This window comes from Lissotriton vulgaris, chromosome 4_1 (assembly GCF_964263255.1).
Source record: "Lissotriton vulgaris chromosome 4_1, aLisVul1.2, whole genome shotgun sequence".
Classification (NCBI taxonomy): Eukaryota; Metazoa; Chordata; class Amphibia; order Caudata; family Salamandridae; genus Lissotriton; species Lissotriton vulgaris.
Genome location: NC_141691.1, coordinates 1,084,033,134 through 1,084,175,667, shown reverse-complemented (window position 1 = coordinate 1,084,175,667; position 142,534 = coordinate 1,084,033,134).

Genomic DNA, 142,534 nt, shown 5'->3' with positions numbered 1-142,534 from the left:
AACATGCAGCCCTGAGGTCTCTCATGATAGCAGGTGGTTAAATAGAAGTTCGCTGCTCAGCTGACCCGGCAGGAGCAAACGTATGCTAAAAATGTACTCAGAATGAGCGTTTCAGTGAAGTCAAGTCAAGTCAAGTCAAGTCAGAGAATTTATATAGCGCACTACATACCCAGAGGGTACTTGTAAGTGGGGTTGGAAACGCTTTTCAGGCTCAGTACTGGGCTCAAAACATGCAGCCCTGAGGTCTCTCATGAAAGCAGGTGGTTAAATAGAAATTCGCTGCTCAGCTGACCCGGTAGGAGCAAACGTATGCCAAAAATGTACACAGAATGAGCTTTTCAGTGAATAGCAGCCAGGCACATTTTAGCTAGTTTTACTTGTAAGTGGGGTTGGAAACGCTTTTCAGGATCAGTACTGGGCTCAAAACATGCAGCCCTGAGGTCTCTCATGATAGCAGGTGGTTAACTAGAAATTTGCTGCTCAGCTGACCCGGCAGGAGCAAACGTATGCTAAAAATGTACTCAGAATGAGCTTTTCAGTGAAGAGAAGCCAGGCACATTTTAGCTAGTTTTACTTGTAAGTGGGGTTGGAAATGCTTTTCAGGCTCAGTACTGGGCTCAAAACATGCAGCGCTGAGGTCTCTCATGAAAGCAGGTGGTTAAATAGAAATTCGCTGCTCAGCTGACCCGGTAAGAGCAAACGTATGTCAAAAATGTACACAGAATGAGCTTTTCAGTGAATAGCAGCCAGGCACATTTTAGCTAGTTTTACTTGTAAGTGGGGTTGGAAACGCTTTTCATGATCAGTACTGGGCTCAAAACATGCAGCCCTGAGGTCTCTCATGATAGCAGGTGGTTAAATAGAAATTTGCTGCTCAGCTGACCCGGCAAGAGCAAACGTATGCTAAAAATGTACTCAGAATGAGCTTTTCAGTGAATAGCAGCAGGCACATTTTAGCTAGTTTTACTTGTAAGTGGGGTTGGAAACGCTTTTCAGGATCAGTACTGGGCTCAAAACATGCAGCCCTGAGGTCTCTCATGATAGCAGGTGGTTAAATAGAAATTCGCTGCTCAGCTGACCCGGCAGGAGCAAACGTATGCCAAAAATGTACAGAATGAGCTTTTCAGTGAAGAGAAGCCAGGCACATTTTAGCTAGTTTTACTTGTAAGTGGGGTTGGAAACGCTTTTCAGGCTCAGTACTGGGCTCAAAACATGCAGCCCTGAGGTCTCTCATGATAGCAGGTGGTTAAATAGAAATTCGCTGCTCAGCTGACCCGGCAGGAGCAAACGTATGCTAAAAATGTACTCAGAATGAGCTTTTCAGTGAATAGCAGCCAGGCACATTTTAGCTAGTTTTACTTGTAAGTGGGGTTGGAAACGCTTTTCAGGATCAGTACTGGGCTCAAAACATGCAGCCCTGAGGTCTCTCATGATAGCAGGTGGTTAAATAGAAATTCGCTGCTCAGCTGACCCGGCAGGAGCAAACGTATGCCAAAAATGTACTCAGAATGAGCTTTTCAGTGAAGAGAAGCCAGGCACATTTTAGCTAGTTTTACTTGTAAGTGGGGTTGGAAACGATTTTCAGGCTCAGTACTGGGCTCAAAACATGCAGCCCTGAGGTCTCTCATGAAAGCAGGTGGTTAAATAGAAATTCGATGCTCAGCTGACCCGGCAGGAGCAAATGTATGCTAAAAATGTGCTCAGAATGAGCTTTTCAGTGAAGAGAAGCCAGGCACATTTTAGCTAGTTTTACTTGTAAGTGGGGTTGGAAACGCTTTTCAGGCTCAGTACTGGGCTCAAAACATGCAGCCCTGAGGTCTCTCATGAAAGCAGGTGGTTAAATAGAAATTCGCTGCTCAGCTGACCCGGTAGGAGCATACGTATGCCAAAAATGTACACAGAATGAACTTTTCAGTGAATAGCAGCCAGGCACATTTTAGCTAGTGATACTTGTAAGTGGGGTTGGAAACGCTTTTCAGGATCAGTACTGGGCACAAAACATGCAGCCCTGAGGTCTCTCATGATAGCAGGTGGTTAAATAGAAATTCGCTGCTCAGCTGACCCGGCAGGAGCAAACGTATGCTAAAAATGTACTCAGAATGAGCTTTTCAGTGAAGAGAAGCCAGGCACATTTTAGCTAGTTTTACTTGTAAGTGGGGTTGGAAACGCTTTTCAGGATCAGTACTGGGCACAAAACATGCAGCCCTGAGGTCTCTCATGATAGCAGGTGGTTAAATAGAAATTCGCTGCTCAGCTGACCCGGCAGGAGCAAACGTATGCTAAAAATGTACTCAGAATGAGCTTTTCAGTCAAGAGAAGCCAGGCACATTTTAGCTAGTTTTACTTGTAAGTGGGGTTGGAAATGCTTTTCAGGCTCAGTACTGGGCTCAAAACATGCAGCCCTGAGGTCTCTCATGAAATCAGGTGGTTAAATAGAAATTCGCTGCTCAGCTGACCCGGTAGGAGCAAACGTATGCCAAAAATGTACACAGAATGAGCTTTTCAGTGAATAGCAGCCAGGCACATTTTAGCTAGTTTTACTTGTAAGTGGGGTTGGAAACGCTTTTCAGGCTCAGTACTGGGCTCAAAACATGCAGCCCTGAGGTCTCTCATGATAGCAGGTGGTTAAATAGAAATTCGCTGCTCAGCTGACCCGGCAGGAGCAAACGTATGCCAAAAATGTACCCAGAATGAGCTTTTCAGTGAAGAGAAGCCAGGAACATTTTAGCTAGTTTTACTTGTAAGTGGGGTTGGAAACGCTTTTCAGGCTCAGTACTGGGCTCAAAACATGCAGCCCTGAGGTCTCTCATGAAAGCAGGTTGTTAAATAGAAATTCGATGCTCAGCTGACCCGGCAGGAGCAAATGTATGCTAAAAATGTGCTCAGAATGAGCTTTTCAGTGAAGAGAAGCCAGGCACATTTTAGCTAGTTTTACTTGTAAGTGGGGTTGGAAACGCTTTTCAGGCTCAGTACTGGGCTCAAAACATGCAGCCCTGAGGTCTCTCATGAAAGCAGGTGGTGAAATAGAAATTCGCTGCTCAGCTGACCCGGTAGGAGCAAACGTATGCCAAAAATGTACACAGAATGAGCTTTTCAGTGAATAGCAGCCAGGCACATTTTAGCTAGTTTTACTTGTAAGTGGGGTTGGAAACGCTTTTCAGGATCATTACTGGGCACAAAACATGCAGCCCTGAGGTCTCTCATGATAGCAGGTGGTTAAATAGAAATTCTCTGCTCAGCTGACCCGGCAGGAGCAAACGTATGCTAAAAATCTACTCAGAATGAGCTTTTCAGTAAAGAGAAGCCAGGCACATTTTAGCTAGTTTTACTTGTAAGTGGGGTTGGAAACGCTTTTCAGGATCCGTACTGGGCACAAAACATGCAGCCCTGAGGTCTCTCATGATAGCAGGTGGTTAAATAGAAATTCGCTGCTCAGCTGACCCGGCAGGAGCAAACGTATGCTAAAAATGTACTCAGAATGAGCTTTTCAGTGAAGAGAAGCCAGGCACATTTTAGCTAGTTTTACTTGTAAGTGGGGTTGGAAATGCTTTTCAGGCTCAGTACTGGGCTCAAAACATGCAGCCCTGAGGTCTCTCATGAAATCAGGTGGTTAAATAGAAATTCGCTGCTCAGCTGACCCGGTAGGAGCAAACGTATGCCAAAAATGTACACAGAATGAGCTTTTCAGTGAATAGCAGCCAGGCACATTTTAGCTAGTTTTACTTGTAAGTGGGGTTGGAAACGCTTTTCAGGCTCAGTACTGGGCTCAAAACATGCAGCCCTGAGGTCTCTCATGATAGCAGGTGGTTAAAAAGAAATTCGCTGCTCAGCTGACCCGGCAGGAGCAAACGTATGCCAAAAATGTACCCAGAATGAGCTTTTCAGTGAAGAGAAGCCAGGAACATTTTAGCTAGTTTTACTTGTGAGTGGGGTTGGAAACGCTTTTCAGGCTCAGTACTGGGCTCAAAACATGCAGCCCTGAGGTCTCTCATGAAAGCAGGTGGTTAAATAGAAATTCGCTGCTCAGCTGACCCGGTAGGAGCAAACGTATGCTAAAAATGTACTCAGAATGAGCTTTTCAGTGAAGAGAAGCCAGGCACATTTTAGCTAGTTTTACTTGTAAGTGGGGTTGGAAATGCTTTTCAGGCTCAGTACTGGGCTCAAAACATGCAGCCCTGAGGTCTCTCATGAAATCAGGTGGTTAAATAGAAATTCGCTGCTCAGCTGACCCGGTAGGAGCAAACGTATGCCAAAAATGTACACAGAATGAGCTTTTCAGTGAATAGCAGCCTGGCACATTTTAGCTAGTTTTACTTGTAAGTGGGGTTGGAAACGCTTTTCAGGATCAGTACTGGGCTTAAAACATGCAGCCCTGAGGTCTCTCATGATAGCAGGTGGTTAAATAGAAATTCGCTGCTCAGCTGACCCGGCAGGAGCAAACGTATGCTAAAAATGTACTCAGAATGAGCTTTTCAGTGAAGAGAAGCCAGGCACATTTTAGCTAGTTTTACTTGTAAGTGGGGTTGGAAATGCTTTTCAGGCTCAGTACTGGGCTCAAAACATGCAGCCCTGAGGGCTCTCATGATAGCAGGTGGTTAAATAGAAATTCGCTGCTCAGCTGACCCGGCAGGAGCAAACGTATGCTAAAAATGTACTCAGAATGAGCTTTTCAGTGAAGAGAAGCCAGGCACATTTTAGCTAGTTTTACTTGTAAGTGGGTTTGGAAACGCTTTTCAGGCTCTGTACTGGGCTCAAAACATGCAGCCCTGAGGTCTCTCATGAAAGCAGGTGGTTAAATAGAAATTCGCTGCTCAGCTGACCCGGTAGGAGCAAACGTATGCCAAAAATGTACACAGAATGAGCTTTTCAGTGAATAGCAGCCTGGCACATTTTAGCTAGTTTTACTTGTAAGTGGGGTTGGAAATGCTTTTCAGGCTCAGTACTTGGCTCAAAACATGCAGCCCTGAGGTCTCTCATGAAAGCAGGTGGTTAAATAGAAATTCACTGCTCAGCTGAACCGGTAGGAGCAAACGTATGCCAAAAATGTACACAGAATGAGCTTTTCAGTGAATAGCAGCCAGGCACATTTTAGCTAGTTTTACTTGTAAGTGGGGTTGGAAACGCTTTTCAGGATCAGTACTGGGCTCAAAACATGCAGCCCTGAGGTCTCTCATGACAGCAGGTGGTTAAATAGAAATTCGCTGCTCAGCTGACCCGGCAGGAGCAAACGTATGCTAAAATGTACTCAAAATGAGCTTTTCAGTGAAGAGAAGCCAGGCACATTTTAGCTAGTTTTACTTGTAAGTGGGGTTGGAAACGCTTTTCAGGCTCAGTACTGGGCTCGAAACATGCAGCCCTGAGGTCTCTCATGAAAGCAGGTGGTTAAATAGAAATTCGCTGCTCAGCTGACCCGGTAGGAGCAAACGTATGCCAAAAATGTACACAGAATGAGCTTTCAGTGAATAGCAGCCAGGCACATTTTAGTTAGTTTTACTTGTAAGTGGGGTTGGAAACGCTTTTCAGGATCAGTACTGGGCACAAAACATGCAGCCCTGAGGTCTCTCATGATAGCAGGTGGTTAAATAGAAATTCGCTGCTCAGCTGACCCGGCAGGAGCAAACGCATGCTAAAAATGTACTCAGAATGAGCTTTTCAGTGAAGAGAAGCCAGGCACATTTTAGCTAGTTTTACTTGTAAGTGGGGTTGGAAATGCTTTTCAGGCTCAGTACTGAGCTCAAAACATGCAGCCCTGAGGTCTCTCATGAAAGCAGGTGGTTAAATAGAAATTCGCTGCTCAGCTGACCCGGTAGGAGCAAACGAATGCCAAAAATGTACACAGAATGAGCTTTTCAGTGAATAGCAGCCAGGCACATTTTCGCTAGTTTTACTTGTAAGTGGGGTTGGAAACGCTTTTCAGGATCAGTACTGGGCTCAAAACATGCAGCCCTGAGGTCTCTCATGATAGCAGGTGGTTAAATAGAAGTTCGCTGCTCAGCTGACCCGGCAGGAGCAAACGTATGCTAAAAATGTACTCAGAATGAGCGTTTCAGTGAAGTCAAGTCAAGTCAAGTCAAGTCAGAGAATTTATATAGCGCACTACATACCCAGAGGGTACTTGTAAGTGGGGTTGGAAACGCTTTTCAGGCTCAGTACTGGGCTCAAAACATGCAGCCCTGAGGTCTCTCATGATAGCAGGTGGTTAAATAGAAATTCGCTGCTCAGCTGACCCGGCAGGAGCAAACGTATGCTAAAAATGTACTCAGAATGAGCTTTTCAGTCAAGAGAAGCCAGGCACATTTTAGCTAGTTTTACTTGTAAGTGGGGTTGGAAATGCTTTTCAGGCTCAGTACTGGGCTCAAAACATGCAGCCCTGAGGTCTCTCATGAAATCAGGTGGTTAAATAGAAATTCGCTGCTCAGCTGACCCGGTAGGAGCAAACGTATGCCAAAAATGTACACAGAATGAGCTTTTCAGTGAATAGCAGCCAGGCACATTTTAGCTAGTTTTACTTGTAAGTGGGGTTGGAAACGCTTTTCAGGCTCAGTACTGGGCTCAAAACATGCAGCCCTGAGGTCTCTCATGATAGCAGGTGGTTAAATAGAAATTCGCTGCTCAGCTGACCCGGCAGGAGCAAACGTATGCCAAAAATGTACCCAGAATGAGCTTTTCAGTGAAGAGAAGCCAGGAACATTTTAGCTAGTTTTACTTGTAAGTGGGGTTGGAAACGCTTTTCAGGCTCAGTACTGGGCTCAAAACATGCAGCCCTGAGGTCTCTCATGAAAGCAGGTTGTTAAATAGAAATTCGATGCTCAGCTGACCCGGCAGGAGCAAATGTATGCTAAAAATGTGCTCAGAATGAGCTTTTCAGTGAAGAGAAGCCAGGCACATTTTAGCTAGTTTTACTTGTAAGTGGGGTTGGAAACGCTTTTCAGGCTCAGTACTGGGCTCAAAACATGCAGCCCTGAGGTCTCTCATGAAAGCAGGTGGTGAAATAGAAATTCGCTGCTCAGCTGACCCGGTAGGAGCAAACGTATGCCAAAAATGTACACAGAATGAGCTTTTCAGTGAATAGCAGCCAGGCACATTTTAGCTAGTTTTACTTGTAAGTGGGGTTGGAAACGCTTTTCAGGATCATTACTGGGCACAAAACATGCAGCCCTGAGGTCTCTCATGATAGCAGGTGGTTAAATAGAAATTCTCTGCTCAGCTGACCCGGCAGGAGCAAACGTATGCTAAAAATCTACTCAGAATGAGCTTTTCAGTAAAGAGAAGCCAGGCACATTTTAGCTAGTTTTACTTGTAAGTGGGGTTGGAAACGCTTTTCAGGATCCGTACTGGGCACAAAACATGCAGCCCTGAGGTCTCTCATGATAGCAGGTGGTTAAATAGAAATTCGCTGCTCAGCTGACCCGGCAGGAGCAAACGTATGCTAAAAATGTACTCAGAATGAGCTTTTCAGTGAAGAGAAGCCAGGCACATTTTAGCTAGTTTTACTTGTAAGTGGGGTTGGAAATGCTTTTCAGGCTCAGTACTGGGCTCAAAACATGCAGCCCTGAGGTCTCTCATGAAATCAGGTGGTTAAATAGAAATTCGCTGCTCAGCTGACCCGGTAGGAGCAAACGTATGCCAAAAATGTACACAGAATGAGCTTTTCAGTGAATAGCAGCCAGGCACATTTTAGCTAGTTTTACTTGTAAGTGGGGTTGGAAACGCTTTTCAGGCTCAGTACTGGGCTCAAAACATGCAGCCCTGAGGTCTCTCATGATAGCAGGTGGTTAAAAAGAAATTCGCTGCTCAGCTGACCCGGCAGGAGCAAACGTATGCCAAAAATGTACCCAGAATGAGCTTTTCAGTGAAGAGAAGCCAGGAACATTTTAGCTAGTTTTACTTGTGAGTGGGGTTGGAAACGCTTTTCAGGCTCAGTACTGGGCTCAAAACATGCAGCCCTGAGGTCTCTCATGAAAGCAGGTGGTTAAATAGAAATTCGCTGCTCAGCTGACCCGGTAGGAGCAAACGTATGCTAAAAATGTACTCAGAATGAGCTTTTCAGTGAAGAGAAGCCAGGCACATTTTAGCTAGTTTTACTTGTAAGTGGGGTTGGAAATGCTTTTCAGGCTCAGTACTGGGCTCAAAACATGCAGCCCTGAGGTCTCTCATGAAATCAGGTGGTTAAATAGAAATTCGCTGCTCAGCTGACCCGGTAGGAGCAAACGTATGCCAAAAATGTACACAGAATGAGCTTTTCAGTGAATAGCAGCCTGGCACATTTTAGCTAGTTTTACTTGTAAGTGGGGTTGGAAACGCTTTTCAGGATCAGTACTGGGCTTAAAACATGCAGCCCTGAGGTCTCTCATGATAGCAGGTGGTTAAATAGAAATTCGCTGCTCAGCTGACCCGGCAGGAGCAAACGTATGCTAAAAATGTACTCAGAATGAGCTTTTCAGTGAAGAGAAGCCAGGCACATTTTAGCTAGTTTTACTTGTAAGTGGGGTTGGAAATGCTTTTCAGGCTCAGTACTGGGCTCAAAACATGCAGCCCTGAGGGCTCTCATGATAGCAGGTGGTTAAATAGAAATTCGCTGCTCAGCTGACCCGGCAGGAGCAAACGTATGCTAAAAATGTACTCAGAATGAGCTTTTCAGTGAAGAGAAGCCAGGCACATTTTAGCTAGTTTTACTTGTAAGTGGGTTTGGAAACGCTTTTCAGGCTCTGTACTGGGCTCAAAACATGCAGCCCTGAGGTCTCTCATGAAAGCAGGTGGTTAAATAGAAATTCGCTGCTCAGCTGACCCGGTAGGAGCAAACGTATGCCAAAAATGTACACAGAATGAGCTTTTCAGTGAATAGCAGCCTGGCACATTTTAGCTAGTTTTACTTGTAAGTGGGGTTGGAAATGCTTTTCAGGCTCAGTACTTGGCTCAAAACATGCAGCCCTGAGGTCTCTCATGAAAGCAGGTGGTTAAATAGAAATTCACTGCTCAGCTGAACCGGTAGGAGCAAACGTATGCCAAAAATGTACACAGAATGAGCTTTTCAGTGAATAGCAGCCAGGCACATTTTAGCTAGTTTTACTTGTAAGTGGGGTTGGAAACGCTTTTCAGGATCAGTACTGGGCTCAAAACATGCAGCCCTGAGGTCTCTCATGACAGCAGGTGGTTAAATAGAAATTCGCTGCTCAGCTGACCCGGCAGGAGCAAACGTATGCTAAAATGTACTCAAAATGAGCTTTTCAGTGAAGAGAAGCCAGGCACATTTTAGCTAGTTTTACTTGTAAGTGGGGTTGGAAACGCTTTTCAGGATCAGTACTGGGCTCAAAACATGCAGCCCTGAGGTCTCTCATGATAGCAGGTGGTTAAATAGAAATTCGCTGCTCAGCTGACCCGGCAGGAGCAAACGTATGCCAAAAATGTACAGAATGAGCTTTTCAGTGAAGAGAAGCCAGGCACATTTTAGCTAGTTTTACTTGTAAGTGGGGTTGGAAACGCTTTTCAGGCTCAGTACTGGGCTCAAAACATGCAGCCCTGAGGTCTCTCATGATAGCAGGTGGTTAAATAGAAATTCGCTGCTCAGCTGACCCGGCAGGAGCAAACGTATGCTAAAAATGTACTCAGAATGAGCTTTTCAGTGAATAGCAGCCAGGCACATTTTAGCTAGTTTTACTTGTAAGTGGGGTTGGAAACGCTTTTCAGGATCAGTACTGGGCTCAAAACATGCAGCCCTGAGGTCTCTCATGATAGCAGGTGGTTAAATAGAAATTCGCTGCTCAGCTGACCCGGCAGGAGCAAACGTATGCCAAAAATGTACTCAGAATGAGCTTTTCAGTGAAGAGAAGCCAGGCACATTTTAGCTAGTTTTACTTGTAAGTGGGGTTGGAAACGATTTTCAGGCTCAGTACTGGGCTCAAAACATGCAGCCCTGAGGTCTCTCATGAAAGCAGGTGGTTAAATAGAAATTCGATGCTCAGCTGACCCGGCAGGAGCAAATGTATGCTAAAAATGTGCTCAGAATGAGCTTTTCAGTGAAGAGAAGCCAGGCACATTTTAGCTAGTTTTACTTGTAAGTGGGGTTGGAAACGCTTTTCAGGCTCAGTACTGGGCTCAAAACATGCAGCCCTGAGGTCTCTCATGAAAGCAGGTGGTTAAATAGAAATTCGCTGCTCAGCTGACCCGGTAGGAGCATACGTATGCCAAAAATGTACACAGAATGAACTTTTCAGTGAATAGCAGCCAGGCACATTTTAGCTAGTGATACTTGTAAGTGGGGTTGGAAACGCTTTTCAGGATCAGTACTGGGCACAAAACATGCAGCCCTGAGGTCTCTCATGATAGCAGGTGGTTAAATAGAAATTCGCTGCTCAGCTGACCCGGCAGGAGCAAACGTATGCTAAAAATGTACTCAGAATGAGCTTTTCAGTGAAGAGAAGCCAGGCACATTTTAGCTAGTTTTACTTGTAAGTGGGGTTGGAAACGCTTTTCAGGATCAGTACTGGGCACAAAACATGCAGCCCTGAGGTCTCTCATGATAGCAGGTGGTTAAATAGAAATTCGCTGCTCAGCTGACCCGGCAGGAGCAAACGTATGCTAAAAATGTACTCAGAATGAGCTTTTCAGTCAAGAGAAGCCAGGCACATTTTAGCTAGTTTTACTTGTAAGTGGGGTTGGAAATGCTTTTCAGGCTCAGTACTGGGCTCAAAACATGCAGCCCTGAGGTCTCTCATGAAATCAGGTGGTTAAATAGAAATTCGCTGCTCAGCTGACCCGGTAGGAGCAAACGTATGCCAAAAATGTACACAGAATGAGCTTTTCAGTGAATAGCAGCCAGGCACATTTTAGCTAGTTTTACTTGTAAGTGGGGTTGGAAACGCTTTTCAGGCTCAGTACTGGGCTCAAAACATGCAGCCCTGAGGTCTCTCATGATAGCAGGTGGTTAAATAGAAATTCGCTGCTCAGCTGACCCGGCAGGAGCAAACGTATGCCAAAAATGTACCCAGAATGAGCTTTTCAGTGAAGAGAAGCCAGGAACATTTTAGCTAGTTTTACTTGTAAGTGGGGTTGGAAACGCTTTTCAGGCTCAGTACTGGGCTCAAAACATGCAGCCCTGAGGTCTCTCATGAAAGCAGGTTGTTAAATAGAAATTCGATGCTCAGCTGACCCGGCAGGAGCAAATGTATGCTAAAAATGTGCTCAGAATGAGCTTTTCAGTGAAGAGAAGCCAGGCACATTTTAGCTAGTTTTACTTGTAAGTGGGGTTGGAAACGCTTTTCAGGCTCAGTACTGGGCTCAAAACATGCAGCCCTGAGGTCTCTCATGAAAGCAGGTGGTGAAATAGAAATTCGCTGCTCAGCTGACCCGGTAGGAGCAAACGTATGCCAAAAATGTACACAGAATGAGCTTTTCAGTGAATAGCAGCCAGGCACATTTTAGCTAGTTTTACTTGTAAGTGGGGTTGGAAACGCTTTTCAGGATCATTACTGGGCACAAAACATGCAGCCCTGAGGTCTCTCATGATAGCAGGTGGTTAAATAGAAATTCTCTGCTCAGCTGACCCGGCAGGAGCAAACGTATGCTAAAAATCTACTCAGAATGAGCTTTTCAGTAAAGAGAAGCCAGGCACATTTTAGCTAGTTTTACTTGTAAGTGGGGTTGGAAACGCTTTTCAGGATCCGTACTGGGCACAAAACATGCAGCCCTGAGGTCTCTCATGATAGCAGGTGGTTAAATAGAAATTCGCTGCTCAGCTGACCCGGCAGGAGCAAACGTATGCTAAAAATGTACTCAGAATGAGCTTTTCAGTGAAGAGAAGCCAGGCACATTTTAGCTAGTTTTACTTGTAAGTGGGGTTGGAAACGCTTTTCAGGCTCAGTACTGGGCTCAAAACATGCAGCCCTGAGGTCTCTCATGATAGCAGGTGGTTAAATAGAAATTCGCTGCTCAGCTGACCCGGCAGGAGCAAACGTATGCTAAAAATGTACTCAGAATGAGCTTTTCAGTGAATAGCAGCCAGGCACATTTTAGCTAGTTTTACTTGTAAGTGGGGTTGGAAACGCTTTTCAGGATCAGTACTGGGCTCAAAACATGCAGCCCTGAGGTCTCTCATGATAGCAGGTGGTTAAATAGAAATTCGCTGCTCAGCTGACCCGGCAGGAGCAAACGTATGCCAAAAATGTACTCAGAATGAGCTTTTCAGTGAAGAGAAGCCAGGCACATTTTAGCTAGTTTTACTTGTAAGTGGGGTTGGAAACGATTTTCAGGCTCAGTACTGGGCTCAAAACATGCAGCCCTGAGGTCTCTCATGATAGCAGGTGGTTAAATAGAAATTCGCTGCTCAGCTGACCCGGCAGGAGCAAACGTATGCCAAAAATGTACTCAGAATGAGCTTTTCAGTGAATAGCAGCCAGGCACATTTTAGCTAGTTTTACTTGTAAGTGGGGTTGGAAACGCTTTTCAGGATCAGTACTGGGCTCAAAACATGCAGCCCTGAGGTCTCTCATGATAGCAGGTGGTTAAATAGAAATTCGCTGCTCAGCTGACCCGGTAGGAGCTAACGTATGCCAAAAATGTACACAGAATGAGCTTTTCAGTGAATAGCAGCCAGGCACATTTTAGCTAGTTTTACTTGTAAGTGGGGTTGGAAACGCTTTTCAGGATCAGTACTGGGCTTAAAACATGCAGCCCTGAGGTCTCTCATGATAGCAGGTGGTTAAATAGAAATTCGCTGCTCAGCTGACCCGGCAGGAGCAAACGTATGCTAAAAATGTACTCAGAATGAGCTTTTCAGTGAAGAGAAGCCAGGCACATTTTAGCTAGTTTTACTTGTAAGTGGGGTTGGAAATGCTTTTCAGGCTCAGTACTGGGCTCAAAACATGCAGCCCTGAGGGCTCTCATGATAGCAGGTGGTTAAATAGAAATTCGCTGCTCAGCTGACCCGGCAGGAGCAAACGTATGCTAAAAATGTACTCAGAATGAGCTTTTCAGTGAAGAGAAGCCAGGCACATTTTAGCTAGTTTTACTTGTAAGTGGGTTTGGAAACGCTTTTCAGGCTCTGTACTGGGCTCAAAACATGCAGCCCTGAGGTCTCTCATGAAAGCAGGTGGTTAAATAGAAATTCGCTGCTCAGCTGACCCGGTAGGAGCAAACGTATGCCAAAAATGTACACAGAATGAGCTTTTCAGTGAATAGCAGCCTGGCACATTTTAGCTAGTTTTACTTGTAAGTGGGGTTGGAAATGCTTTTCAGGCTCAGTACTTGGCTCAAAACATGCAGCCCTGAGGTCTCTCATGAAAGCAGGTGGTTAAATAGAAATTCACTGCTCAGCTGAACCGGTAGGAGCAAACGTATGCCAAAAATGTACACAGAATGAGCTTTTCAGTGAATAGCAGCCAGGCACATTTTAGCTAGTTTTACTTGTAAGTGGGGTTGGAAACGCTTTTCAGGATCAGTACTGGGCTCAAAACATGCAGCCCTGAGGTCTCTCATGACAGCAGGTGGTTAAATAGAAATTCGCTGCTCAGCTGACCCGGCAGGAGCAAACGTATGCTAAAATGTACTCAAAATGAGCTTTTCAGTGAAGAGAAGCCAGGCACATTTTAGCTAGTTTTACTTGTAAGTGGGGTTGGAAACGCTTTTCAGGCTCAGTACTGGGCTCGAAACATGCAGCCCTGAGGTCTCTCATGAAAGCAGGTGGTTAAATAGAAATTCGCTGCTCAGCTGACCCGGTAGGAGCAAACGTATGCCAAAAATGTACACAGAATGAGCTTTCAGTGAATAGCAGCCAGGCACATTTTAGTTAGTTTTACTTGTAAGTGGGGTTGGAAACGCTTTTCAGGATCAGTACTGGGCACAAAACATGCAGCCCTGAGGTCTCTCATGATAGCAGGTGGTTAAATAGAAATTCGCTGCTCAGCTGACCCGGCAGGAGCAAACGCATGCTAAAAATGTACTCAGGATGAGCTTTTCAGTGAAGAGAAGCCAGGCACATTTTAGCTAGTTTTACTTGTAAGTGGGGTTGGAAATGCTTTTCAGGCTCAGTACTGAGCTCAAAACATGCAGCCCTGAGGTCTCTCATGAAAGCAGGTGGTTAAATAGAAATTCGCTGCTCAGCTGACCCGGTAGGAGCAAACGAATGCCAAAAATGTACACAGAATGAGCTTTTCAGTGAATAGCAGCCAGGCACATTTTCGCTAGTTTTACTTGTAAGTGGGGTTGGAAACGCTTTTCAGGATCAGTACTGGGCTCAAAACATGCAGCCCTGAGGTCTCTCATGATAGCAGGTGGTTAAATAGAAGTTCGCTGCTCAGCTGACCCGGCAGGAGCAAACGTATGCTAAAAATGTACTCAGAATGAGCGTTTCAGTGAAGTCAAGTCAAGTCAAGTCAAGTCAGAGAATTTATATAGCGCACTACATACCCAGAGGGTACTTGTAAGTGGGGTTGGAAACGCTTTTCAGGCTCAGTACTGGGCTCAAAACATGCAGCCCTGAGGTCTCTCATGAAAGCAGGTGGTTAAATAGAAATTCGCTGCTCAGCTGACCCGGTAGGAGCAAACGTATGCCAAAAATGTACACAGAATGAGCTTTTCAGTGAATAGCAGCCAGGCACATTTTAGCTAGTTTTACTTGTAAGTGGGGTTGGAAACGCTTTTCAGGATCAGTACTGGGCTCAAAACATGCAGCCCTGAGGTCTCTCATGATAGCAGGTGGTTAACTAGAAATTTGCTGCTCAGCTGACCCGGCAGGAGCAAACGTATGCTAAAAATGTACTCAGAATGAGCTTTTCAGTGAAGAGAAGCCAGGCACATTTTAGCTAGTTTTACTTGTAAGTGGGGTTGGAAATGCTTTTCAGGCTCAGTACTGGGCTCAAAACATGCAGCGCTGAGGTCTCTCATGAAAGCAGGTGGTTAAATAGAAATTCGCTGCTCAGCTGACCCGGTAGGAGCAAACGTATGTCAAAAATGTACACAGAATGAGCTTTTCAGTGAATAGCAGCCAGGCACATTTTAGCTAGTTTTACTTGTAAGTGGGGTTGGAAACGCTTTTCATGATCAGTACTGGGCTCAAAACATGCAGCCCTGAGGTCTCTCATGATAGCAGGTGGTTAAATAGAAATTTGCTGCTCAGCTGACCCGGCAAGAGCAAACGTATGCTAAAAATGTACTCAGAATGAGCTTTTCAGTGAATAGCAGCAGGCACATTTTAGCTAGTTTTACTTGTAAGTGGGGTTGGAAACGCTTTTCAGGATCAGTACTGGGCTCAAAACATGCAGCCCTGAGGTCTCTCATGATAGCAGGTGGTTAAATAGAAATTCGCTGCTCAGCTGACCCGGCAGGAGCAAACGTATGCCAAAAATGTACAGAATGAGCTTTTCAGTGAAGAGAAGCCAGGCACATTTTAGCTAGTTTTACTTGTAAGTGGGGTTGGAAACGCTTTTCAGGCTCAGTACTGGGCTCAAAACATGCAGCCCTGAGGTCTCTCATGATAGCAGGTGGTTAAATAGAAATTCGCTGCTCAGCTGACCCGGCAGGAGCAAACGTATGCTAAAAATGTACTCAGAATGAGCTTTTCAGTGAATAGCAGCCAGGCACATTTTAGCTAGTTTTACTTGTAAGTGGGGTTGGAAACGCTTTTCAGGATCAGTACTGGGCTCAAAACATGCAGCCCTGAGGTCTCTCATGATAGCAGGTGGTTAAATAGAAATTCGCTGCTCAGCTGACCCGGCAGGAGCAAACGTATGCCAAAAATGTACTCAGAATGAGCTTTTCAGTGAAGAGAAGCCAGGCACATTTTAGCTAGTTTTACTTGTAAGTGGGGTTGGAAACGATTTTCAGGCTCAGTACTGGGCTCAAAACATGCAGCCCTGAGGTCTCTCATGAAAGCAGGTGGTTAAATAGAAATTCGATGCTCAGCTGACCCGGCAGGAGCAAATGTATGCTAAAAATGTGCTCAGAATGAGCTTTTCAGTGAAGAGAAGCCAGGCACATTTTAGCTAGTTTTACTTGTAAGTGGGGTTGGAAACGCTTTTCAGGCTCAGTACTGGGCTCAAAACATGCAGCCCTGAGGTCTCTCATGAAAGCAGGTGGTTAAATAGAAATTCGCTGCTCAGCTGACCCGGTAGGAGCATACGTATGCCAAAAATGTACACAGAATGAACTTTTCAGTGAATAGCAGCCAGGCACATTTTAGCTAGTGATACTTGTAAGTGGGGTTGGAAACGCTTTTCAGGATCAGTACTGGGCACAAAACATGCAGCCCTGAGGTCTCTCATGATAGCAGGTGGTTAAATAGAAATTCGCTGCTCAGCTGACCCGGCAGGAGCAAACGTATGCTAAAAATGTACTCAGAATGAGCTTTTCAGTGAAGAGAAGCCAGGCACATTTTAGCTAGTTTTACTTGTAAGTGGGGTTGGAAACGCTTTTCAGGATCAGTACTGGGCACAAAACATGCAGCCCTGAGGTCTCTCATGATAGCAGGTGGTTAAATAGAAATTCGCTGCTCAGCTGACCCGGCAGGAGCAAACGTATGCTAAAAATGTACTCAGAATGAGCTTTTCAGTCAAGAGAAGCCAGGCACATTTTAGCTAGTTTTACTTGTAAGTGGGGTTGGAAATGCTTTTCAGGCTCAGTACTGGGCTCAAAACATGCAGCCCTGAGGTCTCTCATGAAATCAGGTGGTTAAATAGAAATTCGCTGCTCAGCTGACCCGGTAGGAGCAAACGTATGCCAAAAATGTACACAGAATGAGCTTTTCAGTGAATAGCAGCCAGGCACATTTTAGCTAGTTTTACTTGTAAGTGGGGTTGGAAACGCTTTTCAGGCTCAGTACTGGGCTCAAAACATGCAGCCCTGAGGTCTCTCATGATAGCAGGTGGTTAAATAGAAATTCGCTGCTCAGCTGACCCGGCAGGAGCAAACGTATGCCAAAAATGTACCCAGAATGAGCTTTTCAGTGAAGAGAAGCCAGGAACATTTTAGCTAGTTTTACTTGTAAGTGGGGTTGGAAACGCTTTTCAGGCTCAGTACTGGGCTCAAAACATGCAGCCCTGAGGTCTCTCATGAAAGCAGGTTGTTAAATAGAAATTCGATGCTCAGCTGACCCGGCAGGAGCAAATGTATGCTAAAAATGTGCTCAGAATGAGCTTTTCAGTGAAGAGAAGCCAGGCACATTTTAGCTAGTTTTACTTGTAAGTGGGGTTGGAAACGCTTTTCAGGCTCAGTACTGGGCTCAAAACATGCAGCCCTGAGGTCTCTCATGAAAGCAGGTGGTGAAATAGAAATTCGCTGCTCAGCTGACCCGGTAGGAGCAAACGTATGCCAAAAATGTACACAGAATGAGCTTTTCAGTGAATAGCAGCCAGGCACATTTTAGCTAGTTTTACTTGTAAGTGGGGTTGGAAACGCTTTTCAGGATCATTACTGGGCACAAAACATGCAGCCCTGAGGTCTCTCATGATAGCAGGTGGTTAAATAGAAATTCTCTGCTCAGCTGACCCGGCAGGAGCAAACGTATGCTAAAAATCTACTCAGAATGAGCTTTTCAGTAAAGAGAAGCCAGGCACATTTTAGCTAGTTTTACTTGTAAGTGGGGTTGGAAACGCTTTTCAGGATCCGTACTGGGCACAAAACATGCAGCCCTGAGGTCTCTCATGATAGCAGGTGGTTAAATAGAAATTCGCTGCTCAGCTGACCCGGCAGGAGCAAACGTATGCTAAAAATGTACTCAGAATGAGCTTTTCAGTGAAGAGAAGCCAGGCACATTTTAGCTAGTTTTACTTGTAAGTGGGGTTGGAAATGCTTTTCAGGCTCAGTACTGGGCTCAAAACATGCAGCCCTGAGGTCTCTCATGAAATCAGGTGGTTAAATAGAAATTCGCTGCTCAGCTGACCCGGTAGGAGCAAACGTATGCCAAAAATGTACACAGAATGAGCTTTTCAGTGAATAGCAGCCAGGCACATTTTAGCTAGTTTTACTTGTAAGTGGGGTTGGAAACGCTTTTCAGGCTCAGTACTGGGCTCAAAACATGCAGCCCTGAGGTCTCTCATGATAGCAGGTGGTTAAAAAGAAATTCGCTGCTCAGCTGACCCGGCAGGAGCAAACGTATGCCAAAAATGTACCCAGAATGAGCTTTTCAGTGAAGAGAAGCCAGGAACATTTTAGCTAGTTTTACTTGTGAGTGGGGTTGGAAACGCTTTTCAGGCTCAGTACTGGGCTCAAAACATGCAGCCCTGAGGTCTCTCATGAAAGCAGGTGGTTAAATAGAAATTCGCTGCTCAGCTGACCCGGTAGGAGCAAACGTATGCTAAAAATGTACTCAGAATGAGCTTTTCAGTGAAGAGAAGCCAGGCACATTTTAGCTAGTTTTACTTGTAAGTGGGGTTGGAAATGCTTTTCAGGCTCAGTACTGGGCTCAAAACATGCAGCCCTGAGGTCTCTCATGAAATCAGGTGGTTAAATAGAAATTCGCTGCTCAGCTGACCCAGTAGGAGCAAACGTATGCCAAAAATGTACACAGAATGAGCTTTTCAGTGAATAGCAGCCTGGCACATTTTAGCTAGTTTTACTTGTAAGTGGGGTTGGAAACGCTTTTCAGGATCAGTACTGGGCTTAAAACATGCAGCCCTGAGGTCTCTCATGATAGCAGGTGGTTAAATAGAAATTCGCTGCTCAGCTGACCCGGCAGGAGCAAACGTATGCTAAAAATGTACTCAGAATGAGCTTTTCAGTGAAGAGAAGCCAGGCACATTTTAGCTAGTTTTACTTGTAAGTGGGGTTGGAAATGCTTTTCAGGCTCAGTACTGGGCTCAAAACATGCAGCCCTGAGGGCTCTCATGATAGCAGGTGGTTAAATAGAAATTCGCTGCTCAGCTGACCCGGCAGGAGCAAACGTATGCTAAAAATGTACTCAGAATGAGCTTTTCAGTGAAGAGAAGCCAGGCACATTTTAGCTAGTTTTACTTGTAAGTGGGTTTGGAAACGCTTTTCAGGCTCTGTACTGGGCTCAAAACATGCAGCCCTGAGGTCTCTCATGAAAGCAGGTGGTTAAATAGAAATTCGCTGCTCAGCTGACCCGGTAGGAGCAAACGTATGCCAAAAATGTACACAGAATGAGCTTTTCAGTGAATAGCAGCCTGGCACATTTTAGCTAGTTTTACTTGTAAGTGGGGTTGGAAATGCTTTTCAGGCTCAGTACTTGGCTCAAAACATGCAGCCCTGAGGTCTCTCATGAAAGCAGGTGGTTAAATAGAAATTCACTGCTCAGCTGAACCGGTAGGAGCAAACGTATGCCAAAAATGTACACAGAATGAGCTTTTCAGTGAATAGCAGCCAGGCACATTTTAGCTAGTTTTACTTGTAAGTGGGGTTGGAAACGCTTTTCAGGATCAGTACTGGGCTCAAAACATGCAGCCCTGAGGTCTCTCATGACAGCAGGTGGTTAAATAGAAATTCGCTGCTCAGCTGACCCGGCAGGAGCAAACGTATGCTAAAATGTACTCAAAATGAGCTTTTCAGTGAAGAGAAGCCAGGCACATTTTAGCTAGTTTTACTTGTAAGTGGGGTTGGAAACGCTTTTCAGGCTCAGTACTGGGCTCGAAACATGCAGCCCTGAGGTCTCTCATGAAAGCAGGTGGTTAAATAGAAATTCGCTGCTCAGCTGACCCGGTAGGAGCAAACGTATGCCAAAAATGTACACAGAATGAGCTTTCAGTGAATAGCAGCCAGGCACATTTTAGTTAGTTTTACTTGTAAGTGGGGTTGGAAACGCTTTTCAGGATCAGTACTGGGCACAAAACATGCAGCCCTGAGGTCTCTCATGATAGCAGGTGGTTAAATAGAAATTCGCTGCTCAGCTGACCCGGCAGGAGCAAACGCATGCTAAAAATGTACTCAGAATGAGCTTTTCAGTGAAGAGAAGCCAGGCACATTTTAGCTAGTTTTACTTGTAAGTGGGGTTGGAAATGCTTTTCAGGCTCAGTACTGAGCTCAAAACATGCAGCCCTGAGGTCTCTCATGAAAGCAGGTGGTTAAATAGAAATTCGCTGCTCAGCTGACCCGGTAGGAGCAAACGAATGCCAAAAATGTACACAGAATGAGCTTTTCAGTGAATAGCAGCCAGGCACATTTTCGCTAGTTTTACTTGTAAGTGGGGTTGGAAACGCTTTTCAGGATCAGTACTGGGCTCAAAACATGCAGCCCTGAGGTCTCTCATGATAGCAGGTGGTTAAATAGAAGTTCGCTGCTCAGCTGACCCGGCAGGAGCAAACGTATGCTAAAAATGTACTCAGAATGAGCGTTTCAGTGAAGTCAAGTCAAGTCAAGTCAAGTCAGAGAATTTATATAGCGCACTACATACCCAGAGGGTACTTGTAAGTGGGGTTGGAAACGCTTTTCAGGCTCAGTACTGGGCTCAAAACATGCAGCCCTGAGGTCTCTCATGATAGCAGGTGGTTAAATAGAAATTCGCTGCTCAGCTGACCCGGCAGGAGCAAACGTATGCTAAAAATGTACTCAGAATGAGCTTTTCAGTCAAGAGAAGCCAGGCACATTTTAGCTAGTTTTACTTGTAAGTGGGGTTGGAAATGCTTTTCAGGCTCAGTACTGGGCTCAAAACATGCAGCCCTGAGGTCTCTCATGAAATCAGGTGGTTAAATAGAAATTCGCTGCTCAGCTGACCCGGTAGGAGCAAACGTATGCCAAAAATGTACACAGAATGAGCTTTTCAGTGAATAGCAGCCAGGCACATTTTAGCTAGTTTTACTTGTAAGTGGGGTTGGAAACGCTTTTCAGGCTCAGTACTGGGCTCAAAACATGCAGCCCTGAGGTCTCTCATGATAGCAGGTGGTTAAATAGAAATTCGCTGCTCAGCTGACCCGGCAGGAGCAAACGTATGCCAAAAATGTACCCAGAATGAGCTTTTCAGTGAAGAGAAGCCAGGAACATTTTAGCTAGTTTTACTTGTAAGTGGGGTTGGAAACGCTTTTCAGGCTCAGTACTGGGCTCAAAACATGCAGCCCTGAGGTCTCTCATGAAAGCAGGTTGTTAAATAGAAATTCGATGCTCAGCTGACCCGGCAGGAGCAAATGTATGCTAAAAATGTGCTCAGAATGAGCTTTTCAGTGAAGAGAAGCCAGGCACATTTTAGCTAGTTTTACTTGTAAGTGGGGTTGGAAACGCTTTTCAGGCTCAGTACTGGGCTCAAAACATGCAGCCCTGAGGTCTCTCATGAAAGCAGGTGGTGAAATAGAAATTCGCTGCTCAGCTGACCCGGTAGGAGCAAACGTATGCCAAAAATGTACACAGAATGAGCTTTTCAGTGAATAGCAGCCAGGCACATTTTAGCTAGTTTTACTTGTAAGTGGGGTTGGAAACGCTTTTCAGGATCATTACTGGGCACAAAACATGCAGCCCTGAGGTCTCTCATGATAGCAGGTGGTTAAATAGAAATTCTCTGCTCAGCTGACCCGGCAGGAGCAAACGTATGCTAAAAATCTACTCAGAATGAGCTTTTCAGTAAAGAGAAGCCAGGCACATTTTAGCTAGTTTTACTTGTAAGTGGGGTTGGAAACGCTTTTCAGGATCCGTACTGGGCACAAAACATGCAGCCCTGAGGTCTCTCATGATAGCAGGTGGTTAAATAGAAATTCGCTGCTCAGCTGACCCGGCAGGAGCAAACGTATGCTAAAAATGTACTCAGAATGAGCTTTTCAGTGAAGAGAAGCCAGGCACATTTTAGCTAGTTTTACTTGTAAGTGGGGTTGGAAATGCTTTTCAGGCTCAGTACTGGGCTCAAAACATGCAGCCCTGAGGTCTCTCATGAAATCAGGTGGTTAAATAGAAATTCGCTGCTCAGCTGACCCGGTAGGAGCAAACGTATGCCAAAAATGTACACAGAATGAGCTTTTCAGTGAATAGCAGCCAGGCACATTTTAGCTAGTTTTACTTGTAAGTGGGGTTGGAAACGCTTTTCAGGCTCAGTACTGGGCTCAAAACATGCAGCCCTGAGGTCTCTCATGATAGCAGGTGGTTAAAAAGAAATTCGCTGCTCAGCTGACCCGGCAGGAGCAAACGTATGCCAAAAATGTACCCAGAATGAGCTTTTCAGTGAAGAGAAGCCAGGAACATTTTAGCTAGTTTTACTTGTGAGTGGGGTTGGAAACGCTTTTCAGGCTCAGTACTGGGCTCAAAACATGCAGCCCTGAGGTCTCTCATGAAAGCAGGTGGTTAAATAGAAATTCGCTGCTCAGCTGACCCGGTAGGAGCAAACGTATGCTAAAAATGTACTCAGAATGAGCTTTTCAGTGAAGAGAAGCCAGGCACATTTTAGCTAGTTTTACTTGTAAGTGGGGTTGGAAATGCTTTTCAGGCTCAGTACTGGGCTCAAAACATGCAGCCCTGAGGTCTCTCATGAAATCAGGTGGTTAAATAGAAATTCGCTGCTCAGCTGACCCGGTAGGAGCAAACGTATGCCAAAAATGTACACAGAATGAGCTTTTCAGTGAATAGCAGCCTGGCACATTTTAGCTAGTTTTACTTGTAAGTGGGGTTGGAAACGCTTTTCAGGATCAGTACTGGGCTTAAAACATGCAGCCCTGAGGTCTCTCATGATAGCAGGTGGTTAAATAGAAATTCGCTGCTCAGCTGACCCGGCAGGAGCAAACGTATGCTAAAAATGTACTCAGAATGAGCTTTTCAGTGAAGAGAAGCCAGGCACATTTTAGCTAGTTTTACTTGTAAGTGGGGTTGGAAATGCTTTTCAGGCTCAGTACTGGGCTCAAAACATGCAGCCCTGAGGGCTCTCATGATAGCAGGTGGTTAAATAGAAATTCGCTGCTCAGCTGACCCGGCAGGAGCAAACGTATGCTAAAAATGTACTCAGAATGAGCTTTTCAGTGAAGAGAAGCCAGGCACATTTTAGCTAGTTTTACTTGTAAGTGGGTTTGGAAACGCTTTTCAGGCTCTGTACTGGGCTCAAAACATGCAGCCCTGAGGTCTCTCATGAAAGCAGGTGGTTAAATAGAAATTCGCTGCTCAGCTGACCCGGTAGGAGCAAACGTATGCCAAAAATGTACACAGAATGAGCTTTTCAGTGAATAGCAGCCTGGCACATTTTAGCTAGTTTTACTTGTAAGTGGGGTTGGAAATGCTTTTCAGGCTCAGTACTTGGCTCAAAACATGCAGCCCTGAGGTCTCTCATGAAAGCAGGTGGTTAAATAGAAATTCACTGCTCAGCTGAACCGGTAGGAGCAAACGTATGCCAAAAATGTACACAGAATGAGCTTTTCAGTGAATAGCAGCCAGGCACATTTTAGCTAGTTTTACTTGTAAGTGGGGTTGGAAACGCTTTTCAGGATCAGTACTGGGCTCAAAACATGCAGCCCTGAGGTCTCTCATGACAGCAGGTGGTTAAATAGAAATTCGCTGCTCAGCTGACCCGGCAGGAGCAAACGTATGCTAAAATGTACTCAAAATGAGCTTTTCAGTGAAGAGAAGCCAGGCACATTTTAGCTAGTTTTACTTGTAAGTGGGGTTGGAAACGCTTTTCAGGATCAGTACTGGGCTCAAAACATGCAGCCCTGAGGTCTCTCATGATAGCAGGTGGTTAAATAGAAATTCGCTGCTCAGCTGACCCGGCAGGAGCAAACGTATGCCAAAAATGTACAGAATGAGCTTTTCAGTGAAGAGAAGCCAGGCACATTTTAGCTAGTTTTACTTGTAAGTGGGGTTGGAAACGCTTTTCAGGCTCAGTACTGGGCTCAAAACATGCAGCCCTGAGGTCTCTCATGATAGCAGGTGGTTAAATAGAAATTCGCTGCTCAGCTGACCCGGCAGGAGCAAACGTATGCTAAAAATGTACTCAGAATGAGCTTTTCAGTGAATAGCAGCCAGGCACATTTTAGCTAGTTTTACTTGTAAGTGGGGTTGGAAACGCTTTTCAGGATCAGTACTGGGCTCAAAACATGCAGCCCTGAGGTCTCTCATGATAGCAGGTGGTTAAATAGAAATTCGCTGCTCAGCTGACCCGGCAGGAGCAAACGTATGCCAAAAATGTACTCAGAATGAGCTTTTCAGTGAAGAGAAGCCAGGCACATTTTAGCTAGTTTTACTTGTAAGTGGGGTTGGAAACGATTTTCAGGCTCAGTACTGGGCTCAAAACATGCAGCCCTGAGGTCTCTCATGAAAGCAGGTGGTTAAATAGAAATTCGATGCTCAGCTGACCCGGCAGGAGCAAATGTATGCTAAAAATGTGCTCAGAATGAGCTTTTCAGTGAAGAGAAGCCAGGCACATTTTAGCTAGTTTTACTTGTAAGTGGGGTTGGAAACGCTTTTCAGGCTCAGTACTGGGCTCAAAACATGCAGCCCTGAGGTCTCTCATGAAAGCAGGTGGTTAAATAGAAATTCGCTGCTCAGCTGACCCGGTAGGAGCATACGTATGCCAAAAATGTACACAGAATGAACTTTTCAGTGAATAGCAGCCAGGCACATTTTAGCTAGTGATACTTGTAAGTGGGGTTGGAAACGCTTTTCAGGATCAGTACTGGGCACAAAACATGCAGCCCTGAGGTCTCTCATGATAGCAGGTGGTTAAATAGAAATTCGCTGCTCAGCTGACCCGGCAGGAGCAAACGTATGCTAAAAATGTACTCAGAATGAGCTTTTCAGTGAAGAGAAGCCAGGCACATTTTAGCTAGTTTTACTTGTAAGTGGGGTTGGAAACGCTTTTCAGGATCAGTACTGGGCACAAAACATGCAGCCCTGAGGTCTCTCATGATAGCAGGTGGTTAAATAGAAATTCGCTGCTCAGCTGACCCGGCAGGAGCAAACGTATGCTAAAAATGTACTCAGAATGAGCTTTTCAGTCAAGAGAAGCCAGGCACATTTTAGCTAGTTTTACTTGTAAGTGGGGTTGGAAATGCTTTTCAGGCTCAGTACTGGGCTCAAAACATGCAGCCCTGAGGTCTCTCATGAAATCAGGTGGTTAAATAGAAATTCGCTGCTCAGCTGACCCGGTAGGAGCAAACGTATGCCAAAAATGTACACAGAATGAGCTTTTCAGTGAATAGCAGCCAGGCACATTTTAGCTAGTTTTACTTGTAAGTGGGGTTGGAAACGCTTTTCAGGCTCAGTACTGGGCTCAAAACATGCAGCCCTGAGGTCTCTCATGATAGCAGGTGGTTAAATAGAAATTCGCTGCTCAGCTGACCCGGCAGGAGCAAACGTATGCCAAAAATGTACCCAGAATGAGCTTTTCAGTGAAGAGAAGCCAGGAACATTTTAGCTAGTTTTACTTGTAAGTGGGGTTGGAAACGCTTTTCAGGCTCAGTACTGGGCTCAAAACATGCAGCCCTGAGGTCTCTCATGAAAGCAGGTTGTTAAATAGAAATTCGATGCTCAGCTGACCCGGCAGGAGCAAATGTATGCTAAAAATGTGCTCAGAATGAGCTTTTCAGTGAAGAGAAGCCAGGCACATTTTAGCTAGTTTTACTTGTAAGTGGGGTTGGAAACGCTTTTCAGGCTCAGTACTGGGCTCAAAACATGCAGCCCTGAGGTCTCTCATGAAAGCAGGTGGTGAAATAGAAATTCGCTGCTCAGCTGACCCGGTAGGAGCAAACGTATGCCAAAAATGTACACAGAATGAGCTTTTCAGTGAATAGCAGCCAGGCACATTTTAGCTAGTTTTACTTGTAAGTGGGGTTGGAAACGCTTTTCAGGATCATTACTGGGCACAAAACATGCAGCCCTGAGGTCTCTCATGATAGCAGGTGGTTAAATAGAAATTCTCTGCTCAGCTGACCCGGCAGGAGCAAACGTATGCTAAAAATCTACTCAGAATGAGCTTTTCAGTAAAGAGAAGCCAGGCACATTTTAGCTAGTTTTACTTGTAAGTGGGGTTGGAAACGCTTTTCAGGATCCGTACTGGGCACAAAACATGCAGCCCTGAGGTCTCTCATGATAGCAGGTGGTTAAATAGAAATTCGCTGCTCAGCTGACCCGGCAGGAGCAAACGTATGCTAAAAATGTACTCAGAATGAGCTTTTCAGTGAAGAGAAGCCAGGCACATTTTAGCTAGTTTTACTTGTAAGTGGGGTTGGAAATGCTTTTCAGGCTCAGTACTGGGCTCAAAACATGCAGCCCTGAGGTCTCTCATGAAATCAGGTGGTTAAATAGAAATTCGCTGCTCAGCTGACCCGGTAGGAGCAAACGTATGCCAAAAATGTACACAGAATGAGCTTTTCAGTGAATAGCAGCCAGGCACATTTTAGCTAGTTTTACTTGTAAGTGGGGTTGGAAACGCTTTTCAGGCTCAGTACTGGGCTCAAAACATGCAGCCCTGAGGTCTCTCATGATAGCAGGTGGTTAAAAAGAAATTCGCTGCTCAGCTGACCCGGCAGGAGCAAACGTATGCCAAAAATGTACCCAGAATGAGCTTTTCAGTGAAGAGAAGCCAGGAACATTTTAGCTAGTTTTACTTGTGAGTGGGGTTGGAAACGCTTTTCAGGCTCAGTACTGGGCTCAAAACATGCAGCCCTGAGGTCTCTCATGAAAGCAGGTGGTTAAATAGAAATTCGCTGCTCAGCTGACCCGGTAGGAGCAAACGTATGCTAAAAATGTACTCAGAATGAGCTTTTCAGTGAAGAGAAGCCAGGCACATTTTAGCTAGTTTTACTTGTAAGTGGGGTTGGAAATGCTTTTCAGGCTCAGTACTGGGCTCAAAACATGCAGCCCTGAGGTCTCTCATGAAATCAGGTGGTTAAATAGAAATTCGCTGCTCAGCTGACCCGGTAGGAGCAAACGTATGCCAAAAATGTACACAGAATGAGCTTTTCAGTGAATAGCAGCCTGGCACATTTTAGCTAGTTTTACTTGTAAGTGGGGTTGGAAACGCTTTTCAGGATCAGTACTGGGCTTAAAACATGCAGCCCTGAGGTCTCTCATGATAGCAGGTGGTTAAATAGAAATTCGCTGCTCAGCTGACCCGGCAGGAGCAAACGTATGCTAAAAATGTACTCAGAATGAGCTTTTCAGTGAAGAGAAGCCAGGCACATTTTAGCTAGTTTTACTTGTAAGTGGGGTTGGAAATGCTTTTCAGGCTCAGTACTGGGCTCAAAACATGCAGCCCTGAGGGCTCTCATGATAGCAGGTGGTTAAATAGAAATTCGCTGCTCAGCTGACCCGGCAGGAGCAAACGTATGCTAAAAATGTACTCAGAATGAGCTTTTCAGTGAAGAGAAGCCAGGCACATTTTAGCTAGTTTTACTTGTAAGTGGGTTTGGAAACGCTTTTCAGGCTCTGTACTGGGCTCAAAACATGCAGCCCTGAGGTCTCTCATGAAAGCAGGTGGTTAAATAGAAATTCGCTGCTCAGCTGACCCGGTAGGAGCAAACGTATGCCAAAAATGTACACAGAATGAGCTTTTCAGTGAATAGCAGCCTGGCACATTTTAGCTAGTTTTACTTGTAAGTGGGGTTGGAAATGCTTTTCAGGCTCAGTACTTGGCTCAAAACATGCAGCCCTGAGGTCTCTCATGAAAGCAGGTGGTTAAATAGAAATTCACTGCTCAGCTGAACCGGTAGGAGCAAACGTATGCCAAAAATGTACACAGAATGAGCTTTTCAGTGAATAGCAGCCAGGCACATTTTAGCTAGTTTTACTTGTAAGTGGGGTTGGAAACGCTTTTCAGGATCAGTACTGGGCTCAAAACATGCAGCCCTGAGGTCTCTCATGACAGCAGGTGGTTAAATAGAAATTCGCTGCTCAGCTGACCCGGCAGGAGCAAACGTATGCTAAAATGTACTCAAAATGAGCTTTTCAGTGAAGAGAAGCCAGGCACATTTTAGCTAGTTTTACTTGTAAGTGGGGTTGGAAACGCTTTTCAGGCTCAGTACTGGGCTCGAAACATGCAGCCCTGAGGTCTCTCATGAAAGCAGGTGGTTAAATAGAAATTCGCTGCTCAGCTGACCCGGTAGGAGCAAACGTATGCCAAAAATGTACACAGAATGAGCTTTCAGTGAATAGCAGCCAGGCACATTTTAGTTAGTTTTACTTGTAAGTGGGGTTGGAAACGCTTTTCAGGATCAGTACTGGGCACAAAACATGCAGCCCTGAGGTCTCTCATGATAGCAGGTGGTTAAATAGAAATTCGCTGCTCAGCTGACCCGGCAGGAGCAAACGCATGCTAAAAATGTACTCAGAATGAGCTTTTCAGTGAAGAGAAGCCAGGCACATTTTAGCTAGTTTTACTTGTAAGTGGGGTTGGAAATGCTTTTCAGGCTCAGTACTGAGCTCAAAACATGCAGCCCTGAGGTCTCTCATGAAAGCAGGTGGTTAAATAGAAATTCGCTGCTCAGCTGACCCGGTAGGAGCAAACGAATGCCAAAAATGTACACAGAATGAGCTTTTCAGTGAATAGCAGCCAGGCACATTTTCGCTAGTTTTACTTGTAAGTGGGGTTGGAAACGCTTTTCAGGATCAGTACTGGGCTCAAAACATGCAGCCCTGAGGTCTCTCATGATAGCAGGTGGTTAAATAGAAGTTCGCTGCTCAGCTGACCCGGCAGGAGCAAACGTATGCTAAAAATGTACTCAGAATGAGCGTTTCAGTGAAGTCAAGTCAAGTCAAGTCAAGTCAGAGAATTTATATAGCGCACTACATACCCAGAGGGTACTTGTAAGTGGGGTTGGAAACGCTTTTCAGGCTCAGTACTGGGCTCAAAACATGCAGCCCTGAGGTCTCTCATGATAGCAGGTGGTTAAATAGAAATTCGCTGCTCAGCTGACCCGGCAGGAGCAAACGTATGCTAAAAATGTACTCAGAATGAGCTTTTCAGTCAAGAGAAGCCAGGCACATTTTAGCTAGTTTTACTTGTAAGTGGGGTTGGAAATGCTTTTCAGGCTCAGTACTGGGCTCAAAACATGCAGCCCTGAGGTCTCTCATGAAATCAGGTGGTTAAATAGAAATTCGCTGCTCAGCTGACCCGGTAGGAGCAAACGTATGCCAAAAATGTACACAGAATGAGCTTTTCAGTGAATAGCAGCCAGGCACATTTTAGCTAGTTTTACTTGTAAGTGGGGTTGGAAACGCTTTTCAGGCTCAGTACTGGGCTCAAAACATGCAGCCCTGAGGTCTCTCATGATAGCAGGTGGTTAAATAGAAATTCGCTGCTCAGCTGACCCGGCAGGAGCAAACGTATGCCAAAAATGTACCCAGAATGAGCTTTTCAGTGAAGAGAAGCCAGGAACATTTTAGCTAGTTTTACTTGTAAGTGGGGTTGGAAACGCTTTTCAGGCTCAGTACTGGGCTCAAAACATGCAGCCCTGAGGTCTCTCATGAAAGCAGGTTGTTAAATAGAAATTCGATGCTCAGCTGACCCGGCAGGAGCAAATGTATGCTAAAAATGTGCTCAGAATGAGCTTTTCAGTGAAGAGAAGCCAGGCACATTTTAGCTAGTTTTACTTGTAAGTGGGGTTGGAAACGCTTTTCAGGCTCAGTACTGGGCTCAAAACATGCAGCCCTGAGGTCTCTCATGAAAGCAGGTGGTGAAATAGAAATTCGCTGCTCAGCTGACCCGGTAGGAGCAAACGTATGCCAAAAATGTACACAGAATGAGCTTTTCAGTGAATAGCAGCCAGGCACATTTTAGCTAGTTTTACTTGTAAGTGGGGTTGGAAACGCTTTTCAGGATCATTACTGGGCACAAAACATGCAGCCCTGAGGTCTCTCATGATAGCAGGTGGTTAAATAGAAATTCTCTGCTCAGCTGACCCGGCAGGAGCAAACGTATGCTAAAAATCTACTCAGAATGAGCTTTTCAGTAAAGAGAAGCCAGGCACATTTTAGCTAGTTTTACTTGTAAGTGGGGTTGGAAACGCTTTTCAGGATCCGTACTGGGCACAAAACATGCAGCCCTGAGGTCTCTCATGATAGCAGGTGGTTAAATAGAAATTCGCTGCTCAGCTGACCCGGCAGGAGCAAACGTATGCTAAAAATGTACTCAGAATGAGCTTTTCAGTGAAGAGAAGCCAGGCACATTTTAGCTAGTTTTACTTGTAAGTGGGGTTGGAAATGCTTTTCAGGCTCAGTACTGGGCTCAAAACATGCAGCCCTGAGGTCTCTCATGAAATCAGGTGGTTAAATAGAAATTCGCTGCTCAGCTGACCCGGTAGGAGCAAACGTATGCCAAAAATGTACACAGAATGAGCTTTTCAGTGAATAGCAGCCAGGCACATTTTAGCTAGTTTTACTTGTAAGTGGGGTTGGAAACGCTTTTCAGGCTCAGTACTGGGCTCAAAACATGCAGCCCTGAGGTCTCTCATGATAGCAGGTGGTTAAAAAGAAATTCGCTGCTCAGCTGACCCGGCAGGAGCAAACGTATGCCAAAAATGTACCCAGAATGAGCTTTTCAGTGAAGAGAAGCCAGGAACATTTTAGCTAGTTTTACTTGTGAGTGGGGTTGGAAACGCTTTTCAGGCTCAGTACTGGGCTCAAAACATGCAGCCCTGAGGTCTCTCATGAAAGCAGGTGGTTAAATAGAAATTCGCTGCTCAGCTGACCCGGTAGGAGCAAACGTATGCTAAAAATGTACTCAGAATGAGCTTTTCAGTGAAGAGAAGCCAGGCACATTTTAGCTAGTTTTACTTGTAAGTGGGGTTGGAAATGCTTTTCAGGCTCAGTACTGGGCTCAAAACATGCAGCCCTGAGGTCTCTCATGAAATCAGGTGGTTAAATAGAAATTCGCTGCTCAGCTGACCCGGTAGGAGCAAACGTATGCCAAAAATGTACACAGAATGAGCTTTTCAGTGAATAGCAGCCTGGCACATTTTAGCTAGTTTTACTTGTAAGTGGGGTTGGAAACGCTTTTCAGGATCAGTACTGGGCTTAAAACATGCAGCCCTGAGGTCTCTCATGATAGCAGGTGGTTAAATAGAAATTCGCTGCTCAGCTGACCCGGCAGGAGCAAACGTATGCTAAAAATGTACTCAGAATGAGCTTTTCAGTGAAGAGAAGCCAGGCACATTTTAGCTAGTTTTACTTGTAAGTGGGGTTGGAAATGCTTTTCAGGCTCAGTACTGGGCTCAAAACATGCAGCCCTGAGGGCTCTCATGATAGCAGGTGGTTAAATAGAAATTCGCTGCTCAGCTGACCCGGCAGGAGCAAACGTATGCTAAAAATGTACTCAGAATGAGCTTTTCAGTGAAGAGAAGCCAGGCACATTTTAGCTAGTTTTACTTGTAAGTGGGTTTGGAAACGCTTTTCAGGCTCTGTACTGGGCTCAAAACATGCAGCCCTGAGGTCTCTCATGAAAGCAGGTGGTTAAATAGAAATTCGCTGCTCAGCTGACCCGGTAGGAGCAAACGTATGCCAAAAATGTACACAGAATGAGCTTTTCAGTGAATAGCAGCCTGGCACATTTTAGCTAGTTTTACTTGTAAGTGGGGTTGGAAATGCTTTTCAGGCTCAGTACTTGGCTCAAAACATGCAGCCCTGAGGTCTCTCATGAAAGCAGGTGGTTAAATAGAAATTCACTGCTCAGCTGAACCGGTAGGAGCAAACGTATGCCAAAAATGTACACAGAATGAGCTTTTCAGTGAATAGCAGCCAGGCACATTTTAGCTAGTTTTACTTGTAAGTGGGGTTGGAAACGCTTTTCAGGATCAGTACTGGGCTCAAAACATGCAGCCCTGAGGTCTCTCATGACAGCAGGTGGTTAAATAGAAATTCGCTGCTCAGCTGACCCGGCAGGAGCAAACGTATGCTAAAATGTACTCAAAATGAGCTTTTCAGTGAAGAGAAGCCAGGCACATTTTAGCTAGTTTTACTTGTAAGTGGGGTTGGAAACGCTTTTCAGGCTCAGTACTGGGCTCGAAACATGCAGCCCTGAGGTCTCTCATGAAAGCAGGTGGTTAAATAGAAATTCGCTGCTCAGCTGACCCGGTAGGAGCAAACGTATGCCAAAAATGTACACAGAATGAGCTTTCAGTGAATAGCAGCCAGGCACATTTTAGTTAGTTTTACTTGTAAGTGGGGTTGGAAACGCTTTTCAGGATCAGTACTGGGCACAAAACATGCAGCCCTGAGGTCTCTCATGATAGCAGGTGGTTAAATAGAAATTCGCTGCTCAGCTGACCCGGCAGGAGCAAACGCATGCTAAAAATGTACTCAGAATGAGCTTTTCAGTGAAGAGAAGCCAGGCACATTTTAGCTAGTTTTACTTGTAAGTGGGGTTGGAAATGCTTTTCAGGCTCAGTACTGAGCTCAAAACATGCAGCCCTGAGGTCTCTCATGAAAGCAGGTGGTTAAATAGAAATTCGCTGCTCAGCTGACCCGGTAGGAGCAAACGAATGCCAAAAATGTACACAGAATGAGCTTTTCAGTGAATAGCAGCCAGGCACATTTTCGCTAGTTTTACTTGTAAGTGGGGTTGGAAACGCTTTTCAGGATCAGTACTGGGCTCAAAACATGCAGCCCTGAGGTCTCTCATGATAGCAGGTGGTTAAATAGAAGTTCGCTGCTCAGCTGACCCGGCAGGAGCAAACGTATGCTAAAAATGTACTCAGAATGAGCGTTTCAGTGAAGTCAAGTCAAGTCAAGTCAAGTCAGAGAATTTATATAGCGCACTACATACCCAGAGGGTACTTGTAAGTGGGGTTGGAAACGCTTTTCAGGCTCAGTACTGGGCTCAAAACATGCAGCCCTGAGGTCTCTCATGAAAGCAGGTGGTTAAATAGAAATTCGCTGCTCAGCTGACCTGGTAGGAGCAAACGTATGCCAAAATAGTACACAGAATGAGCTTTTCAGTGAATAGCAGCCAGGCACATTTTAGCTAGTTTTACTTGTAAGTGGGGTTGGAAACGCTTTTCAGGATCAGTACTGGGCTCAAAACATGCAGCCCTGAGGTCTCTCATGATAGCAGGTGGTTAACTAGAAATTTGCTGCTCAGCTGACCCGTCAGGAGCAAACGTATGCTAAAAATGTACTCAGAATGAGCTTTTCAGTGAAGAGAAGCCAGGCACATTTTAGCTAGTTTTACTTGTAAGTGGGGTTGGAAATGCTTTTCAGGCTCAGTACTGGGCTCAAAACATGCAGCGCTGAGGTCTCTCATGAAAGCAGGTGGTTAAATAGAAATTCGCTGCTCAGCTGACCCGGTAGGAGCAAACGTATGTCAAAAATGTACACAGAATGAGCTTTTCAGTGAATAGCAGCCAGGCACATTTTAGCTAGTTTTACTTGTAAGTGGGGTTGGAAACGCTTTTCATGATCAGTACTGGGCTCAAAACATGCAGCCCTGAGGTCTCTCATGATAGCAGGTGGTTAAATAGAAATTTGCTGCTCAGCTGACCCGGCAAGAGCAAACGTATGCTAAAAATGTACTCAGAATGAGCTTTTCAGTGAATAGCAGCAGGCACATTTTAGCTAGTTTTACTTGTAAGTGGGGTTGGAAACGCTTTTCAGGATCAGTACTGGGCTCAAAACATGCAGCCCTGAGGTCTCTCATGATAGCAGGTGGTTAAATAGAAATTCGCTGCTCAGCTGACCCGGCAGGAGCAAACGTATGCCAAAAATGTACAGAATGAGCTTTTCAGTGAAGAGAAGCCAGGCACATTTTAGCTAGTTTTACTTGTAAGTGGGGTTGGAAACGCTTTTCAGGCTCAGTACTGGGCTCAAAACATGCAGCCCTGAGGTCTCTCATGATAGCAGGTGGTTAAATAGAAATTCGCTGCTCAGCTGACCCGGCAGGAGCAAACGTATGCTAAAAATGTACTCAGAATGAGCTTTTCAGTGAATAGCAGCCAGGCACATTTTAGCTAGTTTTACTTGTAAGTGGGGTTGGAAACGCTTTTCAGGATCAGTACTGGGCTCAAAACATGCAGCCCTGAGGTCTCTCATGATAGCAGGTGGTTAAATAGAAATTCGCTGCTCAGCTGACCCGGCAGGAGCAAACGTATGCCAAAAATGTACTCAGAATGAGCTTTTCAGTGAAGAGAAGCCAGGCACATTTTAGCTAGTTTTACTTGTAAGTGGGGTTGGAAACGATTTTCAGGCTCAGTACTGGGCTCAAAACATGCAGCCCTGAGGTCTCTCATGAAAGCAGGTGGTTAAATAGAAATTCGATGCTCAGCTGACCCGGCAGGAGCAAATGTATGCTAAAAATGTGCTCAGAATGAGCTTTTCAGTGAAGAGAAGCCAGGCACATTTTAGCTAGTTTTACTTGTAAGTGGGGTTGGAAACGCTTTTCAGGCTCAGTACTGGGCTCAAAACATGCAGCCCTGAGGTCTCTCATGAAAGCAGGTGGTTAAATAGAAATTCGCTGCTCAGCTGACCCGGTAGGAGCATACGTATGCCAAAAATGTACACAGAATGAACTTTTCAGTGAATAGCAGCCAGGCACATTTTAGCTAGTGATACTTGTAAGTGGGGTTGGAAACGCTTTTCAGGATCAGTACTGGGCACAAAACATGCAGCCCTGAGGTCTCTCATGATAGCAGGTGGTTAAATAGAAATTCGCTGCTCAGCTGACCCGGCAGGAGCAAACGTATGCTAAAAATGTACTCAGAATGAGCTTTTCAGTGAAGAGAAGCCAGGCACATTTTAGCTAGTTTTACTTGTAAGTGGGGTTGGAAACGCTTTTCAGGATCAGTACTGGGCACAAAACATGCAGCCCTGAGGTCTCTCATGATAGCAGGTGGTTAAATAGAAATTCGCTGCTCAGCTGACCCGGCAGGAGCAAACGTATGCTAAAAATGTACTCAGAATGAGCTTTTCAGTGAAGAGAAGCCAGGCACATTTTAGCTAGTTTTACTTGTAAGTGGGGTTGGAAATGCTTTTCAGGCTCAGTACTGGGCTCAAAACATGCAGCCCTGAGGTCTCTCATGAAATCAGGTGGTTAAATAGAAATTCGCTGCTCAGCTGACCCGGTAGGAGCAAACGTATGCCAAAAATGTACACAGAATGAGCTTTTCAGTGAATAGCAGCCAGGCACATTTTAGCTAGTTTTACTTGTAAGTGGGGTTGGAAACGCTTTTCAGGCTCAGTACTGGGCTCAAAACATGCAGCCCTGAGGTCTCTCATGATAGCAGGTGGTTAAATAGAAATTCGCTGCTCAGCTGACCCGGCAGGAGCAAACGTATGCCAAAAATGTACCCAGAATGAGCTTTTCAGTGAAGAGAAGCCAGGAACATTTTAGCTAGTTTTACTTGTAAGTGGGGTTGGAAACGCTTTTCAGGCTCAGTACTGGGCTCAAAACATGCAGCCCTGAGGTCTCTCATGAAAGCAGGTTGTTAAATAGAAATTCGATGCTCAGCTGACCCGGCAGGAGCAAATGTATGCTAAAAATGTGCTCAGAATGAGCTTTTCAGTGAAGAGAAGCCAGGCACATTTTAGCTAGTTTTACTTGTAAGTGGGGTTGGAAACGCTTTTCAGGCTCAGTACTGGGCTCAAAACATGCAGCCCTGAGGTCTCTCATGAAAGCAGGTGGTGAAATAGAAATTCGCTGCTCAGCTGACCCGGTAGGAGCAAACGTATGCCAAAAATGTACACAGAATGAGCTTTTCAGTGAATAGCAGCCAGGCACATTTTAGCTAGTTTTACTTGTAAGTGGGGTTGGAAACGCTTTTCAGGATCATTACTGGGCACAAAACATGCAGCCCTGAGGTCTCTCATGATAGCAGGTGGTTAAATAGAAATTCTCTGCTCAGCTGACCCGGCAGGAGCAAACGTATGCTAAAAATCTACTCAGAATGAGCTTTTCAGTAAAGAGAAGCCAGGCACATTTTAGCTAGTTTTACTTGTAAGTGGGGTTGGAAACGCTTTTCAGGATCCGTACTGGGCACAAAACATGCAGCCCTGAGGTCTCTCATGATAGCAGGTGGTTAAATAGAAATTCGCTGCTCAGCTGACCCGGCAGGAGCAAACGTATGCTAAAAATGTACTCAGAATGAGCTTTTCAGTGAAGAGAAGCCAGGCACATTTTAGCTAGTTTTACTTGTAAGTGGGGTTGGAAATGCTTTTCAGGCTCAGTACTGGGCTCAAAACATGCAGCCCTGAGGTCTCTCATGAAATCAGGTGGTTAAATAGAAATTCGCTGCTCAGCTGACCCGGTAGGAGCAAACGTATGCCAAAAATGTACACAGAATGAGCTTTTCAGTGAATAGCAGCCAGGCACATTTTAGCTAGTTTTACTTGTAAGTGGGGTTGGAAACGCTTTTCAGGCTCAGTACTGGGCTCAAAACATGCAGCCCTGAGGTCTCTCATGATAGTAGGTGGTTAAAAAGAAATTCGCTGCTCAGCTGACCCGGCAGGAGCAAACGTATGCCAAAAATGTACCCAGAATGAGCTTTTCAGTGAAGAGAAGCCAGGAACATTTTAGCTAGTTTTACTTGTGAGTGGGGTTGGAAACGCTTTTCAGGCTCAGTACTGGGCTCAAAACATGCAGCCCTGAGGTCTCTCATGAAAGCAGGTGGTTAAATAGAAATTCGCTGCTCAGCTGACCCGGTAGGAGCAAACGTATGCTAAAAATGTACTCAGAATGAGCTTTTCAGTGAAGAGAAGCCAGGCACATTTTAGCTAGTTTTACTTGTAAGTGGGGTTGGAAATGCTTTTCAGGCTCAGTACTGGGCTCAAAACATGCAGCCCTGAGGTCTCTCATGAAATCAGGTGGTTAAATAGAAATTCGCTGCTCAGCTGACCCGGTAGGAGCAAACGTATGCCAAAAATGTACACAGAATGAGCTTTTCAGTGAATAGCAGCCAGGCACATTTTAGCTAGTTTTACTTATAAGTGGGGTTGGAAACGCTTTTCAGGCTCAGTACTGGGCTCAAAACATGCAGCCCTGAGGTCTCTCATGATAGCAGGTGGTTAAATAGAAATTCGCTGCTCAGCTGACCCGGCAGGAGCAAACGTATGCCAAAAATGTACCCAGAATGAGCTTTTCAGTGAATAGCAGCCAGGCACATTTTAGCTAGTTTTACTTGTAAGTGGGGTTGGAAACGCTTTTCAGGATCAGTACTGGGCTCAAAACATGCAGCCCTGAGGTCTCTCATGACAGCAGGTGGTTAAATAGAAATTCGCTGCTCAGCTGACCCGGCAGAAGCAAACGTATGCTAAAATGTACTCAGAATGAGCTTTTCAGTGAAGAGAAGCCAGGCACATTTTAGCTAGTTTTACTTGTAAGTGGGGTTGGAAACGCTTTTCAGGCTCAGTACTGGGCTCAAAACATGCAGCCCTGAGGTCTCTCATGAAAGCAGGTGGTTAAATAGAAATTCGCTGCTCAGCTGACCCGGTAGGAGCAAACGTATGCCAAAAATGTACACAGAATGAGCTTTTCAGTGAATAGCAGCCAGGCAAATTTTAGCTAGTTTTACTTGTAAGTGGGGTTGGAAACGCTTTTCAGGATTAGTACTGGGCTCAAAACATGCAGCCCTTAGGTCTCTCATGATAGCAGGTGGTTAAATAGAAATTCGCTGCTCAGCTGACCCGGCAGGAGCAAACGTATGCTAAAAATGTACTCAGAATGAGCTTTTCAGTGAAGAGAAGCCAGGCACATTTTAGCTAGTTTTACTGGTAAGTGGGGTTGGAAATGCTTTTCAGGCTCAGTACTGAGCTCAAAACATGCAGCCCTGAGGTCTCTCATGAAAGCAGGTGGTTAAATAGAAATTCGCTGCTCAGCTGACAGGGTAGGAGCAAACGTATGCCAAAAATGTACACAGAATGAGCTTTTCAGTGAATAGCAGCCAGGCACATTTTCGCTAGTTTTACTTGTAAGTGGGGTTGGAAACGCTTTTCAGGATCAGTACTGGGCTCAAAACATGCAGCCCTGAGGTCTCTCATGATAGCAGGTGGTTAAATAGAAATTCGCTGCTCAGCTGACCCGGCAGGAGCAAACGTATGCTAAAAATGTACTCAGAATGAGCTTTTCAGTGAATAGCAGCCAGGCACATTTTAGCTAGTTTTACTTGTAAGTGGGGTTGGAAACGCTTTTCAGGATCAGTACTGGGCTCAAAACATGCAGCCCTGAGGTCTCTCATGATAGCAGGTGGTTAAATAGAAATTCGCTGCTCAGCTGACCCGGCAGGAGCAAACGTATGCCAAAAATGTACTCAGAATGAGCTTTTCAGTGAAGAGAAGCCAGGCACATTTTAGCTAGTTTTACTTGTAAGTGGGGTTGGAAACGATTTTCAGGCTCAGTACTGGGCTCAAAACATGCAGCCCTGAGGTCTCTCATGAAAGCAGGTGGTTAAATAGAAATTCGATGCTCAGCTGACCCGGCAGGAGCAAATGTATGCTAAAAATGTGCTCAGAATGAGCTTTTCAGTGAAGAGAAGCCAGGCACATTTTAGCTAGTTTTACTTGTAAGTGGGGTTGGAAACGCTTTTCAGGCTCAGTACTGGGCTCAAAACATGCAGCCCTGAGGTCTCTCATGAAAGCAGGTGGTTAAATAGAAATTCGCTGCTCAGCTGACCCGGTAGGAGCATACGTATGCCAAAAATTTACACAGAATGAGCTTTTCAGTGAATAGCAGCCAGGCACATTTTAGCTAGTGATACTTGTAAGTGGGGTTGGAAACGCTTTTCAGGATCAGTACTGGGCACAAAATATGCAGCCCTGAGGTCTCTCATGATAGCAGGTGGTTAAATAGAAATTCGCTGCTCAGCTGACCCGGCAGGAGCAAACGTATGCTAAAAATGTACTCAGAATGAGCTTTTCAGTGAAGAGAAGCCAGGCACATTTTAGCTAGTTTTACTTGTAAGTGGGGTTGGAAACGCTTTTCAGGATCAGTACTGGGCACAAAACATGCAGCCCTGAGGTCTCTCATGATAGCAGGTGGTTAAATAGAAATTCGCTGCTCAGCTGACCCGGCAGGAGCAAACGTATGCTAAAAATGTACTCAGAATGAGCTTTTCAGTGAAGAGAAGCCAGGCACATTTTAGCTAGTTTTACTTGTAAGTGGGGTTGGAAATGCTTTTCAGGCTCAGTACTGGGCTCAAAACATGCAGCCCTGAGGTCTCTCATGAAATCAGGTGGTTAAATAGAAATTCGCTGCTCAGCTGACCCGGTAGGAGCAAACGTATGCCAAAAATGTACACAGAATGAGCTTTTCAGTGAATAGCAGCCAGGCACATTTTAGCTAGTTTTACTTGTAAGTGGGGTTGGAAACGCTTTTCAGGCTCAGTACTGGGCTCAAAACATGCAGCCCTGAGGTCTCTCATGATAGCAGGTGGTTAAATAGAAATTCGCTGCTCAGCTGACCCGGCAGGAGCAAACGTATGCCAAAAATGTACCCAGAATGAGCTTTTCAGTGAAGAGAAGCCAGGAACATTTTAGCTAGTTTTACTTGTAAGTGGGGTTGGAAACGCTTTTCAGGCTCAGTACTGGGCTCAAAACATGCAGCCCTGAGGTCTCTCATGAAAGCAGGTTGTTAAATAGAAATTCGATGCTCAGCTGACCCGGCAGGAGCAAATGTATGCTAAAAATGTGCTCAGAATGAGCTTTTCAGTGAAGAGAAGCCAGGCACATTTTAGCTAGTTTTACTTGTAAGTGGGGTTGGAAACGCTTTTCAGGCTCAGTACTGGGCTCAAAACATGCAGCCCTGAGGTCTCTCATGAAAGCAGGTGGTTAAATAGAAATTCGCTGCTCAGCTGACCCGGTAGAAGCAAACGTATGCCAAAAATGTACACAGAATGAGCTTTTCAGTGAATAGCAGCCAGGCACATTTTAGCTAGTTTTACTTGTAAGTGGGGTTGGAAACGCTTTTCAGGATCAGTACTGGGCACAAAACATGCAGCCCTGAGGTCTCTCATGATAGCAGGTGGTTAAATAGAAATTCGCTGCTCAGCTGACCCGGCAGGAGCAAACGTATGCTAAAAATCTACTCAGAATGAGCTTTTCAGTAAAGAGAAGCCAGGCACATTTTAGCTAGTTTTACTTGTAAGTGGGGTTGGAAACGCTTTTCAGGATCAGTACTGGGCACAAAACATGCAGCCCTGAGGTCTCTCATGATAGCAGGTGGTTAAATAGAAGTTCGCTGCTCAGCTGACCCGGTAGGAGCAAACGTATGTCAAAAATGTACACAGAATGAGCTTTTCAGTGAATAGCAGCCAGGCACATTTTAGCTAGTTTTACTTGTAAGTGGGGTTGGAAACGCTTTTCATGATCAGTACTGGGCTCAAAACATGCAGCCCTGAGGTCTCTCATGATAGCAGGTGGTTAAATAGAAATTTGCTGCTCAGCTGACCCGGCAAGAGCAAACGTATGCTAAAAATGTTCTCAGAATGAGCTTTTCAGTGAATAGCAGCCAGGCACATTTTAGCTAGTTTTACTTGTAAGTGGTGTTGGAAACGCTTTTCAGGATCAGTACTGGGCTCAAAACATGCAGCCCTGAGGTCTCTCATGATAGCAGGTGGTTAAATAGAAATTCGCTGCTCAGCTGACCCGGCAGGAGCAAACGTATGCCAAAAATGTACAGAATGAGCTTTTCAGTGAAGAGAAGCCAGGCACATTTTAGCTAGTTTTACTTGTAAGTGGGGTTGGAAACGCTTTTCAGGCTCAGTACTGGGCTCAAAACATGCAGCCCTGAGGTCTCTCATGAAAGCAGGTGGTTAAATAGAAATTCGATGCTCAGCTGACCCGGTAGGAGCAAACGTATGCCAAAAATGTACTCAGAATGAGCTTTTCAGTGAATAGCAGCCAGGCACATTTTCGCTAGTTTTACTTGTAAGTGGGGTTGGAAACGCTTTTCAGGATCAGTACTGGGCTCAAAACATGAAGCCCTGAGGTCTCTCATGATAGCAGGTGGTTAAATAGAAATTCGCTGCTCAGCTGACCCGGCAGGAGCAAACGTATGCTAAAAATGTACTCAGAATGAGCTTTTCAGTGAATAGCAGCCAGGCACATTTTAGCTAGTTTTACTTGTAAGTGGGGTTGGAAACGCTTTTCAGGATCAGTACTGGGCTCAAAACATGCAGCCCTGAGGTCTCTCATGATAGCAGGTGGTTAAATAGAAATTCGCTGCTCAGCTGACCCGGCAGGAGCAAACGTATGCCAAAAATGTACTCAGAATGAGCTTTTCAGTGAAGAGAAGCCAGGCACATTTTAGCTAGTTTTACTTGTAAGTGGGGTTGGAAACGATTTTCAGGCTCAGTACTGGGCTCAAAACATGCAGCCCTGAGGTCTCTCATGAAAGCAGGTGGTTAAATAGAAATTCGATTCTCAGCTGACCCGGCAGGAGCAAATGTATGCTAAAAATGTGCTCAGAATGAGCTTTTCAATGAAGACAAGCCAGCCACATTTTAGCTAGTTTTACTTGTAAGTGGGGTTGGAAACGCTTTTCAGGCTCAGTACTGGGCTCAAAACATGCAGCCCTGAGGTCTCTCATGAAAGCAGGTGGTTAAATAGAAATTCGCTGCTCAGCTGACCCGGTAGGAGCATACGTATGCCAAAAATGTACACAGAATGAGCTTTTCAGTGAATAGCAGCCAGGCACATTTTAGCTAGTGATACTTGTAAGTGGGGTTGGAAACGCTTTTCAGGATCAGTACTGGGCACAAAACATGCAGCCCTGAGGTCTCTCATGAAAGCAGGTTGTTAAATAGAAATTCGATGCTCAGCTGACCCGGCAGGAGCAAATGTATGCTAAAAATGTGCTCAGAATGAGCTTTTCAGTGAAGAGAAGCCAGGCACATTTTAGCTAGTTTTACTTGTAAGTGGGGTTGGAAACGCTTTTCAGGCTCAGTACTGGGCTCAAAACATGCAGCCCTGAGGTCTCTCATGAAAGCAGGTGGTTAAATAGAAATTCGCTGCTCAGCTGACCCGGTAGGAGCAAACGTATGCCAAAAATGTACACAGAATGAGCTTTTCAGTGAATAGCAGCCAGGCACATTTTAGCTAGTTTTACTTGTAAGTGGGGTTGGAAACGCTTTTCAGGATCAGTACTGGGCACAAAACATGCAGCCCTGAGGTCTCTCATGATAGCAGGTGGTTAAATAGAAATTCGCTGCTCAGCTGACCCGGCAGGAGCAAACGTATGCTAAAAATCTACTCAGAATGAGCTTTTCAGTAAAGAGAAGCCAGGCACATTTTAGCTAGTTTTACTTGTAAGTGGGGTTGGAAACGCTTTTCAGGATCAGTACTGGGCACAAAACATGCAGCCCTGAGGTCTCTCATGATAGCAGGTGGTTAAATAGAAGTTCGCTGCTCAGCTGACCCGGTAGGAGCAAACGTATGTCAAAAATGTACACAGAATGAGCTTTTCAGTGAATAGCAGCCAGGCACATTTTAGCTAGTTTTACTTGTAAGTGGGGGTGGAAACGCTTTTCATGATCAGTACTGGGCTCAAAACATGCAGCCCTGAGGTCTCTCATGATAGCAGGTGGTTAAATAGAAATTTGCTGCTCAGCTGACCCGGCAAGAGCAAACGTATGCTAAAAATGTTCTCAGAATGAGCTTTTCAGTGAATAGCAGCCAGGCACATTTTAGCTAGTTTTACTTGTAAGTGGGGTTGGAAACGCTTTTCAGGATCAGAACTGGGCTCAAAACATGCAGCCCTGAGGTCTCTCATGATAGCAGGTGGTTAAATAGAAATTCGCTGCTCAGCTGACCCGGCAGGAGCAAACGTATGCCAAAAATGTACAGAATGAGCTTTTCAGTGAAGAGAAGCCAGGCACATTTTAGCTAGTTTTACTTGTAAGTGGGGTTGGAAACGCTTTTCAGGATCAGTACTGGGCTCAAAACATGCAGCCCTGAGGTCTCTCATGATAGCAGGTGGTTAAATAGAAATTCGCTGCTCAGCTGACCCGGCAGGAGCAAACGTATGCCAAAAATGTACTCAGAATGAGCTTTTCAGTGAAGAGAAGCCAGGCACATTTTAGCTAGTTTTACTTGTAAGTGGGGTTGGAAACGATTTTTCAGGCTCAGTACTGGGCTCAAAACATGCAGCCCTGAGGTCTCTCATGAAAGCAGGTGGTTAAATAGAAATTCGAAGCTCAGCTGACCCGGCAGGAGCAAATGTATGCTAAAAATGTGCTCAGAATGAGCTTTTCAGTGAAGAGAAGCCAGGCACATTTTAGCTAGTTTTACTTGTAAGTGGGGTTGGAAACGCTTTTCAGGATCAGTACTGGGCACAAAACATGCAGCCCTGAGGTCTCTCATGATAGCAGGTGGTTAAATAGAAATTCGCTGCTCAGCTGACCCGGCAGGAGCAAACGTATGCTAAAAATGTACTCAGAATGAGCTTTTCAGTGAAGAGAAGCCAGGCACATTTTAGCTAGTTTTACTTGTAAGTGGGGTTGGAAATGCTTTTCAGGCTCAGTACTGGGCTCAAAACATGCAGCCCTGAGGTCTCTCATGAAATCAGGTGGTTAAATAGAAATTCGCTGCTCAGCTGACCCGGTAGGAGCAAACGTATGCCAAAAATGTACACAGAATGAGCTTTTCAGTGAATAGCAGCCAGGCACATTTTAGCTAGTTTTACTTGTAAGTGGGGTTGGAAACGCTTTTCAGGCTCAGTACTGGGCTCAAAACATGCAGCCCTGAGGTCTCTCATGATAGCAGGTGGTTAAATAGAAATTCGCTGCTCAGCTGACCCGGCAGGAGCAAACGTATGCCAAAAATGTACCCAGAATGAGCTTTTCAGTGAAGAGAAGCCAGGAACATTTTAGCTAGTTTTACTTGTAAGTGGGGTTGGAAACGCTTTTCAGGCTCAGTACTGGGCTCAAAACATGCAGCCCTGAGGTCTCTCATGAAAGCAGGTTGTTAAATAGAAATTCGATGCTCAGCTGACCCGGCAGGAGCAAATGTATGCTAAAAATGTGCTCAGAATGAGCTTTTCAGTGAAGAGAAGCCAGGCACATTTTAGCTAGTTTTACTTGTAAGTGGGGTTGGAAACGCTTTTCAGGCTCAGTACTGGGCTCAAAACATGCAGCCCTGAGGTCTCTCATGAAAGCAGGTGGTTAAATAGAAATTCGCTGCTCAGCTGACCCGGTAGAAGCAAACGTATGCCAAAAATGTACACAGAATGAGCTTTTCAGTGAATAGCAGCCAGGCACATTTTAGCTAGTTTTACTTGTAAGTGGGGTTGGAAACGCTTTTCAGGATCAGTACTGGGCACAAAACATGCAGCCCTGAGGTCTCTCATGATAGCAGGTGGTTAAATAGAAATTCGCTGCTCAGCTGACCCGGCAGGAGCAAACGTATGCTAAAAATCTACTCAGAATGAGCTTTTCAGTAAAGAGAAGCCAGGCACATTTTAGCTAGTTTTACTTGTAAGTGGGGTTGGAAACGCTTTTCAGGATCAGTACTGGGCACAAAACATGCAGCCCTGAGGTCTCTCATGATAGCAGGTGGTTAAATAGAAGTTCGCTGCTCAGCTGACCCGGTAGGAGCAAACGTATGTCAAAAATGTACACAGAATGAGCTTTTCAGTGAATAGCAGCCAGGCACATTTTAGCTAGTTTTACTTGTAAGTGGGGTTGGAAACGCTTTTCATGATCAGTACTGGGCTCAAAACATGCAGCCCTGAGGTCTCTCATGATAGCAGGTGGTTAAATAGAAATTTGCTGCTCAGCTGACCCGGCAAGAGCAAACGTATGCTAAAAATGTTCTCAGAATGAGCTTTTCAGTGAATAGCAGCCAGGCACATTTTAGCTAGTTTTACTTGTAAGTGGTGTTGGAAACGCTTTTCAGGATCAGTACTGGGCTCAAAACATGCAGCCCTGAGGTCTCTCATGATAGCAGGTGGTTAAATAGAAATTCGCTGCTCAGCTGACCCGGCAGGAGCAAACGTATGCCAAAAATGTACAGAATGAGCTTTTCAGTGAAGAGAAGCCAGGCACATTTTAGCTAGTTTTACTTGTAAGTGGGGTTGGAAACGCTTTTCAGGCTCAGTACTGGGCTCAAAACATGCAGCCCTGAGGTCTCTCATGAAAGCAGGTGGTTAAATAGAAATTCGATGCTCAGCTGACCCGGTAGGAGCAAACGTATGCCAAAAATGTACTCAGAATGAGCTTTTCAGTGAATAGCAGCCAGGCACATTTTCGCTAGTTTTACTTGTAAGTGGGGTTGGAAACGCTTTTCAGGATCAGTACTGGGCTCAAAACATGAAGCCCTGAGGTCTCTCATGATAGCAGGTGGTTAAATAGAAATTCGCTGCTCAGCTGACCCGGCAGGAGCAAACGTATGCTAAAAATGTACTCAGAATGAGCTTTTCAGTGAATAGCAGCCAGGCACATTTTAGCTAGTTTTACTTGTAAGTGGGGTTGGAAACGCTTTTCAGGATCAGTACTGGGCTCAAAACATGCAGCCCTGAGGTCTCTCATGATAGCAGGTGGTTAAATAGAAATTCGCTGCTCAGCTGACCCGGCAGGAGCAAACGTATGCCAAAAATGTACTCAGAATGAGCTTTTCAGTGAAGAGAAGCCAGGCACATTTTAGCTAGTTTTACTTGTAAGTGGGGTTGGAAACGATTTTCAGGCTCAGTACTGGGCTCAAAACATGCAGCCCTGAGGTCTCTCATGAAAGCAGGTGGTTAAATAGAAATTCGATTCTCAGCTGACCCGGCAGGAGCAAATGTATGCTAAAAATGTGCTCAGAATGAGCTTTTCAATGAAGACAAGCCAGCCACATTTTAGCTAGTTTTACTTGTAAGTGGGGTTGGAAACACTTTTCAGGCTCAGTACTGGGCTCAAAACATGCAGCCCTGAGGTCTCTCATGAAAGCAGGTGGTTAAATAGAAATTCGCTGCTCAGCTGACCCGGTAGGAGCATACGTATGCCAAAAATGTACACAGAATGAGCTTTTCAGTGAATAGCAGCCAGGCACATTTTAGCTAGTGATACTTGTAAGTGGGGTTGGAAACGCTTTTCAGGATCAGTACTGGGCACAAAACATGCAGCCCTGAGGTCTCTCATGAAAGCAGGTTGTTAAATAGAAATTCGATGCTCAGCTGACCCGGCAGGAGCAAATGTATGCTAAAAATGTGCTCAGAATGAGCTTTTCAGTGAAGAGAAGCCAGGCACATTTTAGCTAGTTTTACTTGTAAGTGGGGTTGGAAACGCTTTGCAGGCTCAGTACTGGGCTCAAAACATGCAGCCCTGAGGTCTCTCATGAAAGCAGGTGGTTAAATAGAAATTCGCTGCTCAGCTGACCCGGTAGGAGCAAACGTATGCCAAAAATGTACACAGAATGAGCTTTTCAGTGAATAGCAGCCAGGCACATTTTAGCTAGTTTTACTTGTAAGTGGGGTTGGAAACGCTTTTCAGGATCAGTACTGGGCACAAAACATGCAGCCCTGAGGTCTCTCATGATAGCAGGTGGTTAAATAGAAATTCGCTGCTCAGCTGACCCGGCAGGAGCAAACGTATGCTAAAAATCTACTCAGAATGAGCTTTTCAGTAAAGAGAAGCCAGGCACATTTTAGCTAGTTTTACTTGTAAGTGGGGTTGGAAACGCTTTTCAGGATCAGTACTGGGCACAAAACATGCAGCCCTGAGGTCTCTCATGATAGCAGGTGGTTAAATAGAAGTTCGCTGCTCAGCTGACCCGGTAGGAGCAAACGTATGTCAAAAATGTACACAGAATGAGCTTTTCAGTGAATAGCAGCCAGGCACATTTTAGCTAGTTTTACTTGTAAGTGGGGGTGGAAACGCTTTTCATGATCAGTACTGGGCTCAAAACATGCAGCCCTGAGGTCTCTCATGATAGCAGGTGGTTAAATAGAAATTTGCTGCTCAGCTGACCCGGCAAGAGCAAACGTATGCTAAAAATGTTCTCAGAATGAGCTTTTCAGTGAATAGCAGCCAGGCACATTTTAGCTAGTTTTACTTGTAAGTGGGGTTGGAAACGCTTTTCAGGATCAGTACTGGGCTCAAAACATGCAGCCCTGAGGTCTCTCATGATAGCAGGTGGTTAAATAGAAATTCGCTGCTCAGCTGACCCGGCAGGAGCAAACGTATGCCAAAAATGTACAGAATGAGCTTTTCAGTGAAGAGAAGCCAGGCACATTTTAGCTAGTTTTACTTGTAAGTGGGGTTGGAAACGCTTTTCAGGCTCAGTACTGGGCTCAAAACATGCAGCCCTGAGGTCTCTCATGAAAGCAGGTGGTTAAATAGAAATTCGCTGCTCAGCTGACCCGGCAGGAGCAAACGTATGCTAAAAATGTACTCAGAATGAGCTTTTCAGTGAAGAGAAGCCAGGCACATTTTAGCTAGTTTTACTGGTAAGTGGGGTTGGAAATGCTTTTCAGGCTCAGTACTGAGCTCAAAACATGCAGCCCTGAGGTCTCTCATGAAAGCAGGTGGTTAAATAGAAATTCGCTGCTCAGCTGACAGGGTAGGAGCAAACGTATGCCAAAAATGTACACAGAATGAGCTTTTCAGTGAATAGCAGCCAGGCACATTTTCGCTAGTTTTACTTGTAAGTGGGGTTGGAAACGCTTTTCAGGATCAGTACTGGGCTCAAAACATGCAGCCCTGAGGTCTCTCATGATAGCAGGTGGTTAAATAGAAATTCGCTGCTCAGCTGACCCGGCAGGAGCAAACGTATGCTAAAAATGTACTCAGAATGAGCTTTTCAGTGAATAGCAGCCAGGCACATTTTAGCTAGTTTTACTTGTAAGTGGGGTTGGAAACGCTTTTCAGGATCAGTACTGGGCTCAAAACATGCAGCCCTGAGGTCTCTCATGATAGCAGGTGGTTAAATAGAAATTCGCTGCTCAGCTGACCCGGCAGGAGCAAACGTATGCCAAAAATGTACTCAGAATGAGCTTTTCAGTGAAGAGAAGCCAGGCACATTTTAGCTAGTTTTACTTGTAAGTGGGGTTGGAAACGATTTTCAGGCTCAGTACTGGGCTCAAAACATGCAGCCCTGAGGTCTCTCATGAAAGCAGGTGGTTAAATAGAAATTCGATGCTCAGCTGACCCGGCAGGAGCAAATGTATGCTAAAAATGTGCTCAGAATGAGCTTTTCAGTGAAGAGAAGCCAGGCACATTTTAGCTAGTTTTACTTGTAAGTGGGGTTGGAAACGCTTTTCAGGCTCAGTACTGGGCTCAAAACATGCAGCCCTGAGGTCTCTCATGAAAGCAGGTGGTTAAATAGAAATTCGCTGCTCAGCTGACCCGGTAGGAGCATACGTATGCCAAAAATTTACACAGAATGAGCTTTTCAGTGAATAGCAGCCAGGCACATTTTAGCTAGTGATACTTGTAAGTGGGGTTGGAAACGCTTTTCAGGATCAGTACTGGGCACAAAATATGCAGCCCTGAGGTCTCTCATGATAGCAGGTGGTTAAATAGAAATTCGCTGCTCAGCTGACCCGGCAGGAGCAAACGTATGCTAAAAATGTACTCAGAATGAGCTTTTCAGTGAAGAGAAGCCAGGCACATTTTAGCTAGTTTTACTTGTAAGTGGGGTTGGAAACGCTTTCAGGATCAGTACTGGGCACAAAACATGCAGCCCTGAGGTCTCTCATGATAGCAGGTGGTTAAATAGAAATTCGCTGCTCAGCTGACCCGGCAGGAGCAAACGTATGCTAAAAATGTACTCAGAATGAGCTTTTCAGTGAAGAGAAGCCAGGCACATTTTAGCTAGTTTTACTTGTAAGTGGGGTTGGAAATGCTTTTCAGGCTCAGTACTGGGCTCAAAACATGCAGCCCTGAGGTCTCTCATGAAATCAGGTGGTTAAATAGAAATTCGCTGCTCAGCTGACCCGGTAGGAGCAAACGTATGCCAAAAATGTACACAGAATGAGCTTTTCAGTGAATAGCAGCCAGGCACATTTTAGCTAGTTTTACTTGTAAGTGGGGTTGGAAACGCTTTTCAGGCTCAGTACTGGGCTCAAAACATGCAGCCCTGAGGTCTCTCATGATAGCAGGTGGTTAAATAGAAATTCGCTGCTCAGCTGACCCGGCAGGAGCAAACGTATGCCAAAAATGTACCCAGAATGAGCTTTTCAGTGAAGAGAAGCCAGGAACATTTTAGCTAGTTTTACTTGTAAGTGGGGTTGGAAACGCTTTTCAGGCTCAGTACTGGGCTCAAAACATGCAGCCCTGAGGTCTCTCATGAAAGCAGGTTGTTAAATAGAAATTCGATGCTCAGCTGACCCGGCAGGAGCAAATGTATGCTAAAAATGTGCTCAGAATGAGCTTTTCAGTGAAGAGAAGCCAGGCACATTTTAGCTAGTTTTACTTGTAAGTGGGGTTGGAAACGCTTTTCAGGCTCAGTACTGGGCTCAAAACATGCAGCCCTGAGGTCTCTCATGAAAGCAGGTGGTTAAATAGAAATTCGCTGCTCAGCTGACCCGGTAGAAGCAAACGTATGCCAAAAATGTACACAGAATGAGCTTTTCAGTGAATAGCAGCCAGGCACATTTTAGCTAGTTTTACTTGTAAGTGGGGTTGGAAACGCTTTTCAGGATCAGTACTGGGCACAAAACATGCAGCCCTGAGGTCTCTCATGATAGCAGGTGGTTAAATAGAAATTCGCTGCTCAGCTGACCCGGCAGGAGCAAACGTATGCTAAAAATCTACTCAGAATGAGCTTTTCAGTAAAGAGAAGCCAGGCACATTTTAGCTAGTTTTACTTGTAAGTGGGGTTGGAAACGCTTTTCAGGATCAGTACTGGGCACAAAACATGCAGCCCTGAGGTCTCTCATGATAGCAGGTGGTTAAATAGAAGTTCGCTGCTCAGCTGACCCGGTAGGAGCAAACGTATGTCAAAAATGTACACAGAATGAGCTTTTCAGTGAATAGCAGCCAGGCACATTTTAGCTAGTTTTACTTGTAAGTGGGGTTGGAAACGCTTTTCATGATCAGTACTGGGCTCAAAACATGCAGCCCTGAGGTCTCTCATGATAGCAGGTGGTTAAATAGAAATTTGCTGCTCAGCTGACCCGGCAAGAGCAAACGTATGCTAAAAATGTTCTCAGAATGAGCTTTTCAGTGAATAGCAGCCAGGCACATTTTAGCTAGTTTTACTTGTAAGTGGGGTTGGAAACGCTTTTCAGGATCAGTACTGGGCTCAAAACATGCAGCCCTGAGGTCTCTCATGATAGCAGGTGGTTAAATAGAAATTCGCTGCTCAGCTGACCCGGCAGGGGCAAACGTATGCCAAAAATGTACAGAATGAGCTTTTCAGTGAAGAGAAGCCAGGCACATTTTAGCTAGTTTTACTTGTAAGTGGGGTTGGAAACGCTTTTCAGGCTCAGTACTGGGCTCAAAACATGCAGCCCTGAGGTCTCTCATGAAAGCAGGTGGTTAAATAGAAATTCGATGCTCAGCTGACCCGGTAGGAGCAAACGTATGCCAAAAATGTACTCAGAATGAGCTTTTCAGTGAATAGCAGCCAGGCACATTTTCGCTAGTTTTACTTGTAAGTGGGGTTGGAAACGCTTTTCAGGATCAGTACTGGCCTCAAAACATGAAGCCCTGAGGTCTCTCATGATAGCAGGTGGTTAAATAGAAATTCGCTGCTCAGCTGACCCGGCAGGAGCAAACGTATGCTAAAAATGTACTCAGAATGAGCTTTTCAGTGAATAGCAGCCAGGCACATTTTAGCTAGTTTTACTTGTAAGTGGGGTTGGAAACGCTTTTCAGGATCAGTACTGGGCTCAAAACATGCAGCCCTGAGGTCTCTCATGATAGCAGGTGGTTAAATAGAAATTCGCTGCTCAGCTGACCCGGCAGGAGCAAACGTATGCCAAAAATGTACTCAGAATGAGCTTTTCAGTGAAGAGAAGCCAGGCACATTTTAGCTAGTTTTACTTGTAAGTGGGGTTGGAAACGATTTTCAGGCTCAGTACTGGGCTCAAAACATGCAGCCCTGAGGTCTCTCATGAAAGCAGGTGGTTAAATAGAAATTCGATTCTCAGCTGACCCGGCAGGAGCAAATGTATGCTAAAAATGTGCTCAGAATGAGCTTTTCAGTGAAGACAAGCCAGCCACATTTTAGCTAGTTTTACTTGTAAGTGGGGTTGGAAACGCTTTTCAGGCTCAGTACTGGGCTCAAAACGTGCAGCCCTGAGGTCTCTCATGAAAGCAGGTGGTTAAATAGAAATTCGCTGCTCAGCTGACCCGGTAGGAGCATACGTATGCCAAAAATGTACACAGAATGAGCTTTTCAGTGAATAGCAGCCAGGCACATTTTAGCTAGTGATACTTGTAAGTGGGGTTGGAAACGCTTTTCAGGATCAGTACTGGGCACAAAACATGCAGCCCTGAGGTCTCTCATGAAAGCAGGTTGTTAAATAGAAATTCGATGCTCAGCTGACCCGGCAGGAGCAAATGTATGCTAAAAATGTGCTCAGAATGAGCTTTTCAGTGAAGAGAAGCCAGGCACATTTTAGCTAGTTTTACTTGTAAGTGGGGTTGGAAACGCTTTTCAGGCTCAGTACTGGGCTCAAAACATGCAGCCCTGAGGTCTCTCATGAAAGCAGGTGGTTAAATAGAAATTCGCTGCTCAGCTGACCCGGTAGGAGCAAACGTATGCCAAACATGTACACAGAATGAGCTTTTCAGTGAATAGCAGCCAGGCACATTTTAGCTAGTTTTACTTGTAAGTGGGGTTGGAAACGCTTTTCAGGATCAGTACTGGGCACAAAACATGCAGCCCTGAGGTCTCTCATGATAGCAGGTGGTTAAATAGAAATTCGCTGCTCAGCTGACCCGGCAGGAGCAAACGTATGCTAAAAATCTACTCAGAATGAGCTTTTCAGTAAAGAGAAGCCAGGCACATTTTAGCTAGTTTTACTTGTAAGTGGGGTTGGAAACGCTTTTCAGGATCAGTACTGGGCACAAAACATGCAGCCCTGAGGTCTCTCATGATAGCAGGTGGTTAAATAGAAGTTCGCTGCTCAGCTGACCCGGTAGGAGCAAACGTATGTCAAAAATGTACACAGAATGAGCTTTTCAGTGAATAGCAGCCAGGCACATTTTAGCTAGTTTTACTTGTAAGTGGGGGTGGAAACGCTTTTCATGATCAGTACTGGGCTCAAAACATGCAGCCCTGAGGTCTCTCATGATAGCAGGTGGTTAAATAGAAATTTGCTGCTCAGCTGACCCGGCAAGAGCAAACGTATGCTAAAAATGTTCTCAGAATGAGCTTTTCAGTGAATAGCAGCCAGGCACATTTTAGCTAGTTTTACTTGTAAGTGGGGTTGGAAACGCTTTTCAGGATCAGTACTGGGCTCAAAACATGCAGCCCTGAGGTCTCTCATGATAGCAGGTGGTTAAATAGAAATTCGCTGCTCAGCTGACCCGGCAGGAGCAAACGTATGCCAAAAATGTACAGAATGAGCTTTTCAGTGAAGAGAAGCCAGGCACATTTTAGCTAGTTTTACTTGTAAGTGGGGTTGGAAACGCTTTTCAGGCTCAGTACTGGGCTCAAAACATGCAGCCCTGAGGTCTCTCATGAAAGCAGGTGGTTAAATAGAAATTCGATGCTCAGCTGACCCGGTAGGAGCAAACGTATGCCAAAAATGTACTCAGAATGAGCTTTTCAGTGAATAGCAGCCAGGCACATTTTCGCTAGTTTTACTTGTAAGTGGGGTTGGAAACGCTTTTCAGGATCAGTACTGGGCTCAAAACATGAAGCCCTGAGGTCTCTCATGATAGCAGGTGGTTAAATAGAAATTCGCTGCTCAGCTGACCCGGCAGGAGCAAACGTATGCTAAAAATGTACTCAGAATGAGCTTTTCAGTGAATAGCAGCCAGGCACATTTTAGCTAGTTTTACTTGTAAGTGGGGTTGGAAACGCTTTTCAGGATCAGTACTGGGCTCAAAACATGCAGCCCTGAGGTCTCTCATGATAGCAGGTGGTTAAATAGAAATTCGCTGCTCAGCTGACCCGGCAGGAGCAAACGTATGCCAAAAATGTACTCAGAATGAGCTTTTCAGTGAAGAGAAGCCAGGCACATTTTAGCTAGTTTTACTTGTAAGTGGGGTTGGAAACGATTTTCAGGCTCAGTACTGGGCTCAAAACATGCAGCCCTGAGGTCTCTCATGAAAGCAGGTGGTTAAATAGAAATTCGATGCTCAGCTGACCCGGCAGGAGCAAATGTATGCTAAAAATGTGCTCAGAATGAGCTTTTCAGTGAAGAGAAGCCAGGCACATTTTAGCTAGTTTTACTTGTAAGTGGGGTTGGAAACGCTTTTCAGGCTCAGTACTGGGCTCAAAACATGCAGCCCTGAGGTCTCTCATGAAAGCAGGTGGTTAAATAGAAATTCGCTGCTCAGCTGACCCGGTAGGAGCATACGTATGCCAAAAATGTACACAGAATGAGCTTTTCAGTGAATAGCAGCCAGGCACATTTTAGCTAGTGATACTTGTAAGTGGGGTTGGAAACGCTTTTCAGGATCAGTACTGGGCACAAAACATGCAGCCCTGAGGTCTCTCATGATAGCAGGTGGTTAAATAGAAATTCGCTGCTCAGCTGACCCGGCAGGAGCAAACGTATGCTAAAAATGTACTCAGAATGAGCTTTTCAGTGAAGAGAAGCCAGGCACATTTTAGCTAGTTTTACTTGTAAGTGGGGTTGGAAACGCTTTTCAGGATCAGTACTGGGCACAAAACATGCAGCCCTGAGGTCTCTCATGATAGCAGGTGGTTAAATAGAAATTCGCTGCTCAGCTGACCCGGCAGGAGCAAACGTATGCTAAAAATGTACTCAGAATGAGCTTTTCAGTGAAGAGAAGCCAGGCACATTTTAGCTAGTTTTACTTGTAAGTGGGGTTGGAAATGCTTTTCAGGCTCAGTACTGGGCTCAAAACATGCAGCCCTGAGGTCTCTCATGAAATCAGGTGGTTAAATAGAAATTCGCTGCTCAGCTGACCCGGTAGGAGCAAACGTATGCCAAAAATGTACACAGAATGAGCTTTTCAGTGAATAGCAGCCAGGCACATTTTAGCTAGTTTTACTTGTAAGTGGGGTTGGAAACGCTTTTCAGGCTCAGTACTGGGCTCAAAACATGCAGCCCTGAGGTCTCTCATGATAGCAGGTGGTTAAATAGAAATTCGCTGCTCAGCTGACCCGGCAGGAGCAAACGTATGCCAAAAATGTACCCAGAATGAGCTTTTCAGTGAAGAGAATCCAGGAACATTTTAGCTAGTTTTACTTGTAAGTGGGGTTGGAAACGCTTTTCAGGCTCAGTACTGGGCTCAAAACATGCAGCCCTGAGGTCTCTCATGAAAGCAGGTTGTTAAATAGAAATTCGATGCTCAGCTGACCCGGCAGGAGCAAATGTATGCTAAAAATGTGCTCAGAATGAGCTTTTCAGTGAAGAGAAGCCAGGCACATTTTAGCTAGTTTTACTTGTAAGTGGGGTTGGAAACGCTTTTCAGGCTCAGTACTGGGCTCAAAACATGCAGCCCTGAGGTCTCTCATGAAAGCAGGTGGTTAAATAGAAATTCGCTGCTCAGCTGACCCGGTAGGAGCAAACGTATGCCAAAAATGTACACAGAATGAGCTTTTCAGTGAATAGCAGCCAGGCACATTTTAGCTAGTTTTACTTGTAAGTGGGGTTGGAAACGCTTTTCAGGATCAGTGCTGGGCACAAAACATGCAGCCCTGAGGTCTCTCATGATAGCAGGTGGTTAAATAGAAATTCGCTGCTCAGCTGACCCGGCAGGAGCAAACGTATGCTAAAAATCTACTCAGAATGAGCTTTTCAGTAAAGAGAAGCCAGGCACATTTTAGCTAGTTTTACTTGTAAGTGGGGTTGGAAACGCTTTTCAGGATCCGTACTGGGCACAAAACATGCAGCCCTGAGGTCTCTCATGATAGCAGGTGGTTAAATAGAAATTCGCTGCTCAGCTGACCCGGCAGGAGCAAACGTATGCTAAAAATGTACTCAGAATGAGCTTTTCAGTGAAGAGAAGCCAGGCACATTTTAGCTAGTTTTACTTGTAAGTGGGGTTGGAAATGCTTTTCAGGCTCAGTACTGGGCTCAAAACATGCAGCCCTGAGGTCTCTCATGAAATCAGGTGGTTAAATAGAAATTCGCTGCTCAGCTGACCCGGTAGGAGCAAACGTATGCCAAAAATGTACACAGAATGAGCTTTTCAGTGAATAGCAGCCAGGCACATTTTAGCTAGTTTTACTTGTAAGTGGGGTTGGAAACGCTTTTCAGGCTCAGTACTGGGCTCAAAACATGCAGCCCTGAGGTCTCTCATGATAGCAGGTGGTTAAATAGAAATTCGCTGCTCAGCTGACCCGGCAGAAGCAAACGTATGCTAAAATGTACTCAGAATGAGCTTTTCAGTGAAGAGAAGCCAGGCACATTTTAGCTAGTTTTACTTGTAAGTGGGGTTGGAAACGGTTTTCAGGCTCAGTATTGGGCTCAAAACATGCAGCCCTGAGGTCTCTCATGAAAGCAGGTGGTTAAATAGAAATTCGCTGCTCAGCTGACCCGGTAGGAGCAAACGTATGCTAAAAATGTACTCAGAATGAGCTTTTCAGTGAAGAGAAGCCAGGCACATTTTAGCTAGTTTTACTTGTAAGTGGGGTTGGAAATGCTTTTCAGGCTCAGTACTGGGCTCAAAACATGCAGCCCTGAGGTCTCTCATGAAATCAGGTGGTTAAATAGAAATTCGCTGCTCAGCTGACCCGGTAGGAGCAAACGTATGCCAAAAATGTACACAGAATGAGCTTTTCAGTGAATAGCAGCCAGGCACATTTTAGCTAGTTTTACTTATAAGTGGGGTTGGAAACGCTTTTCAGGCTCAGTACTGGGCTCAAAACATGCAGCCCTGAGGTCTCTCATGATAGCAGGTGGTTAAATAGAAATTCGCTGCTCAGCTGACCCGGCAGGAGCAAACGTATGCCAAAAATGTACCCAGAATGAGCTTTTCAGTGAATAGCAGCCAGGCACATTTTAGCTAGTTTTACTTGTAAGTGGGGTTGGAAACGCTTTAAGGATCAGTACTGGGCTCAAAACATGCAGCCCTGAGGTCTCTCATGACAGCAGGTGGTTAAATAGAAATTCGCTGCTCAGCTGACCCGGCAGAAGCAAACGTATGCTAAAATGTACTCAGAATGAGCTTTTCAGTGAAGAGAAGCCAGGCACATTTTAGCTAGTTTTACTTGTAAGTGGGGTTGGAAACACTTTTCAGGATCAGTACTGGGCTCAAAACATGCAGCCCTGAGGTCTCTCATGATAGCAGGTGGTTAACTAGAAATTTGCTGCTCAGCTGACCCGGCAGGAGCAAACGTATGCTAAAAATGTACTCAGAATGAGCTTTTCAGTGAAGAGAAGCCAGGCACATTTTAGCTAGTTTTACTTGTAAGTGGGGTTGGAAATGCTTTTCAGGCTCAGTACTGGGCTCAAAACATGCAGCGCTGAGGTCTCTCATGAAAGCAGGTGGTTAAATAGAAATTCGCTGCTCAGCTGACCCGGTAGGAGCAAACGTATGTCAAAAATGTACACAGAATGAGCTTTTCAGTGAATAGCAGCCAGGCACATTTTAGCTAGTTTTACTTGTAAGTGGGGTTGGAAACGCTTTTCATGATCAGTACTGGGCTCAAAACATGCAGCCCTGAGGTCTCTCATGATAGCAGGTGGTTAAATAGAAATTTGCTGCTCAGCTGACCCGGCAAGAGCAAACGTATGCTAAAAATGTACTCAGAATGAGCTTTTCAGTGAATAGCAGCCAGGCACATTTTAGCTAGTTTTACTTGTAAGTGGGGTTGGAAACGCTTTTCAGGATCAGTACTGGGCTCAAAACATGCAGCCCTGAGGTCTCTCATGATAGCAGGTGGTTAAATAGAAATTCGCTGCTCAGCTGACCCGGCAGGAGCAAACGTATGCCAAAAATGTACAGAATGAGCTTTTCAGTGAAGAGAAGCCAGGCACATTTTAGCTAGTTTTACTTGTAAGTGGGGTTGGAAACGCTTTTCAGGCTCAGTACTGGGCTCAAAACATGCAGCCCTGAGGTCTCTCATGATAGCAGGTGGTTAAATAGAAATTCGCTGCTCAGCTGACCCGGCAGGAGCAAACGTATGCTAACAATGTACTCAGAATGAGCTTTTCAGTGAATAGCAGCCAGGCACATTTTAGCTAGTTTTACTTGTAAGTGGGGTTGGAAACGCTTTTCAGGATCAGTACTGGGCTCAAAACATGCAGCCCTGAGGTCTCTCATGATAGCAGGTGGTTAAATAGAAATTCGCTGCTCAGCTGACCCGGCAGGAGCAAACGTATGCCAAAAATGTACTCAGAATGAGCTTTTCAGTGAAGAGAAGCCAGGCACATTTTAGCTAGTTTTACTTGTAAGTGGGGTTGGAAACGATTTTCAGGCTCAGTACTGGGCTCAAAACATGCAGCCCTGAGGTCTCTCATGAAAGCAGGTGGTTAAATAGAAATTCGATGCTCAGCTGACCCGGCAGGAGCAAATGTATGCTAAAAATGTGCTCAGAATGAGCTTTTCAGTGAAGAGAAGCCAGGCACATTTTAGCTAGTTTTACTTGTAAGTGGGGTTGGAAACGCTTTTCAGGCTCAGTACTGGGCTCAAAACATGCAGCCCTGAGGTCTCTCATAAAAGCAGGTGGTTAAATAGAAATTCGCTGCTCAGCTGACCCGGTAGGAGCATACGTATGCCAAAAATGTACACAGAATGAACTTTTCAGTGAATAGCAGCCAGGCACATTTTAGCTAGTGATACTTGTAAGTGGGGTTGGAAACGCTTTTCAGGATCAGTACTGGGCACAAAACATGCAGCCCTGAGGTCTCTCATGATAGCAGGTGGTTAAATAGAAATTCGCTGCTCAGCTGACCCGGCAGGAGCAAACGTATGCTAAAAATGTACTCAGAATGAGCTTTTCAGTGAAGAGAAGCCAGGCACATTTTAGCTAGTTTTACTTGTAAGTGGGGTTGGAAACGCTTTTCAGGATCAGTACTGGGCACAAAACATGCAGCCCTGAGGTCTCTCATGATAGCAGGTGGTTAAATAGAAATTCGCTGCTCAGCTGACCCGGCAGGACCAAACGTATGCTAAAAATGTACTCAGAATGAGCTTTTCAGTGAAGAGAAGCCAGGCACATTTTAGCTAGTTTTACTTGTAAGCGGGGTTGGAAATGCTTTTCAGGCTCAGTACTGGGCTCAAAACATGCAGCCCTGAGGTCTCTCATGAAATCAGGTGGTTAAATAGAAATTCGCTGCTCAGCTGACCCGGTAGGAGCAAACGTATGCCAAAAATGTACACAGAATGAGCTTTTCAGTGAATAGCAGCCAGGCACATTTTAGCTAGTTTTACTTGTAAGTGGGGTTGGAAACGCTTTTCAGGCTCAGTACTGGGCTCAAAACATGCAGCCCTGAGGTCTCTCATGAAAGCAGGTTGTTAAATAGAAATTCGATGCTCAGCTGACCCGGCAGGAGCAAATGTATGCTAAAAATGTGCTCAGAATGAGCTTTTCAGTGAAGAGAAGCCAGGCACATTTTAGCTAGTTTTACTTGTAAGTGGGGTTGGAAACGCTTTTCAGGCTCAGTACTGGGCTCAAAACATGCAGCCCTGAGGTCTCTCATGAAAGCAGGTGGTTAAATGAAAATTCGCTGCTCAGCTGACCCGGTAGGAGCAAACGTATGCCAAAAATGTACACAGAATGAGCTTTTCAGTGAATAGCAGCCAGGCACATTTTAGCTAGTTTTACTTGTAAGTGGGGTTGGAAACGCTTTTCAGGATCAGTACTGGGCACAAAACATGCAGCCCTGAGGTCTCTCATGATAGCAGGTGGTTAAATAGAAATTCGCTGCTCAGCTGACCCGGCAGGAGCAAACGTATGCTAAAAATCTACTCAGAATGAGCTTTTCAGTAAAGAGAAGCCAGGCACATTTTAGCTAGTTTTACTTGTAAGTGGGGTTGGAAACGCTTTTCAGGATCCGTACTGGGCACAAAACATGCAGCCCTGAGGTCTCTCATGAAAGCAGGTGGTTAAATAGAAATTCGATGCTCAGCTGACCCGGCAGGAGCAAATGTATGCTAAAAATGTGCTCAGAATGAGCTTTTCAGTGAAGAGAAGCCAGGCACATTTTAGCTAGTTTTACTTGTAAGTGGGGTTGGAAACGCTTTTCAGGCTCAGTACTGGGCTCAAAACATGCAGCCCTGAGGTCTCTCATGAAAGCAGGTGGTTAAATAGAAATTCGCTGCTCAGCTGACCCGGTAGGAGCATACGTATGCCAAAAATGTACACAGAATGAGCTTTTCAGTGAATAGCAGCCAGGCACATTTTAGCTAGTGATACTTGTAAGTGGGGTTGGAAACGCTTTTCAGGATCAGTACTGGGCACAAAACATGCAGCCCTGAGGTCTCTCATGATAGCAGGTGGTTAAATAGAAATTCGCTGCTCAGCTGACCCGGCAGGAGCAAACGTATGCTAAAAATGTACTCAGAATGAGCTTTTCAGTGAAGAGAAGCCAGGCACATTTTAGCTAGTTTTACTTGTAAGTGGGGTTGGAAACGCTTTTCAGGATCAGTACTGGGCACAAAACATGCAGCCCTGAGGTCTCTCATGATAGCAGGTGGTTAAATAGAAATTCGCTGCTCAGCTGACCCGGCAGGAGCAAACGTATGCTAAAAATGTACTCAGAATGAGCTTTTCAGTGAAGAGAAGCCAGGCACATTTTAGCTAGTTTTACTTGTAAGTGGGGTTGGAAATGCTTTTCAGGCTCAGTACTGGGCTCAAAACATGCAGCCCTGAGGTCTCTCATGAAATCAGGTGGTTAAATAGAAATTCGCTGCTCAGCTGACCCGGTAGGAGCAAACGTATGCCAAAAATGTACACAGAATGAGCTTTTCAGTGAATAGCAGCCAGGCACATTTTAGCTAGTTTTACTTGTAAGTGGGGTTGGAAACGCTTTTCAGGCTCAGTACTGGGCTCAAAACATGCAGCCCTGAGGTCTCTCATGATAGCAGGTGGTTAAATAGAAATTCGCTGCTCAGCTGACCCGGCAGGAGCAAACGTATGCCAAAAATGTACCCAGAATGAGCTTTTCAGTGAAGAGAAGCCAGGAACATTTTAGCTAGTTTTACTTGTAAGTGGGGTTGGAAACGCTTTTCAGGCTCAGTACTGGGCTCAAAACATGCAGCCCTGAGGTCTCTCATGAAAGCAGGTTGTTAAATAGAAATTCGATGCTCAGCTGACCCGGCAGGAGCAAATGTATGCTAAAAATGTGCTCAGAATGAGCTTTTCAGTGAAGAGAAGCCAGGCACATTTTAGCTAGTTTTACTTGTAAGTGGGGTTGGAAACGCTTTTCAGGCTCAGTACTGGGCTCAAAACATGCAGCCCTGAGGTCTCTCATGAAAGCAGGTGGTTAAATAGAAATTCGCTGCTCAGCTGACCCGGTAGGAGCAAACGTATGCCAAAAATGTACACAGAATGAGCTTTTCAGTGAATAGCAGCCAGGCACATTTTAGCTAGTTTTACTTGTAAGTGGGGTTGGAAACGCTTTTCAGGATCAGTGCTGGGCACAAAACATGCAGCCCTGAGGTCTCTCATGATAGCAGGTGGTTAAATAGAAATTCGCTGCTCAGCTGACCCGGCAGGAGCAAACGTATGCTAAAAATCTACTCAGAATGAGCTTTTCAGTAAGGAGAAGCCAGGCACATTTTAGCTAGTTTTACTTGTAAGTGGGGTTGGAAACGCTTTTCAGGATCCGTACTGGGCACAAAACATGCAGCCCTGAGGTCTCTCATGATAGCAGGTGGTTAAATAGAAATTCGCTGCTCAGCTGACCCGGCAGGAGCAAACGTATGCTAAAAATGTACTCAGAATGAGCTTTTCAGTGAAGAGAAGCCAGGCACATTTTAGCTAGTTTTACTTGTAAGTGGGGTTGGAAATGCTTTTCAGGCTCAGTACTGGGCTCAAAACATGCAGCCCTGAGGTCTCTCATGAAATCAGGTGGTTAAATAGAAATTCGCTGCTCAGCTGACCCGGTAGGAGCAAACGTATGCCAAAAATGTACACAGAATGAGCTTTTCAGTGAATAGCAGCCAGGCACATTTTAGCTAGTTTTACTTGTAAGTGGGGTTGGAAACGCTTTTCAGGCTCAGTACTGGGCTCAAAACATGCAGCCCTGAGGTCTCTCATGATAGCAGGTGGTTAAATAGAAATTCGCTGCTCAGCTGACCCGGCAGAAGCAAACGTATGCTAAAATGTACTCAGAATGAGCTTTTCAGTGAAGAGAAGCCAGGCACATTTTAGCTAGTTTTACTTGTAAGTGGGGTTGGAAACGGTTTTCAGGCTCAGTATTGGGCTCAAAACATGCAGCCCTGAGGTCTCTCATGAAAGCAGGTGGTTAAATAGAAATTCGCTGCTCAGCTGACCCGGTAGGAGCAAACGTATGCTAAAAATGTACTCAGAATGAGCTTTTCAGTGAAGAGAAGCCAGGCACATTTTAGCTAGTTTTACTTGTAAGTGGGGTTGGAAATGCTTTTCAGGCTCAGTACTGGGCTCAAAACATGCAGCCCTGAGGTCTCTCATGAAATCAGGTGGTTAAATAGAAATTCGCTGCTCAGCTGACCCGGTAGGAGCAAACGTATGCCAAAAATGTACACAGAATGAGCTTTTCAGTGAATAGCAGCCAGGCACATTTTAGCTAGTTTTACTTATAAGTGGGGTTGGAAACGCTTTTCAGGCTCAGTACTGGGCTCAAAACATGCAGCCCTGAGGTCTCTCATGATAGCAGGTGGTTAAATAGAAATTCGCTGCTCAGCTGACCCGGCAGGAGCAAACGTATGCCAAAAATGTACCCAGAATGAGCTTTTCAGTGAATAGCAGCCAGGCACATTTTAGCTAGTTTTACTTGTAAGTGGGGTTGGAAACGCTTTAAGGATCAGTACTGGGCTCAAAACATGCAGCCCTGAGGTCTCTCATGACAGCAGGTGGTTAAATAGAAATTCGCTGCTCAGCTGACCCGGCAGAAGCAAACGTATGCTAAAATGTACTCAGAATGAGCTTTTCAGTGAAGAGAAGCCAGGCACATTTTAGCTAGTTTTACTTGTAAGTGGGGTTGGAAACGCTTTTCAGGATCAGTACTGGGCTCAAAACATGCAGCCCTGAGGTCTCTCATGATAGCAGGTGGTTAACTAGAAATTTGCTGCTCAGCTGACCCGGCAGGAGCAAACGTATGCTAAAAATGTACTCAGAATGAGCTTTTCAGTGAAGAGAAGCCAGGCACATTTTAGCTAGTTTTACTTGTAAGTGGGGTTGGAAATGCTTTTCAGGCTCAGTACTGGGCTCAAAACATGCAGCGCTGAGGTCTCTCATGAAAGCAGGTGGTTAAATAGAAATTCGCTGCTCAGCTGACCCGGTAGGAGCAAACGTATGTCAAAAATGTACACAGAATGAGCTTTTCAGTGAATAGCAGCCAGGCACATTTTAGCTAGTTTTACTTGTAAGTGGGGTTGGAAACGCTTTTCATGATCAGTACTGGGCTCAAAACATGCAGCCCTGAGGTCTCTCATGATAGCAGGTGGTTAAATAGAAATTTGCTGCTCAGCTGACCCGGCAAGAGCAAACGTATGCTAAAAATGTACTCAGAATGAGCTTTTCAGTGAATAGCAGCCAGGCACATTTTAGCTAGTTTTACTTGTAAGTGGGGTTGGAAACGCTTTTCAGGATCAGTACTGGGCTCAAAACATGCAGCCCTGAGGTCTCTCATGATACAGGTGGTTAAATAGAAATTCGCTGCTCAGCTGACCCGGCAGGAGCAAACGTATGCCAAAAATGTACAGAATGAGCTTTTCAGTGAAGAGAAGCCAGGCACATTTTAGCTAGTTTTACTTGTAAGTGGGGTTGGAAACGCTTTTCAGGCTCAGTACTGGGCTCAAAACATGCAGCCCTGAGGTCTCTCATGATAGCAGGTGGTTAAATAGAAATTCGCTGCTCAGCTGACCCGGCAGGAGCAAACGTATGCTAACAATGTACTCAGAATGAGCTTTTCAGTGAATAGCAGCCAGGCACATTTTAGCTAGTTTTACTTGTAAGTGGGGTTGGAAACGCTTTTCAGGATCAGTACTGGGCTCAAAACATGCAGCCCTGAGGTCTCTCATGATAGCAGGTGGTTAAATAGAAATTCGCTGCTCAGCTGACCCGGCAGGAGCAAACGTATGCCAAAAATGTACTCAGAATGAGCTTTTCAGTGAAGAGAAGCCAGGCACATTTTAGCTAGTTTTACTTGTAAGTGGGGTTGGAAACGATTTTCAGGCTCAGTACTGGGCTCAAAACATGCAGCCCTGAGGTCTCTCATGAAAGCAGGTGGTTAAATAGAAATTCGATGCTCAGCTGACCCGGCAGGAGCAAATGTATGCTAAAAATGTGCTCAGAATGAGCTTTTCAGTGAAGAGAAGCCAGGCACATTTTAGCTAGTTTTACTTGTAAGTGGGGTTGGAAACGCTTTTCAGGCTCAGTACTGGGCTCAAAACATGCAGCCCTGAGGTCTCTCATAAAAGCAGGTGGTTAAATAGAAATTCGCTGCTCAGCTGACCCGGTAGGAGCATACGTATGCCAAAAATGTACACAGAATCAACTTTTCAGTGAATAGCAGCCAGGCACATTTTAGCTAGTGATACTTGTAAGTGGGGTTGGAAACGCTTTTCAGGATCAGTACTGGGCACAAAACATGCAGCCCTGAGGTCTCTCATGATAGCAGGTGGTTAAATAGAAATTCGCTGCTCAGCTGACCCGGCAGGAGCAAACGTATGCTAAAAATGTACTCAGAATGAGCTTTTCAGTGAAGAGAAGCCAGGCACATTTTAGCTAGTTTTACTTGTAAGTGGGGTTGGAAACGCTTTTCAGGATCAGTACTGGGCACAAAACATGCAGCCCTGAGGTCTCTCATGATAGCAGGTGGTTAAATAGAAATTCGCTGCTCAGCTGACCCGGCAGGACCAAACGTATGCTAAAAATGTACTCAGAATGAGCTTTTCAGTGAAGAGAAGCCAGGCACATTTTAGCTAGTTTTACTTGTAAGTGGGGTTGGAAATGCTTTTCAGGCTCAGTACTGGGCTCAAAACATGCAGCCCTGAGGTCTCTCATGAAATCAGGTGGTTAAATAGAAATTCGCTGCTCAGCTGACCCGGTAGGAGCAAACGTATGCCAAAAATGTACACAGAATGAGCTTTTCAGTGAATAGCAGCCAGGCACATTTTAGCTAGTTTTACTTGTAAGTGGGGTTGGAAACGCTTTTCAGGCTCAGTACTGGGCTCAAAACATGCAACCCTGAGGTCTCTCATGATAGCAGGTGGTTAAATAGAAATTCGCTGCTCAGCTGACCCGGCAGGAGCAAACGTATGCCAAAAATGTACCCAGAATGAGCTTTTCAGTGAAGAGAAGCCAGGAACATTTTAGCTAGTTTTACTTGTAAGTGGGGTTGGAAACGCTTTTCAGGCTCAGTACTGGGCTCAAAACATGCAGCCCTGAGGTCTCTCATGAAAGCAGGTTGTTAAATAGAAATTCGATGCTCAGCTGACCCGGCAGGAGCAAATGTATGCTAAAAATGTGCTCAGAATGAGCTTTTCAGTGAAGAGAAGCCAGGCACATTTTAGCTAGTTTTACTTGTAAGTGGGGTTGGAAACGCTTTTCAGGCTCAGTACTGGGCTCAAAACATGCAGCCCTGAGGTCTCTCATGAAAGCAGGTGGTTAAATAGAAATTCGCTGCTCAGCTGACCCGGTAGGAGCAAACGTATGCCAAAAATGTACACAGAATGAGCTTTTCAGTGAATAGCAGCCAGGCACATTTTAGCTAGTTTTACTTGTAAGTGGGGTTGGAAACGCTTTTCAGGATCAGTACTGGGCACAAAACATGCAGCCCTGAGGTCTCTCATGATAGCAGGTGGTTAAATAGAAATTCGCTGCTCAGCTGACCCGGCAGGAGCAAACGTATGCTAAAAATCTACTCAGAATGAGCTTTTCAGTAAAGAGAAGCCAGGCACATTTTAGCTAGTTTTACTTGTAAGTGGGGTTGGAAACGCTTTTCAGGATCCGTACTGGGCACAAAACATGCAGCCCTGAGGTCTCTCATGATAGCAGGTGGTTAAATAGAAATTCGCTGCTCAGCTGACCCGGCAGGAGCAAACGTATGCTAAAAATGTACTCAGAATGAGCTTTTCAGTGAAGAGAAGCCAGGCACATTTTAGCTAGTTTTACTTGTAAGTGGGGTTGGAAATGCTTTTCAGGCTCAGTACTGGGCTCAAAACATGCAGCCCTGAGGTCTCTCATGAAATCAGGTGGTTAAATAGAAATTCGCTGCTCAGCTGACCCGGTAGGAGCAAACGTATGCCAAAAATGTACACAGAATGAGCTTTTCAGTGAATAGCAGCCAGGCACATTTTAGCTAGTTTTACTTATAAGTGGGGTTGGAAACGCTTTTCAGGCTCAGTACTGGGCTCAAAACATGCAGCCCTGAGGTCTCTCATGATAGCAGGTGGTTAAATAGAAATTCGCTGCTCAGCTGACCCGGCAGGAGCAAACGTATGCCAAAAATGTACCCAGAATGAGCTTTTCAGTGAAGAGAAGCCAGGAACATTTTAGCTAGTTTTACTTGTGAGTGGGGTTGGAAACGCTTTTCAGGCTCAGTACTGGGCTCAAAACATGCAGCCCTGAGGTCTCTCATGAAAGCAGGTGGTTAAATAGAAATTCGCTGCTCAGCTGACCCGGTAGGAGCAAACGTATGCTAAAAATGTACTCAGAATGAGCTTTTCAGTGAAGAGAAGCCAGGCACATTTTAGCTAGTTTTACTTGTAAGTGGGGTTGGAAATGCTTTTCAGGCTCAGTACTGGGCTCAAAACATGCAGCCCTGAGGTCTCTCATGAAATCAGGTGGTTAAATAGAAATTCGCTGCTCAGCTGACCCGGTAGGAGCAAACGTATGCCAAAAATGTACACAGAATGAGCTTTTCAGTGAATAGCAGCCAGGCACATTTTAGCTAGTTTTACTTATAAGTGGGGTTGGAAACGCTTTTCAGGCTCAGTACTGGGCTCAAAACATGCAGCCCTGAGGTCTCTAATGATAGCAGGTGGTTAAATAGAAATTCGCTGCTCAGCTGACCCGGCAGGAGCAAACGTATGCCAAAAATGTACCCAGAATGAGCTTTTCAGTGAATAGCAGCCAGGCACATTTTAGCTAGTTTTACTTGTAAGTGGGGTTGGAAACGCTTTTCAGGATCAGTACTGGGCTCAAAACATGCAGCCCTGAGGTCTCTCATGACAGCAGGTGGTTAAATAGAAATTCGCTGCTCAGCTGACCCGGCAGAAGCAAACGTATGCTAAAATGTACTCAGAATGAGCTTTTCAGTGAAGAGAAGCCAGGCACATTTTAGCTAGTTTTACTTGTAAGTGGGGTTGGAAACGCTTTTCAGGCTCAGTACTGGGCTCAAAACATGCAGCCCTGAGGTCTCTCATGAAAGCAGGTGGTTAAATAGAAATTCGCTGCTCAGCTGACCCGGTAGGAGCAAACGTATGCCAAAAATGTACACAGAATGAGCTTTTCAGTGAATAGCAGCCAGGCAAATTTTAGCTAGTTTTACTTGTAAGTGGGGTTGGAAACGCTTTTCAGGATTAGTACTGGGCTCAAAACATGCAGCCCTGAGGTCTCTCATGATAGCAGGTGGTTAAATAGAAATTCGCTGCTCAGCTGACCCGGCAGGAGCAAACGTATGCTAAAAATGTACTCAGAATGAGCTTTTCAGTGAAGAGAAGCCAGGCACATTTTAGCTAGTTTTACTGGTAAGTGGGGTTGGAAATGCTTTTCAGGCTCAGTACTGAGCTCAAAACATGCAGCCCTGAGGTCTCTCATGAAAGCAGGTGGTTAAATAGAAATTCGCTGCTCAGCTGACAGGGTAGGAGCAAACGTATGCCAAAAATGTACACAGAATGAGCTTTTCAGTGAATAGCAGCCAGGCACATTTTCGCTAGTTTTACTTGTAAGTGGGGTTGGAAACGCTTTTCAGGATCAGTACTGGGCTCAAAACATGCAGCCCTGAGGTCTCTCATGATAGCAGGTGGTTAAATAGAAATTCGCTGCTCAGCTGACCCGGCAGGAGCAAACGTATGCTAAAAATGTACTCAGAATGAGCTTTTCAGTGAATAGCAGCCAGGCACATTTTAGCTAGTTTTACTTGTAAGTGGGGTTGGAAACGCTTTTCAGGATCAGTACTGGGCTCAAAACATGCAGTCCTGAGGTCTCTCATGATAGCAGGTGGTTAAATAGAAATTCGCTGCTCAGCTGACCCGGCAGGAGCAAACATATGCCAAAAATGTACTCAGAATGAGCTTTTCAGTGAAGAGAAGCCAGGCACATTTTAGCTAGTTTTACTTGTAAGTGGGGTTGGAAACGATTTTCAGGCTCAGTACTGGGCTCAAAACATGCAGCCCTGAGGTCTCTCATGAAAGCAGGTGGTTAAATAGAAATTCGATGCTCAGCTGACCCGGCAGGAGCAAATGTATGCTAAAAATGTGCTCAGAATGAGCTTTTCAGTGAAGAGAAGCCAGGCACATTTTAGCTAGTTTTACTTGTAAGTGGGGTTGGAAACGCTTTTCAGGCTCAGTACTGGGCTCAAAACATGCAGCCCTGAGGTCTCTCATGAAAGCAGGTGGTTAAATAGAAATTCGCTGCTCAGCTGACCCGGTAGGAGCATACGTATGCCAAAAATTTACACAGAATGAGCTTTTCAGTGAATAGCAGCCAGGCACATTTTAGCTAGTGATACTTGTAAGTGGGGTTGGAAACGCTTTTCAGGATCAGTACTGGGCACAAAACATGCAGCCCTGAGGTCTCTCATGATAGCAGGTGGTTAAATAGAAATTCGCTGCTCAGCTGACCCGGCAGGAGCAAACGTATGCTAAAAATGTACTCAGAATGAGCTTTTCAGTGAAGAGAAGCCAGGCACATTTTAGCTAGTTTTACTTGTAAGTGGGGTTGGAAACGCTTTTCAGGATCAGTACTGGGCACAAAACATGCAGCCCTGAGGTCTCTCATGATAGCAGGTGGTTAAATAGAAATTCGCTGCTCAGCTGACCCGGCAGGAGCAAACGTATGCTAAAAATGTACTCAGAATGAGCTTTTCAGTGAAGAGAAGCCAGGCACATTTTAGCTAGTTTTACTTGTAAGTGGGGTTGGAAATGCTTTTCAGGCTCAGTACTGGGCTCAAAACATGCAGCCCTGAGGTCTCTCATGAAATCAGGTGGTTAAATAGAAATTCGCTGCTCAGCTGACCCGGTAGGAGCAAACGTATGCCAAAAATGTACACAGAATGAGCTTTTCAGTGAATAGCAGCCAGGCACATTTTAGCTAGTTTTACTTGTAAGTGTGGTTGGAAACGCTTTTCAGGCTCAGTACTGGGCTCAAAACATGCAGCCCTGAGGTCTCTCATGATAGCAGGTGGTTAAATAGAAATTCGCTGCTCAGCTGACCCGGCAGGAGCAAACGTATGCCAAAAATGTACCCAGAATGAGCTTTTCAGTGAAGAGAAGCCAGGAACATTTTAGCTAGTTTTACTTGTAAGTGGGGTTGGAAACGCTTTTCAGGATCAGTACTGGGCACAAAACATGCAGCCCTGAGGTCTCTCATGATAGCAGGTGGTTAAATAGAAATTCGCTGCTCAGCTGACCCGGCAGGAGCAAACGTATGCTAAAAATCTACTCAGAATGGAATATATGATTTTACCTCGAATACAAGTTCCACGCATGGCAATACCACGCGAATTTTAGTTCGCAAGTGGCTTTACCACGTTGGAATTTGCAACGAAGGATCATACCACGCATTTTTACGTCCTAAACACAAACACAAATGCTAAAGATTATTTTCTTACCTGACACCTTCCTGTCTTTCACCAGCAGCCCGTACCTTCCATCCACCATCGAAACAAGCGTGAAAACACGTCTGCCAAAATTAAAAAAGGACTGCCGTAACGGCACGTCTTTGGGGGAGGCACTTTCCTTTTACCTCAGTGCTACTGAAGTGCGTTTTTTTTTAAAATGTAATTAACCCGCTCCTTTGTTTATTTTTGGGGGGGAGACCCCCCCAGGACCCCCATCCCCTTCCCAGCCAACCCCCGCCAACCCCCTAGCCAGAACGTATATTCGTTGTAAAGACTGTCGTTGAAGGCATACGCGTGGAAAAGACGTTTGCGAGGTAAGTGCCTCGTAGTAAACGTCACGCGTGGAAAAGCCTTCGTTGAAAATGATGTTTCCCCTCAGAATGAGCTTTTCAGTAAAGAGAAGCCAGGCACATTTTAGCTAGTTTTACTTGTAAGTGGGGTTGGAAATGCTTTTCAGGATCAGTACTGGGCACAAAACATGCAGCCCTGAGGTCTCTCATGATAGCAGGTGGCTAAATAGAAGTTCGCTGCTCAGCTGACCCGGTAGGAGCAAACGTATGTCAAAAATGTACACAGAATGAGCTTTTCAGTGAATAGCAGCCAGGCACATTTTAGCTAGTTTTACTTGTAAGTGGGGTTGGAAACGCTTTTCATGATCAGTACTGGGCTCAAAACATGCAGCCCTGAGGTCTCTCATGATAGCAGGTGGTTAAATAGAAATTTGCTGCTCAGCTGACCCGGCAAGAGCAAACGTATGCTAAAAATGTTCTCAGAATGAGCTTTTCAGTGAATAGCCGCCAGGCACATTTTAGCTAGTTTTACTTGTAAGTGGGGTTGGAAACGCTTTTCAGGATCAGTACTGGGCTCAAAACATGCAGCCCTGAGGTCTCTCATGATAGCAGGTGGTTAAATAGAAATTCGCTGCTCAGCTGACCCGGCAGGAGCAAACGTATGCCAAAAATGTACAGAATGAGCTTTTCAGTGAAGAGAAGCCAGGCACATTTTAGCTAGTTTTACTTGTAAGTGGGGTTGGAAACGCTTTTCAGGCTCAGTACTGGGCTCAAAACATGCAGCCCTGAGGTCTCTCATGAAAGCAGGTGGTTAAATAGAAATTCGATGCTCAGCTGACCCGGTAGGAGCAAACGTATGCCAAAAATGTACTCAGAATGAGCTTTTCAGTGAATAGCAGCCAGGCACATTTTCGCTAGTTTTACTTGTAAGTGGGGTTGGAAACGCTTTTCAGGATCAGTACTGGGCTCAAAACATGCAGCCCTGAGGTCTCTCATGATAGCAGGTGGTTAAATAGAAATTCGCTGCTCAGCTGACCCGGCAGGAGCAAACGTATGCTAAAAATGTACTCAGAATGAGCTTTTCAGTGAATAGCAGCCAGGCACATTTTAGCTAGTTTTACTTGTAAGTGGGGTTGGAAACGCTTTTCAGGATCAGTACTGGGCTCAAAACATGCAGCCCTGAGGTCTCTCATGATAGCAGGTGGTTAAATAGAAATTCGCTGCTCAGCTGACCCGGCAGGAGCAAACGTATGCCAAAAATGTACTCAGAATGAGCTTTTCAGTGAAGAGAAGCCAGGCACATTTTAGCTAGTTTTACTTGTAAGTGGGGTTGGAAACGATTTTCAGGCTCAGTACTGGGCTCAAAACATGCAGCCCTGAGGTCTCTCATGAAAGCAGGTGGTTAAATAGAAATTCGATGCTCAGCTGACCCGGCAGGAGCAAATGTATGCTAAAAATGTGTTCAGAATGAGCTTTTCAGTGAAGAGAAGCCAGGCACATTTTAGCTAGTTTTACTTGTAAGTGGGGTTGGAAACGCTTTTCAGGCTCAGTACTGGGCTCAAAACATGCAGCCCTGAGGTCTCTCATGAAAGCAGGTGGTTAAATAGAAATTCGCTGCTCAGCTGACCCGGTAGGAGCATACGTATGCCAAAAATGTACACAGAATGAGCTTTTCAGTGAATAGCAGCCAGGCACATTTTAGCTAGTGATACTTGTAAGTGGGGTTGGAAACGCTTTTCAGGATCAGTACTGGGCACAAAACATGCAGCCCTGAGGTCTCTCATGATAGCAGGTGGTTAAATAGAAATTCGCTGCTCAGCTGACCCGGCAGGAGCAAACGTATGCTAAAAATGTACTCAGAATGAGCTTTTCAGTGAAGAGAAGCCAGGCACATTTTAGCTAGTTTTACTTGTAAGTGGGGTTGGAAACGCTTTTCAGGATCAGTACTGGGCACAAAACATGCAGCCCTGACGTCTCTCATGATAGCAGGTGGTTAAATAGAAATTCGCTGCTCAGCTGACCCGGCAGGAGCAAAAGTATGCTAAAAATGTACTCAGAATGAGCTTTTCAGTGAAGAGAAGCCAGGCACATTTTAGCTAGTTTTACTTGTAAGTGGGGTTGGAAATGCTTTTCAGGCTCAGTACTGGGCTCAGAACATGCAGCCCTGAGGTCTCTCATGAAATCAGGTGGTTAAATAGAAATTCGCTGCTCAGCTGACCCGGTAGGAGCAAACGTATGCCAAAAATGTACTCAGAATGAGCTTTTCAGTGAATAGCAGCCAGGCACATTTTAGCTAGTTTTACTTGTAAGTGGGGTTGGAAACGCTTTTCAGGATCAGTACTGGGCTCAAAACATGCAGCCCTGAGGTCTCTCATGATAGCAGGTAGTTAAATAGAAATTCGCTGCTCAGCTGACCCGGCAGGAGCAAACGTATGCCAAAAATGTACTCAGAATGAGCTTTTCAGTGAAGAGAAGCCAGGCACATTTTAGCTAGTTTTACTTGTAAGTGGGGTTGGAAACGATTTTTCAGGCTCAGTACTGGGCTCAAAACATGCAGCCCTGAGGTCTCTCATGAAAGCAGGTGGTTAAATAGAAATTCGATGCTCAGCTGACCCGGCAGGAGCAAATGTATGCTAAAAATGTGCTCAGAATGAGCTTTTCAGTGAAGAGAAGCCAGGCACATTTTAGCTAGTTTTACTTGTAAGTGGGGTTGGAAACGCTTTTCAGGCTCAGTACTGGGCTCAAAACATGCAGCCCTGAGGTCTCTCATAAAAGCAGGTGGTTAAATAGAAATTCGCTGCTCAGCTGACCCGGTAGGAGCATACGTATGCCAAAAATGTACACAGAATGAACTTTTCAGTGAATAGCAGCCAGGCACATTTTAGCTAGTGATACTTGTAAGTGGGGTTGGAAACGCTTTTCAGGATCAGTACTGGGCACAAAACATGCAGCCCTGAGGTCTCTCATGATAGCAGGTGGTTAAATAGAAATTCGCTGCTCAGCTGACCCGGCAGGAGCAAACGTATGCTAAAAATGTACTCAGAATGAGCTTTTCAGTGAAGAGAAGCCAGGCACATTTTAGCTAGTTTTACTTGTAAGTGGGGTTGGAAACGCTTTTCAGGATCAGTACTGGGCACAAAACATGCAGCCCTGAGGTCTCTCATGATAGCAGGTGGTTAAATAGAAATTCGCTGCTCAGCTGACCCGGCAGGAGCAAACGTATGCTAAAAATGTACTCAGAATGAGCTTTTCAGTGAAGAGAAGCCAGGAACATTTTAGCTAATTTTACTTGTGAGTGGGGTTGGAAACGCTTTTCAGGCTCAGTACTGGGCTCAAAACATGCAGCCCTGAGGTCTCTCATGAAAGCAGGTGGTTAAATAGAAATTCGCTGCTCAGCTGACCCGGTAGGAGCAAACGTATGCTAAAAATGTACTCAGAATGAGCTTTTCAGTGAAGAGAAGCCAGGCACATTTTAGCTAGTTTTACTTGTAAGTGGGGTTGGAAATGCTTTTCAGGCTCAGTACTGGGCTCAAAACATGCAGCCCTGAGGTCTCTCATGAAATCAGGTGGTTAAATAGAAATTCGCTGCTCAGCTGACCCGGTAGGAGCAAACGTATGCCCAAAATGTACACAGAATGAGCTTTTCAGTGAATAGCAGCCAGGCACATTTTAGCTAGTTTTACTTATAAGTGGGGTTGGAAACGCTTTTCAGGCTCAGTACCGGGCTCAAAACATGCAGCCCTGAGGTCTCTCATGATAGCAGGTGGTTAAATAGAAATTCGCTGCTCAGCTGACCCGGCAGGAGCAAACGTATGCCAAAAATGTACCCAGAATGAGCTTTTCAGTGAATAGCAGCCAGGCACATTTTAGCTAGTTTTACTTGTAAGTGGGGTTGGAAACGCTTTTCAGGATCAGTACTGGGCTCAAAACATGCAGCCCTGAGGTCTCTCATGACAGCAGGTGGTTAAATAGAAATTCGCTGCTCAGCTGACCCGGCAGAAGCAAACGTATGCTAAAATGTACTCAGAATGAGCTTTTCAGTGAAGAGAAGCCATGCACATTTTAGCTAGTTTTACTTGTAAGTGGGGTTGGAAACGCTTTTCAGGCTCAGTACTGGGCTCAAAACATGCAGCCCTGAGGTCTCTCATGAAAGCAGGTGGTTAAATAGAAATTCGCTGCTCAGCTGACCCGGTAGGAGCAAACGTATGCCAAAAATGTACACAGAATGAGCTTTTCAGTGAATAGCAGCCAGGCAAATTTTAGCTAGTTTTACTTGTAAGTGGGGTTGGAAACGCTTTTCAGGATTAGTACTGGGCTCAAAACATGCAGCCCTGAGGTCTCTCATGATAGGAGGTGGTTAAATAGAAATTCGCTGCTCAGCTGACCCGGCAGGAGCAAACGTATGCTAAAAATGTACTCAGAATGAGCTTTTCAGTGAAGAGAAGCCAGGCACATTTTAGCTAGTTTTACTGGTAAGTGGGGTTGGAAATGCTTTTCAGGCTCAGTACTGAGCTCAAAACATGCAGCCCTGAGGTCTCTCATGAAAGCAGGTGGTTAAATAGAAATTCGCTGCTCAGCTGACAGGGTAGGAGCAAACGTATGCCAAAAATGTACACAGAATGAGCTTTTCAGTGAATAGCAGCCAGGCACATTTTCGCTAGTTTTACTTGTAAGTGGGGTTGGAAACGCTTTTCAGGATCAGTACTGGGCTCAAAACATGCAGCCCTGAGGTCTCTCATGATAGCAGGTGGTTAAATAGAAATTTGCTGCTCAGCTGACCCGGCAGGAGCAAACGTATGCTAAAAATGTACTCAGAATGAGCTTTTCAGTGAATAGCAGCCAGGCACATTTTAGCTAGTTTTACTTGTAAGTGGGGTTGGAAACGCTTTTCAGGATCAGTACTGGGCTCAAAACATGCAGTCCTGAGGTCTCTCATGATAGCAGGTGGTTAAATAGAAATTCGCTGCTCAGCTGACCCGGCAGGAGCAAACGTATGCCAAAAATGTACTCAGAATGAGCTTTTCAGTGAAGAGAAGCCAGACACATTTTAGCTAGTTTTACTTGTAAGTGGGGTTGGAAACGATTTTCAGGCTCAGTACTGGGCTCAAAACATGCAGCCCTGAGGTCTCTCATGAAAGCAGGTGGTTAAATAGAAATTCGATGCTCAGCTGACCCGGCAGGAGCAAATGTATGCTAAAAATGTGCTCAGAATGAGCTTTTCAGTGAAGAGAAGCCAGGCACATTTTAGCTAGTTTTACTTGTAAGTGGGGTTGGAAACGCTTTTCAGGCTCAGTACTGGGCTCAAAACATGCAGCCCTGAGGTCTCTCATGAAAGCAGGTGGTTAAATAGAAATTCGCTGCTCAGCTGACCCGGTAGGAGCAAACGTATGCTAAAAATGTACTCAGAATGAGCTTTTCAGTGAAGAGAAGCCAGGCACATTTTAGCTAGTTTTACTTGTAAGTGGGGTTGGAAATGCTTTTCAGGCTCAGTACTGGGCTCAAAACATGCAGCCCTGAGGTCTCTCATGAAATCAGGTGGTTAAATAGAAATTCGCTGCTCAGCTGACCCGGTAGGAGCAAACGTATGCCAAAAATGTACACAGAATGAGCTTTTCAGTGAATAGCAGCCAGGCACATTTTAGCTAGTTTTACTTATAAGTGGGGTTGGAAACGCTTTTCAGGCTCAGTACTGGGCTCAAAACATGCAGCCCTGAGGTCTCTCATGATAGCAGGTGGTTAAATAGAAATTCGCTGCTCAGCTGACCCGGCAGGAGCAAACGTATGCCAAAAATGTACCCAGAATGAGCTTTTCAGTGAATAGCAGCCAGGCACATTTTAGCTAGTTTTACTTGTAAGTGGGGTTGGAAACGCTTTTCAGGATCAGTACTGGGCTCAAAACATGCAGCCCTGAGGTCTCTCATGACAGCAGGTGGTTAAATAGAAATTCGCTGCTCAGCTGACCCGGCAGAAGCAAACGTATGCTAAAATGTACTCAGAATGAGCTTTTCAGTGAAGAGAAGCCAGGCACATTTTAGCTAGTTTTACTTGTAAGTGGGGTTGGAAACGCTTTTCAGGCTCAGTACTGGGCTCAAAACATGCAGCCCTGAGGTCTCTCATGAAAGCAGGTGGTTAAATAGAAATTCGCTGCTCAGCTGACCCGGTAGGAGCAAACGTATGCCAAAAATGTACACAGAATGAGCTTTTCAGTGAATAGCAGCCAGGCAAATTTTAGCTAGTTTTACTTGTAAGTGGGGTTGGAAACGCTTTTCAGGATTAGTACTGGGCTCAAAACATGCAGCCCTGAGGTCTCTCATGATAGGAGGTGGTTAAATAGAAATTCGCTGCTCAGCTGACCCGGCAGGAGCAAACGTATGCTAAAAATGTACTCAGAATGAGCTTTTCAGTGAAGAGAAGCCAGGCACATTTTAGCTAGTTTTACTGGTAAGTGGGGTTGGAAATGCTTTTCAGGCTCAGTACTGAGCTCAAAACATGCAGCCCTGAGGTCTCTCATGAAAGCAGGTGGTTAAATAGAAATTCGCTGCTCAGCTGACAGGGTAGGAGCAAACGTATGCCAAAAATGTACACAGAATGAGCTTTTCAGTGAATAGCAGCCAGGCACATTTTCGCTAGTTTTACTTGTAAGTGGGGTTGGAAACGCTTTTCAGGATCAGTACTGGGCTCAAAACATGCAGCCCTGAGGTCTCTCATGATAGCAGGTGGTTAAATAGAAATTTGCTGCTCAGCTGACCCGGCAGGAGCAAACGTATGCTAAAAATGTACTCAGAATGAGCTTTTCAGTGAATAGCAGCCAGGCACATTTTAGCTAGTTTTACTTGTAAGTGGGGTTGGAAACGCTTTTCAGGATCAGTACTGGGCTCAAAACATGCAGTCCTGAGGTCTCTCATGATAGCAGGTGGTTAAATAGAAATTCGCTGCTCAGCTGACCCGGCAGGAGCAAACGTATGCCAAAAATGTACTCAGAATGAGCTTTTCAGTGAAGAGAAGCCAGACACATTTTAGCTAGTTTTACTTGTAAGTGGGGTTGGAAACGATTTTCAGGCTCAGTACTGGGCTCAAAACATGCAGCCCTGAGGTCTCTCATGAAAGCAGGTGGTTAAATAGAAATTCGATGCTCAGCTGACCCGGCAGGAGCAAATGTATGCTAAAAATGTGCTCAGAATGAGCTTTTCAGTGAAGAGAAGCCAGGCACATTTTAGCTAGTTTTACTTGTAAGTGGGGTTGGAAACGCTTTTCAGGCTCAGTACTGGGCTCAAAACATGCAGCCCTGAGGTCTCTCATGAAAGCAGGTGGTTAAATAGAAATTCGCTGCTCAGCTGACCCGGTAGGAGCATACGTATGCCAAAAATTTACACAGAATGAGCTTTTCAGTGAATAGCAGCCAGGCACATTTTAGCTAGTGATACTTGTAAGTGGGGTTGGAAACGCTTTTCAGGATCAGTACTGGGCACAAAACATGCAGCCCTGAGGTCTCTCATGATAGCAGGTGGTTAAATAGAAATTCGCTGCTCAGCTGACCCGGCAGGAGCAAACGTATGCTAAAAATGTACTCAGAATGAGCTTTTCAGTGAAGAGAAGCCAGGCACATTTTAGCTAGTTTTACTTGTAAGTGGGGTTGGAAACGCTTTTCAGGATCAGTACTGGGCACAAAACATGCAGCCCTGAGGTCTCTCATGATAGCAGGTGGTTAAATAGAAATTCGCTGCTCAGCTGACCTGGCAGGAGCAAACGTATGCTAAAAATGTACTCAGAATGAGCTTTTCAGTGAAGAGAAGCCAGGCACATTTTAGCTAGTTTTACTTGTAAGTGGGGTTGGAAATGCTTTTCAGGCTCAGTACTGGGCTCAAAACATGCAGCCCTGAGGTCTCTCATGAAATCAGGTGGTTAAATAGAAATTCGCTGCTCAGCTGACCCGGTAGGAGCAAACGTATGCCAAAAATGTACACAGAATGAGCTTTTCAGTGAATAGCAGCCAGGCACATTTTAGCTAGTTTTACTTGTAAGTGGGGTTGGAAACGCTTTTCAGGCTCAGTACTGGGCTCAAAACATGCAGCCCTGAGGTCTCTCATGATAGCAGGTGGTTAAATAGAAATTCGCTGCTCAGCTGACCCGGCAGGAGCAAACGTATGCCAAAAATGTACCCAGAATGAGCTTTTCAGTGAAGAGAAGCCAGGAACATTTTAGCTAGTTTTACTTGTAAGTGGGGTTGGAAACGCTTTTCAGGATCAGTACTGGGCACAAAACATGCAGCCCTGAGGTCTCTCATGATAGCAGGTGGTTAAATAGAAATTCGCTGCTCAGCTGACCCGGCAGGAGCAAACGTATGCTAAAAATCTACTCAGAATGAGCTTTTCAGTAAAGAGAAGCCAGGCACATTTTAGCTAGTTTTACTTGTAAGTGGGGTTGGAAACGCTTTTCAGGATCAGTACTGGGCACAAAACATGCAGCCCTGAGGTCTCTCATGATAGCAGGTGGCTAAATAGAAGTTCGCTGCTCAGCTGACCCGGTAGGAGCAATCGTATGTCAAAAATGTACACAGAATGAGCTTTTCAGTGAATAGCAGCCAGGCACATTTTAGCTAGTTTTACTTGTAAGTGGGGTTGGAAACGCTTTTCATGATCAGTACTGGGCTCAAAACATGCAGCCCTGAGGTCTCTCATGATAGCAGGTGGTTAAATAGAAATTTGCTGCTCAGCTGACCCGGCAAGAGCAAACGTATGCTAAAAATGTTCTCAGAATGAGCTTTTCAGTGAATAGCCGCCAGGCACATTTTAGCTAGTTTTACTTGTAAGTGGGGTTGGAAACGCTTTTCAGGATCAGTACTGGGCTCAAAACATGCAGCCCTGAGGTCTCTCATGATAGCAGGTGGTTAAATAGAAATTCGCTGCTCAGCTGACCCGGCAGGAGCAAACGTATGCCAAAAATGTACAGAATGAGCTTTTCAGTGAAGAGAAGCCAGGCACATTTTAGCTAGTTTTACTTGTAAGTGGGGTTGGAAACGCTTTTCAGGCTCAGTACTGGGCTCAAAACATGCAGCCCTGAGGTCTCTCATGAAAGCAGGTGGTTAAATAGAAATTCGATGCTCAGCTGACCCGGTAGGAGCAAACGTATGCCAAAAATGTACTCAGAATGAGCTTTTCAGTGAATAGCAGCCAGGCACATTTTCGCTAGTTTTACTTGTAAGTGGGGTTGGAAACGCTTTTCAGGATCAGTACTGGGCTCAAAACATGCAGCCCTGAGGTCTCTCATGATAGCAGGTGGTTAAATAGAAATTCGCTGCTCAGCTGACCCGGCAGGAGCAAACGTATGCTAAAAATGTACTCAGAATGAGCTTTTCAGTGAATAGCAGCCAGGCACATTTTAGCTAGTTTTACTTGTAAGTGGGGTTGGAAACGCTTTTCAGGATCAGTACTGGGCTCAAAACATGCAGCCCTGAGGTTTCTCATGATAGCAGGTGGTTAAATAGAAATTCGCTGCTCAGCTGACCCGGCAGGAGCAAACGTATGCCAAAAATGTACTCAGAATGAGCTTTTCAGTGAAGAGAAGCCAGGCACATTTTAGCTAGTTTTACTTGTAAGTGGGGTTGGAAACGATTTTCAGGCTCAGTACTGGGCTCAAAACATGCAGCCCTGAGGTCTCTCATGAAAGCAGGTGGTTAAATAGAAATTCGATGCTCAGCTGACCCGGCAGGAGCAAATGTATGCTAAAAATGTGTTCAGAATGAGCTTTTCAGTGAAGAGAAGCCAGGCACATTTTAGCTAGTTTTACTTGTAAGTGGGGTTGGAAACGCTTTTCAGGCTCAGTACTGGGCTCAAAACATGCAGCCCTGAGGTCTCTCATGAAAGCAGGTGGTTAAATAGAAATTCGCTGCTCAGCTGACCCGGTAGGAGCATACGTATGCCAAAAATGTACACAGAATGAGCTTTTCAGTGAATAGCAGCCAGGCACATTTTAGCTAGTGATACTTGTAAGTGGGGTTGGAAACGCTTTTCAGGATCAGTACTGGGCACAAAACATGCAGCCCTGAGGTCTCTCATGATAGCAGGTGGTTAAATAGAAATTCGCTGCTCAGCTGACCCGGCAGGAGCAAACGTATGCTAAAAATGTACTCAGAATGAGCTTTTCAGTGAAGAGAAGCCAGGCACATTTTAGCTAGTTTTACTTGTAAGTGGGGTTGGAAACGCTTTTCAGGATCAGTACTGGGCACAAAACATGCAGCCCTGAGGTCTCTCATGATAGCAGGTGGTTAAATAGAAATTCGCTGCTCAGCTGACCCGGCAGGAGCAAAAGTATGCTAAAAATGTACTCAGAATGAGCTTTTCAGTGAAGAGAAGCCAGGCACATTTTAGCTAGTTTTACTTGTAAGTGGGGTTGGAAATGCTTTTCAGGCTCAGTACTGGGCTCAAAACATGCAGCCCTGAGGTCTCTCATGAAATCAGGTGGTTAAATAGAAATTCGCTGCTCAGCTGACCCGGTAGGAGCAAACGTATGCCAAAAATGTACTCAGAATGAGCTTTTCAGTGAATAGCAGCCAGGCACATTTTAGCTAGTTTTACTTGTAAGTGGGGTTGGAAACGCTTTTCAGGATCAGTACTGGGCTCAAAACATGCAGCCCTGAGGTCTCTCATGATAGCAGGTGGTTAAATAGAAATTCGCTGCTCAGCTGACCCGGCAGGAGCAAACGTATGCCAAAAATGTACTCAGAATGAGCTTTTCAGTGAAGAGAAGCCAGGCACATTTTAGCTAGTTTTACTTGTAAGTGGGGTTGGAAACGATTTTTCAGGCTCAGTACTGGGCTCAAAACATGCAGCCCTGAGGTCTCTCATGAAAGCAGGTGGTTAAATAGAAATTCGATGCTCAGCTGACCCGGCAGGAGCAAATGTATGCTAAAAATGTGCTCAGAATGAGCTTTTCAGTGAAGAGAAGCCAGGCACATTTTAGCTAGTTTTACTTGTAAGTGGGGTTGGAAACGCTTTTCAGGCTCAGTACTGGGCTCAAAACATGCAGCCCTGAGGTCTCTCATGAAAGCAGGTGGTTAAATAGAAATTCGCTGCTCAGCTGACCCGGTAGGAGCATACGTATGCCAAAAATTTACACAGAATGAGCTTTTCAGTGAATAGCAGCCAGGCACATTTTAGCTAGTGATACTTGTAAGTGGGGTTGGAAACGCTTTTCAGGATCAGTACTGGGCACAAAACATGCAGCCCTGAGGTCTCTCATGATAGCAGGTGGTTAAATAGAAATTTGCTGCTCAGCTGACCCGGCAGGAGCAAACGTATGCTAAAAATGTACTCAGAATGAGCTTTTCAGTGAAGAGAAGCCAGGCACATTTTAGCTAGTTTTACTTGTAAGTGGGGTTGGAAACGCCTTTCAGGATCAGTACTGGGCACAAAACATGCAGCCCTGAGGTCTCTCATGATAGCAGGTGGTTAAATAGAAATTCGCTGCTCAGCTGACCCGGCAGGAGCAAACGTATGCTAAAAATGTACTCAGAATGAGCTTTTCAGTGAAGAGAAGCCAGGCACATTTTAGCTAGTTTTACTTGTAAGTGGGGTTGGAAATGCTTTTCAGGCTCAGTACTGGGCTCAAAACATGCAGCCCTGAGGTCTCTCATGAAATCAGGTGGTTAAATAGAAATTCGCTGCTCAGCTGACCCGGTAGGAGCAAACGTATGCCAAAAATGTACACAGAATGAGCTTTTCAGTGAATAGCAGCCAGGCACATTTTAGCTAGTTTTACTTGTAAGTGGGGTTGGAAACGCTTTTCAGGCTCAGTACTGGGCTCAAAACATGCAGCCCTGAGGTCTCTCATGATAGCAGGTGGTTAAATAGAAATTCGCTGCTCAGCTGACCCGGCAGGAGCAAACGTATGCCAAAAATGTACCCAGAATGAGCTTTTCAGTGAAGAGAAGCCAGGAACATTTTAGCTAGTTTTACTTGTAAGTGGGGTTGGAAACGCTTTTCAGGATCAGTACTGGGCACAAAACATGCAGCCCTGAGGTCTCTCATGATAGCAGGTGGTTAAATAGAAATTCGCTGCTCAGCTGACCCGGCAGGAGCAAATGTATGCTAAAAATCTACTCAGAATGAGCTTTTCAGTAAAGAGAAGCCAGGCACATTTTAGCTAGTTTTACTTGTAAGTGGGGTTGGAAACGCTTTTCAGGATCAGTACTGGGCACAAAACATGCAGCCCTGAGGTCTCTCATGATAGCAGGTGGCTAAATAGAAGTTCGCTGCTCAGCTGACCCGGTAGGAGCAAACGTATGTCAAAAATATACACAGAATGAGCTTTTCAGTGAATAGCAGCCAGGCACATTTTAGCTAGTTTTACTTGTAAGTGGGGTTGGAAACGCTTTTCATGATCAGTACTGGGCTCAAAACATGCAGCCCTGAGGTCTCTCATGATAGCAGGTGGTTAAATAGAAATTTGCTGCTCAGCTGACCCGGCAAGAGCAAACGTATGCTAAAAATGTTCTCAGAATGAGCTTTTCAGTGAATAGCCGCCAGGCACATTTTAGCTAGTTTTACTTGTAAGTGGGGTTGGAAACGCTTTTCAGGATCAGTACTGGGCTCAAAATATGCAGCCCTGAGGTCTCTCATGATAGCAGGTGGTTAAATAGAAATTCGCTGCTCAGCTGACCCGGCAGGAGCAAACGTATGCCAAAAATGTACAGAATGAGCTTTTCAGTGAAGAGAAGCCAGGCACATTTTAGCTAGTTTTACTTGTAAGTGGGGTTGGAAACGCTTTTCAGGCTCAGTACTGGGCTCAAAACATGCAGCCCTGAGGTCTCTCATGAAAGCAGGTGGTTAAATAGAAATTCGATGCTCAGCTGACCCGGTAGGAGCAAACGTATGCCAAAAATGTACTCAGAATGAGCTTTTCAGTGAATAGCAGCCAGGCACATTTTCGCTAGTTTTACTTGTAAGTGGGGTTGGAAACGCTTTTCAGGATCAGTACTGGGCTCAAAACATGCAGCCCTGAGGTCTCTCATGATAGCAGGTGGTTAAATAGAAATTCGCTGCTCAGCTGACCCGGCAGGAGCAAACGTATGCTAAAAATGTACTCAGAATGAGCTTTTCAGTGAATAGCAGCCAGGCACATTTTAGCTAGTTTTACTTGTAAGTGGGGTTGGAAACGCTTTTCAGGATCAGTACTGGGCTCAAAACATGCAGCCCTGAGGTCTCTCATGATAGCAGGTGGTTAAATAGAAATTCGCTGCTCAGCTGACCCGGCAGGAGCAAACGTATGCCAAAAATGTACTCAGAATGAGCTTTTCAGTGAAGAGAAGCCAGGCACATTTTAGCTAGTTTTACTTGTAAGTGGGGTTGGAAACGATTTTCAGGCTCAGTACTGGGCTCAAAACATGCAGCCCTGAGGTCTCTCATGAAAGCAGGTGGTTAAATAGAAATTCGATGCTCAGCTGACCCGGCAGGAGCAAATGTATGCTAAAAATGTGTTCAGAATGAGCTTTTCAGTGAAGAGAAGCCAGGCACATTTTAGCTAGTTTTACTTGTAAGTGGGGTTGGAAACGCTTTTCAGGCTCAGTACTGGGCTCAAAACATGCAGCCCTGAGGTCTCTCATGAAAGCAGGTGGTTAAATAGAAATTCGCTGCTCAGCTGACCCGGTAGGAGCATACGTATGCCAAAAATGTACACAGAATGAGCTTTTCAGTGAATAGCAGCCAGGCACATTTTAGCTAGTGATACTTGTAAGTGGGGTTGGAAACGCTTTTCAGGATCAGTACTGGGCACAAAACATGCAGCCCTGAGGTCTCTCATGATAGCAGGTGGTTAAATAGAAATTCGCTGCTCAGCTGACCCGGCAGGAGCAAACGTATGCTAAAAATGTACTCAGAATGAGCTTTTCAGTGAAGAGAAGCCAGGCACATTTTAGCTAGTTTTACTTGTAAGTGGGGTTGGAAACGCTTTTCAGGATCAGTACTGGGCACAAAACATGCAGCCCTGAGGTCTCTCATGATAGCAGGTGGTTAAATAGAAATTCGCTGCTCAGCTGACCCGGCAGGAGCAAAAGTATGCTAAAAATGTACTCAGAATGAGCTTTTCAGTGAAGAGAAGCCAGGCACATTTTAGCTAGTTTTACTTGTAAGTGGGGTTGGAAATGCTTTTCAGGCTCAGTACTGGGCTCAAAACATGCAGCCCTGAGGTCTCTCATGAAATCAGGTGGTTAAATAGAAATTTGCTGCTCAGCTGACCCGGTAGGAGCAAACGTATGCCAAAAATGTACTCAGAATGAGCTTTTCAGTGAATAGCAGCCAGGCACATTTTAGCTAGTTTTACTTGTAAGTGGGGTTGGAAACGCTTTTCAGGATCAGTACTGGGCTCAAAACATGCAGCCCTGAGGTCTCTCATGATAGCAGGTGGTTAAATAGAAATTCGCTGCTCAGCTGACCCGGCAGGAGCAAACGTATGCCAAAAATGTACTCAGAATGAGCTTTTCAGTGAAGAGAAGCCAGGCACATTTTAGCTAGTTTTACTTGTAAGTGGGGTTGGAAACGATTTTTCAGGCTCAGTACTGGGCTCAAAACATGCAGCCCTGAGGTCTCTCATGAAAGCAGGTGGTTAAATAGAAATTCGATGCTCAGCTGACCCGGCAGGAGCAAATGTATGCTAAAAATGTGCTCAGAATGAGCTTTTCAGTGAAGAGAAGCCAGGCACATTTTAGCTAGTTTTACTTGTAAGTGGGGTTGGAAACGCTTTTCAGGCTCAGTACTGGGCTCAAAACATGCAGCCCTGAGGTCTCTCATAAAAGCAGGTGGTTAAATAGAAATTCGCTGCTCAGCTGACCCGGTAGGAGCATACGTATGCCAAAAATGTACACAGAATGAACTTTTCAGTGAATAGCAGCCAGGCACATTTTAGCTAGTGATACTTGTAAGTGGGGTTGGAAACGCTTTTCAGGATCAGTACTGGGCACAAAACATGCAGCCCTGAGGTCTCTCATGATAGCAGGTGGTTAAATAGAAATTCGCTGCTCAGCTGACCCGGCAGGAGCAAACGTATGCTAAAAATGTACTCAGAATGAGCTTTTCAGTGAAGAGAAGCCAGGCACATTTTAGCTAGTTTTACTTGTAAGTGGGGTTGGAAACGCTTTTCAGGATCAGTACTGGGCACAAAACATGCAGCCCTGAGGTCTCTCATGATAGCAGGTGGTTAAATAGAAATTCGCTGCTCAGCTGACCCGGCAGGAGCAAACGTATGCTAAAAATGTACTCAGAATGAGCTTTTCAGTGAAGAGAAGCCAGGCACATTTTAGCTAGTTTTACTTGTAAGTGGGGTTGGAAATGCTTTTCAGGCTCAGTACTGGGCTCAAAACATGCAGCCCTGAGGTCTCTCATGAAATCAGGTGGTTAAATAGAAATTCGCTGCTCAGCTGACCCGGTAGGAGCAAACGTATGCCAAAAATGTACACAGAATGAGCTTTTCAGTGAATAGCAGCCAGGCACATTTTAGCTAGTTTTACTTGTAAGTGGGGTTGGAAACGCTTTTCAGGCTCAGTACTGGGCTCAAAACATGCAGCCCTGAGGTCTCTCATGATAGCAGGTGGTTAAATAGAAATTCGCTGCTCAGCTGACCCGGCAGGAGGAAACGTATGCCAAAAATGTACCCAGAATGAGCTTTTCAGTGAAGAGAAGCCAGGAACATTTTAGCTAGTTTTACTTGTAAGTGGGGTTGGAAACGCTTTTCAGGCTCAGTACTGGGCTCAAAACATGCATCCCTGAGGTCTCTCATGAAAGCAGGTTGTTAAATAGAAATTCGATGCTCAGCTGACCCGGCAGGAGCAAATGTATGCTAAAAATGTGCTCAGAATGAGCTTTTCAGTGAAGAGAAGCCAGGCACATTTTAGCTAGTTTTACTTGTAAGTGGGGTTGGAAACGCTTTTCAGGCTCAGTACTGGGCTCAAAACATGCAGCCCTGAGGTCTCTCATGAAAGCAGGTGGTTAAATAGAAATTCGCTGCTCAGCTGACCCGGTAGGAGCAAACGTATGCCAAAAATGTACACAGAATGAGCTTTTCAGTGAATAGCAGCCAGGCACATTTTAGCTAGTTTTACTTGTAAGTGGGGTTGGAAACGCTTTTCAGGATCAGTACTGGGCACAAAACATGCAGCCCTGAGGTCTCTCATGATAGCAGGTGGTTAAATAGAAATTCGCTGCTCAGCTGACCCGGCAGGAGCAAACGTATGCTAAAAATCTACTCAGAATGAGCTTTTCAGTAAAGAGAAGCCAGGCACATTTTAGCTAGTTTTACTTGTAAGTGGGGTTGGAAACGCTTTTCAGGATCCGTACTGGGCACAAAACATGCAGCCCTGAGGTCTCTAATGATAGCAGGTGGTTAAATAGAAATTCGCTGCTCAGCTGACCCGGCAGGAGCAAACGTATGCTAAAAATGTACTCAGAATGAGCTTTTCAGTGAAGAGAAGCCAGGCACATTTTAGCTAGTTTTACTTGTAAGTGGGGTTGGAAATGCTTTTCAGGCTCAGTACTGGGCTCAAAACATGCAGCCCTGAGGTCTCTCATGAAATCAGGTGGTTAAATAGAAATTCGCTGCTCAGCTGACCCGGTAGGAGCAAACGTATGCCAAAAATGTACACAGAATGAGCTTTTCAGTGAATAGCAGCCAGGCACATTTTAGCTAGTTTTACTTGTAAGTGGGGTTGGAAATGCTTTTCAGGCTCAGTACTGGGCTCAAAACATGCAGCCCTGAGGTCTCTCATGATAGCAGGTGGTTAAATAGAAATTCGCTGCTCAGCTGACCCGGCAGGAGCAAACGTATGCCAAAAATGTACCCAGAATGAGCTTTTCAGTGAAGAGAAGCCAGGAACATTTTAGCTAGTTTTACTTGTGAGTGGGGTTGGAAACGCTTTTCAGGCTCAGTACTGGGCTCAAAACATGCAGCCCTGAGGTCTCTCATGAAAGCAGGTGGTTAAATAGAAATTCGCTGCTCAGCTGACCCGGTAGGATCAAACGTATGCTAAAAATGTACTCAGAATGAGCTTTTCAGTGAAGAGAAGCCAGGCACATTTTAGCTAGTTTTACTTGTAAGTGGGGTTGGAAATACTTTTCAGGCTCAGTACTGGGCTCAAAACATGCAGCCCTGAGGTCTCTCATGAAATCAGGTGGTTAAATAGAAATTCGCTGCTCAGCTGACCCGGTAGGAGCAAACGTATGCCAAAAATGTACACAGAATGAGCTTTTCAGTGAATAGCAGCCAGGCACATTTTAGCTAGTTTTACTTATAAGTGGGGTTGGAAACGCTTTTCAGGCTCAGTACTGGGCTCAAAACATGCAGCCCTGAGGTCTCTCATGATAGCAGGTGGTTAAATAGAAATTCGCTGCTCAGCTGACCCGGCAGAGCAAACGTATGCCAAAAATGTACCCAGAATGAGCTTTTCAGTGAATAGCAGCCAGGCACATTTTAGCTAGTTTTACTTGTAAGTGGGGTTGGAAACGCTTTTCAGGATCAGTACTGGGCTCAAAACATGCATCCCTGAGGTCTCTCATGACAGCAGGTGGTTAAATAGAAATTCGCTGCTCAGCTGACCCGGCAGAAGCAAACGTATGCTAAAATGTACTCAGAATGAGCTTTTCAGTGAAGAGAAGCCAGGCACATTTTAGCTAGTTTTACTTGTAAGTGGGGTTGGAAACGCTTTTCAGGCTCAGTACTGGGCTCAAAACATGCAGCCCTGAGGTCTCTCATGAAAGCAGGTGGTTAAATAGAAATTCGCTGCTCAGCTGACCCGGTAGGAGCAAACATATGCCAAAAATGTACACAGAATGAGCTTTTCAGTGAATAGCAGCCAGGCAAATTTTAGCTAGTTTTACTTGTAAGTGGGGTTGGAAACGCTTTTCAGGATTAGTACTGGGCTCAAAACATGCAGCCCTGAGGTCTCTCATGATAGCAGGTGGTTAAATAGAAATTCGCTGCTCAGCTGACCCGGCAGGAGCAAACGTATGCTAAAAATGTACTCAGAATGAGCTTTTCAGGGAAGAGAAGCCAGGCACATTTTAGCTAGTTTTACTGGTAAGTGGGGTTGGAAATGCTTTTCAGGCTCAGTACTGAGCTCAAAACATGCAGCCCTGAGGCCTCTCATGAAAGCAGGTGGTTAAATAGAAATTCGCTGCTCAGCTGACAGGGTAGGAGCAAACGTATGCCAAAAATGTACACAGAATGAGCTTTTCAGTGAATAGCAGCCAGGCACATTTTCGCTAGTTTTACTTGTAAGTGGGGTTGGAAACGCTTTTCAGGATCAGTACTGGGCTCAAAACATGCAGCCCTGAGGTCTCTCATGATAGCAGGTGGTTAAATAGAAATTCGCTGCTCAGCTGACCCGGCAGGAGCAAACGTATGCTAAAAATGTACTCAGAATGAGCTTTTCAGTGAATAGCAGCCAGGCACATTTTAGCTAGTTTTACTTGTAAGTGGGGTTGGAAACGCTTTTCAGGATCAGTACTGGGCTCAAAACATGCAGCCCTGAGGTCTCTCATGATAGCAGGTGGTTAAATAGAAATTTGCTTCTCAGCTGACCCGGTAGGAGCAAACGTATGCCAAAAATGTAAGCAGAATGAGCTTTTCACTGAAGAGCAGCCAGGCACATTTTAGCTAGTTTTACTTGTAAGTGGGGTTGGAAACGCTTTTCAGGATCAGTACTGGGCACAAAACATGCAGCCCTGAGGTCTCTCATGATAGCAGGTGGTTAAATAGAAATTCGCTGCTCAGCTGACCCGGCAGGAGCAAACGTATGCTAAAAATCTACTCAGAATGAGCTTTTCAGTAAAGAGAAGCCAGGCACATTTTAGCTAGTTTTACTTGTAAGTGGGGTTGGAAACGCTTTTCAGGATCAGTACTGGGCACAAAACATGCAGCCCTGAGGTCTCTCATGATAGCAGGTGGCTAAATAGAAGTTCGCTGCTCAGCTGACCCGGTAGGAGCAAACGTATGTCAAAAATGTACACAGAATGAGCTTTTCAGTGAATAGCAGCCAGGCACATTTTAGCTAGTTTTACTTGTAAGTGGGGTTGGAAACGCTTTTCATGATCAGTACTGGGCTCAAAACATGCAGCCCTGAGGTCTCTCATGATAGCAGGTGGTTAAATAGAAATTTGCTGCTCAGCTGACCCGGCAAGAGCAAACGTATGCTAAAAATGTTCTCAGAATGAGCTTTTCAGTGAATAGCCGCCAGGCACATTTTAGCTAGTTTTACTTGTAAGTGGGGTTGGAAACGCTTTTCAGGATCAGTACTGGGCTCAAAACATGCAGCCCTGAGGTCTCTCATGATAGCAGGTGGTTAAATAGAAATTCGCTGCTCAGCTGACCCGGCAGGAGCAAACGTATGCCAAAAATGTACAGAATGAGCTTTTCAGTGAAGAGAAGCCAGGCACATTTTAGCTAGTTTTACTTGTAAGTGGGGTTGGAAACGCTTTTCAGGCTCAGTACTGGGCTCAAAACATGCAGCCCTGAGGTCTCTCATGAAAGCAGGTGGTTAAATAGAAATTCGATGCTCAGCTGACCCGGTAGGAGCAAACGTATGCCAAAAATGTACTCAGAATGAGCTTTTCAGTGAATAGCAGCCAGGCACATTTTCGCTAGTTTTACTTGTAAGTGGGGTTGGAAACGCTTTTCAGGATCAGTACTGGGCTCAAAACATGCAGCCCTGAGGTCTCTCATGATAGCAGGTGGTTAAATAGAAATTCGCTGCTCAGCTGACCCGGCAGGAGCAAACGTATGCTAAAAATGTACTCAGAATGAGCTTTTCAGTGAATAGCAGCCAGGCACATTTTAGCTAGTTTTACTTGTAAGTGGGGTTGGAAACGCTTTTCAGGATCAGTACTGGGCTCAAAACATGCAGCCCTGAGGTCTCTCATGATAGCAGGTGGTTAAATAGAAATTCGCTGCTCAGCTGACCCGGCAGGAGCAAACGTATGCCAAAAATGTACTCAGAATGAGCTTTTCAGTGAAGAGAAGCCAGGCACATTTTAGCTAGTTTTACTTGTAAGTGGGGTTGGAAACGATTTTCAGGCTCAGTACTGGGCTCAAAACATGCAGCCCTGAGGTCTCTCATGAAAGCAGGTGGTTAAATAGAAATTCGATGCTCAGCTGACCCGGCAGGAGCAAATGTATGCTAAAAATGTGTTCAGAATGAGCTTTTCAGTGAAGAGAAGCCAGGCACATTTTAGCTAGTTTTACTTGTAAGTGGGGTTGGAAACGCTTTTCAGGCTCAGTACTGGGCTCAAAACATGCAGCCCTGAGGTCTCTCATGAAAGCAGGTGGTTAAATAGAAATTCGCTGCTCAGCTGACCCGGTAGGAGCATACGTATGCCAAAAATGTACACAGAATGAGCTTTTCAGTGAATAGCAGCCAGGCACATTTTAGCTAGTGATACTTGTAAGTGGGGTTGGAAACGCTTTTCAGGATCAGTACTGGGCACAAAACATGCAGCCCTGAGGTCTCTCATGATAGCAGGTGGTTAAATAGAAATTCGCTGCTCAGCTGACCCGGCAGGAGCAAACGTATGCTAAAAATGTACTCAGAATGAGCTTTTCAGTGAAGAGAAGCCAGGCACATTTTAGCTAGTTTTACTTGTAAGTGGGGTTGGAAACGCTTTTCAGGATCAGTACTGGGCACAAAACATGCAGCCCTGAGGTCTCTCATGATAGCAGGTGGTTAAATAGAAATTCGCTGCTCAGCTGACCCGGCAGGAGCAAAAGTATGCTAAAAATGTACTCAGAATGAGCTTTTCAGTGAAGAGAAGCCAGGCACATTTTAGCTAGTTTTACTTGTAAGTGGGGTTGGAAATGCTTTTCAGGCTCAGTACTGGGCTCAAAACATGCAGCCCTGAGGTCTCTCATGAAATCAGGTGGTTAAATAGAAATTCGCTGCTCAGCTGACCCGGTAGGAGCAAACGTATGCCAAAAATGTACTCAGAATGAGCTTTTCAGTGAATAGCAGCCAGGCACATTTTAGCTAGTTTTACTTGTAAGTGGGGTTGGAAACGCTTTTCAGGATCAGTACTGGGCTCAAAACATGCAGCCCTGAGGTCTCTCATGATAGCAGGTGGTTAAATAGAAATTCGCTGCTCAGCTGACCCGGCAGGAGCAAACGTATGCCAAAAATGTACTCAGAATGAGCTTTTCAGTGAAGAGAAGCCAGGCACATTTTAGCTAGTTTTACTTGTAAGTGGGGTTGGAAACGATTTTTCAGGCTCAGTACTGGGCTCAAAACATGCAGCCCTGAGGTCTCTCATGAAAGCAGGTGGTTAAATAGAAATTCGATGCTCAGCTGACCCGGCAGGAGCAAATGTATGCTAAAAATGTGCTCAGAATGAGCTTTTCAGTGAAGAGAAGCCAGGCACATTTTAGCTAGTTTTACTTGTAAGTGGGGTTGGAAACGCTTTTCAGGCTCAGTACTGGGCTCAAAATATGCAGCCCTGAGGTCTCTCATAAAAGCAGGTGGTTAAATAGAAATTCGCTGCTCAGCTGACCCGGTAGGAGCATACGTATGCCAAAAATGTACACAGAATGAACTTTTCAGTGAATAGCAGCCAGGCACATTTTAGCTAGTGATACTTGTAAGTGGGGTTGGAAACACTTTTAAGGATCAGTACTGGGCACAAAACATGCAGCCCTGAGGTCTCTCATGATAGCAGGTGGTTAAATAGAAATTCGCTGCTCAGCTGACCCGGCAGGAGCAAACGTATGCTAAAAATGTACTCAGAATGAGCTTTTCAGTGAAGAGAAGCCAGGCACATTTTAGCTAGTTTTACTTGTAAGTGGGGTTGGAAACGCTTTTCAGGATCAGTACTGGGCACAAAACATGCAGCCCTGAGGTCTCTCATGATAGCAGGTGGTTAAATAGAAATTCGCTGCTCAGCTGACCCGGCAGGAGCAAACGTATGCTAAAAATGTACTCAGAATGAGCTTTTCAGTGAAGAGAAGCCAGGCACAATTTAGGTAGTTTTACTTGTAAGTGGGGTTGGAAATGCTTTTCAGGCTCAGTACTGGGCTCAAAACATGCAGCCCTGAGGTCTCTCATGAAATCAGGTGGTTAAATAGAAATTCGCTGCTCAGCTGACCCGGTAGGAGCAAACGTATGCCAAAAATGTACACAGAATGAGCTTTTCAGTGAATAGCAGCCAGGCACATTTTAGCTAGTTTTACTTGTAAGTGGGGTTGGAAACGCTTTTCAGGCTCAGTACTGGGCTCAAAACATGCAGCCCTGAGGTCTCTCATGATAGCAGGTGGTTAAATAGAAATTCGCTGCTCAGCTGACCCGGCAGGAGGAAACGTATGCCAAAAATGTACCCAGAATGAGCTTTTCAGTGAAGAGAAGCCAGGAACATTTTAGCTAGTTTTACTTGTAAGTGGGGTTGGAAACGCTTTTCAGGCTCAGTACTGGGCTCAAAACATGCAGCCCTGAGGTCTCTCATGAAAGCAGGTTGTTAAATAGAAATTCGATGCTCAGCTGACCCGGCAGGAGCAAATGTATGCTAAAAATGTGCTCAGAATGAGCTTTTCAGTGAAGAGAAGCCAGGCACATTTTAGCTAGTTTTACTTGTAAGTGGGGTTGGAAACGCTTTTCAGGCTCAGTACTGGGCTCAAAACATGCAGCCCTGAGGTCTCTCATGAAAGCAGGTGGTTAAATAGAAATTCGCTGCTCAGCTGACCCGGTAGGAGCAAACGTATGCCAAAAATGTACACAGAATGAGCTTTTCAGTGAATAGCAGCCAGGCACATTTTAGCTAGTTTTACTTGTAAGTGGGGTTGGAAACGCTTTTCAGGATCAGTACTGGGCACAAAACATGCAGCCCTGAGGTCTCTCATGATAGCAGGTGGTTAAATAGAAATTCGCTGCTCAGCTGACCCGGCAGGAGCAAACGTATGCTAAAAATCTACTCAGAATGAGCTTTTCAGTAAAGAGAAGCCAGGCACATTTTAGCTAGTTTTACTTGTAAGTGGGGTTGGAAACGCTTTTCAGGATCCGTACTGGGCACAAAACATGCAGCCCTGAGGTCTCTCATGATAGCAGGTGGTTAAATAGAAATTCGCTGCTCAGCTGACCCGGCAGGAGCAAACGTATGCTAAAAATGTACTCAGAATGAGCTTTTCAGTGAAGAGAAGCCAGGCACATTTTAGCTAGTTTTACTTGTAAGTGGGGTTGGAAATGCTTTTCAGGCTCAGTACTGGGCTCAAAACATGCAGCCCTGAGGTCTCTCATGAAATCAGGTGGTTAAATAGAAATTCGCTGCTCAGCTGACCCGGTAGGAGCAAACGTATGCCAAAAATGTACACAGAATGAGCTTTTCAGTGAATAGCAGCCAGGCACATTTTAGCTAGTTTTACTTGTAAGTGGGGTTGGAAACGCTTTTCAGGCTCAGTACTGGGCTCAAAACATGCAGCCCTGAGGTCTCTCATGATAGCAGGTGGTTAAATAGAAATTCGCTGCTCAGCTGACCCGGCAGGAGCAAACGTATGCCAAAAATGTACCCAGAATGAGCTTTTCAGTGAAGAGAAGCCAGGCACATTTTAGCTAGTTTTACTTGTAAGTGGGGTTGGAAATGCTTTTCAGGCTCAGTACTGGGCTCAAAACATGCAGCCCTGAGGTCTCTCATGAAATCAGGTGGTTAAATAGAAATTCGCTGCTCAGCTGACCCGGTAGGAGCAAACGTATGCCAAAAATGTACACAGAATGAGCTTTTCAGTGAATAGCAGCCAGGCACATTTTAGCTAGTTTTACTTATAAGTGGGGTTGGAAACGCTTTTCAGGCTCAGTACTGGGCTCAAAACATGCAGCCCTGAGGTCTCTCATGATAGCAGGTGGTTAAATAGAAATTCGCTGCTCAGCTGACCCGGCAGGAGCAAACGTATGCCAAAAATGTACCCAGAATGAGCTTTTCAGTGAATAGCAGCCAGGCACATTTTAGCTAGTTTTACTTGTAAGTGGGGTTGGAAACGCTTTTCAGGATCAGTACTGGGCACAAAACATGCAGCCCTGAGGTCTCTCATGATAGCAGGTGGTTAAATAGAAATTCGCTGCTCAGCTGACCCGGCAGGAGCAAACGTATGCTAAAAATCTACTCAGAATGAGCTTTTCAGTAAAGAGAAGCCAGGCACATTTTAGCTAGTTTTACTTGTAAGTGGGGTTGGAAACGCTTTTCAGGATCAGTACTGGGCACAAAACATGCAGCCCTGAGGTCTCTCATGATAGCAGGTGGCTAAATAGAAGTTCGCTGCTCAGCTGACCCGGTAGGAGCAATCGTATGTCAAAAATGTACACAGAATGAGCTTTTCAGTGAATAGCAGCCAGGCACATTTTAGCTAGTTTTACTTGTAAGTGGGGTTGGAAACGCTTTTCATGATCAGTACTGGGCTCAAAACATGCAGCCCTGAGGTCTCTCATGATAGCAGGTGGTTAAATAGAAATTTGCTGCTCAGCTGACCCGGCAAGAGCAAACGTATGCTAAAAATGTTCTCAGAATGAGCTTTTCAGTGAATAGCCGCCAGGCACATTTTAGCTAGTTTTACTTGTAAGTGGGGTTGGAAACGCTTTTCAGGATCAGTACTGGGCTCAAAACATGCAGCCCTGAGGTCTCTCATGATAGCAGGTGGTTAAATAGAAATTCGCTGCTCAGCTGACCCGGCAGGAGCAAACGTATGCCAAAAATGTACAGAATGAGCTTTTCAGTGAAGAGAAGCCAGGCACATTTTAGCTAGTTTTACTTGTAAGTGGGGTTGGAAACGCTTTTCAGGCTCAGTACTGGGCTCAAAACATGCAGCCCTGAGGTCTCTCATGAAAGCAGGTGGTTAAATAGAAATTCGATGCTCAGCTGACCCGGTAGGAGCAAACGTATGCCAAAAATGTACTCAGAATGAGCTTTTCAGTGAATAGCAGCCAGGCACATTTTCGCTAGTTTTACTTGTAAGTGGGGTTGGAAACGCTTTTCAGGATCAGTACTGGGCTCAAAACATGCAGCCCTGAGGTCTCTCATGATAGCAGGTGGTTAAATAGAAATTCGCTGCTCAGCTGACCCGGCAGGAGCAAACGTATGCTAAAAATGTACTCAGAATGAGCTTTTCAGTGAATAGCAGCCAGGCACATTTTAGCTAGTTTTACTTGTAAGTGGGGTTGGAAACGCTTTTCAGGATCAGTACTGGGCTCAAAACATGCAGCCCTGAGGTTTCTCATGATAGCAGGTGGTTAAATAGAAATTCGCTGCTCAGCTGACCCGGCAGGAGCAAACGTATGCCAAAAATGTACTCAGAATGAGCTTTTCAGTGAAGAGAAGCCAGGCACATTTTAGCTAGTTTTACTTGTAAGTGGGGTTGGAAACGATTTTCAGGCTCAGTACTGGGCTCAAAACATGCAGCCCTGAGGTCTCTCATGAAAGCAGGTGGTTAAATAGAAATTCGATGCTCAGCTGACCCGGCAGGAGCAAATGTATGCTAAAAATGTGTTCAGAATGAGCTTTTCAGTGAAGAGAAGCCAGGCACATTTTAGCTAGTTTTACTTGTAAGTGGGGTTGGAAACGCTTTTCAGGCTCAGTACTGGGCTCAAAACATGCAGCCCTGAGGTCTCTCATGAAAGCAGGTGGTTAAATAGAAATTCGCTGCTCAGCTGACCCGGTAGGAGCATACGTATGCCAAAAATGTACACAGAATGAGCTTTTCAGTGAATAGCAGCCAGGCACATTTTAGCTAGTGATACTTGTAAGTGGGGTTGGAAACGCTTTTCAGGATCAGTACTGGGCACAAAACATGCAGCCCTGAGGTCTCTCATGATAGCAGGTGGTTAAATAGAAATTCGCTGCTCAGCTGACCCGGCAGGAGCAAACGTATGCTAAAAATGTACTCAGAATGAGCTTTTCAGTGAAGAGAAGCCAGGCACATTTTAGCTAGTTTTACTTGTAAGTGGGGTTGGAAACGCTTTTCAGGATCAGTACTGGGCACAAAACATGCAGCCCTGAGGTCTCTCATGATAGCAGGTGGTTAAATAGAAATTCGCTGCTCAGCTGACCCGGCAGGAGCAAAAGTATGCTAAAAATGTACTCAGAATGAGCTTTTCAGTGAAGAGAAGCCAGGCACATTTTAGCTAGTTTTACTTGTAAGTGGGGTTGGAAATGCTTTTCAGGCTCAGTACTGGGCTCAAAACATGCAGCCCTGAGGTCTCTCATGAAATCAGGTGGTTAAATAGAAATTCGCTGCTCAGCTGACCCGGTAGGAGCAAACGTATGCCAAAAATGTACTCAGAATGAGCTTTTCAGTGAATAGCAGCCAGGCACATTTTAGCTAGTTTTACTTGTAAGTGGGGTTGGAAACGCTTTTCAGGATCAGTACTGGGCTCAAAACATGCAGCCCTGAGGTCTCTCATGATAGCAGGTGGTTAAATAGAAATTCGCTGCTCAGCTGACCCGGCAGGAGCAAACGTATGCCAAAAATGTACTCAGAATGAGCTTTTCAGTGAAGAGAAGCCAGGCACATTTTAGCTAGTTTTACTTGTAAGTGGGGTTGGAAACGATTTTTCAGGCTCAGTACTGGGCTCAAAACATGCAGCCCTGAGGTCTCTCATGAAAGCAGGTGGTTAAATAGAAATTCGATGCTCAGCTGACCCGGCAGGAGCAAATGTATGCTAAAAATGTGCTCAGAATGAGCTTTTCAGTGAAGAGAAGCCAGGCACATTTTAGCTAGTTTTACTTGTAAGTGGGGTTGGAAACGCTTTTCAGGCTCAGTACTGGGCTCAAAACATGCAGCCCTGAGGTCTCTCATGAAAGCAGGTGGTTAAATAGAAATTCGCTGCTCAGCTGACCCGGTAGGAGCATACGTATGCCAAAAATTTACACAGAATGAGCTTTTCAGTGAATAGCAGCCAGGCACATTTTAGCTAGTGATACTTGTAAGTGGGGTTGGAAACGCTTTTCAGGATCAGTACTGGGCACAAAACATGCAGCCCTGAGGTCTCTCATGATAGCAGGTGGTTAAATAGAAATTTGCTGCTCAGCTGACCCGGCAGGAGCAAACGTATGCTAAAAATGTACTCAGAATGAGCTTTTCAGTGAAGAGAAGCCAGGCACATTTTAGCTAGTTTTACTTGTAAGTGGGGTTGGAAACGCCTTTCAGGATCAGTACTGGGCACAAAACATGCAGCCCTGAGGTCTCTCATGATAGCAGGTGGTTAAATAGAAATTCGCTGCTCAGCTGACCCGGCAGGAGCAAACGTATGCTAAAAATGTACTCAGAATGAGCTTTTCAGTGAAGAGAAGCCAGGCACATTTTAGCTAGTTTTACTTGTAAGTGGGGTTGGAAATGCTTTTCAGGCTCAGTACTGGGCTCAAAACATGCAGCCCTGAGGTCTCTCATGAAATCAGGTGGTTAAATAGAAATTCGCTGCTCAGCTGACCCGGTAGGAGCAAACGTATGCCAAAAATGTACACAGAATGAGCTTTTCAGTGAATAGCAGCCAGGCACATTTTAGCTAGTTTTACTTGTAAGTGGGGTTGGAAACGCTTTTCAGGCTCAGTACTGGGCTCAAAACATGCAGCCCTGAGGTCTCTCATGATAGCAGGTGGTTAAATAGAAATTCGCTGCTCAGCTGACCCGGCAGGAGCAAACGTATGCCAAAAATGTACCCAGAATGAGCTTTTCAGTGAAGAGAAGCCAGGAACATTTTAGCTAGTTTTACTTGTAAGTGGGGTTGGAAACGCTTTTCAGGATCAGTACTGGGCACAAAACATGCAGCCCTGAGGTCTCTCATGATAGCAGGTGGTTAAATAGAAATTCGCTGCTCAGCTGACCCGGCAGGAGCAAATGTATGCTAAAAATCTACTCAGAATGAGCTTTTCAGTAAAGAGAAGCCAGGCACATTTTAGCTAGTTTTACTTGTAAGTGGGGTTGGAAACGCTTTTCAGGATCAGTACTGGGCACAAAACATGCAGCCCTGAGGTCTCTCATGATAGCAGGTGGCTAAATAGAAGTTCGCTGCTCAGCTGACCCGGTAGGAGCAAACGTATGTCAAAAATATACACAGAATGAGCTTTTCAGTGAATAGCAGCCAGGCACATTTTAGCTAGTTTTACTTGTAAGTGGGGTTGGAAACGCTTTTCATGATCAGTACTGGGCTCAAAACATGCAGCCCTGAGGTCTCTCATGATAGCAGGTGGTTAAATAGAAATTTGCTGCTCAGCTGACCCGGCAAGAGCAAACGTATGCTAAAAATGTTCTCAGAATGAGCTTTTCAGTGAATAGCCGCCAGGCACATTTTAGCTAGTTTTACTTGTAAGTGGGGTTGGAAACGCTTTTCAGGATCAGTACTGGGCTCAAAATATGCAGCCCTGAGGTCTCTCATGATAGCAGGTGGTTAAATAGAAATTCGCTGCTCAGCTGACCCGGCAGGAGCAAACGTATGCCAAAAATGTACAGAATGAGCTTTTCAGTGAAGAGAAGCCAGGCACATTTTAGCTAGTTTTACTTGTAAGTGGGGTTGGAAACGCTTTTCAGGCTCAGTACTGGGCTCAAAACATGCAGCCCTGAGGTCTCTCATGAAAGCAGGTGGTTAAATAGAAATTCGATGCTCAGCTGACCCGGTAGGAGCAAACGTATGCCAAAAATGTACTCAGAATGAGCTTTTCAGTGAATAGCAGCCAGGCACATTTTCGCTAGTTTTACTTGTAAGTGGGGTTGGAAACGCTTTTCAGGATCAGTACTGGGCTCAAAACATGCAGCCCTGAGGTCTCTCATGATAGCAGGTGGTTAAATAGAAATTCGCTGCTCAGCTGACCCGGCAGGAGCAAACGTATGCTAAAAATGTACTCAGAATGAGCTTTTCAGTGAATAGCAGCCAGGCACATTTTAGCTAGTTTTACTTGTAAGTGGGGTTGGAAACGCTTTTCAGGATCAGTACTGGGCTCAAAACATGCAGCCCTGAGGTCTCTCATGATAGCAGGTGGTTAAATAGAAATTCGCTGCTCAGCTGACCCGGCAGGAGCAAACGTATGCCAAAAATGTACTCAGAATGAGCTTTTCAGTGAAGAGAAGCCAGGCACATTTTAGCTAGTTTTACTTGTAAGTGGGGTTGGAAACGATTTTCAGGCTCAGTACTGGGCTCAAAACATGCAGCCCTGAGGTCTCTCATGAAAGCAGGTGGTTAAATAGAAATTCGATGCTCAGCTGACCCGGCAGGAGCAAATGTATGCTAAAAATGTGTTCAGAATGAGCTTTTCAGTGAAGAGAAGCCAGGCACATTTTAGCTAGTTTTACTTGTAAGTGGGGTTGGAAACGCTTTTCAGGCTCAGTACTGGGCTCAAAACATGCAGCCCTGAGGTCTCTCATGAAAGCAGGTGGTTAAATAGAAATTCGCTGCTCAGCTGACCCGGTAGGAGCATACGTATGCCAAAAATGTACACAGAATGAGCTTTTCAGTGAATAGCAGCCAGGCACATTTTAGCTAGTGATACTTGTAAGTGGGGTTGGAAACGCTTTTCAGGATCAGTACTGGGCACAAAACATGCAGCCCTGAGGTCTCTCATGATAGCAGGTGGTTAAATAGAAATTCGCTGCTCAGCTGACCCGGCAGGAGCAAACGTATGCTAAAAATGTACTCAGAATGAGCTTTTCAGTGAAGAGAAGCCAGGCACATTTTAGCTAGTTTTACTTGTAAGTGGGGTTGGAAACGCTTTTCAGGATCAGTACTGGGCACAAAACATGCAGCCCTGAGGTCTCTCATGATAGCAGGTGGTTAAATAGAAATTCGCTGCTCAGCTGACCCGGCAGGAGCAAACGTATGCTAAAAATGTACTCAGAATGAGCTTTTCAGTGAAGAGAAGCCAGGCACATTTTAGCTAGTTTTACTTGTAAGTGGGGTTGGAAATGCTTTTCAGGCTCAGTACTGGGCTCAAAACATGCAGCCCTGAGGTCTCTCATGAAATCAGGTGGTTAAATAGAAATTCGCTGCTCAGCTGACCCGGTAGGAGCAAACGTATGCCAAAAATGTACACAGAATGAGCTTTTCAGTGAATAGCAGCCAGGCACATTTTAGCTAGTTTTACTTGTAAGTGGGGTTGGAAACGCTTTTCAGGCTCAGTACTGGGCTCAAAACATGCAGCCCTGAGGTCTCTCATGATAGCAGGTGGTTAAATAGAAATTCGCTGCTCAGCTGACCCGGCAGGAGCAAACGTATGCCAAAAATGTACCCAGAATGAGCTTTTCAGTGAAGAGAAGCCAGGCACATTTTAGCTAGTTTTACTTGTAAGTGGGGTTGGAAATGCTTTTCAGGCTCAGTACTGGGCTCAAAACATGCAGCCCTGAGGTCTCTCATGAAATCAGGTGGTTAAATAGAAATTCGCTGCTCAGCTGACCCGGTAGGAGCAAACGTATGCCAAAAATGTACACAGAATGAGCTTTTCAGTGAATAGCAGCCAGGCACATTTTAGCTAGTTTTACTTATAAGTGGGGTTGGAAACGCTTTTCAGGCTCAGTACTGGGCTCAAAACATGCAGCCCTGAGGTCTCTCATGATAGCAGGTGGTTAAATAGAAATTCGCTGCTCAGCTGACCCGGCAGGAGCAAACGTATGCCAAAAATGTACCCAGAATGAGCTTTTCAGTGAATAGCAGCCAGGCACATTTTAGCTAGTTTTACTTGTAAGTGGGGTTGGAAACGCTTTTCAGGATCAGTACTGGGCACAAAACATGCAGCCCTGAGGTCTCTCATGATAGCAGGTGGTTAAATAGAAATTCGCTGCTCAGCTGACCCGGCAGGAGCAAACGTATGCTAAAAATCTACTCAGAATGAGCTTTTCAGTAAAGAGAAGCCAGGCACATTTTAGCTAGTTTTACTTGTAAGTGGGGTTGGAAACGCTTTTCAGGATCAGTACTGGGCACAAAACATGCAGCCCTGAGGTCTCTCATGATAGCAGGTGGCTAAATAGAAGTTCGCTGCTCAGCTGACCCGGTAGGAGCAATCGTATGTCAAAAATGTACACAGAATGAGCTTTTCAGTGAATAGCAGCCAGGCACATTTTAGCTAGTTTTACTTGTAAGTGGGGTTGGAAACGCTTTTCATGATCAGTACTGGGCTCAAAACATGCAGCCCTGAGGTCTCTCATGATAGCAGGTGGTTAAATAGAAATTTGCTGCTCAGCTGACCCGGCAAGAGCAAACGTATGCTAAAAATGTTCTCAGAATGAGCTTTTCAGTGAATAGCCGCCAGGCACATTTTAGCTAGTTTTACTTGTAAGTGGGGTTGGAAACGCTTTTCAGGATCAGTACTGGGCTCAAAACATGCAGCCCTGAGGTCTCTCATGATAGCAGGTGGTTAAATAGAAATTCGCTGCTCAGCTGACCCGGCAGGAGCAAACGTATGCCAAAAATGTACAGAATGAGCTTTTCAGTGAAGAGAAGCCAGGCACATTTTAGCTAGTTTTACTTGTAAGTGGGGTTGGAAACGCTTTTCAGGCTCAGTACTGGGCTCAAAACATGCAGCCCTGAGGTCTCTCATGAAAGCAGGTGGTTAAATAGAAATTCGATGCTCAGCTGACCCGGTAGGAGCAAACGTATGCCAAAAATGTACTCAGAATGAGCTTTTCAGTGAATAGCAGCCAGGCACATTTTCGCTAGTTTTACTTGTAAGTGGGGTTGGAAACGCTTTTCAGGATCAGTACTGGGCTCAAAACATGCAGCCCTGAGGTCTCTCATGATAGCAGGTGGTTAAATAGAAATTCGCTGCTCAGCTGACCCGGCAGGAGCAAACGTATGCTAAAAATGTACTCAGAATGAGCTTTTCAGTGAATAGCAGCCAGGCACATTTTAGCTAGTTTTACTTGTAAGTGGGGTTGGAAACGCTTTTCAGGATCAGTACTGGGCTCAAAACATGCAGCCCTGAGGTTTCTCATGATAGCAGGTGGTTAAATAGAAATTCGCTGCTCAGCTGACCCGGCAGGAGCAAACGTATGCCAAAAATGTACTCAGAATGAGCTTTTCAGTGAAGAGAAGCCAGGCACATTTTAGCTAGTTTTACTTGTAAGTGGGGTTGGAAACGATTTTCAGGCTCAGTACTGGGCTCAAAACATGCAGCCCTGAGGTCTCTCATGAAAGCAGGTGGTTAAATAGAAATTCGATGCTCAGCTGACCCGGCAGGAGCAAATGTATGCTAAAAATGTGTTCAGAATGAGCTTTTCAGTGAAGAGAAGCCAGGCACATTTTAGCTAGTTTTACTTGTAAGTGGGGTTGGAAACGCTTTTCAGGCTCAGTACTGGGCTCAAAACATGCAGCCCTGAGGTCTCTCATGAAAGCAGGTGGTTAAATAGAAATTCGCTGCTCAGCTGACCCGGTAGGAGCATACGTATGCCAAAAATGTACACAGAATGAGCTTTTCAGTGAATAGCAGCCAGGCACATTTTAGCTAGTGATACTTGTAAGTGGGGTTGGAAACGCTTTTCAGGATCAGTACTGGGCACAAAACATGCAGCCCTGAGGTCTCTCATGATAGCAGGTGGTTAAATAGAAATTCGCTGCTCAGCTGACCCGGCAGGAGCAAACGTATGCTAAAAATGTACTCAGAATGAGCTTTTCAGTGAAGAGAAGCCAGGCACATTTTAGCTAGTTTTACTTGTAAGTGGGGTTGGAAACGCTTTTCAGGATCAGTACTGGGCACAAAACATGCAGCCCTGAGGTCTCTCATGATAGCAGGTGGTTAAATAGAAATTCGCTGCTCAGCTGACCCGGCAGGAGCAAAAGTATGCTAAAAATGTACTCAGAATGAGCTTTTCAGTGAAGAGAAGCCAGGCACATTTTAGCTAGTTTTACTTGTAAGTGGGGTTGGAAATGCTTTTCAGGCTCAGTACTGGGCTCAAAACATGCAGCCCTGAGGTCTCTCATGAAATCAGGTGGTTAAATAGAAATTCGCTGCTCAGCTGACCCGGTAGGAGCAAACGTATGCCAAAAATGTACTCAGAATGAGCTTTTCAGTGAATAGCAGCCAGGCACATTTTAGCTAGTTTTACTTGTAAGTGGGGTTGGAAACGCTTTTCAGGATCAGTACTGGGCTCAAAACATGCAGCCCTGAGGTCTCTCATGATAGCAGGTGGTTAAATAGAAATTCGCTGCTCAGCTGACCCGGCAGGAGCAAACGTATGCCAAAAATGTACTCAGAATGAGCTTTTCAGTGAAGAGAAGCCAGGCACATTTTAGCTAGTTTTACTTGTAAGTGGGGTTGGAAACGATTTTTCAGGCTCAGTACTGGGCTCAAAACATGCAGCCCTGAGGTCTCTCATGAAAGCAGGTGGTTAAATAGAAATTCGATGCTCAGCTGACCCGGCAGGAGCAAATGTATGCTAAAAATGTGCTCAGAATGAGCTTTTCAGTGAAGAGAAGCCAGGCACATTTTAGCTAGTTTTACTTGTAAGTGGGGTTGGAAACGCTTTTCAGGCTCAGTACTGGGCTCAAAACATGCAGCCCTGAGGTCTCTCATGAAAGCAGGTGGTTAAATAGAAATTCGCTGCTCAGCTGACCCGGTAGGAGCATACGTATGCCAAAAATTTACACAGAATGAGCTTTTCAGTGAATAGCAGCCAGGCACATTTTAGCTAGTGATACTTGTAAGTGGGGTTGGAAACGCTTTTCAGGATCAGTACTGGGCACAAAACATGCAGCCCTGAGGTCTCTCATGATAGCAGGTGGTTAAATAGAAATTTGCTGCTCAGCTGACCCGGCAGGAGCAAACGTATGCTAAAAATGTACTCAGAATGAGCTTTTCAGTGAAGAGAAGCCAGGCACATTTTAGCTAGTTTTACTTGTAAGTGGGGTTGGAAACGCCTTTCAGGATCAGTACTGGGCACAAAACATGCAGCCCTGAGGTCTCTCATGATAGCAGGTGGTTAAATAGAAATTCGCTGCTCAGCTGACCCGGCAGGAGCAAACGTATGCTAAAAATGTACTCAGAATGAGCTTTTCAGTGAAGAGAAGCCAGGCACATTTTAGCTAGTTTTACTTGTAAGTGGGGTTGGAAATGCTTTTCAGGCTCAGTACTGGGCTCAAAACATGCAGCCCTGAGGTCTCTCATGAAATCAGGTGGTTAAATAGAAATTCGCTGCTCAGCTGACCCGGTAGGAGCAAACGTATGCCAAAAATGTACACAGAATGAGCTTTTCAGTGAATAGCAGCCAGGCACATTTTAGCTAGTTTTACTTGTAAGTGGGGTTGGAAACGCTTTTCAGGCTCAGTACTGGGCTCAAAACATGCAGCCCTGAGGTCTCTCATGATAGCAGGTGGTTAAATAGAAATTCGCTGCTCAGCTGACCCGGCAGGAGCAAACGTATGCCAAAAATGTACCCAGAATGAGCTTTTCAGTGAAGAGAAGCCAGGAACATTTTAGCTAGTTTTACTTGTAAGTGGGGTTGGAAACGCTTTTCAGGATCAGTACTGGGCACAAAACATGCAGCCCTGAGGTCTCTCATGATAGCAGGTGGTTAAATAGAAATTCGCTGCTCAGCTGACCCGGCAGGAGCAAATGTATGCTAAAAATCTACTCAGAATGAGCTTTTCAGTAAAGAGAAGCCAGGCACATTTTAGCTAGTTTTACTTGTAAGTGGGGTTGGAAACGCTTTTCAGGATCAGTACTGGGCACAAAACATGCAGCCCTGAGGTCTCTCATGATAGCAGGTGGCTAAATAGAAGTTCGCTGCTCAGCTGACCCGGTAGGAGCAAACGTATGTCAAAAATATACACAGAATGAGCTTTTCAGTGAATAGCAGCCAGGCACATTTTAGCTAGTTTTACTTGTAAGTGGGGTTGGAAACGCTTTTCATGATCAGTACTGGGCTCAAAACATGCAGCCCTGAGGTCTCTCATGATAGCAGGTGGTTAAATAGAAATTTGCTGCTCAGCTGACCCGGCAAGAGCAAACGTATGCTAAAAATGTTCTCAGAATGAGCTTTTCAGTGAATAGCCGCCAGGCACATTTTAGCTAGTTTTACTTGTAAGTGGGGTTGGAAACGCTTTTCAGGATCAGTACTGGGCTCAAAATATGCAGCCCTGAGGTCTCTCATGATAGCAGGTGGTTAAATAGAAATTCGCTGCTCAGCTGACCCGGCAGGAGCAAACGTATGCCAAAAATGTACAGAATGAGCTTTTCAGTGAAGAGAAGCCAGGCACATTTTAGCTAGTTTTACTTGTAAGTGGGGTTGGAAACGCTTTTCAGGCTCAGTACTGGGCTCAAAACATGCAGCCCTGAGGTCTCTCATGAAAGCAGGTGGTTAAATAGAAATTCGATGCTCAGCTGACCCGGTAGGAGCAAACGTATGCCAAAAATGTACTCAGAATGAGCTTTTCAGTGAATAGCAGCCAGGCACATTTTCGCTAGTTTTACTTGTAAGTGGGGTTGGAAACGCTTTTCAGGATCAGTACTGGGCTCAAAACATGCAGCCCTGAGGTCTCTCATGATAGCAGGTGGTTAAATAGAAATTCGCTGCTCAGCTGACCCGGCAGGAGCAAACGTATGCTAAAAATGTACTCAGAATGAGCTTTTCAGTGAATAGCAGCCAGGCACATTTTAGCTAGTTTTACTTGTAAGTGGGGTTGGAAACGCTTTTCAGGATCAGTACTGGGCTCAAAACATGCAGCCCTGAGGTCTCTCATGATAGCAGGTGGTTAAATAGAAATTCGCTGCTCAGCTGACCCGGCAGGAGCAAACGTATGCCAAAAATGTACTCAGAATGAGCTTTTCAGTGAAGAGAAGCCAGGCACATTTTAGCTAGTTTTACTTGTAAGTGGGGTTGGAAACGATTTTCAGGCTCAGTACTGGGCTCAAAACATGCAGCCCTGAGGTCTCTCATGAAAGCAGGTGGTTAAATAGAAATTCGATGCTCAGCTGACCCGGCAGGAGCAAATGTATGCTAAAAATGTGTTCAGAATGAGCTTTTCAGTGAAGAGAAGCCAGGCACATTTTAGCTAGTTTTACTTGTAAGTGGGGTTGGAAACGCTTTTCAGGCTCAGTACTGGGCTCAAAACATGCAGCCCTGAGGTCTCTCATGAAAGCAGGTGGTTAAATAGAAATTCGCTGCTCAGCTGACCCGGTAGGAGCATACGTATGCCAAAAATGTACACAGAATGAGCTTTTCAGTGAATAGCAGCCAGGCACATTTTAGCTAGTGATACTTGTAAGTGGGGTTGGAAACGCTTTTCAGGATCAGTACTGGGCACAAAACATGCAGCCCTGAGGTCTCTCATGATAGCAGGTGGTTAAATAGAAATTCGCTGCTCAGCTGACCCGGCAGGAGCAAACGTATGCTAAAAATGTACTCAGAATGAGCTTTTCAGTGAAGAGAAGCCAGGCACATTTTAGCTAGTTTTACTTGTAAGTGGGGTTGGAAACGCTTTTCAGGATCAGTACTGGGCACAAAACATGCAGCCCTGAGGTCTCTCATGATAGCAGGTGGTTAAATAGAAATTCGCTGCTCAGCTGACCCGGCAGGAGCAAAAGTATGCTAAAAATGTACTCAGAATGAGCTTTTCAGTGAAGAGAAGCCAGACACATTTTAGCTAGTTTTACTTGTAAGTGGGGTTGGAAATGCTTTTCAGGCTCAGTACTGGGCTCAAAACATGCAGCCCTGAGGTCTCTCATGAAATCAGGTGGTTAAATAGAAATTCGCTGCTCAGCTGACCCGGTAGGAGCAAACGTATGCCAAAAATGTACTCAGAATGAGCTTTTCAGTGAATAGCAGCCAGGCACATTTTAGCTAGTTTTACTTGTAAGTGGGGTTGGAAACGCTTTTCAGGATCAGTACTGGGCTCAAAACATGCAGCCCTGAGGTCTCTCATGATAGCAGGTGGTTAAATAGAAATTCGCTGCTCAGCTGACCCGGCAGGAGCAAACGTATGCCAAAAATGTACTCAGAATGAGCTTTTCAGTGAAGAGAAGCCAGGCACATTTTAGCTAGTTTTACTTGTAAGTGGGGTTGGAAACGATTTTTCAGGCTCAGTACTGGGCTCAAAACATGCAGCCCTGAGGTCTCTCATGAAAGCAGGTGGTTAAATAGAAATTCGATGCTCAGCTGACCCGGCAGGAGCAAATGTATGCTAAAAATGTGCTCAGAATGAGCTTTTCAGTGAAGAGAAGCCAGGCACATTTTAGCTAGTTTTACTTGTAAGTGGGGTTGGAAACGCTTTTCAGGCTCAGTACTGGGCTCAAAATATGCAGCCCTGAGGTCTCTCATAAAAGCAGGTGGTTAAATAGAAATTCGCTGCTCAGCTGACCCGGTAGGAGCATACGTATGCCAAAAATGTACACAGAATGAACTTTTCAGTGAATAGCAGCCAGGCACATTTTAGCTAGTGATACTTGTAAGTGGGGTTGGAAACACTTTTAAGGATCAGTACTGGGCACAAAACATGCAGCCCTGAGGTCTCTCATGATAGCAGGTGGTTAAATAGAAATTCGCTGCTCAGCTGACCCGGCAGGAGCAAACGTATGCTAAAAATGTACTCAGAATGAGCTTTTCAGTGAAGAGAAGCCAGGCACATTTTAGCTAGTTTTACTTGTAAGTGGGGTTGGAAACGCTTTTCAGGATCAGTACTGGGCACAAAACATGCAGCCCTGAGGTCTCTCATGATAGCAGGTGGTTAAATAGAAATTCGCTGCTCAGCTGACCCGGCAGGAGCAAACGTATGCTAAAAATGTACTCAGAATGAGCTTTTCAGTGAAGAGAAGCCAGGCACAATTTAGGTAGTTTTACTTGTAAGTGGGGTTGGAAATGCTTTTCAGGCTCAGTACTGGGCTCAAAACATGCAGCCCTGAGGTCTCTCATGAAATCAGGTGGTTAAATAGAAATTCGCTGCTCAGCTGACCCGGTAGGAGCAAACGTATGCCAAAAATGTACACAGAATGAGCTTTTCAGTGAATAGCAGCCAGGCACATTTTAGCTAGTTTTACTTGTAAGTGGGGTTGGAAACGCTTTTCAGGCTCAGTACTGGGCTCAAAACATGCAGCCCTGAGGTCTCTCATGATAGCAGGTGGTTAAATAGAAATTCGCTGCTCAGCTGACCCGGCAGGAGGAAACGTATGCCAAAAATGTACCCAGAATGAGCTTTTCAGTGAAGAGAAGCCAGGAACATTTTAGCTAGTTTTACTTGTCAGTGGGGTTGGAAACGCTTTTCAGGCTCAGTACTGGGCTCAAAACATGCAGCCCTGAGGTCTCTCATGAAAGCAGGTTGTTAAATAGAAATTCGATGCTCAGCTGACCCGGCAGGAGCAAATGTATGCTAAAAATGTGCTCAGAATGAGCTTTTCAGTGAAGAGAAGCCAGGCACATTTTAGCTAGTTTTACTTGTAAGTGGGGTTGGAAACGCTTTTCAGGCTCAGTACTGGGCTCAAAACATGCAGCCCTGAGGTCTCTCATGAAAGCAGGTGGTTAAATAGAAATTCGCTGCTCAGCTGACCCGGTAGGAGCAAACGTATGCCAAAAATGTACACAGAATGAGCTTTTCAGTGAATAGCAGCCAGGCACATTTTAGCTAGTTTTACTTGTAAGTGGGGTTGGAAACGCTTTTCAGGATCAGTACTGGGCACAAAACATGCAGCCCTGAGGTCTCTCATGATAGCAGGTGGTTAAATAGAAATTCGCTGCTCAGCTGACCCGGCAGGAGCAAACGTATGCTAAAAATCTACTCAGAATGAGCTTTTCAGTAAAGAGAAGCCAGGCACATTTTAGCTAGTTTTACTTGTAAGTGGGGTTGGAAACGCTTTTCAGGATCCGTACTGGGCACAAAACATGCAGCCCTGAGGTCTCTCATGATAGCAGGTGGTTAAATAGAAATTCGCTGCTCAGCTGACCCGGCAGGAGCAAACGTATGCTAAAAATGTACTCAGAATGAGCTTTTCAGTGAAGAGAAGCCAGGCACATTTTAGCTAGTTTTACTTGTAAGTGGGGTTGGAAATGCTTTTCAGGCTCAGTACTGGGCTCAAAACATGCAGCCCTGAGGTCTCTCATGAAATCAGGTGGTTAAATAGAAATTCGCTGCTCAGCTGACCCGGTAGGAGCAAACGTATGCCAAAAATGTACACAGAATGAGCTTTTCAGTGAATAGCAGCCAGGCACATTTTAGCTAGTTTTACTTGTAAGTGGGGTTGGAAACGCTTTTCAGGCTCAGTACTGGGCTCAAAACATGCAGCCCTGAGGTCTCTCATGATAGCAGGTGGTTAAATAGAAATTCGCTGCTCAGCTGACCCGGCAGGAGCAAACGTATGCCAAAAATGTACCCAGAATGAGCTTTTCAGTGAAGAGAAGCCAGGCACATTTTAGCTAGTTTTACTTGTAAGTGGGGTTGGAAATGCTTTTCAGGCTCAGTACTGGGCTCAAAACATGCAGCCCTGAGGTCTCTCATGAAATCAGGTGGTTAAATAGAAATTCGCTGCTCAGCTGACCCGGTAGGAGCAAACGTATGCCAAAAATGTACACAGAATGAGCTTTTCAGTGAATAGCAGCCAGGCACATTTTAGCTAGTTTTACTTATAAGTGGGGTTGGAAACGCTTTTCAGGCTCAGTACTGGGCTCAAAACATGCAGCCCTGAGGTCTCTCATGATAGCAGGTGGTTAAATAGAAATTCGCTGCTCAGCTGACCCGGCAGGAGCAAACGTATGCCAAAAATGTACCCAGAATGAGCTTTTCAGTGAATAGCAGCCAGGCACATTTTAGCTAGTTTTACTTGTAAGTGGGGTTGGAAACGCTTTTCAGGATCAGTACTGGGCTCAAAACATGCAGCCCTGAGGTCTCTCATGACAGCAGGTGGTTAAATAGAAATTCGCTGCTCAGCTGACCCGGCAGAAGCAAACGTATGCTAAAATGTACTCAGAATGAGCTTTTCAGTGAAGAGAAGCCAGGCACATTTTAGCTAGTTTTACTTGTAAGTGGGGTTGGAAACGCTTTTCAGGCTCAGTACTGGGCTCAAAACATGCAGCCCTGAGGTCTCTCATGAAAGCAGGTGGTTAAATAGAAATTCGCTGCTCAGCTGACCCGGTAGGAGCAAACGTATGCCAAAAATGTACACAGAATGAGCTTTTCAGTGAATAGCAGCCAGGCAAATTTTAGCTAGTTTTACTTGTAAGTGGGGTTGGAAACGCTTTTCAGGATTAGTACTGGGCTCAAAACATGCAGCCCTGTGGTCTCTCATGATAGCAGGTGGTTAAATAGAAATTCGCTGCTCAGCTGACCCGGCAGGAGCAAACGTATGCTAAAAATGTACTCAGAATGAGCTTTTCAGGGAAGAGAAGCCAGGCACATTTTAGCTAGTTTTACTGGTAAGTGGGGTTGGAAATGCTTTTCAGGCTCAGTACTGAGCTCAAAACATGCAGCCCTGAGGCCTCTCATGAAAGCAGGTGGTTAAATAGAAATTCGCTGCTCAGCTGACAGGGTAGGAGCAAACGTATGCCAAAAATGTACACAGAATGAGCTTTTCAGTGAATAGCAGCCAGGCACATTTTCGCTAGTTTTACTTGTAAGTGGGGTTGGAAACGCTTTTCAGGATCAGTACTGGGCTCAAAACATGCAGCCCTGAGGTCTCTCATGATAGCAGGTGGTTAAATAGAAATTCGCTGCTCAGCTGACCCGGCAGGAGCAAACGTATGCTAAAAATGTACTCAGAATGAGCTTTTCAGTGAATAGCAGCCAGGCACATTTTAGCTAGTTTTACTTGTAAGTGGGGTTGGAAACGCTTTTCAGGATCAGTACTGGGCTCAAAACATGCAGCCCTGAGGTCTCTCATGATAGCAGGTGGTTAAATAGAAATTCGCTGCTCAGCTGACCCGGCAGGAGCAAACGTATGCCAAAAATGTACTCAGAATGAGCTTTTCAGTGAAGAGAAGCCAGGCACATTTTAGCTAGTTTTACTTGTAAGTGGGGTTGGAAACGATTTTCAGGCTCAGTACTGGGCTCAAAACATGCAGCCCTGAGGTCTCTCATGAAAGCAGGTGGTTAAATAGAAATTCGATGCTCAGCTGACCCGGCAGGAGCAAATGTATGCTAAAAATGTGCTCAGAATGAGCTTTTCAGTGAAGAGAAGCCAGGCACATTTTAGCTAGTTTTACTTGTAAGTGGGGTTGGAAACGCTTTTCAGGCTCAGTACTGGGCTCAAAACATGCAGCCCTGAGGTCTCTCATGAAAGCAGGTGGTTAAATAGAAATTCGCTGCTCAGCTGACCCGGTAGGAGCATACGTATGCCAAAAATTTACACAGAATGAGCTTTTCAGTGAATAGCGGCCAGGCACATTTTAGCTAGTGATACTTGTAAGTGGGGTTGGAAACGCTTTTCAGGATCAGTACTGGGCACAAAACATGCAGCCCTGAGGTCTCTCATGATAGCAGGTGGTTAAATAGAAATTCGCTGCTCAGCTGACCCGGCAGGAGCAAACGTATGCTAAAAATGTACTCAGAATGATCTTTTCAGTGAAGAGAAGCCAGGCACATTTTAGCTAGTTTTACTTGTAAGTGGGGTTGGAAACGCTTTTCAGGATCAGTACTGGGCACAAAACATGCAGCCCTGAGGTCTCTCATGATAGCAGGTGGTTAAATAGAAATTCGCTGCTCAGCTGACCCGGCAGGAGCAAACGTATGCTAAAAATGTACTCAGAATGAGCTTTTCAGTGAAGAGAAGCCAGGCACATTTTAGCTAGTTTTACTTGTAAGTGGGGTTGGAAATGCTTTTCAGGCTCAGTACTGGGCTCAAAACATGCAGCCCTGAGGTCTCTCATGAAATCAGGTGGTTAAATAGAAATTCGCTGCTCAGCTGACCCGGTAGGAGCAAACGTATGCCAAAAATGTACACAGAATGAGCTTTTCAGTGAATAGCAGCCAGGCACATTTTAGCTAGTTTTACTTGTAAGTGGGGTTGGAAACGCTTCTCAGGCTCAGTACTGGGCTCAAAACATGCAGCCCTGAGGTCTCTCATGATAGCAGGTGGTTAAATAGAAATTCGCTGCTCAGCTGACCCGGCAGGAGCAAACGTATGCCAAAAATGTACCCAGAATGAGCTTTTCAGTGAAGAGAAGCTAGGAACATTTTAGCTAGTTTTACTTGTAAGTGGGGTTGGAAACGCTTTTCAGGATCAGTACTGGGCACAAAACATGCAGCCCTGAGGTCTCTCATGATAGCAGGTGCTTAAATAGAAATTCGCTGCTCAGCTGACCCGGCAGGAGCAAACGTATGCTAAAAATCTACTCAGAATGAGCTTTTCAGTAAAGAGAAGCCAGGCACATTTTAGCTAGTTTTACTTGTAAGTGGGGTTGGAAACGCTTTTCAGGATCAGTACTGGGCACAAAACATGCAGCCCTGAGGTCTCTAATGATAGCAGGTGGTTAAATAGAAGTTCGCTGCTCAGCTGACCCGGTAGGAGCAAACGTATGTCAAAAATGTACACAGAATGAGCTTTTCAGTGAATAGCAGCCAGGCACATTTTAGCTAGTTTTACTTGTAAGTGGGGTTGGAAACGCTTTTCATGATCAGTACTGGGCTCAAAACATGCAGCCCTGAGGTCTCTCATGATAGCAGGTGGTTAAATAGAAATTTGCTGCTCAGCTGACCCGGCAAGAGCAAACGTATGCTAAAAATGTTCTCAGAATGAGCTTTTCAGTGAATAGCAGCCAGGCACATTTTAGCTAGTTTTACTTGTAAGTGGGGTTGGAAACGCTTTTCAGGATCAGTACTGGGCTCAAAACATGCAGCCCTGAGGTCTCTCATGATAGCAGGTGGTTAAATAGAAATTCGCTGCTCAGCTGACCCGGCAGGAGCAAACGTATGCCAAAAATGTACAGAATGAGCTTTTCAGTGAAGAGAAGCCAGGCACATTTTAGCTAGTTTTACTTGTAAGTGGGGTTGGAAACGCTTTTCAGGCTCAGTACTGGGCTCAAAACATGCAGCCCTGAGGTCTCTCATGAAAGCAGGTGGTTAAATAGAAATTCGATGCTCAGCTGACCCGGTAGGAGCAAACGTATGCCAAAAATGTACTCAGAATGAGCTTTTCAGTGAATAGCAGCCAGGCACATTTTCGCTAGTTTTACTTGTAAGTGGGGTTGGAAACACTTTTCAGGATCAGTACTGGGCTCAAAACATGCAGCCCTGAGGTCTCTCATGATAGCAGGTGGTTAAATAGAAATTCGCTGCTCAGCTGACCCGGCAGGAGCAAACGTATGCTAAAAATGTACTCAGAATGAGCTTTTCAGTGAATAGCAGCCAGGCACATTTTAGCTAGTTTTACTTGTAAGTGGGGTTGGAAACGCTTTTCAGGATCAGTACTGGGCTCAAAACATGCAGCCCTGAGGTCTCTCATGATAGCAGGTGGTTAAATAGAAATTCGCTGCTCAGCTGACCCGGCAGGAGCAAACGTATGCCAAAAATTTACTCAGAATGAGCTTTTCAGTGAAGAGAAGCCAGGCACATTTTAGCTAGTTTTACTTGTAAGTGGGGTTGGAAACGATTTTCAGGCTCAGTACTGGGCTCAAAACATGCAGCCCTGAGGTCTCTCATGAAAGCAGGTGGTTAAATAGAAATTCGATGCTCAGCTGACCCGGCAGGAGCAAATGTATGCTAAAAATGTGCTCAGAATGAGCTTTTCAGTGAAGAGAAGCCAGGCACATTTTAGCTAGTTTTACTTGTAAGTGGGGTTGGAAACGCTTTTCAGGCTCAGTACTGGGCTCAAAACATGCAGCCCTGAGGTCTCTCATGAAAGCAGGTGGTTAAATAGAAATTCGCTGCTCAGCTGACCCGGTAGGAGCATACGTATGCCAAAAATGTACACAGAATGAGCTTTTCAGTGAATAGCAGCCAGGCACATTTTAGCTAGTGATACTTGTAAGTGGGGTTGGAAACGCTTTTCAGGATCAGTACTGGGCACAAAACATGCAGCCCTGAGGTCTCTCATGATAGCAGGTGGTTAAATAGAAATTCGCTGCTCAGCTGACCCGGCAGGAGCAAACGTATGCTAAAAATGTACTCAGAATGAGCTTTTCAGTGAAGAGAAGCCAGGCACATTTTAGCTAGTTTTACTTGTAAGTGGGGTTGGAAACGCTTTTCAGGATCAGTACTGGGCACAAAACATGCAGCCCTGAGGTCTCTCATGATAGCAGGTGGTTAAATAGAAATTCGCTGCTCAGCTGACCCGGCAGGAGCAAAAGTATGCTAAAAATGTACTCAGAATGAGCTTTTCAGTGAAGAGAAGCCAGGCACATTTTAGCTAGTTTTACTTGTAAGTGGGGTTGGAAATGCTTTTCAGGCTCAGTACTGGGCTCAAAACATGCAGCCCTGAGGTCTCTCATGAAATCAGGTGGTTAAATAGAAATTCGCTGCTCAGCTGACCCGGTAGGAGCAAACGTATGCCAAAAATGTACTCAGAATGAGCTTTTCAGTGAATAGCAGCCAGGCACATTTTAGCTAGTTTTACTTGTAAGTGGGGTTGGAAACGCTTTTCAGGATCAGTACTGGGCTCAAAACATGCAGCCCTGAGGTCTCTCATGATAGCAGGTGGTTAAATAGAAATTCGCTGCTCAGCTGACCCGGCAGGAGCAAACGTATGCCAAAAATGTACTCAGAATGCGCTTTTCAGTGAAGAGAAGCCAGGCACATTTTAGCTAGTTTTACTTGTAAGTGGGGTTGGAAACGATTTTTCAGGCTCAGTACTGGGCTCAAAACATGCAGCCCTGAGGTCTCTCATGAAAGCAGGTGGTTAAATAGAAATTCGATGCTCAGCTGACCCGGCAGGAGCAAATGTATGCTAAAAATGTGCTCAGAATGAGCTTTTCAGTGAAGAGAAGCCAGGCACATTTTAGCTAGTTTTACTTGTAAGTGGGGTTGGAAACGCTTTTCAGGCTCAGTACTGGGCTCAAAACATGCAGCCCTGAGGTCTCTCATAAAAGCAGGTGGTTAAATAGAAATTCGCTGCTCAGCTGACCCGGTAGGAGCATACGTATGCCAAAAATGTACACAGAATGAACTTTTCAGTGAATAGCAGCCAGGCACATTTTAGCTAGTGATACTTGTAAGTGGGGTTGGAAACGCTTTTCAGGATCAGTACTGGGCACAAAACATGCAGCCCTGAGGTCTCTCATGATAGCAGGTGGTTAAATAGAAATTCGCTGCTCAGCTGACCCGGCAGGAGCAAACGTATGCTAAAAATGTACTCAGAATGAGCTTTTCAGTGAAGAGAAGCCAGGCACATTTTAGCTAGTTTTACTTGTAAGTGGGGTTGGAAACGCTTTTCAGGATCAGTACTGGGCACAAAACATGCAGCCCTGCGGTCTCTCATGATAGCAGGTGGTTAAATAGAAATTCGCTGCTCAGCTGACCCGGCAGGAGCAAACGTATGCTAAAAATGTACTCAGAATGAGCTTTTCAGTGAAGAGAAGCCAGGCACATTTTAGCTAGTTTTACTTGTAAGTGGGGTTGGAAATGCTTTTCAGGCTCAGTACTGGGCTCAAAACATGCAGCCCTGAGGTCTCTCATGAAATCAGGTGGTTAAATAGAAATTCGCTGCTCAGCTGACCCGGTAGGAGCAAACGTATGCCAAAAATGTACACAGAATGAGCTTTTCAGTGAATAGCAGCCAGGCACATTTTAGCTAGTTTTACTTGTAAGTGGGGTTGGAAACGCTTTTCAGGCTCAGTACTGGGCTCAAAACATGCAGCCCTGAGGTCTCTCATGATAGCAGGTGGTTAAATAGAAATTCGCTGCTCAGCTGACCCGGCAGGAGGAAACGTATGCCAAAAATGTACCCAGAATGAGCTTTTCAGTGAAGAGAAGCCAGGAACATTTTAGCTAGTTTTACTTGTAAGTGGGGTTGGAAACGCTTTTCAGGCTCAGTACTGGGCTCAAAACATGCAGCCCTGAGGTCTCTCATGAAAGCAGGTTGTTAAATAGAAATTCGATGCTCAGCTGACCCGGCAGGAGCAAATGTATGCTAAAAATGTGCTCAGAATGAGCTTTTCAGTGAAGAGAAGCCAGGCACATTTTAGCTAGTTTTACTTGTAAGTGGGGTTGGAAACGCTTTTCAGGCTCAGTACTGGGCTCAAAACATGCAGCCCTGAGGTCTCTCATGAAAGCAGGTGGTTAAATAGAAATTCGCTGCTCAGCTGACCCGGTAGGAGCAAACGTATGCCAAAAATGTACACAGAATGAGCTTTTCAGTGAATAGCAGCCAGGCACATTTTAGCTAGTTTTACTTGTAAGTGGGGTTGGAAACGCTTTTCAGGATCAGTACTGGGCACAAAACATGCAGCCCTGAGGTCTCTCATGATAGCAGGTGGTTAAATAGAAATTTGCTGCTCAGCTGACCCGGCAGGAGCAAACGTATGCTAAAAATCTACTCAGAATGAGCTTTTCAGTAAAGAGAAGCCAGGCACATTTTAGCTAGTTTTACTTGTAAGTGGGGTTGGAAACGCTTTTCAGGATCCGTACTGGGCACAAAACATGCAGCCCTGAGGTCTCTCATGATAGCAGGTGGTTAAATAGAAATTCGCTGCTCAGCTGACCCGGCAGGAGCAAACGTATGCTAAAAATGTACTCAGAATGAGCTTTTCAGTGAAGAGAAGCCAGGCACATTTTAGCTAGTTTTACTTGTAAGTGGGGTTGGAAATGCTTTTCAGGCTCAGTACTGGGCTCAAAACATGCAGCCCTGAGGTCTCTCATGAAATCAGGTGGTTAAATAGAAATTCGCTGCTCAGCTGACCCGGTAGGAGCAAACGTATGCCAAAAATGTACACAGAATGAGCTTTTCAGTGAATAGCAGCCAGGCACATTTTAGCTAGTTTTACTTGTAAGTGGGGTTGGAAACGCTTTTCAGGCTCAGTACTGGGCTCAAAACATGCAGCCCTGAGGTCTCTCATGATAGCAGGTGGTTAAATAGAAATTCGCTGCTCAGCTGACCCCGCAGGAGCAAACGTATGCTAAAAATGTACTCAGAATGAGCTTTTCAGTGAAGAGAAGCCAGGCACATTTTAGCTAGTTTTACTTGTAAGTGGGGTTGGAAATGCTTTTCAGGCTCAGTACTGGGCTCAAAACATGCAGCCCTGAGGTCTCTCATGAAATCAGGTGGTTAAATAGAAATTCGCTGCTCAGCTGACCCGGTAGGAGCAAACGTATGCCAAAAATGTACACAGAATGAGCTTTTCAGTGAATAGCAGCCAGGCACATTTTAGCTAGTTTTACTTATAAGTGGGGTTGGAAACGCTTTTCAGGCTCAGTACTGGGCTCAAAACATGCAGCCCTGAGGTCTCTCATGATAGCAGGTGGTTAAATAGGAATTTGCTGCTCAGCTGACCCGGCAGGAGCAAACGTATGCCAAAAATGTACCCAGAATGAGCTTTTCAGTGAATAGCAGCCAGGCACATTTTAGCTAGTTTTACTTGTAAGTGGGGTTGGAAACGCTTTTCAGGATCAGTACTGGGCTCAAAACATGCAGCCCTGAGGTCTCTCATGACAGCAGGTGGTTAAATAGAAATTCCCTGCTCAGCTGACCCGGCAGAAGCATACGTATGCTAAAATGTACTCAGAATGAGCTTTTCAGTGAAGAGAAGCCAGGCACATTTTAGCTAGTTTTACTTGTAAGTGGGGTTGGAAACGCTTTTCAGGCTCAGTACTGGGCTCAAAACATGCAGCCCTGAGGTCTCTCATGAAAGCAGGTGGTTAAATAGAAATTCGCTGCTCAGCTGACCCGGTAGGAGCAAACGTATGCCAAAAATGTACACAGAATGAGCTTTTCAGTGAATAGCAGCCAGGCAAATTTTAGCTAGTTTTACTTGTAAGTGGGGTTGGAAACGCTTTTCAGGATTAGTACTGGGCTCAAAACATGCAGCCCTGAGGTCTCTCATGATAGCAGGTGGTTAAATAGAAATTCGCTGCTCAGCTGACCCGGCAGGAGCAAACGTATGCTAAAAATGTACTCAGAATGAGCTTTTCAGTGAAGAGAAGCCAGGCACATTTTAGCTAGTTTTACTGGTAAGTGGGGTTGGAAATGCTTTTCAGGCTCAGTACTGAGCTCAAAACATGCAGCCCTGAGGCCTCTCATGAAAGCAGGTGGTTAAATAGAAATTCGCTGCTCAGCTGACAGGGTAGGAGCAAACGTATGCCAAAAATGTACACAGAATGAGCTTTTCAGTGAATAGCAGCCAGGCACATTTTCGCTAGTTTTACTTGTAAGTGGGGTTGGAAACGCTTTTCAGGATCAGTACTGGGCTCAAAACATGCAGCCCTGAGGTCTCTCATGATAGCAGGTGGTTAAATAGAAATTCGCTGCTCAGCTGACCCGGCAGGAGCAAACGTATGCTAAAAATGTACTCAGAATGAGCTTTTCAGTGAATAGCAGCCAGGCACATTTTAGCTAGTTTTACTTGTAAGTGGGGTTGGAAACGCTTTTCAGGATCAGTACTGGGCTCAAAACATGCAGCCCTGAGGTCTCTCATGATAGCAGGTGGTTAAATAGAAATTCGCTGCTCAGCTGACCCGGCAGGAGCAAACGTATGCCAAAAATGTACTCAGAATGAGCTTTTCAGTGAAGAGAAGCCAGGCACATTTTAGCTAGTTTTACTTGTAAGTGGGGTTGGAAACGATTTTCAGGCTCAGTACTGGGCTCAAAACATGCAGCCCTGAGGTCTCTCATGAAAGCAGGTGGTTAAATAGAAATTCGATGCTCAGCTGACCCGGCAGGAGCAAATGTATGCTAAAAATGTGCTCAGATTGAGCTTTTCAGTGAAGAGAAGCCAGGCACATTTTAGCTAGTTTTACTTGTAAGTGGGGTTGGAAACGCTTTTCAGGCTCAGTACTGGGCTCAAAACATGCAGCCCTGAGGTCTCTCATGAAAGCAGGTGGTTAAATAGAAATTCGCTGCTCAGCTGACCCGGTAGGAGCATACGTATGCCAAAAATTTACACAGAATGAGCTTTTCAGTGAATAGCAGCCAGGCACATTTTAGCTAGTGATACTTGTAAGTGGGGTTGGAAACGCTTTTCAGGATCAGTACTGGGCACAAAACATGCAGCCCTGAGGTCTCTCATGATAGCAGGTGGTTAAATAGAAATTCGCTGCTCAGCTGACCCGGCAGGAGCAAACGTATGCTAAAAATGTACTCAGAATGAGCTTTTCAGTGAAGAGAAGCCAGGCACATTTTAGCTAGTTTTACTTGTAAGTGGGGTTGGAAACGCTTTTCAGGATCAGTACTGGGCACAAAACATGCAGCCCTGAGGTCTCTCATGATAGCAGGTGGTTAAATAGAAATTCGCTGCTCAGCTGACCCGGCAGGAGCAAACGTATGCTAAAAATGTACTCAGAATGAGCTTTTCAGTGAAGAGAAGCCAGGCACATTTTAGCTAGTTTTACTTGTAAGTGGGGTTGGAAATGCTTTTCAGGCTCAGTACTGGGCTCAAAACATGCAGCCCTGAGGTCTCTCATGAAATCAGGTGGTTAAATAGAAATTCGCTGCTCAGCTGACCCGGTAGGAGCAAACGTATGCCAAAAATGTACACAGAATGAGCTTTTCAGTGAATAGCAGCCAGGCACATTTTAGCTAGTTTTACTTGTAAGTGGGGTTGGAAACGCTTTTCAGGCTCAGTACTGGGCTCAAAACATGCAGCCCTGAGGTCTCTCATGATAGCAGGTGGTTAAATAGAAATTCGCTGCTCAGCTGACCCGGCAGGAGCAAACGTATGCCAAAAATGTACCCAGAATGAGCTTTTCAGTGAAGAGAAGCCAGGAACATTTTAGCTAGTTTTACTTGTAAGTGGGGTTGGAAACGCTTTTCAGGATCAGTACTGGGCACAAAACATGCAGCCCTGAGGTCTCTCATGATAGCAGGTGGTTAAATAGAAATTCGCTGCTCAGCTGACCCGGCAGGAGCAAACGTATGCTAAAAATCTACTCAGAATGAGCTTTTCAGTAAAGAGAAGCCAGGCACATTTTAGCTAGTTTTACTTGTAAGTGGGGTTGGAAACGCTTTTCAGGATCAGTACTGGGCACAAAACATGCAGCCCTGAGGTCTCTAATGATAGCAGGTGGTTAAATAGAAGTTCGCTGCTCAGCTGACCCGGTAGGAGCAAACGTATGTCAAAAATGTACACAGAATGAGCTTTTCAGTGAATAGCAGCCAGGCACATTTTAGCTAGTTTTACTTGTAAGTGGGGTTGGAAACGCTTTTCATGATCAGTACTGGGCTCAAAACATGCAGCCCTGAGGTCTCTCATGATAGCAGGTGGTTAAATAGAAATTTGCTGCTCAGCTGACCCGGCAAGAGCAAACGTATGCTAAAAATGTTCTCAGAATGAGCTTTTCAGTGAATAGCAGCCAGGCACATTTTAGCTAGTTTTACTTGTAAGTGGGGTTGGAAACGCTTTTCAGGATCAGTACTGGGCTCAAAACATGCAGCCCTGAGGTCTCTCATGATAGCAGGTGGTTAAATAGAAATTCGCTGCTCAGCTGACCCGGCAGGAGCAAACGTATGCCAAAAATGTACAGAATGAGCTTTTCAGTGAAGAGAAGCCAGGCACATTTTAGCTAGTTTTACTTGTAAGTGGGGTTGGAAACGCTTTTCAGGCTCAGTACTGGGCTCAAAACATGCAGCCCTGAGGTCTCTCATGAAAGCAGGTGGTTAAATAGAAATTCGATGCTCAGCTGACCCGGTAGGAGCAAACGTATGCCAAAAATGTACTCAGAATGAGCTTTTCAGTGAATAGCAGCCAGGCACATTTTCGCTAGTTTTACTTGTAAGTGGGGTTGGAAACGCTTTTCAGGATCAGTACTGGGCTCAAAACATGCAGCCCTGAGGTCTCTCATGATAGCAGGTGGTTAAATAGAAATTCGCTGCTCAGCTGACCCGGCAGGAGCAAACGTATGCTAAAAATGTACTCAGAATGAGCTTTTCAGTGAATAGCAGCCAGGCACATTTTAGCTAGTTTTACTTGTAAGTGGGGTTGGAAACGCTTTTCAGGATCAGTACTGGGCTCAAAACATGCAGCCCTGAGGTCTCTCATGATAGCAGGTGGTTAAATAGAAATTCGCTGCTCAGCTGACCCGGCAGGAGCAAACGTATGCCAAAAATGTACTCAGAATGAGCTTTTCAGTGAAGAGAAGCCAGGCACATTTTAGCTAGTTTTACTTGTAAGTGGGGTTGGAAACGATTTTCAGGCTCAGTACTGGGCTCAAAACATGCAGCCCTGAGGTCTCTCATGAAAGCAGGTGGTTAAATAGAAATTCGATGCTCAGCTGACCCGGCAGGAGCAAATGTATGCTAAAAATGTGCTCAGAATGAGCTTTTCAGTGAAGAGAAGCCAGGCACATTTTAGCTAGTTTTACTTGTAAGTGGGGTTGGAAACGCTTTTCAGGCTCAGTACTGGGCTCAAAACATGCAGCCCTGAGGTCTCTCATGAAAGCAGGTGGTTAAATAGAAATTCGCTGCTCAGCTGACCCGGTAGGAGCATACGTATGCCAAAAATGTACACAGAATGAGCTTTTCAGTGAATAGCAGCCAGGCACATTTTAGCTAGTTTTACTTGTAAGTGGGGTTGGAAATGCTTTTCAGGCTCAGTACTGGGCTCAAAACATGCAGCCCTGAGGTCTCTCATGATAGCAGGTGGTTAAATAGAAATTCGCTGCTCAGCTGACCCGGCAGGAGCAAACGTATGCTAAAAATGTACTCAGAATGAGCTTTTCAGTGAAGAGAAGCCAGGCACATTTTAGCTAGTTTTACTTGTAAGTGGGGTTGGAAATGCTTTTCAGGCTCAGTACTGGGCTCAAAACATGCAGCCCTGAGGTCTCTCATGAAATCAGGTGGTTAAATAGAAATTCGCTGCTCAGCTGACCCGGTAGGAGCAAACGTATGCCAAAAATGTACACAGAATGAGCTTTTCAGTGAATAGCAGCCAGGCACATTTTAGCTAGTTTTACTTGTAAGTGGGGTTGGAAACGCTTTTCAGGCTCAGTACTGGGCTCAAAACATGCAGCCCTGAGGTCTCTCATGATAGCAGGTGGTTAAATAGAAATTCGCTGCTCAGCTGACCCGGCAGGAGCAAACGTATGCCAAAAATGTACCCAGAATGAGCTTTTCAGTGAAGAGAAGCCAGGAACATTTTAGCTAGTTTTACTTGTAAGTGGGGTTGGAAACGCTTTTCAGGCTCAGTACTGGGCTCAAAACATGCAGCCCTGAGGTCTCTCATGAAAGCAGGTTGTTAAATAGAAATTCGATGCTCAGCTGACCCGGCAGGAGCAAATGTATGCTAAAAATGTGCTCAGAATGAGCTTTTCAGTGAATAGAAGCCAGGCACATTTTAGCTAGTTTTACTTGTAAGTGGGGTTGGAAACGCTTTTCAGGCTCAGTACTGGGCTCCAAACATGCAGCCCTGAGGTCTCTCATGAAAGCAGGTGGTTAAATAGAAATTCGCTGCTCAGCTGACCCGGTAGGAGCAAACGTATGCCAAAAATGTACACAGAATGAGCTTTTCAGTGAATAGCAGCCAGGCACATTTTAGCTAGTTTTACTTGTAAGTGGGGTTGGAAACGCTTTTCCGGATCAGGTCTGGGCACAAAACATGCAGCCCTGAGGTCTCTCATGATAGCAGGTGGTTAAATAGAAATTCGCTGCTCAGCTGACCCGGCAGGAGCAAACGTATGCTAAAAATCTACTCAGAATGAGCTTTTCAGTAAAGAGAATCCAGGCACATTTTAGCTAGTTTTACTTGTAAGTGGGGTTGGAAACGCTTTTCAGGATCCGTACTGGGCACAAAACATGCAGCCCTGAGGTCTCTCATGATAGCAGGTGGTTAAATAGAAATTCGCTGCTCAGCTGACCCGGCAGGAGCAAACGTATGCTAAAAATGTACTCAGAATGAGCTTTTCAGTGAAGAGAAGCCAGGCACATTTTAGCTAGTTTTACTTGTAAGTGGGGTTGGAAATGCTTTTCAGGCTCAGTACTGGGCTCAAAACATGCAGCCCTGAGGTCTCTCATGAAATCAGGTGGTTAAATAGAAATTCGCTGCTCAGCTGACCCGGTAGGAGCAAACGTATGCCAAAAATGTACACAGAATGAGCTTTTCAGTGAATAGCAGCCAGGCACATTTTAGCTAGTTTTACTTGTAAGTGGGGTTGGAAACGCTTTTCAGGCTCAGTACTGGGCTCAAAACATGCAGCCCTGAGGTCTCTCATGATAGCAGGTGGTTAAATAGAAATTCGCTGCTCAGCTGACCCGGCAGAAGCAAACGTATGCTAAAATGTACTCAGAATGAGCTTTTCAGTGAAGAGAAGCCAGGCACATTTTAGCTAGTTTTACTTGTAAGTGGGGTTGGAAACGCTTTTCAGGCTCAGTATTGGGCTCAAAACATGCAGCCCTGAGGTCTCTCATGAAAGCAGGTGGTTAAATAGAAATTCGCTGCTCAGCTGACCCGGTAGGAGCAAACGTATGCTAAAAATGTACTCAGAATGAGCTTTTCAGTGAAGAGAAGCCAGGCACATTTTAGCTAGTTTTACTTGTAAGTGGGGTTGGAAATGCTTTTCAGGCTCAGTACTGGGCTCAAAACATGCAGCCCTAAGGTCTCTCATGAAATCAGGTGGTTAAATAGAAATTCGCTGCTCAGCTGACCCGGTAGGAGCAAACGTATGCCAAAAATGTACACAGAATGAGCTTTTCAGTGAATAGCAGCCAGGCACATTTGAGCTAGTTTTACTTATAAGTGGGGTTGGAAACGCTTTTCAGGCTCAGTACTGGGCTCAAAACATGCAGCCCTGAGGTCTCTCATGATAGCAGGTGGTTAAATAGAAATTCGCTGCTCAGCTGACCCGGCAGGAGCAAACGTATGCCAAAAATGTACCCAGAATGAGCTTTTCAGTGAATAGCAGCCAGGCACATTTTAGCTAGTTTTACTTGTAAGTGGGGTTGGAAACGCTTTTCAGGATCAGTACTGGGCTCAAAACATGCAGCCCTGAGGTCTCTCATGATAGCAGGTGGTTAAATAGAAATTCGCTGCTCAGCTGACCCGGCAGGAGCAAACGTATGCTAAAAATGTACTCAGAATGAGCTTTTCAGTGAAAAGAAGCCAGGCACATTTTAGCTAGTTTTACTGGTAAATGGGGTTGGAAATGCTTTTCAGGCTCAGTACTGAGCTCAAAACATGCAGCCCTGAGGTCTCTCATGAAAGCAGGTGGTTAAATAGAAATTCGCTGCTCAGCTGACCCGGTAGGAGCAAACGTATGCCAAAAATGTACACAGAATGAGCTTTTCAGTGAATAGCAGCCAGGCACATTTTAGCTAGTTTTACTTGTAAGTGGGGTTGGAAACGCTTTTCAGGATCAGTACTGGGCTCAAAACATGCAGCCCTGAGGTCTCTCATGATAGCAGGTGGTTAAATAGAAATTCGCTGCTCAGCTGACCCGGCAGGAGCAAACGTATGCTAAAAATGTACTCAGAATGAGCTTTTCAGTGAAGAGAAGCCAGGCACATTTTAGCTAGTTTTACTTGTAAGTGGGGTTGAAAACGCTTTTCAGGCTCAGTACTGGGCTCAAAACATGCAGCCCTGAGGTCTCTCATGATAGCAGGTGGTTAAATAGAAATTCGCTGCTCAGCTGACCCGGCAGGAGCAAACGTATGCTAAAAATGTACTCAGAATGAGCTTTTCAGTGAAGAGAAGCCAGGCACATTTTAGCTAGTTTTACTTGTAAGTGGGGTTGGAAATGCTTTTCAGGCTCAGTACTGGGCTCAAAACATGCAGCCCTGAGGTCTCTCATGAAATCAGGTGGTTAAATAGAAATTCGCTGCTCAGCTGACCCGGTAGGAGCACACGTATGCCAAAAATGTACACAGAATGAGCTTTTCAGTGAATAGCAGACAGGCACATTTTAGCTAGTTTTACTTGTAAGTGGGGTTGGAAACGCTTTTCAGGCTCAGTACTGGGCTCAAAACATGCAGCCCTGAGGACTCTCATGATAGCAGGTGGTTAAATAGAAATTCGCTGCTCAGCTGACCCGGCAGAAGCAAACGTATGCTAAAATGTACTCAGAATGAGCTTTTCAGTGAAGAGAAGCCAGGCACATTTCAGCTAGTTTTACTTGTAAGTGGGGTTGGAAACGCTTTTCAGGCTCAGTATTGGGTTCAAAACATGCAGCCCTGAGGTCTCTCATGAAAGCAGGTGGTTAAATAGAAATTCGCTGCTCAGCTGACCCGGTAGGAGCAAACGTATGCTAAAAATGTACTCAGAATGAGCTTTTCAGTGAAGAGAAGCCAGGCACATTTTAGCTAGTTTTACTTGTAAGTGGGGTTGGAAATGCTTTTCAGGCTCAGTACTGGGCTCAAAACATGCAGCCCTGAGGTCTCTCATGAAATCAGGTGGTTAAATAGAAATTCGCTGCTCAGCTGACCCGGTAGGAGCAAACGTATGCCAAAAATGTACACAGAATGAGCTTTTCAGTGAATAGCAGCCAGGCACATTTTAGCTAGTTTTACTTATAAGTGGGGTTGGAAACGCTTTTCAGGCTCAGTACTGGGCTCAAAACATGCAGCCCTGAGGTCTCTCATGATAGCAGGTGGTTAAATAGAAATTCGCTGCTCAGCTGACCCGGCAGGAGCAAACGTATGCCAAAAATGTACCCAGAATGAGCTTTTCAGTGAATAGCAGCCAGGCACATTTTAGCTAGTTTTACTTGTAAGTGGGGTTGGAAACGCTTTTCAGGATCAGTACTGGGCTCAAAACATGCAGCCCTGAGGTCTCTCATGACAGCAGGTGGTTAAATAGAAATTCGCTGCTCAGCTGACCCGGCAGAAGCAAACATATGCTAAAATGTACTCAGAATGAGCTTTTCAGTGAAGAGAAGCCAGGCACATTTTAGCTAGTTTTACTTGTAAGTGGGGTTGGAAACGCTTTTCAGGCTCAGTACTGGGCTAAAAACATGCAGCCCTGAGGTCTCTCATGAAAGCAGGTGGTTAAATAGAAATTCGCTGCTCAGCTGACCCGGTAGGAGCAAACGTATGCCAAAAATGTACACAGAATGAGCTTTTCAGTGAATAGCAGCCAGGCAAATTTTAGCTAGTTTTACTTGTAAGTGGGGTTGGAAACGCTTTTCAGGATTAGTACTGGGCTCAAAACATGCAGCCCTGAGGTCTCTCATGATAGCAGGTGGTTAAATAGAAATTCGCTGCTCAGCTGACCCGGCAGGAGCAAACGTATGCTAAAAATGTACTCAGAATGAGCTTTTCAGTGAAGAGAAGCCAGGCACATTTTAGCTAGTTTTGCTGGTAAGTGGGGTTGGAAATGCTTTTCAGGCTCAGTACTGAGCTCAAAACATGCAGCCCTGAGGTCTCTCATGAAAGCAGGTGGTTAAATAGAAATTCGCTGCTCAGCTGACAGGGTAGGAGCAAACGTATGCCAAAAATGTACACAGAATGAGCTTTTCAGTGAATAGCAGCCAGGCACATTTTCGCTAGTTTTACTTGTAAGTGGGGTTGGAAACGCTTTTCAGGATCAGTACTGGGCTCAAAACATGCAGCCCTGAGGTCTCTCATGATAGCAGGTGGTTAAATAGAAATTCGCTGCTCAGCTGACCCGGCAGGAGCAAACGTATGCTAAAAATGTACTCAGAATAAGCTTTTCAGTGAATAGCAGCCAGGCACATTTTAGCTAGTTTTACTTGTAAGTGGGGTTGGAAACGATTTTCAGGCTCAGTACTGGGCTCAAAACATGCAGCCCTGAGGTCTCTCATGAAAGCAGGTGGTTAAATAGAAATTCGATGCTCAGCTGACCCGGCAGGAGCAAATGTATGCGAAAAATGTGCTCAGAATGAGCTTTTCAGTGAAGAGAAGCCAGGCACATTTTAGCTAGTTTTACTTGTAAGTGGGGTTGGAAACGCTTTTCAGGCTCAGTACTGGGCTCAAAACATGCAGCCCTGAGGTCTCTCATGAAAGCAGGTGGTTAAATAAAAATTCGCTGCTCAGCTGACCCGGTAGGAGCATACGTATGCCAAAAATGTACACAGAATGAGCTTTTCAGTGAATAGCAGCCAGGCACATTTTAGCTAGTGATACTTGTAAGTGGGGTTGGAAACGCTTTTCAGGATCAGTACTGGGCACAAAACATGCAGCCCTGAGGTCTCTCATGATAGCAGGTGGTTAAATAGAAATTCGCTGCTCAGCTGACCCGGCAGGAGCAAACGTATGCTAAAAATGTACTCAGAATGAGCTTTTCAGTGAAGAGAAGCCAGGCACATTTTAGCTAGTTTTACTTGTAAGTGGGGTTGGAAACGCTTTTCAGGATCAGTACTGGGCACAAAACATGCAGCCCTGAGGTCTCTCATGATAGCAGGTGGTTAAATAGAAATTCGCTGCTCAGCTGACCCGGCAGGAGCAAACGTATGCTAAAAATGTACTCAGAATGAGCTTTTCAGTGAAGAGAAGCCAGGCACATTTTAGCTAGTTTTACTTGTAAGTGGGGTTGGAAATGCTTTTCAGGCTCAGTACTGGGCTCAAAACATGCAGCCCTGAGGTCTCTCATGAAATCAGGTGGTTAAATAGAAATTCACTGCTCAGCTGACCCGGTAGGAGCAAACGTATGCCAAAAATGTACACAGAATGAGCTTTTCAGTGAATAGCAGCCAGGCACATTTTAGCTAGTTTTACTTGTAAGTGGGGTTGGAAACGCTTTTCAGGCTCAGTACTGGGCTCAAAACATGCAGCCCTGAGGTCTCTCATGATAGCAGGTGGTTAAATAGAAATTCGCTGCTCAGCTGACCCGGCAGGAGCAAACGTATGCTAAAAATGTACTCAGAATAAGCTTTTCAGTGAATAGCAGCCAGGCACATTTTAGCTAGTTTTACTTGTAAGTGGGGTTGGAAACGATTTTCAGGCTCAGTACTGGGCTCAAAACATGCAGCCCTGAGGTCTCTCATGAAAGCAGGTGGTTAAATAGAAATTCGATGCTCAGCTGACCCGGCAGGAGCAAATGTATGCGAAAAATGTGCTCAGAATGAGCTTTTCAGTGAAGAGAAGCCAGGCACATTTTAGCTAGTTTTACTTGTAAGTGGGGTTGGAAACGCTTTTCAGGCTCAGTACTGGGCTCAAAACATGCAGCCCTGAGGTCTCTCATGAAAGCAGGTGGTTAAATAAAAATTCGCTGCTCAGCTGACCCGGTAGGAGCATACGTATGCCAAAAATGTACACAGAATGAGCTTTTCAGTGAATAGCAGCCAGGCACATTTTAGCTAGTGATACTTGTAAGTAGGGTTGGAAACGCTTTTCAGGATCAGTACTGGGCACAAAACATGCAGCCCTGAGGTCTCTCATGATAGCAGGTGGTTAAATAGAAATTCGCTGCTCAGCTGACCCGGCAGGAGCAAACGTATGCTAAAAATGTACTCAGAATGAGCTTTTCAGTGAAGAGAAGCCAGGCACATTTTAGCTAGTTTTACTTGTAAGTGGGGTTGGAAACGCTTTTCAGGATCAGTACTGGGCACAAAACATGCAGCCCTGAGGTCTCTCATGATAGCAGGTGGTTAAATAGAAATTCGCTGCTCAGCTGACCCGGCAGGAGCAAACGTATGCTAAAAATGTACTCAGAATGAGCTTTTCAGTGAAGAGAAGCCAGGCACATTTTAGCTAGTTTTACTTGTAAGTGGGGTTGGAAATGCTTTTCAGGCTCAGTACTGGGCTCAAAACATGCAGCCCTGAGGTCTCTCATGAAATCAGGTGGTTAAATAGAAATTCACTGCTCAGCTGACCCGGTAGGAGCAAACGTATGCCAAAAATGTACACAGAATGAGCTTTTCAGTGAATAGCAGCCAGGCACATTTTAGCTAGTTTTACTTGTAAGTGGGGTTGGAAACGCTTTTCAGGCTCAGTACTGGGCTCAAAACATGCAGCCCTGAGGTCTCTCATGATAGCAGGTGGTTAAATAGAAATCCGCTGCTCAGCTGACCCGGCAGGAGCAAACGTATGCCAAAAATGTACCCAGAATGAGCTTTTCAGTGAAGAGAAGCCAGGAACATTTTAGCTAGTTTTACTTGTAAGTGGGGTTGGAAACGCTTTTCAGGCTCAGTACTGGGCTCAAAACATGCAGCCCTGAGGTCTCTCATGAAAGGAGGTTGTTAAATAGAAATTCGATGCTCAGCTGACCCGGCAGGAGCAAATGTATGCTAAAAATGTGCTCAGAATGAGCTTTTCAGTGAAGAGAAGCCAGGCACATTTTAGCGAGTTTTACTTGTAAGTGGGGTTGGAAACGCTTTTTAGGCTCAGTACTGGGCTCAAAACATGCAGCCCTGAGGTCTCTCATGAAAGCAGGTGGTTAAATAGAAATTCGCTGCTCAGCTGACCCGGTAGGAGCAAACGTATGCCAAAAATGTACACAGAATGAGCTTTTCAGTGAATAGCAGCCAGGCACATTTTAGCTAGTTTTACTTGTAAGTGGGGTTGGAAACGCTTTTCAGGATCAGTACTGGGCACAAAACATGCAGCCCTGAGGTCTCTCATGATAGCAGGTGGTTAAATAGAAATTCGCTGCTCAGCTGACCCGGCAGGAGCAAACGTATGCTAAAAATCTACTCAGAATGAGCTTTTCAGTAAAGAGAAGCCAGGCACATTTTAGCTAGTTTTACTTGTAAGTGGGGTTGGAAACGCTTTTCAGGATCCGTACTGGGCACAAAACATGCAGCCCTGAGGTCTCTCATGATAGCAGGTGGTTAAATAGAAATTCGCTGCTCAGCTGACCCGGCAGGAGCAAACGTATGCTAAAAATGTACTCAGAATGAGCTTTTCAGTGAAGAGAAGCCAGGCACATTTTAGCTAGTTTTACTTGTAAGTGGGGTTGGAAATGCTTTTCAGGCTCAGTACTGGGCTCAAAACATGCAGCCCTGAGGTCTCTCATGAAATCAGGTGGTTAAATAGAAATTCGCTGCTCAGCTGACCCGGTAGGAGCAAACGTATGCCAAAAATGTACACAGAATGAGCTTTTCAGTGAATAGCAGCCAGGCACATTTTAGCTAGTTTTACTTGTAAGTGGGGTTGGAAACGCTTTTCAGGCTCAGTACTGGGCTCAAAACATGCAGCCCTGAGGTCTCTCATGATAGCAGGTGGTTAAATAGAAATTCGCTGCTCAGCTGACCCGGCAGGAGCAAACGTATGCCAAAAATGTACCCAGAATGAGCTTTTCAGTGAATAGCAGCCAGGCACATTTTAGCTAGTTTTACTTGTAAGTGGGGTTGGAAACGCTTTTCAGGCTCAGTACTGGGCTCAAAACATGCAGCCCTGAGGTCTCTCATGAAAGGAGGTTGTTAAATAGAAATTCGATGCTCAGCTGACCCGGCAGGAGCAAATGTATGCTAAAAATGTGCTCAGAATGAGCTTTTCAGTGAAGAGAAGCCAGGCACATTTTAGCGAGTTTTACTTGTAAGTGGGGTTGGAAACGCTTTTTAGGCTCAGTACTGGGCTCAAAACATGCAGCCCTGAGGTCTCTCATGAAAGCAGGTGGTTAAATAGAAATTCGCTGCTCAGCTGACCCGGTAGGAGCAAACGTATGCCAAAAATGTACACAGAATGAGCTTTTCAGTGAATAGCAGCCAGGCACATTTTAGCTAGTTTTACTTGTAAGTGGGGTTGGAAACGCTTTTCAGGATCAGTACTGGGCACAAAACATGCAGCCCTGAGGTCTCTCATGATAGCAGGTGGTTAAATAGAAATTCGCTGCTCAGCTGACCCGGCAGGAGCAAACGTATGCTAAAAATCTACTCAGAATGAGCTTTTCAGTAAAGAGAAGCCAGGCACATTTTAGCTAGTTTTACTTGTAAGTGGGGTTGGAAACGCTTTTCAGGATCCGTACTGGGCACAAAACATGCAGCCCTGAGGTCTCTCATGATAGCAGGTGGTTAAATAGAAATTCGCTGCTCAGCTGACCCGGCAGGAGCAAACGTATGCTAAAAATGTACTCAGAATGAGCTTTTCAGTGAAGAGAAGCCAGGCACATTTTAGCTAGTTTTACTTGTAAGTGGGGTTGGAAATGCTTTTCAGGCTCAGTACTGGGCTCAAAACATGCAGCCCTGAGGTCTCTCATGAAATCAGGTGGTTAAATAGAAATTCGCTGCTCAGCTGACCCGGTAGGAGCAAACGTATGCCAAAAATGTACACAGAATGAGCTTTTCAGTGAATAGCAGCCAGGCACATTTTAGCTAGTTTTACTTGTAAGTGGGGTTGGAAACGCTTTTCAGGCTCAGTACTGGGCTCAAAACATGCAGCCCTGAGGTCTCTCATGATAGCAGGTGGTTAAATAGAAATTCGCTGCTCAGCTGACCCGGCAGGAGCAAACGTATGCCAAAAATGTACCCAGAATGAGCTTTTCAGTCAATAGCAGCCAGGCACATTTTAGCTAGTTTTACTTGTAAGTGGGGTTGGAAACGCTTTTCAGGATCAGTACTGGGCTCAAAACATGCAGCCCTGGGGTCTCTCATGACAGCAGGTGGTTAAATAGAAATTCGCTGCTCAGCTAACCCGGCAGAAGCAAACGTATGCTAAAATGTACTCAGAATGAGCTTTTCAGTGAAGAGAAGCCAGGCACATTTTAGCTAGTTTTACTTGTAAGTGGGGTTGGAAACGCTTTTCAGGCTCAGTATTGGGCTCAAAACATGCAGCCCTGAGGTCTCTCATGAAAGCAGGTGGTTAAATAGAAATTCGCTGCTCAGCTGACCCGGTAGGAGCAAACGTATGCTAAAAATGTACTCAGAATGAGCTTTTCAGTGAAGAGAAGCCAGGCACATTTTAGCTAGTTTTACTTGTAAGTGGGGTTGGAAATGCTTTTCAGGCCCAGTACTGGGCTCAAAACATGCAGCCCTGAGGTCTCTCATGAAATCAGGTGGTTAAATAGAAATTCGCTGCTCAGCTGACCCGGTAGGAGCAAACGTATGCCAAAAATGTACACAGAATGAGCTTTTCAGTGAATAGCAGCCAGGCACATTTTAGCTAGTTTTACTTGTAAGTGGGGTTGGAAACGCTTTTCAGGCTCAGTACTGGGCTCAAAACATGCAGCCCTGAGGTCTCTCATGATAGCAGGTGGTTAAATAGAAATTCGCTGCTCAGCTGACCCGGCAGGAGCAAACGTATGCCAAAAATGTACCCAGAATGAGCTTTTCAGTGAATAGCAGCCAGGCACATTTTAGCTAGTTTTACTTGTAAGTGGGGTTGGAAACGCTTTTCAGGATCAGTACTGGGCTCAAAACATGCAGCCCTGAGGTCTTTCATGACAGCAGGTGGTTAAATAGAAATTCGCTGCTCAGCTGACCCGGCAGAAGCAAACGTATGCTAAAATGTACTCAGAATGAGCTTTTCAGTGAAGAGAAGCCAGGCACATTTTAGCTAGTTTTACTTGTAAGTGGGGTTGGAAACGCTTTTCAGGCTCAGTACTGGGCTCAAAACATGCAGCCCTGAGGTCTCTCATGAAAGCAGGTGGTTAAATAGAAATTCGCTGCTCAGCTGACCCGGTAGGAGCAAACGTATGCCAAAAATGTACACAGAATGAGCTTTTCAGTGAATAGCAGCCAGGCAAATTTTAGCTAGTTTTACTTGTAAGTGGGGTTGGAAACGCTTTTCAGGATTAGTACTGGGCTCAAAACATGCAGCCCTGAGGTCTCTCATGATAGCAGGTGGTTAAATAGAAATTCGCTGCTCAGCTGACCCGGCAGGAGCAAACGTATGCTAAAAATGTACTCAGAATGAGCTTTTCAGTGAAGAGAAGCCAGGCACATTTTAGCTAGTTTTACTGGTAAGTGGGGTTGGAAATGCTTTTCAGGCTCAGTACTGAGCTCAAAACATGCAGCCCTGAGGTCTCTCATGAAAGCAGGTGGTTAAATAGAAATTCGCTGCTCAGCTGACAGGGTAGGAGCAAACGTATGCCAAAAATGTACACAGAATGAGCTTTTCAGTGAATAGCAGCCAGGCACATTTTCGCTAGTTTTACTTGTAAGTGGGGTTGGAAACGCTTTTCAGGATCAGTACTGGGCTCAAAACATGCAGCCCTGAGGTCTCTCATGATAGCAGGTGGTTAAATAGAAATTCGCTGCTCAGCTGACCCGGCAGGAGCAAACGTATGCTAAAAATGTACTCAGAATGAGCTTTTCAGTGAGGAGAAGCCAGGCTTATTTTAGCTAGTTTTACTTGTAAGTGGGGTTGGAAACGCTTTTCAGGCTCAGTACTGGGCTCAAAACATGCAGCCCTGAGGTCTTCATGAAAGCAGGTGATTAAATAGAAATTCGCTGCTCAGCTGACCCGGTAGGAGCAAACGTATGCCAAAAATGTACACAGAATGAGCTTTTCAGTGAATAGCAGCCAGGCACATTTTAGCTAGTTTTACTTGTAAGTGGGGTTGGAAACGCTTTTCAGGATCAGTACTGGGCTCCAAACATGCAGCCCTGAGGTCTCTCATGATAGCAGGTGGTTAAATAGAAATTCGCTGCTCAGCTGACCCGGCAGGAGCAAACGTATGCTAAAAATGTACTCAGATTGAGCTTTTCAGTGAAGGGAAGCCAGGCACATTTTAGGTAGTTTTACTTGTAAGTGGGGTTGGAAATGCTTTTCAGGCTCAGTACTGGGCTCAAAACATGCAGCCCTGAGGTCTCTCATGAAATCAGGTGGTTAAATAGAAATTCGCTGCTCAGCTGACCCGGTAGGAGCAAACGTATGCCAAAAATGTACACAGAATGAGCTTTTCAGTGAATAGCAGCCAGGCACATTTTAGCTAGTTTTACTTGTAAGTGGGGTTGGAAACGCTTTTCAGGCTCAGTACTGGGCTCAAAACATGCAGCCCTGAGGTCTCTCATGATAGCAGGTGGTTAAATAGAAATTCGCTGCTCAGCTGACCCGGCAGGAGCAAACGTATACTAAATATGTACTCAGAATGAGCTTTTCAGTGAAGAGAAGCCAGGCACATTTTAGCTAGTTTTACTTGTAAGTGGGGTTGGAAACGCTTTTCAGACTCAGTACTGAGCTCAAAACATGCAGCCCTGAGGTCTCTCATGATAGCAGGTGGTTAAATAGAAATTCGCTGCTCAGCTGACCCGGCAGGAGCAAACGTATGCTAAAAATGTACTCAGAATGAGCTTTTCAGTGAAGAGAAGCCAGGCACATTTTAGCTAGTTTTACTTGTAAGTGGGGTTGGAAACGCTTTTCAGGATCAGTACTGGGCTCAAAACATGCAGCCCTGAGGTCTTTCATGACAGCAGGTGGTTAAATAGAAATTCGCTGCTCAGCTGACCCGGCAGAAGCAAACGTATGCTAAAATGTACTCAGAATGAGCTTTTCAGTGAAGAGAAGCCAGGCACATTTTAGCTAGTTTTACTTGTAAGTGGGGTTGGAAACGCTTTTCAGGCTCAGTACTGGGCTCAAAACATGCAGCCCTGAGGTCTCTCATGAAAGCAGGTGGTTAAATAGAAATTCGCTGCTCAGCTGACCCGGTAGGAGCAAACGTATGCCAAAAATGTACACAGAATGAGCTTTTCAGTGAATAGCAGCCAGGCAAATTTTAGCTAGTTTTACTTGTAAGTGGGGTTGGAAACGCTTTTCAGGATTAGTACTGGGCTCAAAACATGCAGCCCTGAGGTCTCTCATGATAGCAGGTGGTTAAATAGAAATTCGCTGCTCAGCTGACCCGGCAGGAGCAAACGTATGCTAAAAATGTACTCAGAATGAGCTTTTCAGTGAAGAGAAGCCAGGCACATTTTAGCTAGTTTTACTGGTAAGTGGGGTTGGAAATGCTTTTCAGGCTCAGTACTGAGCTCAAAACATGCAGCCCTGAGGTCTCTCATGAAAGCAGGTGGTTAAATAGAAATTCGCTGCTCAGCTGACAGGGTAGGAGCAAACGTATGCCAAAAATGTACACAGAATGAGCTTTTCAGTGAATAGCAGCCAGGCACATTTTCGCTAGTTTTACTTGTAAGTGGGGTTGGAAACGCTTTTCAGGATCAGTACTGGGCTCAAAACATGCAGCCCTGAGGTCTCTCATGATAGCAGGTGGTTAAATAGAAATTCGCTGCTCAGCTGACCCGGCAGGAGCAAACGTATGCTAAAAATGTACTCAGAATGAGCTTTTCAGTGAAGAGAAGCCAGGCTTATTTTAGCTAGTTTTACTTGTAAGTGGGGTTGGAAACGCTTTTCAGGCTCAGTACTGGGCTCAAAACATGCAGCCCTGAGGTCTTCATGAAAGCAGGTGATTAAATAGAAATTCGCTGCTCAGCTGACCCGGTAGGAGCAAACGTATGCCAAAAATGTACACAGAATGAGCTTTTCAGTGAATAGCAGCCAGGCACATTTTAGCTAGTTTTACTTGTAAGTGGGGTTGGAAACGCTTTTCAGGATCAGTACTGGGCTCCAAACATGCAGCCCTGAGGTCTCTCATGATAGCAGGTGGTTAAATAGAAATTCGCTGCTCAGCTGACCCGGCAGGAGCAAACGTATGCTAAAAATGTACTCAGATTGAGCTTTTCAGTGAAGGGAAGCCAGGCACATTTTAGGTAGTTTTACTTGTAAGTGGGGTTGGAAATGCTTTTCAGGCTCAGTACTGGGCTCAAAACATGCAGCCCTGAGGTCTCTCATGAAATCAGGTGGTTAAATAGAAATTCGCTGCTCAGCTGACCCGGTAGGAGCAAACGTATGCCAAAAATGTACACAGAATGAGCTTTTCAGTGAATAGCAGCCAGGCACATTTTAGCTAGTTTTACTTGTAAGTGGGGTTGGAAACGCTTTTCAGGCTCAGTACTGGGCTCAAAACATGCAGCCCTGAGGTCTCTCATGATAGCAGGTGGTTAAATAGAAATTCGCTGCTCAGCTGACCCGGCAGGAGCAAACGTATACTAAATATGTACTCAGAATGAGCTTTTCAGTGAAGAGAAGCCAGGCACATTTTAGCTAGTTTTACTTGTAAGTGGGGTTGGAAACGCTTTTCAGACTCAGTACTGAGCTCAAAACATGCAGCCCTGAGGTCTCTCATGATAGCAGGTGGTTAAATAGAAATTCGCTGCTCAGCTGACCCGGCAGGAGCAAACGTATGCTAAAAATGTACTCAGAATGAGCTTTTCAGTGAAGAGAAGCCAGGCACATTTTAGCTAGTTTTACTTGTAAGTGGGGTTGGAAACGCTTTTCAGGCTCAGTACTGGGCTCAAAACATGCAGCCCTAAGGTCTCTCATGAAAGCAGGTGGTTAAATAGAAATTCGCTGATCAGCTGACCCGGTAGGAGCAAACGTATGCCAAAAATGTACACAGAATGAGCTTTTCAGTGAATAGCAGCCAGGCACATTTTAGCTAGTTTTACTTGTAAGTGGGGTTGGAAACGCTTTTCAGGCTCAGTACTGGGCTCAAAACATGCAGCCCTGAGGTCTTCATGAAAGCAGGTGATTAAATAGAAATTCGCTGCTCAGCTGACCCGGTAGGAGCAAACGTATGCCAAAAATGTACACAGAATGAGCTTTTCAGTGAATAGCAGCCAGGCACATTTTAGCTAATTTTACTTGTAAGTGGGGTTGGAAACGCTTTTCAGGATCAGTACTGGGCTCAAAACATGCAGCCCTGAGGTCTCTCATGACAGCAGGTGGTTAAATAGAAATTCGCTGCTCAGCTGACCCGGCAGAAGCAAACGTATGCTAAAATGTACTCAGAATGAGCTTTTCAGTGAAGAGAAGCCAGGCACATTTTAGCTAGTTTTACTTGTAAGTGGGGTTGGAAACGCTTTTCAGGCTCAGTACTGGGCTCAAAACATGCAGCCCTGAGGTCTCTCATGAAAGCAGGTGGTTAAATAGAAATTCGCTGCTCAGCTGACCCGGTAGGAGCAAACGTATGCCAAAAATGTACACAGAATGAGCTTTTCAGTGAATAGCAGCCAGGCAAATTTTAGCTAGCTTTACTTGTAAGTGGGGTTGGAAACGCTTTTCAGGATTAGTACTGGGCTCAAAACATGCAGCCCTGAGGTCTCTCATGATAGCAGGTGGTTAAATAGAAATTCGCTGCTCAGCTGACCCGGCAGGAGCAAACGTATGCTAAAAATGTACTCAGAATGAGCTTTTCAGTGAAGAGAAGCCAGGCACATTTTAGCTAGTTTTGCTGGTAAGTGGGGTTGGAAATGCTTTTCAGGCTCAGTACTGAGCTCAAAACATGCAGCCCTGAGGTCTCTCATGAAAGCAGGTGGTTAAATAGAAATTCGCTGCTCAGCTGACAGGGTAGGAGCAAACGTATGCCAAAAATGTACACAGAATGAGCTTTTCAGTGAATAGCAGCCAGGCACATTTTCGCTAGTTTTACTTGTAAGTGGGGTTGGAAACGCTTTTCAGGATCAGTACTGGGCTCAAAACATGCAGCCCTGAGGTCTCTCATGATAGCAGGTGGTTAAATAGAAATTCGCTGCTCAGGTGACCCGGCAGGAGCAAACGTATGCTAAAAATGTACTCAGAATAAGCTTTTCAGTGAATAGCAGCCAGGCACATTTTAGCTAGTTTTACTTGTAAGTGGGGTTGGAAACGATTTTCAGGCTCAGTACTGGGCTCAAAACATGCAGCCCTGAGGTCTCTCATGAAAGCAGGTGGTTAAATAGAAATTCGATGCTCAGCTGACCCGGCAGGAGCAAATGTATGCGAAAAATGTGCTCAGAATGAGCTTTTCAGTGAAGAGAAGCCAGGCACATTTTAGCTAGTTTTACTTGTAAGTGGGGTTGGAAACGCTTTTCAGGCTCAGTACTGGGCTCAAAACATGCAGCCCTGAGGTCTCTCATGAAAGCAGGTGGTTAAATAGAAATTCGCTGCTCAGCTGACCCGGTAGGAGCATACGTATGCCAAAAATGTACACAGAATGAGCTTTTCAGTGAATAGCAGCCAGGCACATTTTAGCTAGTGATACTTGTAAGTGGGGTTGGAAACGCTTTTCAGGATCAGTACTGGGCACAAAACATGCAGCCCTGAGGTCTCTCATGATAGCAGGTGGTTAAATAGAAATTCGCTGCTCAGCTGACCCGGCAGGAGCAAACGTATGCTAAAAATGTACTCAGAATGAGCTTTTCAGTGAAGAGAAGCCAGGCACATTTTAGCTAGTTTTACTTGTAAGTGGGGTTGGAAACGCTTTTCAGGATCAGTACTGGGCACAAAACATGCAGCCCTGAGGTCTCTCATGATAGCAGGTGGTTAAATAGAAATTCGCTGCTCAGCTGACCCGGCAGGAGCAAACGTATGCTAAAAATGTACTCAGAATGAGCTTTTCAGTGAAGAGAAGCCAGGCACATTTTAGCTAGTTTTACTTGTAAGTGGGGTTGGAAACGCTTTTCAGGCTCAGTACTGGGCTCAAAACATGCAGCCCTGAGGTCTCTCATGATAGCAGGTGGTTAAATAGAAATCCGCTGCTCAGCTGACCCGGCAGGAGCAAACGTATGCCAAAAATGTACCCAGAATGAGCTTTTCAGTGAAGAGAAGCCAGGAACATTTTAGCTGGTTTTACTTGTAAGTGGGGTTGGAAACGCTTTTCAGGCTCAGTACTGGGCTCAAAACATGCAGCCCTGAGGTCTCTCATGAAAGGAGGTTGTTAAATAGAAATTCGATGCTCAGCTGACCCGGCAGGAGCAAATGTATGCTAAAAATGTGCTCAGAATGAGCTTTTCAGTGAAGAGAAGCCAGGCACATTTTAGCGAGTTTTACTTGTAAGTGGGGTTGGAAACGCTTTTTAGGCTCAGTACTGGGCTCAAAACATGCAGCCCTGAGGTCTCTCATGAAAGCAGGTGGTTAAATAGAAATTCGCTGCTCAGCTGACCCGGTAGGAGCAAACGTATGCCAAAAATGTACACAGAATGAGCTTTTCAGTGAATAGCAGCCAGGCACATTTTAGCTAGTTTTACTTGTAAGTGGGGTTGGAAACGCTTTTCAGGATCAGTACTGGGCACAAAACATGCAGCCCTGAGGTCTCTCATGATAGCAGGTGGTTAAATAGAAATTCGCTGCTCAGCTGACCCGGCAGGAGCAAACGTATGCTAAAAATCTACTCAGAATGAGCTTTTCAGTAAAGAGAAGCCAGGCACATTTTAGCTAGTTTTACTTGTAAGTGGGGTTGGAAAAGCTTTTCAGGATCCGTACTGGGCACAAAACATGCAGCCCTGAGGTCTCTCATGATAGCAGGTGGTTAAATAGAAATTCGCTGCTCAGCTGACCCGGCAGGAGCAAACGTATGCTAAAAATGTACTCAGAATGAGCTTTTCAGTGAAGAGAAGCCAGGCACATTTTAGCTAGTTTTACTTGTAAGTGGGGTTGGAAATGCTTTTCAGGCTCAGTACTGGGCTCAAAACATGCAGCCCTGAGGTCTCTCATGAAATCAGGTGGTTAAATAGAAATTCGCTTCTCAGCTGACCCGGTAGGAGCAAACGTATGCCAAAAATGTACACAGAATGAGCTTTTCAGTGAATAGCAGCCAGGCACATTTTAGCTAGTTTTACTTGTAAGTGGGGTTGGAAACGCTTTTCAGGCTCAGTACTGGGCTCAAAACATGCAGCCCTGAGGTCTCTCATGATAGCAGGTGGTTAAATAGAAATTCGCTGCTCAGCTGACCCGGCAGGAGCAAACGTATGCCAAAAATGTACCCAGAATGAGCTTTTCAGTGAATAGCAGCCAGGCACATTTTAGCTAGTTTTACTTGTAAGTGGGGTTGGAAACGCTTTTCAGGATCAGTACTGGGCTCAAAACATGCAGCCCTGAGGTCTCTCATGACAGCAGGTGGTTAAATAGAAATTCGCTGCTCAGCTGACCCGGCAGAAGCAAACGTATGCTAAAATGTACTCAGAATGAGCTTTTCAGTGAAGAGAAGCCAGGCACATTTTAGCTAGTTTTACTTGTAAGTGGGGTTGGAAACGCTTTTCAGGCTCAGTATTGGGCTCAAAACATGCAGCCCTGAGGTCTCTCATGAAAGCAGGTGGTTAAATAGAAATTCGCTGCTCAGCTGACCCGGTAGGAGCAAACGTATGCTAAAAATGTACTCAGAATGAGCTTTTCAGTGAAGAGAAGCCAGGCACATTTTAGCTAGTTTTACTTGTAAGTGGGGTTGGAAATGCTTTTCAGGCTCAGTACTGGGCTCAAAACATGCAGCCCTGAGGTCTCTCATGAAATCAGGTGGTTAAATAGAAATTCGCTGCTCAGCTGACCCGGTAGGAGCAAACGTATGCCAAAAATGTACACAGAATGAGCTTTTCAGTGAATAGCAGCCAGGCACATTTTAGCTAGTTTTACTTGTAAGTGGGGTTGGAAACGCTTTTCAGGCTAAGTACTGGGCTCAAAACATGCAGCCCTGAGGTCTCTCATGATAGCAGGTGGTTAAATAGAAATTCGCTGCTCAGCTGACCCGGCAGGAGCAAACGTATGCCAAAAATGTACCCAGAATGAGCTTTTCAGTGAATAGCAGCCAGGCACATTTTAGCTAGTTTTACTTGTAAGTGGGGTTAGAAACGCTTTTCAGGATCAGTACTGGGCTCAAAACATGCAGCCCTGAGGTCTTTCATGACAGCAGGTGGTTAAATAGAAATTCGCTGCTCAGCTGACCCGGCAGAAGCAAACGTATGCTAAAATGTACTCAGAATGAGCTTTTCAGTGAAGAGAAGCCAGGCACATTTTAGCTAGTTTTACTTGTAAGTGGGGTTGGAAACGCTTTTCAGGCTCAGTACTGGGCTCAAAACATGCAGCCCTGAGGTCTCTCATGAAAGCAGGTGGTTAAATAGAAATTCGCTGCTCAGCTGACCCGGTAGGAGCAAACGTATGCCAAAAATGTACACAGAATGAGCTTTTCAGTGAATAGCAGCCAGGCAAATTTTAGCTAGTTTTACTTGTAAGTGGGGTTGGAAACGCTTTTCAGGATTAGTACTGGGCTCAAAACATGCAGCCCTGAGGTCTCTCATGATAGCAGGTGGTTAAATAGAAATTCGCTGCTCAGCTGACCCGGCAGGAGCAAACGTATGCTAAAAATGTACTCAGAATGAGCTTTTCAGTGAAGAGAAGCCAGGCACATTTTAGCTAGTTTTACTGGTAAGTGGGGTTGGAAATGCTTTTCAGGCTCAGTACTGGGCTCAAAACATGCAGCCCTGAGGTCTCTCATGAAAGCAGGTGGTTAAATAGAAATTCGCTGCTCAGCTGACCCGGTAGGAGCATACGTATGCCAAAAATGTACACAGAATGAGCTTTTCAGTGAATAGCAGCCAGGCACATTTTAGCTAGTGATACTTGTAAGTGGGGTTGGAAACGCTTTTCAGGATCAGTACTGGGCACAAAACATGCAGCCCTGAGGTCTCTCATGATAGCAGGTGGTTAAATAGAAATTCGCTGCTCAGCTGACCCGGCAGGAGCAAACGTATGCTAAAAATGTACTCAGAATGAGCTTTTCAGTGAAGAGAAGCCAGGCACATTTTAGCTAGTTTTACTTGTAAGTGGGGTTGGAAACGCTTTTCAGGATCAGTACTGGGCACAAAACATGCAGCCCTGAGGTCTCTCATGATAGCAGGTGGTTAAATAGAAATTCGCTGCTCAGCTGACCCGGCAGGAGCAAACGTATGCTAAAAATGTACTCAGAATGAGCTTTTCAGTGAAGAGAAGCCAGGCACATTTTAGCTAGTTTTACTTGTAAGTGGGGTTGGAAATGCTTTTCAGGCTCAGTACTGGGCTCAAAACATGCAGCCCTGAGGTCTCTCATGAAATCAGGTGGTTAAATAGAAATTCCCTGCTCAGCTGACCCGGTAGGAGCAAACGTATGCCAAAAATGTACACAGAATGAGCTTTTCAGTGAATAGCAGCCAGGCACATTTTAGCTAGTTTTACTTGTAAGTGGGGTTGGAAACGCTTTTCAGGCTCAGTACTGGGCTCAAAACATGCAGCCCTGAGGTCTCTCATGATAGCAGGTGGTTAAATAGAAATCCGCTGCTCAGCTGACCCGGCAGGAGCAAACGTATGCCAAAAATGTACCCAGAATGAGCTTTTCAGTGAAGAGAAGCCAGGAACATTTTAGCTAGTTTTACTTGTAAGTGGGGTTGGAAACGCTTTTCAGGCTCAGTACTGGGCTCAAAACATGCAGCCCTGAGGTCTCTCATGAAAGGAGGTTGTTAAATAGAAATTCGATGCTCAGCTGACCCGGCAGGAGCAAATGTATGCTAAAAATGTGCTCAGAATGAGCTTTTCAGTGAAGAGAAGCCAGGCACATTTTAGCGAGTTTTACTTGTAAGTGGGGTTGGAAACGCTTTTTAGGCTCAGTACTGGGCTCAAAACATGCAGCCCTGAGGTCTCTCATGAAAGCAGGTGGTTAAATAGAAATTCGCTGCTCAGCTGACCCGGTAGGAGCAAACGTATGCCAAAAATGTACACAGAATGAGCTTTTCAGTGAATAGCAGCCAGGCACATTTTAGCTAGTTTTACTTGTAAGTGGGGTTGGAAACGCTTTTCAGGATCAGTACTGGGCACAAAACATGCAGCCCTGAGGTCTCTCATGATAGCAGGTGGTTAAATAGAAATTCGCTGCTCAGCTGACCCGGCAGGAGCAAACGTATGCTAAAAATCTACTCAGAATGAGCTTTTCAGTAAAGAGAAGCCAGGCACATTTTAGCTAGTTTTACTTGTAAGTGGGGTTGGAAAAGCTTTTCAGGATCCGTACTGGGCACAAAACATGCAGCCCTGAGGTCTCTCATGATAGCAGGTGGTTAAATAGAAATTCGCTGCTCAGCTGACCCGGCAGGAGCAAACGTATGCTAAAAATGTACTCAGAATGAGCTTTTCAGTGAAGAGAAGCCAGGCACATTTTAGCTAGTTTTACTTGTAAGTGGGGTTGGAAATGCTTTTCAGGCTCAGTACTGGGCTCAAAACATGCAGCCCTGAGGTCTCTCATGAAATCAGGTGGTTAAATAGAAATTCGCTGCTCAGCTGACCCGGTAGGAGCAAACGTATGCCAAAAATGTACACAGAATGAGCTTTTCAGTGAATAGCAGCCAGGCACATTTTAGCTAGTTTTACTTGTAAGTGGGGTTGGAAACGCTTTTCAGGCTCAGTACTGGGCTCAAAACATGCAGCCCTGAGGTCTCTCATGATAGCAGGTGGTTAAATAGAAATTCGCTGCTCAGCTGACCCGGCAGGAGCAAACGTATGCCAAAAATGTACCCAGAATGAGCTTTTCAGTTAATAGCAGCCAGGCACATTTTAGCTAGTTTTACTTGTAAGTGGGGTTGGAAACGCTTTTCAGGATCAGTACTGGGCTCAAAACATGCAGCCCTGAGGTCTCTCATGACAGCAGGTGGTTAAATAGAAATTCGCTGCTCAGCTGACCCGGCAGAAGCAAACGTATGCTAAAATGTACTCAGAATGAGCTTTTCAGTGAAGAGAAGCCAGGCACATTTTAGCTAGTTTTACTTGTAAGTGGGGTTGGAAACGCTTTTCAGGCTCAGTACTGGGCTCAAAACATGCAGCCCTGAGGTCTCTCATGAAAGCAGGTGGTTAAA